At 42.0% G+C, this 122,155-nt stretch overlaps 1 long non-coding RNA gene across 1 annotated transcript; it reads left to right on the top strand.

Moving 5' to 3' along the window:
- The first annotated feature begins 2,845 nt into the window (after positions 1-2,845).
- LOC111167609 (uncharacterized) lies at positions 2,846-97,167 on the top strand. Its single transcript, XR_002642868.2, has 4 exons — positions 2,846-2,902; positions 6,907-6,985; positions 64,174-64,298; positions 92,148-97,167. It is a non-coding gene; the product is annotated as an uncharacterized LOC111167609 (long non-coding RNA).
- Positions 97,168-122,155: the final 24,988 nt, after the last annotated feature.

Here is a 122,155-nt window from a genome sequence, read left to right as displayed (position 1 = left end):
CTGACTCTAACAACTCCTCACTTCTGCTTTCTGCTTTCTCTCCTCTCTCTCCTCTCTCTCACTCTCTCTCTCTCTCTCTCTCTCTCTCTGATGGGCCTCCTAGAAGCCGGTTGGTGATCTAATTTTCTCTAGGGTGACCGTGTCTTCAGGGGAGAAGGTTCAGCCACCAACTTTTAAAGTCCCCATGAGAAACAGTCCCAAGAATCAGGAGTTCCTGCTCTGGGAGGTCATGACCGAGCAGGATGGCAGTTGTCTTGTACTGGCCAGAAAGGCCCATGACCTCAGACAGCCTCAACTTCTAGTAATCACTGTAGGATTATCTCAACTCAGGACGTTACAGGAAATGAAGAGCTCTGGGGGTTTTTTTGTTTATTTTTTATTTTTTTAATTTTTTAATTTTTTGTGGTATGCGGACCTCCCACCGCTGTGGCCTCTCCTGCTGTGGAGCACAGGCTCCAGACGCGCAGGCTCAGCGGCCATGGCTCACGGGCCCAGCCACTCCGCAGCACATGGGATCCTCCCGGACCGGGGCACGAACCTGTGTCCCCTGCATCGGCAGGCGGACTCCCAACCACTGTGCCACGAGGGAAGCCGAAGAGCTCTGTTTTTAATAAAAGAATGTCTCCTTTTTTCTTTGACTTGGAAGGAGTGTTATATTAAACACATAAATACACAACTTATATGAGCGGTGCCATACCATTTCTCCTTCATTAATATTAACAATCTTGGGACCTTTTTGTTCTATAGTTGATTGTGTCTGAAGAATGCCAGTTAGTAAGATGCCTCTGAGTAAGGAGTTTCACTACAATCAGTTAAAATGATCCGAGATCTGTGAATAATACATGGATAATACTTGGAGAGACAATGTATGTACTTATTAGGGTTGATTTCTGGGTTCAAATCCCAGCCCAGTTCCTGTGGCTGGGTGATTGTCAGCAAATTATTTAGCCTCTCAAAGCCTGTCTTCTCATTTGTCATACATGTCATACGGCTATTGTGGGAATTGAATAAGATAACCCATATGTATACCTGGCACATGTTCAGTAAATATTAGCTATTATTATTTTTGTTGTGGTCATTATTCTTTAGTGAGTGTGTGGCTTCTCAGTACCCAGGGGAAGTATCCAGTGTTCCTGGGCCCAGGTGTGGGGTATTTGTTTGCCCTGAAGAGTCTCATTTAGAAGAAGGAGAATGAGCCTTCTGTCACAGCTCTTGCCCTCCCCCATGCATGTTCTTGTCAAAATCTTGCATCCTTAGGGATTCATGACTCAGCACATTTTTCTGAAATTGCCATTCAGAAGCCCTGACACAAAACAAAACAAAAACACGCTGTTCCTCCACAAATCACATAGAATCCACTTTGCAAACTGAATTACTATGGGAATTTGAACTTTTATTTTTTTCCTTAAGAACTGATCACACAAGCTGCTAGGAAGGCGGGACTGAAATTGGGCAGAAAGCAAAATGCTCCCGTTTGTTTACTGAGCACTAATTAGCTTCAGCTCAGGGCCCTTACCTCACTGCCTGCCAGTGTGCCTTTGAGATTTACCCTTGAGGGAGTGGAATTCCTTGCCAGGTCCTCTGGGATTCTATTCCTAACAGTCATGTTAGTTGCTTTTTACTTCATACATTCCTTGTCCCACCGAGTCATTTACTTTTATTTTCCCTTCAAAAATAAAAAGATATATATCTTTAAAAATTTCATCAGTTTTCTCTATGTGATAGTCTAAAATCTTTGCTAAGCAGCATGTTTTCGGAAAAGAATAATGAACTGCTGTCAAGGTGCTGAACTGCTGTAGGTCACCTTAAAACTACATAGCCACGGAGATAATACTGGTTTTTCTTCCTGGGAACGTCCCTAATGTGATAAGGCAAGTTGTCATTCATCCAGCTTACATCTGAAAACTCCGGAACATTACAGCGTTAAGAGGGCATTTCTAGGACTAGCCCAGATGACTCTAGCACCATAACAACAAAGGAGACCAGGTGGGACTGGTTAGATCAACCTCTAAGGAGTGATGGACCAGGGTCAGCAGCTCATTTGCATACAGTCGCCAAGGCTGCCGGGAGGGTGCCATTTTGAAAAGTCCTGGGAAATGTATCTCCCTAAAGGTGAACAAGAACCAGGTGCAGGAATCATTTGAGGCCGGTGAGAGGGCCATGGTGCACACAGAGTCGGAATGAGCTCAGGCCCCTGGACAGAACTGTATGTAGAGTGCAGGTTTGTTCCATTAAATGGGACCATCCATTGTCCAAGGCTAAAAACGACTGTAACTTTCAAGGGGCATTTAGCAGTCACCAGGTGAGAGGCATAAGCGGATACAAGAGTTCTGTCTGTGCCTAATTCCCAAAGCTCTGGGAAGTGGTGTGAACCAAAGAAAGGTGACAACAGAAGCACCAAGGAACCCAAGCAGTCAGTTCTGAAGGGACTGTGAACGGATGTGCCAAAGAAATCTGAAAGTGTGTGTGTCCGTGCATGCACATGTGCGTGCGCGCGTGTGTGAAAGAGAGGTTGAGAGAAAGATGTGGAGAGATGTGTCTTCATTATCTCAGCCCACAGCCCACTATGAAACATCTCAGGAAGCTCTTGTTTCAGAACCTGGGGCATCTCAGTCTTTCCAGAAAGACCTGAAAATTGAAAACCTCTGGGTTTTTAGGGAAGAGGAAGATTCTTTTCAGCTGGGCTTCCTCAGGAAGTTCGAGGTAGATTTCCTCTGTGGGTTATTGGCTTTGCCTTAAAGGGGTTTGCCTAACCCCGCCCTCCTCAAAGGAACTTCGGGAAGGGCGTGGGCTCTCCGTAATTAGACAGCAGGTCAGTGCCTAGTTTGCAGGGCCGCGTCTGTGAGTGCGAGCGTACCCCTAGGAAATCCGGTGGAACGCCAAGGGCTGCTGTAACTACCTGGTAAGCTGGACATCAAAGATAGGTGGTAATGGGCTTCCCTGGTGGCGCAGTGGTTGAGGGTCCGCCTGCCGATGCAGGGAACGCGGGTTTGTGCCCCGGTCCGGGAGGATCCCGCGTGCCGCGGAGCGGCTGGGCCCGTGGGCCGTGGCCGCTGGGCCTGCGCGTCCGGGGCCTGTGCTGCGCGGCGGGAGAGGCCACAGCGGTGAGAGGCCCGCGTAACGGAAAAAAAAAAAAAAAAGATAGGTGGTAATAAGAAAATAGCCTGGCAGGGGGGAGGAAGCATGGGCTCTGGAGTCCAGCAGAGCAGGTTTTGATTTCCTAGCCCCTCCAGTTACTACCTCACTTGATAGGTAATCTTTTGGTTTGTTAAACTCTCTGAGCTCCGTTTCTGTTATTGCTGAATGTGTTGTTGGAACGTTTAGAAATAATAAATGTAAAACGTCCAGTGTGTAGTTGTTTCTAAAAAAATGGAAATTGGGCCTCCCTGGTGACGCAGTGGTTGAGAGTCCGCTTGCCGATGCAGGGGACGTGGGTTCGTGCCCCCGTCCGGGAGGATCCCACATGCCGCGGAGCGGCTGGGCCCGTGAGCCATGGCCGCTGAGCCTGCGCATCCGGAGCCTGTGCTCCGCAACGGGAGAGGCCACAACAGTGAGAGGACCGTGTACCGCAAAAAAAAAAAAAAAAAAAAAAAAAAATTTTTAACCCCTGCTCCCGAAAGGGGCATCTTAGAAAGTGAACCCCAATATCATAAAAGGAGGAAGTATATGGTAAAATAGTAGATACACAATATATGGTAGATTGAATTCTTGTCTCACTGGGCATAGTATCAAGCTGTTGTTCTGCAAACAATTTTGTGTGTGTGCTGGTGGTGGTAGGGGACAGTGTATCACTACTAGGACTTGTCCTAGATGCTAGAAATACAGGAATAATGAAGAAAGCCTCTTGCCCTGAGTAGTTCATGATTTAACAGGAGCAACTAATATCCAGTTAAGTATAAATGCATCAACTGCTTTTAAAAACTTACTTGTTAACCAGTTTAGGTATCCATTCAACAAATTTTTATTTAGCATACACCATGTGCCAAGTACACAAGCGTTGAAGAAATGCTGATGAACAAGACGGACATAGTCCTTGTGTTCACAACGATTTCTTAAAACAAAAGGTAGATCCCATGGTACTCTAACTAGTATTTGGGGTTTAAGGGCAGTTGTGTCTATGAGGTTGTCCTGGGGGAGAAAAAGATATCCATGTTTGCTGCTGTAGTGGATGCTGTGGTTTGTCACCCTAATATCCCTGCAGCACTTTGGCACTCCTTCCCTCAGGGGCTGGGACTGGCTGCTGAGGGCTCACAGCTGAGCTGTGCTCCGGGCACTGCCTTCAGCTGAAGGGATTATACTCCTTCCTCAGGGGAAACCAGACTCCAATAACCCTGGCCTCAATACTAATGAATGGCCTCCTTGACTCTATTGGGACAGCTCTGAAATGCAGTTCTCTCTCTAGAGTTTACTGTAGGAACTGAGGCCTCTTGCAGTTGCATCACAGCTCAACTTTTCCTACTGCCCAGTGCTGCTTCCCCTGCTCTCTTAAAGATGCTTTTCTGGAAAGCACACTCCAATCAACTTCATGTGTGTCAACTCCCTTGCATAGTCAGCTTTTCATAAGGAAACCTGACTGAAGACACCTGTGATCCCAATACAGTGGGTTAATGGTCTGCTCATCAGAGCAGAGGGGGAAGGGAGACATCTTTCTTGAGGGCCTGTATTTGCCCAGTATTGTTCCAGATACTTCACAACCAAATCTTGTCCTGTTTAAGTTCCAAAGACTTTGGCGAAGATTGGGTGTCATCAGGCAATACTGGCTATTTATCAAGATGCCACAGAGATGCCTTTTAATCTGGTACATTTAGGGCCCATCTTTCTTGTGGCAGATCCAGATTCTTCATTTCTTATTCACCCAACGCGTATTAATTGAGCATCTACTAGGTGTCAGGCACTCTCCCAGGGACCAAGGATATAATTGTGAGCAAGATGGGCAAGGTGCTCGACCTCTGTGAGCTTGTCAGGGCCCCAGAGCTAGTTTCAGCAGAAGCCTCAGATCTTATGGGAAGCTCTGGATATGAGATGGCCCTTCAGCATTGTCCCAATTTAGTTAAGTCACCTCTGACTCACACGGAGATTCCCAAAAGAATGGATATAGGGGCCAAAATGCCAATTCATTTATTTGCATGAGAACTTTCCAGTTCACTTGCTAGTCACCGTTTCCTGGTAGGCAAGTCCAGTGGGAAGCCATATACTAACCAGAAGGTGTTTGAGGTTCTTGGGATCAGGGCCATGGTGGCTCGTTGAGTGACATGAGTGTTTAATAGCATCACGAGAAGATAGGTTCAACTTTGGCCTCTCTAAGGCACTGCCTCTGGACTATGCATAGTTGAGCACAGAGACTGTTTGCCTCCATGGCAGTCAGCTCCATGGCAGTCAGCACCATGGCTGACCAACCCCTGTTCTCTCCCCTGATGTGTTCATACCTTTAATCAGGCTACAGCCAAGTGCTGCTGGTCAGAACCACTGTGCAAATGTCTGTTCAGAGGCATGATGTTTGATTCATACTGCTCAGAGGGGAGTCTGCTTAGGCAATACATAACTTTTGCTGAGGGAGCCACCATCACCACGAGACAGGTGGGGAAACTGAGGAATCAAGGGAATCAAGCCACATGCTCCAGGTCAGCCTGTCACTGCTCAGGCCCAGCTCCTGTCCAATGATGGAGGTGGGGAGGTGAGAGCACATTCAGAAATGATCTGATCCACCCCTCTGAGCTCACAGAAGAAAACACCGTGGGCCAGAAAGAGACAGGTCCAGAACAGAACTCTTCTGCCTCACTCTTTACACCTGGAAATTCATGACATCACTTCCTCCCCTTGAAAACATTTACTGGGTAACCAGAGGCATTTACTGGGTAACCAGAACTTTATGATTAGTAAGAACCTTCTTCTATGTTGTCCAATGGCGTAGCCACTGGAAACATAGCTACTGAGTGCTTGAAACGAGATTTACCTATTGATAAATTGAGATGTGTTGTATGAAGTACCCACCAGATTTCAAAGACTTAGTACACACAAGAAAAGTAAAATACCTTTTAATAATTTAAAATATTGAGTATATGTTTAATGATTATTTTATAATTAGGTAAGATTTTGGCTATATTAGGTTAAATACATTATTAAAATTAAGTTCACCTGTTTCTTCTTCCTTTAATGTGGCTATGAGAAAATTTAAGATTACACATACGGTTCATATTATATATTTATTGGGCAGTACTATTCTAGATATTATCATCCAAAAGCATATTTAAGCAATCTTAACACACATATTTGGTTGATATGAATCTTAAGTCTTTTAATTTAAGATTTTTCTTTGATTTATTTGTTAAAGAAATCAGATCTTTTTGGCCTGTAGTGTCTCCCACATTCTGGATCTTGTTGATTGCACACTCCTGGTGTCATTTAAAAATATATATATATTTATTTATTTGGCTGCGCAGGGTCTTCATTGCAGCCTGAGGGGTCTTTAAGTTGTGGCATGTGGGATCTAGTTCCCTGACCAGGGTTCGAACCTGGGTCCCCAGTGTTGGGAGCTCAGAGTCTTAGCCACTGGACCACCAGGGAAGTCCCCTGGTGTCATTTAACATATTCCTTTGTAGCCTGTATTACCTGGAAGCTGGGAGTTATGTCTAGAGGCTTGGTCACATTGAGGTTTGATTATTTGGGGAAGAAAAATGCATTGGTGGGTATGTACTTCCATCGAGGTGCACTAAATATCTATCTGGTTGTATCACTTTTTTGGTGTTAAGATTGAGCAGTGAGTTCAGCATGATTATCCATTATACATTTTCCCATAATACTTTCTTCACGTAATGGTTTTTGTAGCTGTTTATGATCATTGCTTGTGCTCATTATGTCATTAGAGGTTGCAAAATGGTGATATTCTATCATTCCTTCATTTATTAGCTGACATCCCTCTATAAAGAGATGATCTCCTTGTCAACTACCAATTTCCCCAAGGAACAGCAGATACAAGAAAAGTAAGGTACATATTTGATTCTTTCTCTTTATCAGTTTCAGAAAAATAGGTTGGTTTTCTGATATCCTCCAAATGTCACCAGTGAGTCCCCCTGCCCCGCCTTGAGGGAAGACCTCATTATGAACTCATGTATGTCATATTTTGCGGGGTGGTAAGTTTACAGTAACTGCAGTTTTTTCTTTTTTGATGCTCAAAACTTCCCATCAAGTTGACTCCTGAGTCCTAAGGACACAAACTCGGTAGTCTTTGCTAGTTTCTTTACTTTTTGAGATGCCACGATATTTTAGGCTCATCTTGTACATTTTCTGTCCCAGATCTGGAATTAGTCATTCCTCCAAGGAGCCCTGCAGGATGGTTTTTAGACCACAATCTGGGCACTAGGGTTGTTCATCACTAGTGGGTTGGAGATCATTTCTACAAAATAGATATTTTGTTTTTCAACAGAAAATGCATCATGAGTTAATACCAGTAATTCTAATTTAAATTGAGAATCACATATTTTTACCTAACTTCATTTTCTTTGATGCTTTAAATCCTGATTTTCTTTTCTTTTTTTTTAAAATGAAGTATAGTTGATTTCCAATGTTGTGCTAATTTCTGCTGTACAGGAAAGTGATTCAGTTATACGTATACATGTATACATATATATATATATACACACACATTCTTTTTTAATGTTCTTTTCCATTATGGTTTATCATAGGATATTAAATATACTTCTCTGTGCTGTACAGTAGGACCTTGTTGTTTAACCATCTTATATATAATAGTTTGCCTCTGCTAATCCCCAAAACTCCCAACCCATCCCTCCCCACTCCCCTTCCCCCTTGGCAACCACAGGTCTCTTCTCTATGAGTCTGTTTCATGGATAAGTTCATTTATGTCACGTTTTAGATTCCACATATAAGTGATATATGCTATTTGTCTTTTTCTGACTTAACTTCACTTAATATGATAATCTCTAGTTGCATCCATGTTGCCACAAATGGCATCATTTTGCTCTTTTTTATGGTTGAGTAGTGAAAATCCTAATTTTCTAATGACAGTACTTGTTCTATCCTACCATGTATATAACATTTTCAAAATAATGATATAACTATTATGAATAACATGATTACTGAAAATACTTTAAAACTGCTTTGCAGCTCTTTTTGTCCTTAGGGTAACCTATTCAGGATGTGAAATCAGATTGTTATGTTTTAGTCCCTTGAAATAATTCCTCTCCATGTGATTAAGTCACAACTTGATACTAGGTTTACTTGTTCAGTACTAATTTGCGTTTCTCCTATTATGAACGAGGTTGAGCATCTTTTCATATGTGTAAGACACATTTTAATTTCTTTCTTTGTAAACTCTGTTTTTCTATAGGGTTATTGGCCTTTTCATTCTCTATTTTTAGAAACTCTTTATATGTTAAGGATATTTGCCCTTTGTGATCTTTCCGGTTTGTCATTGTCTCTTTACTTTGTTCATGATGTCTTTTGCCATGGCGAAGCTTTAAAATTTTTATGCGTGGCTCATTCTTTATTGTATGTTTTCAAATTGATTTTAATTAAGAATTTGTATATTTTAGATATAGCTATGTGCATGTTTTAAGTTTTTTATTTACTTATTTTTGTAATTATAATATAAAGTTTATGAGTTATGGAGTGAACATTATGAATACTTCCACTTATGCCTTATGAGTTTTGTGTCATGCTTAGGAAGGCCTTCTCATTTCAAGATGATAAAAAAAAAGAATGAGAATATTTTTGGCTACAAGCTATAGAATATCAAATTAAAGGTTGTGAGTATATTAAGAATATTATTTTGCATAGCAAAAAATCTGGAGCTAGGAAAATCACAGCATTGATTAATTTTGTAGCCCAACAATGTCATCAAGGACCCAGTCTCTTTTCATCTTTTTGTTTTGCAATCGTAAGCATAACAGTTTATCCTCTTAGGCGGAGTCTTCTCCTGGCCTCAGACAGCCACCACTTTTCCAGGTATCACATGCAAACAACTACAGACATAGGAAAAGGAGGTACCTCCTCAGATTTCAGGTTTTGAGAATACAGAAAATCGGTCTGAAGAAGCCCTGTGGCAAGTCTTAATTCTGAATTGTGTCCTGTGCTCATTTCCAATGTAGTCACTGGCATTGGTGGTAAAACTGGCAAGAACGACTAATGAAGATTTAACCCTGGGACTTGAGAAAAGCCTAAAGCAAATGATCATCACGTATTTGAGCCTGATCTAGATTTTGTGAGCAAGGAAAAAGGAAGGAATCACCCCTGTGTAGTTCTGCAGATTTATTTCTTACATATAAATCTTCGATGCACCTAAAATATATGTTGGTATAAGCAGTAAGCTAGGGATCAAGCTTATTATTTTTTCCTTGAACAACTAGTTAAGTGTCCTACTTATTAAATCGTTTATCTTTTTAATCGGCTATCTTGTGACAGTTTCTAAGAGGAAACATTGAGGAAAATCTGCTGACACCATGGGAATTTTGGGTCAAGCTTTTTCAGTTCACAGTCTTATATAAAACTCGGTGAGACAGCACTTTCAAATCACATTCTGACACATACCAAATCCATAATGTAGGAACTTGATCACTGATGTTCTCTCTCCTTCTAAAATCTGGACAGACAGTATGGAGCATAACTTAAAAATCTTGACTCCTCTGCTGAGAAGTCACATGATATGCTGGCTTTTAAAAATATCAAATCTTTAAATGTACCTGTATCTTATTTATTATAAAAATAACTAAATGCCCAGTATGTGCCAGCCACCTGGTGTCCTTAAAAAGCTTAGACTTTAGATAAGGAAGAGAGACGAGAGCAAATATATTCCGTGTGTGTGTGTATGTGTGTACATTGTACATATACAATGGAAGAAAAGCAGAGTTAAAAAAAAAAAAGAGGGATGAGAATGCTAGAGGATGGGGAGCGTTTTAAAATATGATTGTTAGGGAAGTTTCCACTAGGAGGTGACATTTGCATAGAGGTGTGATGCAGAACAAGTTATATGGCTATTTAGGGAGAAAGCAGTCTGGGTGGAGGAACCAGGTGCCAAGGCCCTTAGGCAGGAGTGTTCTTTGGACTGGTGGGTGGAGTAGCGTGAATTGAAGAGAAGTGAAGGAGCTTATAGGCTTTCATTCAGGGCCTTATAGGCTGTTGGAAGGATGTTGGCTTCTCCTCTAAATGAGGCTGAGACAACTCAAGTGATGAGGGGAAGGAAGGAAGGGAGGAGGGAAGGAAGGAGAGAAGGAGGGAAGGAAGGAGAGAAGGATGGAGGGAAGGAAAGAAGGGATAGATCTGAATAATGTTTTAAGAGGATCTATCTGGTTTTTGAGTTGAAAATGGACTATAGGGAAGGCAAGGGTGAGAAGCCGAAAGATGAGGTAGGAAGCCGTTGTAGTCATTCAGTTGAGAAGTGACTTGGAACAGATGAGAGGTTGGGAGAAGGAACAAGATTCTGGTTTTAGTTTGAAGGTAGAGCTAAGAATAAATGTTGACAGGCTTGGTGTGGGATACGAGAGAGCGAGAGAGTGAGAGAGCCAGAGAGCCAGAGAGAGAGAGAGAGAGAGAGAGAGAGGAGGGGGAGGGGGAGGGATGATTCCAAGGCTTTTGGCTTCAGCAGCGGGAAGGATGGAGTTGCCATTTGCAGAGATGTTTTGCAGGCTGTAAAATAAGAGTTCTGCTCTGCACACGTCAAGCTTGAGACAGCTACTGTACATTTGTGTGGAGCTGCTGTCTGTGCAGTTGGAGTAAAGCCAGGAGTCAGGGTGAGATCTCTAGGGAGTGGATGTAGTTAGAAAAGAGGGTAAAGGACTGGGTCTGGATATTCCATCCCTTAAAAATTTGGAAGATAAGATGAAACCCACAAAAGAGGCTGAAAAGGAGCAAGTCTGTAAGACAGGAGGAGAAAGAGAATAGTGTCCCTGAACCTAAGTGAAGGAAATGATTCAAGGAGGAGGGAGTGATCAGCTGGGTTACTGATGCTGATGGGTCAGGCAAGGTGAGCACTGCAGGCACGTTGTTGGCTTGATCAGTGTGGAGATCCTTTGGTGGTCTTCTTAAAAAAAATTTTTTTTATTGAAGTGTAGTTGATTTACAATGTTGTGTTAGTTTCTTGTGTACAGCAAAGTGATTCAGTTATAGATATTCTTTTTCATATTCTTTTTTTTTTTTTTTTTTTTTTTGCGTTACGCGGGCCTCTCACCGTTGTGGCATCTCCCGTTGCGGAGCACAGGCTCCGGATGCGCAGGCTCAGTGGCCATGGCTCACGGGCCCAGCCGCTCCGCAGCATGTGGGATCTTCCTGGACCGGGGCACAAACCCGTGTCCCCTGCATCGGCAGGCAGACTCTCAACCACTGCGCCACCAGGGAAGCCCCATATTCTTTTCCATTATGGTTTATCACAGGTTATTGAATATAGTTCCCTGTGCTATACAATAGGACCTTGTTGTTTATCCACTCTATATACAATAGTTTGCATCTGCTAATCCCAAACTCCCAACCCATCCCTCCCCCACGGCAACCACAAGTCTGTTCTCTATGTCTGTGAGTCTGTTTCTTTTTCATGGATAAGTTCATTTTTGTCACGTTTTAGATTCCACATATAAGTGATATCAAATGCTATGCTATTTGTCTTTCTCTTTCTGACTTACTTCACTTAGTATGATAATCTCTAGGTCCATCCAGTGTTGCTGCAAATGGCATTATTTCATTCTCTTTTATGGCTGAGTAGTATTCCATTGTATGTATATACCACATCTTCTTTATCCATTCATGGACATTTAGGTTGTTTCCATGTTTTGGCTATTGTGAATAATGCTGCTGTGAACATTGGGGTGCATGTTTTGAATTATGGTTTTCTCCAGATATATGCCCAGGAGTGGGATTACTGGATAATATGGTAGCTCTATTTTTAGTTTTCTGAGGAACCTCCATACTGTTTTCCATAGTGGCTGCACCAGTTTACATTCCCAGATCCTTTGGTGGTCTTGATAAGTTATTTGGAGAAGCAATCAGCATAAAAGGGAATTATTAGAGTAGGTTCAAAAGAGAATGGAGAAAAGTGATGGGAGACCATGAATATAAATGACTCTTAAGGAGGTTTATTCTTATGTATGATGAAAATATGTTAACTCTGTTGAGTGACTTGGGCCTGGTGCTAATTAGCCCCAAATTACTGTTTCTGTCCCTCTGTGAGCCTTAAAGACAGGGCCAATGTGTTTTGCTTTGTTTCATGGCCAAAAATAAATTCTTGACTTTGATCATGCATGTTAATCACCTCTGGGGATGATCTGAGAGAGTGTGGACAAATCACTACAAACTCACCCACAGTCCTAGAGAAACAACTGAAATGTCTGTCTGACACGTGACTCCTGGCCTTCTTTGCTGTGAAGGTTATCTCTGCTAGGTGAAATAAACTGGGACAAGGCATTCACGCTGGGCCTGCTGGACAGCAGGTGCTCTGGATGAGTGTGGAAAATAATGACCCCCTTTGATTGTACAGCACTGCCTCGTTTACAAAGTGCTTTCTTATCTAGTATCTCCTTTGATCCTCATCAAAACCACGTGATGTTGGCCAGGCAGGTGATGTTCTCGCCATTTTACAGAGGAGGAAACTGAAGACTTCGGTGGCTGAGGCATTGCTCTAGAGCTGGGATGAGCACCTAGGACTTCTGACCATCTTATTCAGTCAGATTCCCCTGGCTAGGTCAGCTCTGTTCCACTTAGCTCGAGTGATCAGCAACCTAGATCTGCTTCCCTGTGTCATGTGTTCCTGCTAACAGGCAGGGAAAGAAGGGCAGCATTTAGCTCTCACCGTCATCCTTGAACAGCCTGAGGCCGCCCTGTCCTGCCTCAGTGTCTGAAAGTCATCAACTCTAAACTCTGCTCTCTTCTCTTGGGCCCTTCCAGATTGTTTTTCATGGGTTATGTCTCAAAGTTTGATGGGCTGTAACAAGCCTATCAGGTTGTGCTGGATGACATCCACTTGTATTAAAATCAAGTGTAGCTCCTTCTAAAACCAAGAGATTAAAGCATTAGGTGAAATGACCTATTAGATGAAATGACAGGGGGCCCTTCATTTTGTGTTCCTGAAATTATGTAACTTCTCTTCCATTTCCAAGAATGTTCCAGAACTAATTTTAGAGAGTGTAATTCACTTATTAATGTTCCTAGTCAAAACAAATGGAATGCATCTATATGTGATGCTTGGATAGGGGGACATTAAGGGGCAATTTGGAACTGAGGTGGTGGAATTGATGAAGCTGAACTTTTTTCTGAAATGGATCATGCCTCCTTTGAGATGTTAGTTAAAAAGGCCTCAAGGTGAGATCGCTAGTATCCTGAAGTGGAAAACCCACGTAGAGTGTCTGAGAGTCTGTAGAATGTGGGGCACTGGTCTGATTACTAATTACACAGTAAGGTGCATTTACACATGCCAGCTTTCATTATTCCAGGTTAACTTCTAGTTTTCTAGCTCTAGACACCTGGTGGAATTACTAAGGCCATCCTGAACTCTGAGAGGAGAGAGAACAGATGGAAATTCCTTCACTAAACACACTTGACACTGTAGCCCTGAGGGCCAAGCATCACAGGTCAGTCTACCAGAATGAAAGGCAAAACGACGGTGGGAAAATGGGTGGTGAAGCCATGCTTGTCTAACAGTGGTCGCTCTCCAGCCCAGCAATGAGCATGTATCCAAAGAGGCATGTTGGCTGGGGGTGGAAGAGAAGGGTAAGAGGATGCATGCACTTGGGAGACCTCCGATCCAACAGGCTGCCTTGAAAATAGTGAACACACGTTTGATGAATAAGTGCTGATATAGCCACTCTCATATGCTTATGATAACAGATAATGAAGTAAACTCTTCATGGACAATTTGGCAATATCTATTAAAATTAAAATGGACATACTCTCTGATCCAGCAAGTTCACTATGGAGAATTTATCCTTGTTGACGTGTGCAGAGATGTACACAAGTGCTCACTGCACCATTTTTTGCAAGAGCGAAGCTGGAAATAACCTCAGTGTCTAAGAGAAGTTGATAATTGCATTATATTCTACTGATGCAGTGAATCATAGTGTAGCCATTGGATAATTATAGACTTAGATATGGAATGTGTTTCAAGACATACTAAGTGAAAGTGTAGGTGTATGTGTGTGTGAGTGGGTCGGGGCTTGCATGTATTTTGTGTGTATCAGTCAGGATCCCACTGGGAAACAAAATTTGCCTCTGATGTTTCAAATATTGAGACTGTAATGAACGGACTGTTTACAGAAGTGTGGGCAGAGACACTTAGACACCAGCACCAGTGGAAGAAGCCACTACCTCCCTATAATGGAAACTGAGGTTCTCCATCCAGATCTCCTTTCCAGGGCTGATGTACCCATTCCCAGGGACTGGGAATATCAACTGTTGTTGACTCACAGCTGACCCTTCACTGGGTTGCCCTCAGCCACCACAAGGGACAGCTTCATTCAGGTTACACTCCCTCCTGGGGGTGGCCGCGGCCAATGACTATCTGATGCAGGAACACAAAAACCCAACCCCCTTTTCTCAATTTGGGACATTTCTGAAGGGCCACCCCAGCTCCAGAGTTCCCTGTAGCATCATCTGAGGCCTCACTGAACTGTATTTCATGTTAGCCTCTCCTTCTGGCCAGTCCTGCTTTCCTCCTTTCCTTACAGGTATGTCTCCCAAGACATTCCTCAATAAGCTATGTGCATGCACCTCTCCATCTCAGTCTGTTTCCAGGAAGCCTAGATTAAGGTACATCCTTGGAGCTGAAGGGGCTGAAGCACTGGAGCCTGGAGTAGGGGCTGTGCGCAGCAGCTTTAGGTGTGGAGGCGTGCAGCTACCATCAGGGACATGGGGCCAAAGCAGAGGAAGAAGAGATACCCAAACCTCTCTCTCTTCCCATCCTCCAACCCCCTTCCTTCCATGTCATTCACTGGACAGACCCAATTGGAAGCCAGCCAGCAAGGGAGTCTGGGTAATGAAGTATGCAGGGGCCACCTCTTGGGGACAAATAGGACATAAAATGGATTGAGAATAGGAGTGGCAAGTGGAGAATAAGTAGCACAGTATCCTCCATTAATATTAACAGGAGGAGGGCTTCCCTGGTGGCGCAGTGGTTAAGAATCCGCCTGCCAATGCAGGGGACATGGGTTCGAGCCCTGGTCTGGGAAGATCCCACATGCCGTGGAGCAGCTAAGCCCGTGCGCCACAACTACTGATCCTGCACTCCAGAGCCCGTGAGGCACGGGCATGGGCGCTCCTAGAGCCCGTGCTTCGCAACAAGAGAAGCCACCCAGAGAGAAGCCTGAGCATTGCAACAAAGAGTAGCTCCCACTCCCCTCAACTAGAGAAAGCCCGTGTGCAGCAACGAAGACCAGATGCAGCCATAAATAAATTAATTAAAAAAATATTAACAGGAGGATATGTAGATATATGCACATATGCAGAAATATATATTCATAATATATATGCATATAATTCATATATATACATAAAATATGCTTATGCATACGTTTGTAGAATGATCTAGAATAAAATGTAGTGACTTTCTGAAAGTTAGGGCAACTGTGCAACTAGGGTATGAAGGAGCCTTGCCCTTCATTAATTCTTTTCTGACCATTTGAAAATCTTTTATGTATGTGCATATGTGTTTAATATTGTATTTGAAAAAAGTTTAAAATGAAAGTAGGGATTTCCTCTTGGTAGGAAATTAAGAAGAGAGGTTGGAGTAAATGTTTGGTTCCTTCTGGGTGCTTTATATTTATTGTATTGCATGAATTCAAAGAGGGAAGGTCTCTGCCCTCCAGGAATTTACAGCTTAGTGTGGTGTATACGATGACAATAAAGCAGTGGTGTTGCCAGAAGGGAGACCTCTTCCAGGGCCCGAGAGTGGGCTCTTGTCTAACACTGGAAAATGAATTGTCCGAGGAGGCATATGTGCTGACAAAGCAAAAGACGTTATTGGGAAGGGGCGCCCGGGTGGAGAGCAGGAGGGTAAGGGAACCCAGGAGGACTGCTCTGCCTCGTGGCTTGCAGTCTCATGGTTTATGGTGGTGGGGTTAGCCTTCTGGGTTGTCTCTGGCCAATCATCTTACTTGTGCCCATATTTGGTCCGACTCAGGGCCCTTTCTGGTGGCATGTGCACCTCTCAGTCAAGATGGAGTCCAGCGCAGGGGTTTCTGGGAGGTTGGCAGGACATATTATGGGCTGGTGTCTCCTCCTTCCTTTTGTCCCCTCCCAAATTCTTCCAGCTGGCAGTAGCTTGTCAGTTCTGTGTTCCTTACCGGGACCTCCTGTTGTGAGATAACTCTTGAATTCGGTTATTATGGTGCCTGGCCAGGGTGGGTGGTTTCAGTCAATGATTCCCTAACAATGGGACAGGACTGTAAATGGAGGTGGACTGCAAGGTACAATGGACCAGAAAAGAAAGTGGGTCTAAATCTCTCTTAGCAAGTCTTCATCTTAAAGGAGGTAGAGCCAAAGCTGAAACGATGGATACCAGTGTCATCACACTTGGCCAGTAGAACTCATTAAGGATAAGGGGAGGGTAGTGGATAAGTAATGGCAAGAGGAAGAAGAAACCTGTGTGGTATAATCAAGAGTTTAGGTATTGAGAATCCTTGGAAAATAGTTTTTGTTCTTTTATTTTTTTATTATTAATGTGTCGGCTGCACTGCGCAGCACGCAGGATCCTAGTTCCCCAACCAGGGATTGAACGCGCGCCCCCTGCAGTGGAAGTGCAGTCTTAACCACTGGACTGCCAGGGAATTCCCCAGTTTTTGTTTTTTTTAATTGAGGTAAAATTAAGTGTACAAGTTAATGGGTTTTGCTAAATGTATACACCTGCCTAATTTCCATCCCAATCTACATTTCTATTACCCTGGAAATTTCCTGAGCCTCCCCTCCACTCAAGCCTCACTACCCAGAAGCAACCACTGTTCTAATTTCTATCACCAAATAGTAATTTCACCTCTTCATGAACTTCATATAAAAAGAATCAATTAGGATCTATGCTTTTGTGTCAGACTTTATTTGTTTAACATAATGTTTTTGAGATTAAGCCATGTTAAGTTTGTGAGATTAAAGTATGGGATGCTCAGTTAAATTTGAATTTCAGGTAATAAATAATTTGTAGTAAAAGTATGTCCAATGCAATATTTGTAATTTGGTACAACTTGTGTATTTGTAATCCATATCGTTTTGTTTTTAGTAGTTCATTTTTTGAAAAATGACGAGTAATACTCTATAGTACGAATGTACCACAATTATAGCTAATTTTTCTCCTGTCAGTGATGATTTAAGTTGCTTTTGGTTCACGTGAATTAAGATGCCGTGAACATTCTTGTACAAGTCTTTTTGTGGTTATATGTTTTTATTTCTCTTGGGAGAAACATCTAGAAGTAGAATTGCTGGGTTGTGAGGTAGAAATGCATTCTTTTTGGTTATAACAAACTCCCAGTTTTTCATTTTATTCTCCATGGAAGAATTTTGAGCATTGGAGTGATGTCAAATTTGCATTTTAGAAATATCCCTCTGGTAGCAATCTCAAGCAGGTGGTAGAAGGCAGGGGCAGTATTGGAAGCAGGGAGGCTGTCTGAGACCATTTCAAGAGTCCAGATGAAGATGATGGATGCTTGCATTGTGGTGGAGGAGAGGATGAAAGGAGAGATATTTAGGAAGCTGACGCAATAGGTTTCTTTCTTTTTTTTTCAATCGCAAAGTCCCCACCCCTCGCTATCCCCTTTGGTAACCATAAGTTTGTTTTCAAAGTCTGTGAGTCTATTTCTGTTTTGTAAATAAGTTCATTTGTATCACTTTTTAAAAATATTCCACATATAAGCGATATCATATGATACTTGTCTTTCTCTGTCTGACTTCACTTAATATGGCAATCTCTGGGTCCATCCATGTTGCTGCAAATGGCATTGTTTTATTCTTTTTTTATGGCTGAGTAATATTTCAATAGGTTTCTTTTATTAAAAAATATTTATTTACTTTTGGCTGCGTTGGGTCTTCGTTGCTGTGTGCGGGCTTTCTCTAGTTGCGGCGAGCGGGGGCTACTCTTCGTTGTGGTGCATGGGCTTCTCACTGCGGTGGCTTCTCTTGTCACGGAGCATGGGTTCTAAGCGCGCAGGCTTCAGTAGTCACGGCTCGCGGGCTCTAGAGCGCAGGCTCAGTAGCTGTGGCCCACGGGCTTAGTTGCTCCGCAGCATGTGGGATCTTCCCGGACCAGGGCTTGAACCCGTGTCCCCTTCATTGGCAGGTGGATTCTTAACCACTGTGCCACCAGGGAGGCCCCATGGACTTTGAATTTAGAAAGACCACAGCACCGATTTGCTGTGTGATATTAAGCAAGTTGTTTAACCCCTCTGAGTGTCAGTTTCCTCCTTTGTAAAGTAGGAATAAATAGTCGTACTCATCTCTTTGTTTGGAATGATGATTAAGATAAGGTCTGGAAACACCTTAGCATAGAGCTTGGGACATCATGAGCATGTAGTAAAGGGTAACTGTGAGGCTGGCCACAGCCAGGGGCTGTACTCTTGGAAGGCACCATGTTCCTCTTTAGTCAAGTCCATACTACTTTTGTCACTATGGGCTTGTATCTGCTGCTTCTGCCTCCTCATCTAGCGGAAGCCCTGGGAGTCTGGGGGATCATTCTAAGTGCTGTGCATTTAGATGGGCAAGACGTTTCCTCTGCAGCCTCCTTCAGCTCCAGAGCAGCTGTGACTCAAGGGCTGAGAGAAAGCCCTGGAGCAGAGTTCTTGTTCTCCACAGTAATGAAAGCCTTGCTGCGCTTGCCAGGCGTAGGGCCATGGGTCTGATTCCTTAAGATGTGCAGACAAGTTTCCATGTTCCCCAGGGGGCGCAGTAATCCAATGCCTTGTCCTCTCAGGCTGACAAGGGATTCATCACGGGTGAGCCAGGGCATAAATATCTGCTCTTCCTCCAAAGATGTAGGTAAAAATGGCTTCATTTCCAAGGTCTGCCGTTGCAGGGATTATGCAAGAGCTACAATCCAAGAGGCGAAAACTTAACTGTCCTCTACGCAGGAATTTTTGAGTCCAGTAACAGCTTGGAGATGTTACCAAACCGGACTTGGGTCTGCTCGCCTAACATGCAGCAAAGCCAATCTGCTGACACCAGGTTGTGGTGAAGAAAAGTACAGTGTTGATTGCAGGGCAGCAAGCAAGGGAGTGAAAGACAAGCTTCAGATCCAGGCCACTTGTTCTTTGAGTGAAGGGTTTTTAAACAGGGAAGAGCAAAGAGGCTGGGATTAATCACTGTCTTGTGACATTTCTTAATTGTCATTTCGGGAGTCAGGATGTCTCTGATTTAGGATTCTCTGGCCAGGTAGTCTATGGCTCGGGGGCCTGTTAGCTCATCTTGCCCTGGAGAAACAACCTGAGTTTGTGCATGAATGATATCTATAATAATAATTTTAATACGTTAACAGTGTTATCAGCAACAGCAATTTCGTTCATACAATTCTGATTGATTAGTGCTCAGCACAGGATTGAGGACCAGAAAGGGAATAAAGTTTTGGATAGGGAGGTTAATCATAAACACAGTGAGGGAACTCGGTTTTAGGGGGACTTGGGTTCGGAGAGACAAAGACATCTATAGATGAGAAACAATGAATGGGGATTTGAAGAATCAGATTGAGACCTTGAAGTACAGACTGAAAGTGACTTGGTCATTTTACACCATGAGGATTTCTGACAAAATAAACTCTAGATTCTGGCTTTCTTCACCTTGCAGACCCTTCAGAGATTTCCTGCTCCTCGTTTTTCCCAAGTAGCTTAACCCCCAGGGGGAAACTGTCCTCAGAATCTCTTTGGGAGAAGTCAGCCTCCTTTCTGGATGCGGAGGCTGGTCTGAGGGCCACTATGTGGCCTCCTGACACTGCTCAAGAGTCTTTCCATTTCTTACCTTCAACCAACATATATACAAAGGAAATACGTGCAACATACATCTGTGCATTTTCTCACAGTGCTGCAAGCAGGGAATAAAGGTCTGGTTAAGACTTACCCTGCCACCCATGACCTCACAGTGTCCTTGGGGAAACCATCATACAGATACGTAGAACACAAATTGAAGAATATCACTGATACAGAAAATGCAAGCTTTATAGGCGTGGGTGAGATGCAAAATATTTGACAAGTAGAGTCACTGCAAAGGCGGCATTTCTTACCAACAACCAAGGCAGGGCGACTAAGTGGAGGCCAGGTGCGCGTGGGGCATTTGTCTGCAGGGGGCCAGCACTCCCGCCAAGAGTGTCAACTCTCCTGTGGGTCCAGGCCCATTCTGGGGGTGGTGGGATGGACACAGGAGATGAGTTTACCGTGAGCTGGCTGGGGTGTGGACACTGCAAGGCTGAGGGACTTGAGCACCCAAGTCTGTGAGGACACAAGGGAGGGGTTGGGGGACCAGGGCGGTGTTATCGTCCTGCTGGTATGAAAGTATTTCAGTATTTTACAAACGACATGCGTATCATTGCTTTGCTCCTAGAGTGGTAATATCCAACAGAAATACAATGAGAGCCGCATATGTAATTTACAGTTTTTTAGGAACCCAATTAAAAGGGGAAATTAATTTTAATATTTGATTTCACTCAGTAGATCCAAAATGTTACCATTTCAACATGTAATCAATATACAACATGATTAATGAGATAGTTTACATTTTTTTGAAATCTAGTGTGTATATGTATATATTTTTTGTTAATTTATTTATTTTTGGCTGCTTTGGGTCTTTGTTGCTGCACGTGGACTTTCTCTAGTTGCGGCGAGCAGGGGCTACTCTTTGTTGTGGTGCGTGGGCTTCTCATTAAGGTAGTTTCTCTTGTTGCAGAGCACAGGTTCTAGGCACGCTGGCTCAGTAGTTGTGGCTCGCGGGCTCAAGAGTGCAGGCTCAGTAGTTGTGGCGCACGGGCTTAGTTGCTCTGTGGCATGTGGGATCTTCCTGGACCAGGGCTCAAACCTGCGTCCCCTCCACCGGCAGGAGGATTCCTAACCACTGAGCCACCAGGGAGATCCCTCTAGTGTATATTTTAAAATTATAGCCCATCTCAATTCAGAAAGTACCCAGTGGGCACATAAGGATACTGTATCGCACAGCACAGGTCTAGAAATATTGTGGGGAAGGCTCTCCTCTCTCTCTCTCTCTGCTCCCTGGATTTTAGGAGAGATGACCTCCCAGTTGTCTAGAATTTCCTGCGGGATGTTTCTGGGGTTTCCTTCACTGTTTAGCCCACCTACAAATGCACACAGACCTTAACAGCTGTAGAATTTACAACAGAGACACGGTGGCTTTTTCAGCTCTGAGCTCAATTACATTTTACCTGCCCGGTTGGTTAGTGCTGGCTTCATTAACAAGCCAAAGCATGACTTAATTGCTCTTTAAGCTCCTTTGAATTTTCAGACCTAATTTACCTGTAGCCTGAAACTCGGACACCTGTGGATTTACAAGGCTAACTGGGAATTCGCTGCGTGCTGCCTTCCTTGCTAGGCCCTTCCTAGGCCTGCATCTTCCTCGTTAATTCAGCCACCTGAGATGAGGGATCTTTGCTTTCCTTTTTTCCTTCCTGCTAGCAGGTGACGCCCTCAGCTTCAGAAGCATTTCCTGTGCTTCAGTGCCACCTTGTGGTTTAGGCAGAAAAGTCCAGAAGTAGGCCGCATCCATCTTGGGATCATTGAGCGTAATTAACAGCCTTGAAGGACCATCTGGCTTTTGTTGTCTCCTTGAGGCTGAGAGGAAATGAGATTTGTTACTGGATATGGAAGGTCTCCTACAGGCTAACTGCCTGCTGAGAAATCAGGCGGTGTAGTGGGTCCAACTTGAGCTAAGCAGAGAGTCATGCAGAAACATAAATCCGCGCTGCTACTGTTCTATTATTTAAATTGAATTGTGTCCACATTTCACAGATGACTTAGCTCAGCCAGAGAAATTGACATTTCTAGCTGCTGTTACTGTAAAATGTTGAGCTCATGTTTTGAGTTGCTTCAAGTTAGGAATGAGCTCCTGGCTGTCGGTGATACACCCTGAAAACTGCATTCGCTCGACCTGCAGATGAATTTCACTAAGATATGTGGGTTTGGCCAGCGCTGGTTGAAAATAAATAGCATTAGAAAATGGATAGATGGGGCAGAAGCTTAACCCATATCTGTAACCTCACCTACTTCCCTGTTATCTCGCTCCCATACTCCTTTATCCCTTTATCATTTGCTTCCGGCAGAAAGGTTACAACTTCCGTACTGGTCCAGAGAGGGCAATTGATGGCCTGTGGTCACACCCTGAGTCACTGGCAGACTCTCGCTGAGTAACTTACCACTCATAATAATTGACTTCTGCTTCGTCCCACAGATTTCCTATTAAAAATAAGTCGTCAGATTTTTTTTTTTTTTTTTTTTTGCAGAGATATGCTTATACTCAGAGTGATAAATAGAGTCAATACCCAGAGGCCCCCGTCTCCAAACACCAGAACCTTAGGGGATGTGTTTCTCTGTTGTCACCCATTCAAATCCAAACTCTCTCCTTCATTAGCTGTGTAACTTTGGCAGAATGTTTACTGGTGAGATTTCTGCGCCTCAGCTTCCTCTTCTCATTAATAACATTTAAAGGCCTTACAACAGGGCCTGGGACTTGCTAGGGATTCGTTGACATTGAGAATCACGGCTAAGATGAGGCAAGTGAGGGTGCACAATGACTCTGGAGTGCCTGACTCCTGTCCTGGCCCTGATGGTAATGATGAAGCTGATCCTGACATGGCGTTCGCCTTTGTCAGTCTGGGCTGATATATCAAAGGACCACAGACTGCGTGGTTTATAAACAACAAGAATTTATTTCTCATAGTTCTGGAGACTGGAAGTCTGAGATCGGGGTGCCAGCACAGTTGAGTTCTGGCGAGGACCATCTGGTTTGTGGATGGCCATCTTCTCATTGTATCTTTTCATGACAGAGAGCAGAGAGGGAGAGATGGCTCTCTTCCTTTCTTATAAGGACACTAATCCCAACAAGGGGGCTCCACCCTCATGACCTCATCACCTCCCAAAGGCCCCTACCTCCTAATACCATCACATTAGGGGTTAGGATTTCAACACAACATTCGATCCATAACAACATTATTCGGAGTGTTAATGTTATTGTTGGGTCCACAGTGAACCAAGGAGACATTCTGAGGGGCAGCTGGACAGCCCTGTTCTCATCCTCTTTCTCTCGTTCTGAGATTTTACGGTAAGGGCTTCAGTCCTAGCGTGAGGCATGAGAAGACCTCAGGAGAACAACACATTAAGCTCTTATCCTGTCCTTAACATTTTCCAAAGATTTATCTTGAGAGGAAGTTTTAGCAGGGACTACTGGGGGAAGAATAGGAGAGGACAAGAGACTTGGAACTGATTAGAGAGGAAAGAATGCAAAAAAAAAAAAATGTGGAAGGGGCAGTTTCCTCTTCTGCACTCCTTTTTATGAGGATGGACACCTTTCTCAGAAGCTCCTCGAAGATGCCTCCTTTTTAAAAAAATTTTTTTTAATTTAATTAATTTATTTTTTATACAGCAGGTTCTTATTAGTTATCTATTTTATACATATTAGTGTATATATGTCCATCCTAATCTCCCAATTCATCCCCCCCCACACACACACTTTCCCCCCTTGGTTGAGGACCACTGATCTGGATGGGTCCCATGCTCTTGCCCCGGCTGTGACATTTTTGGCCTCTAGTGTGGGAAGTGGACTCTGCCAGCAGGGAAGGAATAGGGGTCATGTGGTCAGAGAGACGACTAAGTGACTGAAACACAGGGCAAGAGCCTTAATATCTCTATCCTCAGTTTCTTCGTCCATAAGTCGGTGTTTCAGAATTATGTTCTGCTATAGAGTGAATATTTGCATCTTCCCAAAATTTGTAGGTTGAAATCTTAAGGTCCAATGTGATGATATTCGGAAGTGGGGCCTTTTGATGGTGATTAGGTCATGAGGGCAGAGCTCTCATGAATGGGATTAGTGCCGTTATAAAAGATGCTCTGGAGGTCTCCCTTGACCCTTCCGCCAGCGTGAGGTCACAGTGAGAAGACAGCCATCTATATAAACTAGGAAGAGGATCCTCACCAGGCACCAAGTCTGCTGGTGTTTTACTCTCAGAATTCCCAGCCTCCAGAACCATGAGAAATTTCTGTTGTTTATAAGCTGCTCTGTCTATGGTTTTTTGTTACAGCAGCCTGAGCTAAGACACGTTCCTAGCAGAATTCCTGATACACGAGTTGAGCTCATAAAAGTGTACTCTTTTGCTTCCAGCATCCACAGCTCAAGAGTTTCAGAACTGTGTCATCCCAATGGTCAGGTGTTCTTTGGTCATGAGGGCCAGACAGGACAAATGATGGGGACAAGTGAACTTGACAGATAGGGTTTGCTTCTTCCTACTAGACCTCACAGAAAAGCATGGTGGGGTGGTGATGAGGAAGAGGGAGTGGGAGAGAGGGTAAACTCTACAAGGGAAAAAGAACAGCTTTGAATACTTTCTATTACTATATACAAAGTACTTCAGAATGTGCCCATTTCCAAGACTTATTTCATGATCCCACTTAGGAAGTTGACAACCCCTTCCTGGCTGCCCTACGTGGGTGTCATTTCAAATAGTGTGGTTGTAAAGCAGAAAGGCATTGGGCATTATTTCATAAAGATGTGACAAGGTTGACACCCCACCTCACACCGTGCTTAACACAGAAGGCAGATGTGGGTACTTACACATTCACATGTGGCCATCGTGGCAGGAAAGTTAAAGGGGCCGTTGACATGGTTTAAACCACAAGTGACTAGGACATCTGTGATGCTCAAAGGAGCGTAGACACTAAATACACAGAGAAGGAAACAAATAGGAAAATGTCATTTGGGAAACTATAATGAGAGTATTGACCCAGGTAGGCACGATCAGTCTGTGTAAAAAGGTCACTAGATGGATGGGCAAGGAACAACTGAACACTCCTATGGTGTCCACGTAATACCACACAGGTACACGCTCAGAGGCAAGGTGCAACCTTTACAGTAATGCGATACCAGACCGTCAGTACCTTAATCCAGGGGTCAGGCTTAGCGCCACCAGTGGTGTATGGAGATATTACAAGTCTTCTGATGTGACGCACCTTGCATCCATTCAAGCCTTCAGATTGAACTTCTGTTGTACAGGGACAGCTAAACAACACTGTAAAATAACAACAAAGACAAATCCAAGTCCAGAAGGTGGGGCATTTTCCAGGATATTTGGGGCTATCTATTTCATGCCAGAACTAAGTTAAAAGAGACTGAGGGAAAAAAGAAAAAGGTGCAATGCCATCATCGTCCTGGATTAGATATTGGTTTGAACAAACCGGATAAACGGCTTTTGGAGTCAATTGGGGAAACTTGAATATTGTCTGGATGTTAGCTGATGTAATAATGTAGAGATCATTCATTGAAAAAATAGATAATAGTGTATGATCTTATGTCAAACATAAGTAGATATATATATATATGTAGAAAATGACCCAGAATGACATGCAGTAAGGTATTAACAGGGGTGGTCTCTGCATGGTTAAAAGATGATATTTTTATTTTTTAAGTTTTACTTGTTTGCATTTTCTACAATGCATAGGTCCTGTTTCTATAAATAACAGCTTATTTTAAAAGGTTGTTTTAAAAATTATTAAACCAAACATACACAGAGGGGAGAGAATGGAAAAGCCTTGCCTGGTTAATTCTCAATTTTGCTGAAACCTGCCTCGATCTAGAAAAACAGCTCTGAAAACTAGCTGTATTGTTTATTCTCACTCCCCCTTTTCCCTTCAGGAGCAATTGTTGAAGCTGCTGGAAGTGGCCGCCTTAAATATTTTCTGTGACTGTCACGCAATTGTAATCAATCTGGCTACTTCCACCCAGCAAAGGCATTTTCTCAGTAGGGTTCTTGGAACATATTTTAAAGCTTAAGAACTTCCAGGACAAGGTATGTTGAATGCTTTTGCTTCTTAATAGTTGGGAAGAATTGCCTCTCCATATCCCTGCCCAAGAAAACCTGAGACCCAGAGTCAGGAAGTGATTACTCTAGGACGGACAGCTGGTTAGAGGACAGAAACACAGGCCTCCTGATGCCTGATCCTTGGTTTCTTTCTTCCAATAATTTGTTCATCGTATATCATCATCTCTTCTGTGTGGGTGTGAGGGGTACAGTGAAGCAGGTACCGCTCCGGCCCACAGTCCTGGGCCCCTCTTAGTGCTTTGTTTCTCGGGGAATGCCCTCCCCTAGTTCAAAAGATCCTTGTCTTTTGGGTAATGAACTACAAATCCAAATGTGCTTATATAAATTATCATGTGAGAAATAAGAGATTCTGAGTTCAGCATCAAAATTCAATGATAGGGGCAATCGTGTGTCTTCGCCCGTTTGTTGGGAAAGTCAACAATCCAACGGTTATATGTGGGAAAATAAATGAGAAAGATTTTTTTTGCAAAATCAAGGCTTCTCTCTGAACCACATTGTATCCGGGGGAAAATGTTCTTTACCGCATTCTCTTACTCAGACAGAGCTCTGAAGAGATTTAGGGACTCATTCTTCCGCTGACTGATCATTTTGCAAGTATTTCTTAAATGACCTTTGCAGGCAGAAGCCACAAGTCAGGTGTGGCTGGAAGGAGAAAGGCTGGGCTCAGCATTTAAGTTTGAATCCTTTCTATTTTCCATAGCGGAAGAATTATCCCCAGAGGGATGGAGCTGGACATGGAAACAGATTTATCCAATAACCAGTATTGATTGTTTCAGCAGTACAGGCAGGGCCTGAATTCTTCTTTGGGAAGACTGCATTTTATAGCTCTGTAAGAGTGCATTCCCTTATATAGCACAGAACATACGATAAATATCCATGAGCTCATACTGATGAGTAAAGGATAGAATAAATTAAAACACGGTGGCAAAGAGGCAAATGTCCTATGCGGAAGGATTCCAAATAATTTATGGATCTGTTCCCCCCCCCAATGAGGTGGAGCCTAGCACCCCACTCCTTAACTGCGGGCTGTGCGTGGCGACTTCCTTCCAAAGAGAACAGTATGGAAAGGGAGAGGGGAAGAAAAGAGTAACCGTATGATGGAGAAACCTGACAAATACTACTACTTTATCCAGTTGATCAAGGTCAACATCAATAGTTATATATCATGTTAATACAATATACCCTTGATACAATGTAATGAAAATGTTACTTTACTTCTGCGATGCTCCTCCCCCAAAAGCCTGTAACTGTAGTCAAATCATGAGAAAAACATTATACAAATTCTGATAGTGGGACATCCTACAGTACACCCAACCATTACTCCTCAAAACTGTCGAGGTCATCAAAAATAAGGAAATTCTAAAAAACTGTCACATCCTAGAGGAGCCTAAGGAGATATAATATAACATATTCTGGTTGGGATCCTGGAGCAGAGAAAGGGCATTAGATAAAAAACTAAGGAAGTCTGAATACACTGTTGACTTTAGTTAATAATGTATCGGTACTGGTTTATTAATTATAACAAACGTAACTGTCCTAATGTAAAACCTTAGTAGAAGAAACTAGGCCTGGGTTGGGTATGTGGGAGCTCTTTGTATTATCTTCTCAATTTGGGGGAGGAGTAAAATTTAGAACTATTCTAAAAGAAAACTCTATTTTTAAAAAATACGTTCTCTACCAAGGAGGTTTGGGGAGATCTTGTATTAGATCTTATAGGTGAACAATTGTTCTGGGATAGGCACTAAATACTCAAGTGGCCATAGAACAGTGTATATGGCGACACAGTCACTTATTGGTATTTATTTTTTATGGGGGTAGAGTTGTTTCACAATGTTGTGTTTCTACTGTACAACGAAGTGGAGTTCCCTGTGCTGTACAGCAGGTTCTCATTAGTTACCTGTTTATACATAGTAGTGTATATATATCAATCCCAATCTCCCAATTCATCCCACCCCCCTTTTCCCCACTTGGTGTCCATACGTTTGTTCTCTACGTCAACACACTCACTTTTTTTTTTTTTTTTTTTTTTTTGTGGTACGCGGGCCTCTCACTGTTGTGGCCTCTCCCGTTGCGGAGCACAGGCTCCGGACGCGCAGGCTCAGCGGCCATGGCTCACGGGCCCAGCCGCTCCGCAGCATGTGGGATCTTCCCGGACCGGGTCACGAACCCGTGTCCCCTGCATCGGCAGGCAGACTCTCAACCACTGCCCCACCAGGGAAGCCCAACACACTTCTTAATGGCTCTTTTTTTTAATAAGATTAGCTTTACAGATGACGTATATATAATCTAAATAGTGCATATGAAAACAGTATGCTTTTGTGTAATTGATTCTTAAATAGCTTTTTTCTGATTACAAAGTTATATTTATCTTAGAAAATTTGAAAATATCAAAAAGCTCAAAGAAGAAAAATTTAAAGCCATCTCAAAGCAAGAAGTCTCAGTGTACAAGGCATTAAAGATATTTGATATCTTGAAGGGCTGCAGCTCTTTCCATAGGTGATTTCCAACTGAAGTAGCTTCTACATGTGTCTTTTCTCAAAGGTCAGAGCTGACAGGACATCCTGCAGAGAAGGTCCCAGTTCCCTCTGTCGTCCTGTTCTCATTGCTGCATCCCTAGGTCAGAGGAGGGAATTGCTCATTAAATTGTCTGCAGTTAATTTTACTCCAGACCTGAGAAGGTCAGGAATTAACAACATGATTGCATTTGCCCTTTCTAGAAAGCGGAGTGTGTGAAAATTATAGTAACTAGATTATTACCACACATTGTATGAGAGCTCTGTGCTTATTTGGATATTTTTTGAAAAGGTAGTTTTTCTCATTCAGGGTTATTGTGGGAAAACCAGAGAGTGTACTGAGAGATTAAAATAGGGTTATGTATATGAAAGGAGCTTTAAAAAGTTCAATATGAAGAATGCATTTCTTTTTATTTTCCTTTTTTTTTTTTTTTTTACTACCTATACCGGGGTCAGCAACATTTTTCTATAAAGATCAGATGGTAGATATTTTAGGCTTTGGGAGGCATGTGGTCTTTGTTACAACTACTGAACTCTGTAGCACAAGGTCAGTCATAGACAGTACAAGTGGACGTGACAGGTTTCCAATAAAACTTTATTGATAAAAACAGGTGGTGGGCCAGATTTGACCAAGGGGTCATAGTTTGCCTGGCCCTGATGGGCACACTTAGGGCCTGATCTATATCCAGCTTTGCATGTTCTTCTGGACGAATTGGCTTTGGTGACTATGCATGGGGTGAAGCCTGAGGCAGTGAATGGGCTCAGTAGTGTTACAAGAGGGGAGAGAGGGGAGATGGGGAATGCCATTATCACCAAAGTGACTGAGGAAACAAACCCAGAGACTCAAGACTGACTTGTAAGAGGATGTCTTTGTGGGTTGGTTGCCAGGAGCACAAGACCCCACATCTTCCCATCTTCTTCTTAGAATTCCAGCCCACCATGGACAACTGACTCTTCCCTTTTTTTCCCACAATACCTGTGAGATGCAGCTGGGACAGTCAGAAGAAGACTTTGCCGAAGCCTAGGGGGTAACAAAAGGGAAACATGCTGCAGAGAGCACTGTGAAATGTGGGCCCTGCAGCACGCGACTGGTGCTTAGCGGCCGGCGTTTCTGCACCGTTGCAACTGTGGGGCTCCAGAAAAAGAGGGAAATCCAGAGAATGATTTTCTTTGACTTATTCACTGATTTCCTCCTCTGGTTTTATTTGTTTCAGAATTATTATTTTGACATAGCGGTAGGGGGAGTGGTGGCTGCAGTGATGAGAGGAAGATTAGGCAAGAATCACCGGAAACGTCTGTAGACCCCCAAATCTCCCCCATTACCACCGTCATGTCTGCCTTCTAGCGCTGAGACCCTCAGGAAGCCGGTGCCAACGAAGGAATGATCCCAAACAGGCCTTGACTTACTTGGGCGGGGGGCAGCAGGGGTCAGTGGCATAGAAACGCATCTGTATTTGTTTATTTGCTTATTTATATTTAGGGGCGAATAACCTTTTAATATGGTGATAACTATTTGCTACTTATTGTTTGACAAAGATCCATTAGTCTCTGAAGTTAAGTTCTTTTTCTTTGTACCAGCTGCTTCAAAGTTTTAGACCCATTACAGGCCAGTGCATTATCCAGAAAAAAAAAAAAAATTCTAGATCTTCAGACCCTATATGGTGACTTAAAGGTTTGATTCCCTTTATGATAGTAGCTTTAAATGTTGCCTATTTATATGGTCCCACGAATCTTTGTCCTGTTTTGCCCGTCAGAATTTATTTTGAAGATCACTTTGTATCTACCATCTCTTAGCTTATACGTTTCAAATATATTCACCCAAGTTCAAAACTTTTCTTACCTTACAGAATATTTGCTACAAACTCTTTTAATCAAAACCTTCGCTTGCAACAATAATCTAAAGGGATTTCTACGAGATTCTCTTTCCATTGTCTATTTACTGAGATGGCCATCTCTTTCTCCAAAGTTCCTTTAAAACCTACCTGACTTAAAGTCATAAGCAAGATGTATTGGGGATAGGGGTCCCCACACTATAATGTGTCCCCCCAGGATTCCAAACATTGTGACTGATTGTTCAAGAGAGAAAAAAATAGTATCAGTCAGCTATGGATTAGAAGGTGAACACAGCAACGTTAATTGTAATACAAAGTCGTGGCTTGGCGTTTTTAAGGCTCATAACCTTTTTGTCCAGGTATAAACCAAAGGTGAAGAAAAACCCTGAGACCACGTCAGCATGTGCCTCCTCGCCTTTATAAATCATGCTATGTTCTTATTGAAAGTAGAGTTAGATCAGTGCCCCCAGCTAGCGAACATTCCTCTAATAACACAGTTATTCGGAATGAATTCAAGTTTTATTTTGGCTGAAGAGGGAGTTATTGGGAAAAGTCTGCTCTCCTAGGATATCAGCATTGTGTGTAAGGGATGAAGGCTGCTAGGAGATCTGAGAGGTTATGGCTTGGGGACATTTTGCTATTTAAACAGATGTCTGAAGTTTCATAAATACGATTGAGGTCCTCCAACCATTTGCTTAAAAAAAAAAAAAAAAAAAAAGGTGGGCTTCCCTGGTGGCGCAGTGGTTGAGAGTCCGCCTGCCGATGCAGGGGACACGGGTTCGTGACCCGGCCCGGGAAGATCCCACATGCCGCGGAGCGGCTGGGCCCGTGAGCCATGGCCGCTGAGCCTGCGCGTCCGGAGCCTGTGCTCCGCAACGGGAGAGGCCACAGCAGTGAGAGGCCCGCGTACCGCCAAAAAAAAGGGTTTTATCATGGCATATGAGTTCAGTAGGAGAAATATGAGAAAAATTTTTCTTGCCTGCTGTAAGTTAAATAACATACTTCAAGAATATTCAGTAAGGAGGGACATTCTAAATACTGATGTTTTAAAGGAAATTATATTTGTGTTGTGTTACTACTTGAGATGAAATCTGGTCTAAGCTAGAAAGAGGCAAAACCAGACTTAGAACATAGGGTTTCTAACTACCATGTAAGGTCATTTGCACTATCCTCTGTGGACTCATGAACTCAGAGTTACATGTGGACACGAAAAACTAAAAGTTCTTGTTGAGATCCAAAAATACTTTAATTTACTGCTGGGTCTCATTGCTCTATTTATGTTGAAGAAATAAGTGATCAACTTTGGCATTGAAATATAAATAAACTGCCCATCCATCATTTTGTGAAGGTAAAACTACATTTTATGCGATGTAAGCAAACATAAAATTTGCTATATTACATAATGCAATTCCACTGTATTAAAAATTATTTTTAACTTTTTATTTTGAGATAATTGTAGACTCATATATGCTCATAAGAAATAGAGAGTCCATATACCCATCACTCAGCTTCTCCCAATGGTAACATCTGGCATAATTTATAGTACAATATCACAACCAGGAAATTAACATTGATATAAACCATTGACCTTATTCAGATTTCAGCAGTTTTACATGCACTCACGTGTGTATGTATTTAGTTCCATGCAGTTTTATCACACGTGTAGAATAGTGAGACTGCCGCCACATTGAAGATGCAGGATAGTTTCATCACAAGGAACCCTCGCGCTCCTCTTTTATAGCCATGACCACTTTCTTCCCTGCCCTGCTCTCTAACTCCTGGCAACCACTAATCTGTTCTTCATCTCTATACTTTTATCATTTCAAGAATGCTATGTATGGCTTCCCTGGTGGCGCAGTGGTTGAGAGTCCACCTGCCAATGCAGGGGACACGGGTTCGTGTCCCGGTCTGGGAAGATCCCACATGCTGCGGAGCGGTTGGGCCCGTGAGCCATGGCCGCTGAGCCTGCGTGTCCAGAGCCTGTGCTCCGCAACGGGAGAGGCCACAGCAGTGAGAGGCCCGTGTACCGAAAAAAAAAAAAAAGAATGCTATGTAGATGGACTCCTACAGTATATAAATTTTTGAGATTTTTTTTTTGCTTGGCATAGTTCCCTTGAGATCCATTCAGGTTGTTAGGTGTAGTAATAGCTCATTCCTTTTTAACTGCTGAGTATTACTCCATCATCTGGATGTACTGCTGCTTGTTTAACCATTTACTGGTTGAAAGGCATTTGGATTGCTTGCAGTTTGGGGATATTATGAGTAAAGTTGCCGTGGACATTTGTGTACAGGTTCCTATGTGAATTTAACTTTTCATTACTCTGGGGTAAATGCCCAAGAATAACAGCTGGATCACATGGTAAGCACATGCTTATTTTTATAAGAAAATGCCTGCGGAATGGCTGTACTATTTTACATTCGGACCAGCAATGTATGAGTGATGTACTTTCTCCACATTCTTGTAAGCATTTTAGGTTATCATTATTATTATTATTTTTTTTTGCGGTACGCGTGCCTCTCACTGTTGTGGCCTCTCCCATTGCGGAGCACAGGCTCCGGACGCGCAGGCTCAGCGGCCATGGCTCACGGGCCCAGCTGCTCCGCGGCACGTGGGATCCTCCCGGACCGGGGCACGAACCCATGTCCCCTGAATCGGCAGGCGGACTCTCAACCACTGCGCCACCAGGGAATCCCACTATTTTTTATTTTAGCCCTTTTGATAGGTATATAATGATAGCTCACTGGGGTTTTAATGTGCATTTCCCTAGTGGCTAATGGAGCTGAACCCTGTTTTATGTGCTTATTGGCCATCTGTTTATCCTCCTCAGTGAAATATCTGTTCTTGTCTTTTGCCCACTTTCTAAATGTTTATTACTAATTGTTTTTTTAAACTGTTGAGTTTTGAGTGTTCTTTATATATTCTAGATACAACTCCTTTGTCAAATATGTGGTTTGCAAATATTTTCTTCTAGTTTGTAGCTTATCTTCTCATCCTCTTCAGAGGATATTTCACAGAGCAAAAAAAAATTTTTTTCTTTTGATGAAGTCTATTTTTCAATTTTTTATCAATGTTTCCCCTTATGGATCATGTTTTTGGTATTACACTTTATTTTTATCCTTGTCTGTTTTCTTGAGTTATGCATATTCGCAGCCAAGAGGAAAACTTTGAGTAGGGCACTGTTGTGAGTTCCCTATGTTTTCACACTCAGCGATTTACTCATGTTGGATGAACGTGGATTACTTGCTTTCTAGCTAGCTGAGCAGTGTAGGCGGTGACTGGAGTCCTGGGAAGTGCCGACTGCATTTACTAAGACATTTTCCTCCTTGTTCTCACAATTGAGATTCTTTCTCAGGCTTTTTAGTGGTTCTGGTTTTGGGGATTGCACTAGTTGGTCTGTGTTCCAAGCTACAAACCTAAGAGATGTACAAAGGCTGTTTTACTTTATTGCAAGGAGTCTCTGTAGCACAGGGGAAAGTGCATACATGGAATTCCAAGGCAGCCATTCCCAAACTTGAATTTTCCAAGCTGTATGAACTCTCCATGCTTCCATTTTCTCACCAGGAAAGTGGGGATAAGAATCCTCACTACTTCATAAAGCTGCTGTGAGAATAAAAGGAAATAGTAATGCATGCAAGGTATGTTACAGAGGATCTGGTATACAGATGTGCTGAATAAATTACCTGTTTTGATCATAACCTTTCCTTTCTGCATGCATTCACATTCAGATTATTTCTACCTAAAGTGAAGAATTTCAGAGTTCCATAGCTGCTCCCACCCCCTCATCAAGGAGAACAGGAAAAAGCACTATTTGTACCTGGTCCCTTATTAAGGAGGGGATGAACACAATGGGTTTACACAAGGGAGAGGAGTGAATCTACTTTGCTTATTTACAAAAGAGATGTTATCCAGTAAATACCTCTTCCTTTGCAATTGTTTAACAGAATATATACATCCCTAATAAGTTGTGTGCCCTCAGAAACAAACCTGAGATAAGAATTGAGGTTTATTTAGAATATGATCAGAGAAAACACCCTGGAGGAGTAGGCAAATGAAACAAGGAAGGAAAGGCAGCCACAAAAGGATGTGTTATCAACAAGATACCACTCTAGGCAGCAGGAGTTGAATTCCTCTGAGAAGTCTGAGAGATGGTAGAGAAGCTGGGACTCAGAGTTATCTCACTGGAGGAGTGAGGGATCTGGATATCTGCCTGCCAATTGCCCTTGGCATTGGAGGATGTGTGCTCCAGGGTGGGAATGGATTAATTCCCTTGCAAGTCCCATAACTCCAGGACAGAGAGAGCCCCCAGGCAAGCAGTTAAGCGTGATGGCCATTGGAAATTGATGAAAATTTTAAGTGTCAAGGGGATGCAGCAAGGCTTTGATGGTGTCGGCTACAGTCTGTTTCTTGCCTCTCACACATCCCCTTGTGTCCCATTTTAACTTTATCTCATACTATTTCTTCAAGTTTGAGGCCAGTCACTAGGAGTTAGTGGACAAGCTACAGTCCCTGCTGTTGCCATTGGTTTCGAGGACATCACTGCTACTTATCATCTCTTTCCTCCACGGTGCACTCGAAATCCCCCTCACCCTCAACCCGCACTTGAGCACCTGGAGGTCGCTTGTCAGCTGTCCCCAACCTTTTTGGCACCAGGGACCGCTCTTGTGGAAGACAGTTTTTCCCCAGACTGGGGGGTGGGGGGGTGGTTCAGGCGGTAATGGGAGCCATGGGGAGCAGCAGATGGAGCTTCGCTCGCTTGTCGCCACTCACCTCCTGCTGTGCGGCCCGGTTCCTAACAGGCTGCAGACTGGCACCAGTCCGCAGCCTGGGGGTTGGGGACCCCTGGCTTACACAGTGGGGGAAACCACACCTTCTTCTCCTGCGGCCTGGACCCCTGTTTAGAGTTTTAGTGATTCTGTAGTTACAGTTGCTTGGTCAGAGTTCCTGGAGGGCATGGAAGCATCAAGGGGGCTCTGATGACTTCTCTGGGTTCCAGGCCTATTCCTTCTTGCCCCATGATATAGCAGCAACCCTATCTGCTTATAATTATCAGAGCTACAGTGCCAGAGCTCTGGCAATGTAGACACTACTTGCTTGACCTGCCCATGATGAGAGCTTTTGGTGGAACCCTTACTGTTTCTTCTGGCAGAAGCATTACCCTCACCATTGGCCCATCCACACCCTTATTCCCCAGACCTAAACTAATGTGGGAGTTTTTTCTGGGGTAAGGATATCATCTAAATTATGCATCTGGGAATGGAGAAAATGATCCACTGAGAGACAGACTTCGGCCAGTTCTCTATTTACTGCCTAGTCTTCCCTTCACTCCCTCCACCCCAGTAAGAGGCCGGATGGTGACTTGCTAGGACCCTGTACCAAACAATCTTCGAGTGATTTGGTCATTCTCTTCTCCTCGGTGTACAATTACATGGGTAAATGGCTATGGGTCCTTTGGGCATAGGATTAGGGGAATTCTTCTGTGTACTTGCTCTGGTTTTGCAGGTCAAATGCCTTCAGTGGCTTCAACTGGTTGGCTCTGGATCTGAGGGCCGATTGGTCTAGAAACGAGGCAAGGACTTCCCTGGCAGTCCAGTGGTTAAGACTCCACACTTCCAATGCAGGGGTTGCAGATGTGATTCCTGGTTGGGGAACTAAGATCCCACATGCCCTGTGGCATGGCTAAAAAAATAAAAAAAAGAGGAGATGTTAGAAGCAGGCAAGAGCTGGAGTGTCTATTCATTAGCTCCTATCAGTCACTGGTTGAAGGCTGTCCTGGGGGAGCATTAATTCCCTGGCGTTCCTGGTCTGCCCAGCAGGAGCAGAGTGGGTTCCTGTGATTGGACAAAGCCCTTAGGCAAAGAGCTGAGGTACTGGCAGTGGGAATTTGAGCAGATAGGCACGGAAATGATAAGCACCGAGGGACCACTGGGTGTGGGGCTCCAACCACATCATTGACAGACTAGTTCCCGCTAGTTTGGAATAATTTGGTCATAGTATTACCCACTGGTATCAGAGGGTTCAGTGGATTTCTGCATCAGATTTCTAACTGCTGGATTTCTAACTCCAGCATTTGTCTTTCCCTATAATACCAGTTTATAAATTGCCTGTGGCTAGGATTTATTTTTTCCCCTCTAAATAATAAAAAAAGCTCATCAATAAAAATCATCAATAAGTCACAAAAAGTAAAAATCAAAATGAAAAAGAGACATTAAAAAAGTAAGTCAACTATACTTCAATAAAATTAAAAAAAGAGAGACATAAAAAAACCCACACATATGATCATTGAGAAAATACTGTAATAGGGGCATGGAGTAAGAGCCGTAGGTGCACTGGAGAGAAATTTATTATTCTGATGAGCAAGTTAAGGGATGGAAATAGGCAGAGACCTTGAGTATCTCTGCTGATTCCCTGGTCTCCAGCCTCATCTCCTCCGGCATCAGGACATCCCCAGGAGATAGATAAGATGTGGAATATCGTTCTCACGTTATCAAAAAGGAAGATGAATAATAAAAAATTTAACATGTTCAAGGTTACATCGTGAATTTTAGGAATACAACTGTGCCTCTTGATTCCCAGTTTAGTATTGCAATGCCTGCTAAACTATTCTTTATCTCACTTCAGTTGTGATCTCAAATTATATTGGTAAGCTCATACGCCACAATCTGTTTTCTCTGGGGGAATGCAGAATTACAGCCTATTCATCATCCATCTTTGCTTTAGAATGAAATGTGACTTTTATGTAACTACAGTAATATATGTATGCTGTAAGAATGCCTTGCAGTCTGAAAATGCTACAAATAAATTGGGAAATGAAGACTAATATGCTACTGAAAGGTTATAATTTTCAACTCTCTTAGCATGAGTCAGACTCCATGTGCCAGCGCTCTCTTGAAATAGGGTAGACAGCTCTTCAGGGCTGAGCAGAAACACGGTGGAACTCATCTCACACATTATAAATGTGTTGTACCCACTACTACAAATGACACATGGAACTTGGGACCTCTTGTTGGAAGAGTGAACCCAAAAGCCATGTAGCCTATAGCAATATCTTCCTGTTAATTTTGTTCACACACAATTTGTTCATACTGAAATTTCCCTTTCAGGAGTATTTTACATCAGATGGCCCTGTGATGTACTTTCAATTATATTCCCACATAGAATGCTGGAAGATTTGTGTACAGGTAGTGTCAGACCTTTATTCTCAATATTTAAAGTAGTTTTAGCAAAAGCTGTCATAGGTACCTATATACGTACGTGTGTGTGTGTGTGTATATATATATATATATACTGTATGTATATTATATATATATACTGTATATATATTATATATATATACTGTATATATATTATATATATATACTGTATATATATAATATATATGGCAGGAAGGAATATATATGTGAATAAAAATTAATTTTGCAAGTGCTTCATCTACTTTGTATTTTACTTATAGATGAAGACTTGGGGCTGAATGCTTATAACTGTTCAACTCCTAGAGAGTTTCAGCTTCTCAGCTGTGGCCATTTTATGAATCTTTGCTCCAAATCCTTGCTTTTTGTTCAGACATGGAGTGAACATCCAGTTCCCTTCCTCTCTACCCTCATGAAGCACAAAGGTGAAGCTCATTGGAGGAAAGGAACGGGTTTGATGTCTTCTGTCACCTCCCGGCCAGCCACACAGCCATCACACCACTGGTAGATTGCATTAAGCCTTCTCTTTCTCTTCGGATATTTAAACCACTTAAAGCTTGTAGAATCCACTTTCTTCTTTTATTTTGTGAGGATGGGGATTATAATTATGCGTTTTCTTCTCTCCGATTCCTCAGAGATTACCAACAGCAATTCTCTGTGACCCCTGCACTGTTCTTTGTCTGCTTGAAACGCATTTAGAACACCGAGGTCCTCATTTACACCTTCCCGATCCATCTGTGGCTTCAGTTCCCTCTTAACAGTATTAATTTCACCTTTCCCAGTGTGACGACAATGCTTCTAGACAGAGCAGAAGGAAGTAAAACAGAAGCTGAATGAACACATTTGTTCTTGTGCTTTGTTAGTATTAAATCTTTTCCCCTAAAGCAGATTTAATACAGCTTATAACCTAAAACAAAGCAAGCAACAAAAAAATTAAAAAATAAAAACACCATTACCAACATTGTCTCCCCTCTACCCCCATACCCCAATTTTTAAAAAGTCATTATTAGCTAATTAAAATATTCATTTGGGCTCTTAACTCTTTCGGTTTATTAGTTACAGCTCTTAGTAAGCCATCCCCAAATTATACATTTTTTTAGTTTTCCCATTCTACTGAAGGATATTATATCATTTTTATTTTTAAATACTTTCAAGGCTTGGGGCTTCCCTGGTGGCGCAGTGATTAAGAATCCGCCTGCCAATGCAGGGGTCACAGGTTTGAGCCCTGGTCTGGGAAGATCCCACTTGCCGCGGAGCAACTAAGCCCGCGAGCCACAGCTACTGAAGCCCACGCGCCTAGAGCCCATGCTCCGCAGCAAGAGAAGCCACCACAACGAGAAGCCCACACACGACAATGAAGAGTGGCCCCTGCTAGCTGCAACTAGAGAAAAACCTGCGCAGCAACAAAGATCCAACGCAACCAAAAATAAATAAAATAAATTATTAAAGTATTTTCAAGTCCTGCCACTGACCCATTTAAAAAAATTTTTTAAAATAAATTTATTCGTTTATAAAAAAGAGGGGGGGGCCACTCTTAGTTGTGGCACACGGGCTTAGTTGCTCTGCAGCATGTGGGATCTTCTCGGACCAGGGATCGAACCCATGTCCCCTGCATTGGCAGGCGGATTCTTAACCACTGTGCCACCAGGGAAGTCCCTGACCCATTTATTTTGAATGATGATTGGCGAATTGAAATTGCTGAATGATTAGGACATTATTATTTCAGGTGTGGGCTTTGGAATCTAAGACTTTATCTCCCCTTTTAAACACTTGCATGACCCTTAGCAAGCAGGGCAACATCTTTGAACTTTTGTATCCTCTATAAATGAGCTGTTAGGAGTCAATGAAATAACGTGGAAAAGCCCTGCCCAGTGTGCCTGATACATGACAGGAAATCTGTGAAGTGTCACCTTCCCCCTCCTTTGGAGGTGTGAAGGGATTGAAAAAATTTAAAATTTTTATTTTATATTGGAATATAGTTGATTTACAATGTTGTGTTAGTTTCAGGTGTACAGCAAAGTGATTAAGTTATACATATACATATATCGATTCTTTTCCCATATAGGTTATTACAGAGTATTGAGTAGAGTTCTCTGTGCTATACAGTAGGTCCTTGTTGTTTATCCATTCAATATATAATAGTTTGCATCTGCTAATCCCAAACTCCCAGTCCATCCCTCCCTAACCCACCCTCCCCTTTGGCAGCCATAAGTCTGTTCTCTATGTTTTTGAGTCTGTTTCATAGATAAGTTACTTTGTGTCATATTTTAGATTCCACATAAATGATAGCATATGGTATTTATCTATTTCTTTCTGACTTACTTCACTTAGTATGATAATCTCTACGTCTATCCATGTTGCTGCAAATGGCGTTTTTTCATTTTTTTTTTAATGGCTGAGTAATATGCCATTGTATATATGTACCACATCTTCTTTATCCATTCATCTCTTGATGGACATTTAGGTTGCTTCCATGTCTTGGCTATTGTCAGTAGTGCTGCAATGAACATTGGGGTGCATGTTTCAAATTATGGTTTTCTCTGGATATATGCCCAGAAGTGGGGTTGCTGGATCATACGGTAGGTCTATTTTTAGTTTTTTGAGGAACCTCCATACTGTTCTCCATAGTGGCTGCACCAATTTATATTCCCACCAACAGGGTTCCCTTTTCTCCACACCCTCTCCAGCATTTATTGTTTGTAGACTTTTTGGTGATGGCCATTTTGACTGGTGTGAGGTGATACCTCATTGTAGTTTTGATTTGCATTTCTCTAATAGTGATGTTGAGCATCTTTTCATGTGATGCAATCAATTTTGATGCATTATGGAAAGTTAATTTTTGTACAGATCTTTATCTGTAAGTTAAGGCAAGAAAAGTAAGGCAAATTCATGAATCAGCATTCTGAATATTTTTTAAAAAGTATCAGGACTTCAAGCTCTCAAGATGTATTTTCCAGTCTTTTCCTAACAGGATTCATTTTTCCAAGTTTATAATTTATGATGACTGATATCAATACTGTATAATTTGTCAGCCTTGTAGTCAACATGCACTCTTTCTCATAAACAATTCATACATCATACATAATTGCTAGCTCTACACAAACTAACATACTTCACCCTAAGAAGTTTTCTCAGAGGATGCGGAGTGGAGATTGTTGTTATAAATCAGGCTTGTGGGAAAATTTCTTCTATTATGTATCATATTACTTCCATTATTGAATAAGAAGCAGCTATGAATTTAACACAAAATGAGACTTCTTTTGAAATAGAAAACTGATTGAAAAAACTAAATTTAAAAATATTTGTATCAATATTTTTAGTTCTTTTAAAACATTGTTTGCTGATTAAAAACCCAATTCAAACCAGGCTAAGTAAAAAGAGAAATTTATTGGAAGGGTACTGGGGTACTCATGGGAAAAGCAAGCCATGTGGATGGTAGAGGTGCCGTTAAACCTTAGGAAGTAACAGCTGGAAACAGGGACTGAAACACAATGAAGACTCGACTTCTGTCCTCCATCTCTGATTCTCTTTGAGTCTCATCCTTTTCTCTTGCCATAGGCTCGCTTTCTCCACACGGCATAAACCATGAGCTGGTGGCTCCTGAATTTATAGCTTACTGCTCCATCCAGCAGAGAAAGAATAACACTACTCTCATCACCCTGAAGACCAACAATCCTAGGGAAGGTAGTCATTGGTGCAGCTTTAGGTCAGTGACTACTCCTGGATCAATCTAGAGAGGGATGAACACATGACAGGTCCCATAAAAATCATTTAGGTAGAATGGGAGGCAGGTTGGTGGTTACTGGGTAGAAAAAAGCAATAGGTGTCTTTATGACTGGGCTCTGCTCTTTTCCCAAAGCCATCTCCCATGGCCTTCTTATACTTTCAGCACTGTGAATACTGCACCAATGTTTTTTTTTTTTTTAAATAAATTTATTTATTTACTTATTTATGGCTGTGTTGGGTCTTCATTGCCACGCACAGGATTTCTCTAGTTGTGGCGCACGGGCTTCTCGTTGTGGTGGCTTCTCTTGTTGTGGAGCACGGGCTCTAGGCGGGCAGGCTTCAGTAGTTGTGGCTCGCAGGCTCTAGAGCGCAGGCTCAGTAGTTGTGGTGCACGGGCTTGGTTGCTCCGCGACATGTGGGATCTTCGTGGACCAGGGCTCGAACCCGTGTGCCCTGCATTGGCAGGCGGATTCTTAACCACTGCGCCGCCAGGGAACTCCCACCAGTGCTTTTCATTCATGGGATTTTGCTCATATTGATCGTTCGGCCGGAAATACTATTCTTCTTCCCTGCTCTTTGTGACTCCTACTTCCCCTTTTATTTACCACTTAAATACACTGACCACAAGAAAACCTTCCCTGACCCTCAAGTTGAGGTTCCAACCTAACCTGTGCTAGGGGATCCAATTATGGCCTGAATTTCTCACAGCAAGGCAAATACCATATTATATTTTCTCCAACCCTAAGTAGGCTATAAAATCATAAGGATGGAGAACTCATTTATCATGTTTATAGCTATATCTTTAGCACTTGGCCCAATATCTGGCACGAATAAGTGTTCAATAAACAGCTGTTGAGTAAATGAAGGCATGAACACAGGAACAGGGAAGGGGCACAATTTAAGAGCTGTGGTAGCCTAGAGAAGGCAGCAGTCATGGTAAACTACCTAGAGAGCTTGAGGGTTTCTTGGATAATCCTGTTAGCCAACTTAGAACACTGTATATCTGGCACTGTGCCCAAAACTTAACACGCATTATTTTAATCTGTACGGGTTGGTTTTAGAATTCCCATTTTACATTTGAGGGAGCTTAAATAACATGCCAGTGGTCCCACGCAAAGCACACACGGTAGCTGTGGGTTTAAAACTCAATATTGGACTCCAGTTCCTATGTTCTTTTTTTTTTTTTATTTTTTTTTATTTTTTTAAACATCTTTATTGGGGTATAATTGCTTTACAATTGTGTGTTAGTTTCTGCTTTATAACAAAGTGAATCAGTTATACATATACATATGTTCCCATATGTCTTCCCTCTTGCGTCTCCCCCCCTCCCACTCTCCCTATCCCACCCCTCCAGGCTGTCACAAAGCACCGAGCTAATATCCCTGTGCCTTGCGGCTGCTTCCCCCTAGCTATCTACCTTACTACGTTTGTTAGTGTGTATATGTCCATGACTCTCTCTCGCCCTGTCAAAGCTCACCCTTCCCCCTCCCCATATCCTCAAGTCCGTTCTCCAGTAGGTCTGCGTCTTTATTCCTGTCTTACCCCTAGGTTCTTCATGACATTTTTTTTCCCCTTAAATTCCATATATATGCGTTAGCATACGGTATTTGTCTTTTTCTTTCTGACTTACTTCACTCTGTATGACAGACTCTAGGTCTATCCATCTCATTACAAATAGCTCAATTTCATTTCTTTTTAAGGCTGAGTAATATTCCATTGTATATATGTGCCACATCTTCTTTATCCATTCATCCGATGATGGGCGCTTAGGTTGTTTCCATCTCCGGGCAATTGTAAATAGAGCTGCAATGAACATTTTGGTACATGACTCTTTTTGAATTTTGGTTTTCTCAGGGTATATGCCCAGTAGTGGGATTGCTGGGTCATATGGTAATTCTATTTGTAGTTTTTTAAGGAACCTCCATACTGTTCTCCATAGTGGCTGAACCAATTCACATTCCCACCAGCAGTGCAAGAGTGTTCCCTTTTCTCCACACCCTCTCCAGCATTTATTGTTTCTAGATTTTTTGATGACGGCCATTCTGACTGGTGTGAGATGATATCTCATTGTAGTTTTGATTTGCATTTCTCTAATGATTAATGATGTTGAGCATTCTTTCATGTGTTTGTTGGCATTCTGTATATCTTCTTTGGAGAAATGTCTATTTAGGTCTTCTGCCCATTTTTGGATTGGGTTGTTTGTTTTTTTGTTATTGAGCTGCATGAGCTGCTTGTAAATTTTGGAGATTAATCCTTTGTCAGTTGCTTCATTTGCAAATATTTTCTCCCATTCTGAGGGTTGTCTTTTGGTCTTGATTATGGTTTCCTTTGCTGTGCAAAAGCTTTGAAGTTTCATTAGGTCCCATTTGTTTATTTTTGTTTTTATTTCCATTACTCTAGGAGGTGGGTCAGAAAGGATCTTGCTGTGATTTATGTCATAGAGTGTTCTGCCTATGTTTTCCTCTAAGAGTTTGATAGTTTCTGGCCTTACATTTAGCTCTTTAATCCATTTTGAGCTTATTTTTGTGTATGGTGTTAGGGAGTGATCTAATCTCATACTTTTACATGTACCTGTCCAGTTTTCCCAGCACCATTTATTGAAGAGGCTGTCCTTTCTCCACTGTACATTCCTGCCACCTTTATCAAAGATAAGGTGTCCATATGTGCGTGGGTTTATCGCTGGGCTTTCTATCCTGTTCCATTGATCTATATTTCTGTTTTTGTGCCAGTACCATACTGTCTTGATTACTGTAGCTTTGTAGTATAGTCTGAAGTCAGGGAGCCTGATTCCTCCAGCTCCTTTTTTCGTTCTCAAGATTGCTTTGGCTATTCGGGGTCTTTTGTGTTTCCATACAAATTGTGAAATTTTTTGTTCTAGTTCTGTGAAAAATGCCAGTGGTAGTTTGATAGGGATTGCATTGAATCTGTAGATTGCTTTGGGTAGTAGAGTCATTTTCACAATGTTGATTCTTCCCATCCAAGAACATGGTATATCTCTCCATCTATTTGTATCATCTTTAATTTCTTTCATCAGTGTCTTATAATTTTCTGCATACAGGTCTTTCGTCTCCTTAGGTAGGTTTATTCCTAGATATTTTATTCTTTTTGTTGCAATGGTAAATGGGAGTGTTTTCTTGATTTCACTTTCAGATTTTTCATCATTAGTATATAGGAATGCCAGAGATTTCTGTGCATTAACTTTGTATCCTGCTACTTTACCAAATTCATTGATTAGCTCTAGTAGTTTTCTGGTAGCATCTTTAGGATTCTCTATGTATAGTATCATGTCATCTGCAAACAGTGACAGCTTTACTTCTTCTTTTCCGATTTGGATTCCTTTTATTTCCTTTTCTTCTCTGATTGCTGTGGCTAAAACTTCCAAAACTATGTTGAATAAGAGTGGTGAGAGTGGGCAACCTTGTCTTGTTCCTGATCTTAGTGGAAATGCTTTCAGTTTTTCACCATTGAGGATGATGTTTGCTGTGGGCTTGTCATATATGGCCTTTATTATGTTGAGGAAAGTTCCCTCTAGGCCTATTTTCTGCAGGGTTTTTAGCATAAATGGGTGTTGAATTTTGTCGAAAGCTTTCTCTGCATCTATTGAGATAATCATATGGTTTTTCTCCTTCAATTTGTTAATATGGTTTATCACATTGATAGATTTGCGTATATTGAAGAATCCTTGCATTCCTGGAATAAACCCCACTTGATCATGGTGTATGATCCTTTTAATGTGCTGTTGGATTCTGTTTGCTAGTATTTTGTTGAGGATTTTTGCATCTATGTTCATCAGTGATATTGGCCTGTAGTTTTCTTTCTTTGTGACATCCTTGTCTGGTTTTGGTATCAAGGTGATGGTGGCCTCGTAGAAGGAATTTGGGAGTGTTCCTCCCTCTGCTATATTTTGGAAGAGTTTGAGAAGGATAGGTGTTAGCTCTTCTCTAAACGTTTGATAGAATTCACCTGTGAAGCCATCTGGTCCTGGGCTTTTGTTTGTTGGAAGATTTTTAATGACAGTTTCAATTTCAGTGCTTGTGATTGGTCTGTTCATATTTTCTATTTCTTCCTGATTCAGTCTTGGCAGGTTGTGCATTTCTAAGAATTTGTCCATTTCTTCCAGATTGTCCATTTTATTGGCATAGAGTTGCTTGTAGTAATCTCTTATGATTTTTTTTATTTCTGCAGTGTCAGTTGTTACTTCTCCTTTTTCATTTCTAATTCTATTGATTTGAGTCTTCTCCCTTTTTTTCTTGATGAGTCTGGCTAGTGGTTTATCTATTTTGTTTATCTTCTCAAAGAACCAGCTTTTAGTTTTATTGATCTTTGCTATCGTTTCCTTCATTTCTTTTTCATTTATTTCTGATCTGATTTTTATGATTTCTTTCCTTCTGCTAGCTTTGGGGTTTTTTTGTTCTTCTTTCTCTAATTGCTTGAGGTGCAAGGTTAGGTTGTTTATTCGAGATGTTTCCTGCTTCTTAAGGTGGGCTTGTATTGCTATAAACTTCCCCCTTAGAACTGCTTTTGCTGCATCCCATAGGTTTTGGGTCGTTGTGTCTCCATTGTCATTTGTTTCTAGGTATTTTTTTATTTCCTCTTTGATTTCTTCAGTGATCACTTCATTATTAAGTAGTGTATTGTTTAGCTTCCATGTGTTTGTATTTTTTACAGATCTTTTCCTGTAATTGATATCTAGTCTCATGGCGTTGTGGTCAGAAAAGATACTTGATACAATTTCAATTTTCTTAAATTTACCAAGGCTTGATTTGTGACCCAAGATATGATCTATCCTGGAGAATGTTCCATGAGCACTTGAGAAAAATGTGTATTCTGTTGTTTTTGGATGGAGTGTCCTATAAATATCAATTAAGTCCATCTTGTTTAATGTATCATTTAAAGCTTGTGTTTCCTTATTTATTTTCATTTTGGATGATCTGTCCATGGGTGAAAGTGGGGTGTTAAAGTCCCCTACTATGAATGTGTTACTGTCAATCTCCTGTTTTATGGCTGTTAGTATTTGCCTTATGTATTGAGGTGCTCCTATGTTGGGTGCATAAATATTTACAATTGTTATATCTTCTTCTTGGATTGATCCCTTGATCATTATGTAGTGTCCTTCTTTGTCTCTTGTAATAGTCCTTATTTTAAAGTCTATTTTGTCTGATATGAGAATTGCTACTCCAGCTTTCTTTTGGTTTCCATTTGCATGGAATATCTTTTTCCATCCCCTTATTTTCAGTCTGTATGTGTCTCTAGGTCTGAAGTGGGTCTCTTGTAGACAGCATATATAAGGGTCTTGTTTTTGTATCCATTCAGCCAATCTGTGTCTTTTGGTGGGAGCATTTAGTCCATTTACATTTAAGGTAATTATCGATATGTATGTTCCTATTCCCATTTTCTATATTGTTTTGGGTTCGTTATTATAGGTCTTTTCCTTCTCTTGTGTTCCTTGTCTAGAGAAGTTCCTTTAGCATTTGCTGTAAAGCTGGTTTGGTGGTGCTAAACTCTCTCAGCTTTTGCTTGTCTGTAAAGGTTTTAATTTCTCCATCAAATCTGAATGAGATCCTTGCTGGGTAGAGTAGCCTTGGTTGCAGGTTTTTCTCCTTCATCACTTTCAGTATGTCCTGCCACTCCCTTCTGGCTTGTAGGGTTTCTGCTGAGAGGTCAGCTGTTAACCTTATGGGGATTCCCTTGTGTGTTATTTGCTGTTTTTCCCTTGCTGCTTTTAATATGCTTTCTTTGTATTTAATTTTTGACAGTTTGATTAATATGTGTCTTGGCGTATTTCTCCTTGTATTTATCCTGTATGGGACTCTCTGTGCTTCCTGGACTTGATTAACTATTTCCTTTCCCATATTAGGGAAGTTTTCAACTATAATCTCTTCAAATATTTTCTCAGTCCCTTTCTTTTTCTCTTCTTCTTCTGGAACCCCTATAATTCGAATGTTGGTGCGTTTAATGTTGTCCCAGAGGTCTCTGAGACTGTCCTCAGTTCTTTTCATTCTTTTTTCTTTATTCTGCTCTGCAGTAGTTATTTCCACTATTTTATCTTCCAGGTCACTTATCCGTTCTTCTGCCTCAGTTATTCTGTTATTGATCCCATCTAGAGTACTTTTAATTTCATTTATTGCGTTGTTCATCATTGCTTGTTTCATCTTTATTTCTTCTAGGTCCTTGTTAACTGCTTCTTGCATTTTGTCCATTCTACTTCCAAGATTTCGGATCATCCTTACTATCATTATTCTGAATTCTTTTTCAGGTAGACTGCCTATTTCCTCTTCATTTGTTAGGTCTGGTGCATTTTTATCTTGCTCCTTCATCTGCTGTGTGTTTTTCTGCCTTCTCATTTTGCTTATCTTACTGTGTTTGGGGGTCTCCTTTTTGCAGGCTGCACGTTCGTAGTTCCCGTTGTTTTTGATGTCTGTCTCCAGTGGCTAAGGTTGTTTCAGTGGGTTGTGTAGGCTTCCTGGTGGAGGGGACTAGTGCCTGTGTTGTGGTGGATGAGGCTGGATCTTGTCTCTCTAGTGGGCAGGTTCACGTCTGGTGGTGTGTTTTGGGGTGTCTGTGGCCTTATTATGATTTTAGGCAGCCTCTCTGCTAATGGGTGGGGTTGTGTTCCTGTTTTGCTAGTTGTTTGGCATAGGTTGTCTAGCACTGTGGCTTGCTGGTCGTTGAGTGAAGCTGGGTGCTGGTGTTAAGATGGAGGTCACTGGGAGATTTCCACCGTTTAATATTATGTGGAGCTGGGAGGTCTCTTGTTGACCAGTGTCCTGAAGTTGGCTCTCCTACCTCAGAGGCAGAGCCCTGACTCCTGGCTGGAGCACCAAGAGCCTTTCATCCACACGGCTCAGAATAAAAGGGAGAAAAAGTAGAGAGAATTAGTAGAAGTATGAGGAAAGAAAGAAGGAAAGGAGGAAAGGAAGGAAGAAAGAAGCAAAGAAGGAAAGAAAGGAGGGAGGGAGGAAGGAAGGAAGGAAGGAAGGAGGGAAAGAAGGAAAAAAGACAGAAAGAAAGAAGATACAGTAAAAATAAAATAAAGTATAATATAGTTATTGAATTAAAAAATATTTAGAAAAAAAAAAAAAAAAGAGGGACGGATAGAACCTTAGGACAAATGTTGGAAGCAAAGCTATACAGAGAAAATCTTATACAGAAGCATACACATACACCTTCACAAAAAGAGGTAAAGGGGGAAAAATCATAAATCTTGCTCTCAGAGACCACCTCCTCAATTTGGGGTGATTCGTTGTCTAAAGGAGGGAAGGACGGAAAGAAAGAAAGAAAGAAAGAAGGAACGACGGTAAAGTATAATAAAGTTATTACAATTAAAATTAATTATTGAGAAAAAAAATTTTTTTTTAAAAACCATGGACGGATAGAGCCCTAGGACAAATGGTGGAAGCAAGAGTATACAGACAAGATCTCACACATAAGCATACACGTACACATTCACAAAAAGAGGAAAAGGGAAAAAAAATCATAGATCTCGCTCCTAAATTCCACCTCTTCAATTTGGGATCATTCCTTGTCTATTCAGGTATTCCACAGATGCAGGGTATATCAAGTTGATTGTGGAGCTTTAATCCGCTGCTTCTGAGGCTGCTGGGAAAGATTTCCCTTTCTCTTCTTTGTTCTCACAGCTCACAGGAGCTCAGCTTTGGATTTGGCCCTGCCTCTGCGTGTAGGTCGCCGGAGGGCGTCTGTTTTTTGCTCAGACAGGAAAGGGTTAAAGGGGCCGCTGATTCGGGGGCTCAGGCTCACTCAGGCCGGGGGTGAGGGGGGGGAAGGAGGGGCACTGCGTGCAGGGCGGGCCTGCGGCGTCAGAGGCGGCGTGACGTTGCGGCAGAGGCCGGCGTGACGTTGCACCAGCCTGAGGCCCGCCGTGCGTTCTCCCGGGGAAGTTGTCCCTGGTTCCCGGGAACCTGGCAGTGGCGGGCTGCACAGGCTCCGCGGAAGAGGGGTGTGGAGAGTGACCTGTGCTCGCACACAGGCCCCTTGGTGGCGGCAGCAGCAGCCTTAGCGTCTCCCGCCCGTCTCTGGGGTCCGCGCTTTTAGCCGCGGCTCGCGCCCGTCTCTGGGTCCGCGCTTTTTGCCGCGGCTCGCGCCCGTCTCTGGGGTTCGCGCTTTTAGCCGCGGCTCGCGCCCGTCTCTGGAGTTCCTTTAAGCAGCGCTCTTAAACCCCTCTCCTCGCGCACCAGGAAACAAAGAGGGAAGAAAAAGTCTCTTGCCTCTTCGGCAGGTGCAGGCTTTTCCCCGAACTCCCTCCCGGCTAGTCGTGGTGCACTAACCCCTTCAGGCTATGTTCAAGCCGCCAACCCCAGTCCTCTCCCTGCGCTCCGTCCAAAACCGAAACCCGAGCTTCAGCTCGCAGCCCCGCCCGCCCGGGCGGGTGAGCAGACAAGCCTCTCGGGCTGGTGAGTGCCGGTCGGCACCGATCCTCTGTGCGGGAATCTCCCCGCTTTGCCCTCCGCACCCGTCGCTGTGCACTACTCCTCGGTCCCGAAGCCCCCCCCTCCGCCTCCCGCAGTCTCCGCCCGCGGAGGGGCTTCCTAGTGTGTGGAAACTTTTCCTCCTTCACAGCTCCCTCCCACTGGCGCAGGTGCCGTCCTTATTCTTTTGTCTCTGTTTTTTCTTTTGCCCTACCCAGGTACGTGGGGAGTTTCTTGCCTTTTGGGAGGTCTGAGGTCTTCTGCCAGCCTTCAGTAGGTGTTCTGTAGGAGTTGTTCCACGTGTAGATGTATTTCTGGTGTATCCGTGGGGAGGAAGGCGATCTCCGCGTCTTACTCTTCCGCCATCTTCAAGGTCCCCCCCTATGTTCTTAACCATTAGTTTGCCTTGATTCCTTTGTTGGCAGTTCCCAGGTGAGAGAATGCACTCCTAGATCTTCTAGCCCTTGAAGTCTATATGACACTCATTTTTCAAGAAGGAAGGAAATCTTCCCAATACCTTTCATACATTGGCCTGTAGGTTCTTTGGTAATTGAACAAGTTGTTAAAATCTTATTCTTCCTGGTAGTGAATGAAAATGTGAAAAATAAAAATTAGCAATCATAGTTTAACCACAGGGGAGAGGAAGAAGAGTTGTTAACTGATAAGTAATTTGCTGAAGTTTGCTGAGTTTCAGTAGGTATAAATTATGTAGAATAAAAACATCTGCTAAATTTGATAATTATTTTCGTTCTCTGGTTTTATTATGGGTGTAAGTAAAACTTTCCAGAATCTCATGAATTATCAGTACTGAATGAGTCTTAATTTAAAAACAATGCCGTAATTACCTAACTTTTAAAATTTGCTCTATTTTCCGAGTTCATGTTTACATATAACAAGCTTGCAGGTGACTCCTAAGTATCAGAATTTCTTCCAGTTCTATCCTTGGTTCATCCTGATGGCATATTTGTCTTGGGTAGCTTCCTCTGAAGGCAAGTTTCTTCTATTTCCCTCTGTTCTGTCTTTATGACAGAATTCAAAACACGTGTGTGACAAGTGAAAATGTAGCCCACCGTTCAGATGGCCTTTTCATTTTGGTGCTGGGTAAATTCAGCTCTAGAATAAAATAGACTGATGGGCCTGTCATTTAGAGTGACATGCCGTTATATAACTATGAAGGATAAAGGTGGGCATGTGAATCGACTTCCCTCTATGCATTAATGTTTTTAACTGTGATCATTTCCTGATCTTGTAATTACACACCACCAAGTTGGATTTTTGAGTGTAATTTACTAGAGCTATGATTCTTGATGAAATTGCGACAAGTACATGAGCCTCTTGGATGCATGAGTGTGCATTCATGTCAACGATCAAGCATATGAAGAAGTTACATTTATGTATATCTTTGTTTTTATCCTGTCTCACCTATAAGTTCATAAACTTCAAGAGGAAAAGATTCATCCGTTCCTTTTCTTTTACACTCTATCTCACAGTGTCCCCCACCCTGGGCAGTGCTTTAGAACCCAGAGGGCACTTGATAACAGTGAGTAAATCGACACTTCTCTCTTCTGGGTGTAGCTGTTTTTGGAGAAGTAATGTGGGAGTTTCAGTGTTGTGTTCTAAGTGTGATGCTAATCCAGAAGCTTCCAAATGACTTGGCAGTAATTCATTTCTCTTTTTTTCTTCACCTGCCAGAACCAGTTAATTAGCAAGTCTGGTTAGTTCTGCCTTTAACGTAGATCCAAAATCTTTGCACTTTTCTCCTTCTCTACTGTTATCAGAGCAAGTCGTCTTTTTAGGTTTATGCAGTAGCCTTTTCTTTTCTGGGCCGCGCCCAGATGCTTGCAGGGTCTTAGTTCCCCGACCAGGGATTGAACCTGGGCCTTCGGCAGTGAAAGCACGGAGTCCTAACCACTGGGCCGCCAGGGAAGTCCCTGTATTAGCCTTTCTGACTGCATTCCACACTTTCTACTGTTGCCCCCCTCCTCCACTCCCCAGTGTCCCCTCAACCCCTTTCAGTTTTCACACAGCAGGAAGAGAATGTAAATCAGATCCTATAAGCTCACTGAGCATCAAATACTTGATGTTTATTCCACCCTGGAGCCTTTGCCCTTAATCCTTCTACCTGAAAATTTGGAAAATTCTCCCCTTCTATGACTGGTTCATACTGTCATTCGCATCAAACTCAAAAGTCTTTTCTTAGAGAGGTTCTGAAATCCTTTTTTTCTCTTGAAACTCTTCCCCTGTCTTTGCCTATTCATAAATATATATGGCATTCACTAAACAGTCTTATTTCAGACAGAATAGTGAATTTACAGAGGAACTTACCTTTCAGTACTTTAGAACTCAAAAGCAACTTGAAAGATTTTTTTTTTCGAGTTGTAAAATTAGTCCATACTTATTAATGAAATTTGAAAAAAATAGAAAAGTAAAGGAAGATAACTAACTCCACCTTCCAGAGGTAACTATTATTAATATTCTGCTAGTTTCTCTCTCCTTTTGTGTACAGTCATGTTTATCATGCACTAGTCTTTCTCTTTAGGATGCTTCTCTTGTGATACTCTTCCCTGATAATCTAGACAGTATTTATCTCAGTATATCTCATTAGAGCTTTGTTTTAAACCCAACCATTTCCAACTGTATATTAATGTCAACTTAACACCACATTCTAGACATGTTGTTTCCCATCTGCTCTCCATATCATGCACAGTCCTATCCTGTGACTTTTGCTTAGGCTGGGACCCTCCCTGCAAATCTTTATCCTCTTTTCCATCAACCTAAATCATGGATTCATTCTATTTTTTTTTGAAAAGTTATTTTATTCAAGTATAGTTGACTTACAGTGTTGTGTTAATTCTGCTGTACAGCAAAATGATTCAGTTATAAATATGTATAAATTCTTTTTCATATGCTTTCCCATTATGGTTTATCACAGGATATTGAATATAGTTCCCGGTGCTATACAGTAGGACCTTGTTATTTATCCATTCAATATGTAATAACTTTGCACCTGCTAATCCCAGGTTTCCAATCCATCCCTCCCCAACCCACCTCTCACCCTTGGCAGCCACGAGTCTGTTCTCTATGTCTGTGAGTCTGTTTCATAGATAAGTTCATTTGTGTCATATTTTAGATTCCACATAAGTGATATCATATGGTATTTTTCTCTTTCTGACTTACTTCACTTAGTATGATCATCTCTAGGTCCATCCATGTTGCTGCGAGTGGTGTGATTTCATTCTTTTTTATGGCTGAGTAGTATCCCATTGTATACATGTACACCACCTGTTCTTCATTCATTTGTCAGTGGACATTTAGGTTGTTTCCATGTCTTGGCTATTGTGAATAGTGCTGCTATGAACACAGGGGTCCATGGATTTATTTATACAAATATCTGTTGAGGACCTACAGTGTGCCAGTCACTGTTCTTTGGGCTGGGAATATAGCAGTGAATATAACAAAGTCCCTACTCTCATGAATTTATATTCTATGAAAAAACTAATAGAATCTTAGATAGTGAGGAAGCTGGGTGAATGGCTAAGAGTCATGGCAGCGAGTGAGGTGTTATTTTAAATAGCGTTGTTGGGGAGTTTTAAGAAAAGACCTGAAAGAGGTCAATGAGTGAGCTATGGAGATGTCTGGAGGAATCTCTCTGGCAGAAGGAACAGCAAGTTCAAAGATCATGAGCCTGGCGTGTGCTTGAAGGGTCAAAGGAATTACAGCCCGGTGTGGTTTGGTCTCGTCCAGTGTAAGGAATAGGAGACAGGTCAGTGAGATCAGGTGGCATCGTGGTAAGGACTTGGGGTAGCCCGCTATTCTGAGTGAGATGAGACACCAGTGGGGGGTTCTGATCAGAAGAATTCCAAGGTCCCATGGATATTTAATGAGTTCTCCTGGTTGCTGTGTGGAGAAGGGGCTGGAAGGAACCAGGAGTGGGAACAGGTGCTGGTCAGGAAATTATAGAAGAAATTCTGGCAGGGGATTACAGTGTTAGTGAGGAGTTGTCAGATTATGGATATGTTATGAATAGAAAACCAACAAGACCTGCTTTTGGAAGTGGGGACGGAGAGAAGGAGAGGAGTCAAGGTTGATTGCAGGGTTTTTGGCCTGAGCAAATTGGAGAATGTATTTACCAAAATGGGGGAGATTGATTAGGGTCAGGGTGGCAGTGGTGGGGAGCATTGAAAGTTCAATTTTGAATGAACCCCACATGGAAATGACATGTATGGAGCTGGATATATGAGTCTGGATTTCTGGAGAGAATTAAGGCCTGGAAATATGAATGTGGAATTGCTGTGCTATATAGATGGTATTTGAAGTCATGGAGCTGAATCCAGCCTCTGTACCCCAACACCAAATTAAATCTTGAAGACAGAGTTTTGGGTGAAGTAGAAAAGAATAGCTTTATTGCTTTGCCAGGCAAAGGGGGCCACCGCAGGCTAATGCCCTGAAAAGCTGTGTGTCCTGACCTGGAGGGGCTAGTGAGGAGTTTTATAGTAATGGTTCACAGAGGAGGGCGTGATCAGCTCCTGGACGTTCTTTTCCTTGGTTGGTGGTGAGGTAATTGGGAGTCAGCATCATCAAACTTCTGGTTCCAACCAGTCTGGGGTCTACGTGCTTGTGGGCAGCAGACCATTAACTTCTCCTACCGGGGAGAAGTATCTGCAAAGCAGCTCAAAGATATTATTATGTGTATCCCTTGAGAGGGAAGCAGGACCCTGCCCCAAGGCTGCGCTATTGTTTCTTGACTGTTCCTCCCTTGTCTCAGCATTCCCTCCTTTTCCTGATTAGCAGCTGTTTGAACCCACCCTTTGGAACTCAGGGAAGGTCATAGAGGCTAAATGAAGCCTATTTCCAAGAAGTGGGGGACACAGAAAGGCTTTTGTGCCTAGGAACCCCACAGGGTGCTGGTCAGTATCAGTCATAGAACTGGATGAGGTTACCAACGAGTGGTTGTAGAGAGAGGAGAGAAGAGAAAAGAAGGAACTAGAAGGGGATGGGAGGGGATAGAAAAGGTTCATGGGCTTAATATCCTTAAAAACTCAGGGTAAGTCTCACTTCCTTTTCAGAACTGCCCTCATTATCTCAGCTATATTTATCTTTATGTTTCTTGGTCTTTCTACACCACTGGGAACTATATGATGGAATTTCATATTCAGTTACACCCTGTAGTGTTTTGTATATTACAGGAATATTCATTGAAATACAGGAATATTCACTGCATGCCAGGTGCAGCGCTAGGCAAGACAATGGTGAACCAGATGGACAGGAAGCTTCCTAAGGGGAGTTTTCATCCTGGTGGAGTAACTATGTAGTGATATAGTATATAGTCTCTACATAGAGTATACCCTCTTTGCACAGAGCATGTAGTGATATAATATTATTGACTACTAAATATTGGGTCCATATTCTCTCCTTCCTCTTTCTTGATATTTCCTCAGTGGTGTTAACTCTGAAGAATGGCAAAGAGTTAAACATTGATACATACATCATTCCTTTGATTGATCAAAGAAGTATTTTCAAAGTATATAAGTAAACATGTTTTGAAATTTGATCTGAACATTGCGTATTTCATCAGTGCATAGCCTGTGTTTTGTTGTAATGACAAGAAGCATCTGTTCAAAATGATTCTCCAGAATGCCGTTCCAGCTTGGCTGCTTCTTAATGGTTTTCCAGCATATTTCTCTGTTGAAAGAGCACTGCCCTTCGCTATGGGGAGAGCCGACCTGCTTATGCCACCCCCTCCCCAGAAGCAGCCTGTCCTTGGTTTCTTGTCTCGGCTCTCCCTCTCTGTTCTACTGCCAAGTAGCTGTGCTCTCCGGCCCACCTTCCCTCTCTCCATTCCCAGTCCAAGTGTTGGCTCTCCACCTCAGGTGAGTAGCCAGGCAGAGGGGTGAAAGCCAGCTACAGAGGAGAGGGTAATAAAAGACTATCCCAAGCCTAGTGAATCCTAATTTCTGAGAGTGAGCCCTAGGGGTCTGAATTTAACAAGGCACTCCAGGGGATTCTGATGCAAATTAATGTTTGAGAACCATAGATGAGTTTGGCAAGATGGTTATAATACTGCATGGCCCAGGCTGGCCAAGGACTATAGTATGAAGAGTGTGTTAGGTGAGCTTCACACAGATTAGATTGGCTTCTTGGGCTGAGTCTTTTGCAGCCCCTTTCAGTTTTGCAGGGGAGTTTCCCAGGGGAGTCCCTCACTTGCTTCACCGTAGTCCTGGCCCTGCTTGGAATCTGTGTACTTCCACAGAAGGCAGGATCAAACACTGGTTAAGAGCAGGGAACCATTGGCACTGCCACTTAGCTGTATAATCTTAGGCAAGTTATTTATATACTTTGTACCCCAGTTTCTCCCTTAGGAAAACAGGAGTAATAATCGCACCAACTTTACAAAATGTGCTGTGAGGAATAAATGGAATAATCCACCTGAGGAGCTTAGTACGGTGCCCATCAGAGAACAGGGCACAGGCACCACTGGCTGTCACACTGCTTGTCCTGTGGACCACTTTTGTTTTCCTCTATGGGAAAGCTTGGCCTGACTTTCACAGGACAAATTCACAAGTTTCCAGAACACAACCCGTTCATGACTTGGGGATGTCCAACCTAAAAGGTTTTGGCTTTGCCATTGTTTGGAGGAGTTAATCAGAGGCCACAGTTATTCTAATGCTAATTAAAAGAATAAAGCCCCAGGCAGCAAACCAACCCCAGCTGCTTCTGGATGCTCTTACATCAGCCAGCATCTTTCTTTAGAGGTGCCCTAAAAAACTCATTGATACTGTCAACTTAATAAACAACCTTCACAAAGTCTCTCTGAGGAAGACGCATGATTAAAATGGGATTGTTTAAAACAAAGCCTCTTTTCAAATAGGGTAAAATGTAAAAACTTCAAAAAATATACTAAAGAAGGAAAGCCAAATCAAAGAAAATTGGAGAGTATAGGCTCAGTGAGAGAAAAACAGAACCTAGTTTCTCTGTTACTTTATTGTCACAGGTAGAAAGATCAGTGGGAAATTGCAGATAATTTTAGAGGCACATGGTGGGGGGGAATTGTGGGTTTCCTATTTTTTTTTTTTTTTTTTTTTGCGGTACACAGGCCTCTCACTGTTGTGGCCTCTCCTGTTGCGGGGCACAGGCTCCGGACGCGCAGGCCCAGCGGCCATGGCTCACGGGCGCAGCCGCTCCGTGGCATGCGGGATCCTCCCGGACCGGGGCACGAACCCGTGTCCCCTGCATCGGCAGGCGGACCCTCAACCACTGCGCCACCAGGGAAGCCCCGTATTTCTTTTTGTTGGCATCTATAGTGGTCCTTTATTTTATATTCCCACAGGCCATCCCTGTATGTCAGATATCTGGATCTGCCTCACTTAACCAGGGAGCATTTACCCAAACTGTCCTTGTCTCACAGCTCGCTAGAGAGCGTCCTGAATATACTCAGTATAAATCCCACTCCAGGATCTTACCTTAGGGGCATCCTCTCTGAATTCTGCCTTTTTATGCCTTTGCCTTCGCTGCCTCCTGTCCCAGCCTATCTCCTGTAACACCTTTTATCTGGAGTGAATGCTATATACATCGTTATTTTTCTCTCTGTTGAAGCCCCTTCAGAGCAGGGCCTCAGACTTCTTTGTATTCCCAGCAGGCTGGGTCCTGGATGCTCAATAAACATTTGTTGATGGTGATGATAATGATGTTGACTAAAAATTGGATTTGATTCTCAAGGCTCTTCTTGTGATTAAATTCTGAATTAATTTCAGGTCTATTACAGCAATGTATAAAACCCAAATTGCTCCCTACTTGGGAGAGTAGGGCTGTGATGAGGAAGAGTAACTCCCAAAGAAGTCCTAGGTTAGTTCCTCCCTTCTCCCTGATGCTAGTTTGCATCAGGATTTTGAGAAAAAGTATGGGCAGGACCTGGAACCTGCCACAAGAAGGTTTTTACTGTTTACTACCGTGTGCTTCCAAAAGATGATTAAACACTAGATTTTTTTTTTTTTTTTTTTTTTTCGATACGTGGGCCTCTCACTGTTGTGGCCTCTCCTGTTGTGGATCACAGGCTCCGGACGCGCAGGCTCAGCGGCCATGGCTCACAGAGACCAGCTGCTCCGTGGCATGTGGGATCTTCCCGGACCGGGGCACGAACCCGTGTCCCCTGCAGACTCTCAACCACTGCGCCACCAGGGAAGCCCACTAGATGTATTTTTAAAGTTCTCCCAAGGATTCCAGATTCCTTTCTTTCCCTCAGCTGCAGCAGGACACCAGGTTTAATTTGCGGCTTTCCCCCATTGCTCCCTGATTCACGAGGATAAATTTAAGAAGGGAGCTGGCAGGGAGTGATTTGTACAAGTCATCAAAGGCATGTTATTAAAAGTTAATGTATTTCCCTAGCCAGGTTGGGGACTAATGTAGCAATAAATTGAATGAAGATGGCACAGACAGTTTCCATAATGAGAAACAGCTAATATGGAACTAGAGAACCTTTTGTTTTACTAGGGGGGAAGGTCAGGAGCTGAGCAGTGTTCAACGTTTGCTTAAAAAGCATCCACATTAGCACGAGAATCCAAGAGATGAGGGCACATTGCCTTTGTAGTCAGGCTATCCCAAATTCAGTCTCTCCTGCTGGTTTCGGGGCCAGTGTGGTCATGTTATAGCTGACATTCCCAGGCACCTACGGAAGTTTGTGATGCAGGGAGAGAAAGTCCTTGGTTCCTGTTGCGTCAGGGTGAAGAGTGCAGGCTTCCAGCCAGGGTTTGAATCTCGGTCCTTTCACTGACTCTGGTAAGCTGTTCAACCACTAGGTCTCACTTTCCTCCTTTTGGGGCAGTGAAGAGTACCCCATTAGAGCTGTCAGGATGAAATAAACTCAGAGTGTAACAAGCAAGGGCTCCCATGCCCGTGGTGCAGAAAGCCCAATTCTGACAGCAGGTGTTTGCAGCAAAGTAAGGATTTATTTGCAGGCACCAAGCAAGGGTGCGAGAGACAAGTCTCAGGTCCACTCCAGCTTGGTCTTTGAGTTTGGGGTTTTTTTTTTTTTTTTTTTTTCGGTACGCGGGCCTCTCACTGTTGTGGCCTCTCCGTTGTGGAGCACAGGTTCCGGACGCGCAGGTTCAGCGGCCATGGCTCACGAGCCCAGCCGCTCCGTGGCATGTGGGATCTTTCCGGACCGGGGCACGAACCCGTGTCCCCTGCATCGGCAGGCGGACTCCCAACCACTGCGCCACCAGGGAAGCCCTGAGTTTGGGGTTTTTAAAAGAGGAAGAACAAAGAAGCTGTGGTTAATCATCATTGTGTGACATATCTGTGACATTTCTTAATTATAGTTTTGGGAGTCGGGAGGTCTCTGGTTTAGGATTCTCTGGCCAGGTGGTCCACGGCTCGGGGGTCTTTGTACTCATCTTGCCATGAACGAACTCATCTGAGTTTGTTCCTTAATGATGATATCTGTAATAGCAGTTTTAGTACATTAACGATGTTATCGACAACAGCAATTTCGGTCATCTGACTCTGATTAGTTCATTTAGCACACAGGTTTGGGGACAAGAAGGAATAAAAAGTTTTGGATAGAGAGGTTAATCATAAACTCAGTAAGGGAACTCAGTTTTAAAGGGCTTGGTTTCAATAGCTGAAGAATGCTTAAGAGTGCCAAATTCATAGTATATTCACAGTAAATGGTAGCTCTTTTTGCTATTACTTTTGAGGAATTTTAATCAGCTCCACTCCTTTTGAATTGGCGAAAACTGATTCAAGATTCTTTCTGTATTTTCTCCTTCCTTCTTCCCATCTTTCTTTCTCCCTCTTCCACTTCATTTCCTCTTTAAGCCTTTATCGTTCTACTAGGCTTCCTAGAGAAATAGGACATGTTTCTGTTTTGTTGTTGTTATTGTTGAGTGTAATAATAAGTGATGATAATGTTGCAGGGTATAACAGATGTTAAGATGTTAAAAAAAAAAAAGAGACGTAGGGCAGCTGTTACATGACAAGAAAGGAAATGGATTTCCCCTTTCTGGACCTTGCAATACCCCCTGTGAAATGAAAGACTGAGCTAGGTACCATGCATGAACAGAGAAGAGCATCACCCAGAAATACAGCGTTAAGTCACACCCCACTGTAGTTGCCCACCACCACTGCACCCTGAGAGGAATTCAGAATGAAAAGCAGGATGAGGTGCTTTGTGTTTTGGATATAGGGACGTCCCCTAGATAGTTAGATGCCTATTTCAGGAAGAATTACCATGAACTCAGATTCTTGCATCTTCCCATATGTAAGAGCACTAAAATCATTAACTTGAGATATCTTTGTGATGAGCAGTAATCTTTCACCAAGATGTAGTCTTGACTGCATGTATTTCCTAGCCCCCCAAATCATATATATATTGGCCCCTCCCCTACCTCTTCAGAGCAGTTCCTCAGCAGTAACTGAGCGGCTGTTTCTTGGCCTATAGTGCTCAGGAAGACCCTGAACAAAACTTAAATGCACAACTCTTATGCTGTGTGTTTTTCTTTAAGTTAACACATGTAACAAGGCTTCAAATGTGTCAGTATTTCCCCCTCATTAAGAATGGGTCAGATGTAGTGATAAATGGACTGTCTGTTTCAATAAGAAACTAGGAGCGTCCTGGGATCTAAAAAGGGTTGGGAAAGGGCAGGCCCCCTTCCCAGGGAGTGTTCCGGGGAGGCAGGGTCTTGACCTGTGGAGGAGCAGGTGTGATCGGTTGAGAGCTGGGTGTGGTGAAGCGCTCGGGGGAGCAGGACGCCAGTCGGCTACTCAGAGGCTGCGGGTCAGGGGTCGGCAGAGCCTGGGGCCTCACAGGGGTCGGAAACCGGCTGCGCGCAGGCAGGTGAGGAGCTGAGAGCAAGGGGTTCTTTGGAGTTGACTGGAGGAAGGTCACGGAATGCTGCGGGTTAACATGTGCTTAGAGGAAGCCACGGAGGAAGGCGGCTGCGGAGCAGGAGTTGAAGGAGCCCTGAGATCGTCTGAGACAGCGACACGGTGGGAGGAGTAGAGATGACCTTCTAGGTGCAGGGAAGGTCTGCATTCTGGCTTGACCTCTTTTTTTTAAACATCTTTATTGGAGTATAATTGCTTTACAATGGAGTGTTAGTTTCTGCTTTATAACAAAGTGAATCAGTTATACATATACATATGTCCCCATATCTCCTCCATCTTGTGTCTCCCTCCCACCCTCCCTATCCCACCCCTCTAGGTGGTCACAAAGCACCGAGCTGATCTCCCTGTGCTATGCGGCTGCTTCCCACTAGCTCTCTATTTTACATTTGGTAGTGTGTATATGTCCATGCCACTCTCTCACTTCATCCCAGCTTACCCTTCCCCCTCCCCATATCCTCAAGTCCATTCTCTAGTAGGTCTGTGTTTTTATTCCCGTCTTACTCCTAGGTTCTTCATGACCTTCTTTTTTTTCTCCTTAGAGTCCATATATATGTGTTAACATATGATATTTGTTTTTCTCTTTCTGACCAACTTCAGAAAGACTCTGGGTCCATCCACCTCACTACAAATAACTCAGTTTCGTTTCTTTTTATGGCTGAGTAATATTCCATTGTATATATGTGCCACGTCTTCTTGATCCATTCATCTGATGATGGACACTTAGGTTGCGTCCATGTCCTGGCTATTGTAAATAGAGCTGCAGTGAACATTGTGGTACGTGACTCTTTTTGAATTATGGTTTTCTCAGGGTATATGCCCTGTAGTGGGATTGCTGGGTCGTATGGTGGTTCTATTTTTAGTTTTTTTAAGGAATCTCCATACTGTTCTCCACAGTGGCTGTATCAATTTACATTCCCACCAGCAGTGCAAGAGGGTCCCCTTTTCTCCACACCCTCTCCAGCATCTATTGTTTGTAGATTGTTTGATGCTGGCCATTCTGACCGTGTGAGATGATACATCATTGCAGTTTTGATCTGCATGACTTCTTAGTAACTGAGCCAATGGGGAAGCTGTTTTACTGCTTTGGCCTTGGTTTCTTCATTTGTAAATTGGGGATCTGAAAACCAGCCTTTCAGAGCTGTCATGAGGGTGAGCGGCAACCCGTGCACGGTGATGTGCTCATGAAGCACAGGTGATTATTTGTAAGTCCCTCGTTTTTTCAGGTAAGAAAATCAATGCTGAGGATGGGACATGATTGAGCTATCAGTGTGAGCTACATGGGTGTTCTCCAACTGGAAAGTGCACAGAAATCGCCCGTGGCTTAGTAGGTCTGGGTGGGGCTGAAGCTTGCACCTCTAACCAGCTCCCAGGAGAGGCCCATGCTGCCTCGGGCCACATTTTGCGTAGTAACAACCTACACACCACCACCTGCAATGGCTGTGCTGAGATTTAAGCGCTTAGCTGATAGCCTTTTTAGGTAGGCCTCCACGAATTTGTCTGGGGAGCTGTGTGCCTTTAATTCTGAGCAGGGCAGGGAGGAAGGTGCTGCAAAGTATCAACAGAAGGAAATTGGTGGAGGCCCTCCCAGGCAGGACCCCCAGGCTCTTTCTAGCTGTTAGTTACCTGGGGGAAGGGTTATTTAATAGGTCTGTCTTTAGCAGCTCCAGCTGCTAGGGGACAAGCCTGGTGTGGGCAGCCAGTGCTGATGCAGTGTTTCCTGAAGGTGGCCTCCAAGAGGCCAAGGATGAGGAAGGCCACGCAACCGAAGGACCGGCCCTTCTTACTGGCCCTCCACCTAGGCAAGTTTATGGCCCAGAAAAGTGCAGACTGTTCTCTGTGGGCCCAGCAAGCACAAATTTTCAAGTTTTATGAGGACATTCCAGCAGTTACAGTGATATCAAAAATTTAATGCCTGTGCTTTGCTCAGCGAATAGTGTTCTTTTAGAAATGGAACTAGGTACCAGGCCAAGCTGCTCAGACATCTGCTTGTCTGGGGCCCTGTTGAACCCCTTCTTGCACGGAGCTGTCACAGACCTCTTAGAGCAGACACTCATTTGATATGGCCTTGACTCTCTGCAGGTGTGTCAGAGCACTAGGCAGTTCCTTTCAAGGGCCAGCTTATGGAATAATTTCCTGTCATCAGTCTTCTATCTCAGTGTCTTAATGGAATTCTTACTGTGCTGTTCTGGCTTTCTGTTAGAGTTACAGCAGGATTAAGGAAAGTTCTGTATGTACTTCACATTGATAAGATCAGGTCCCAAGGACATCTATGACATAAATAGGAGAGACTCATTGTTTTTCAAGGCAGTTGACAAGCTTTTAGACAAAGGCACTGATTATACAAAAATAGATTAATCCCTGACCCAAAGGCAAGACAATATTATCAAGTCAGTGAAACTCAGGTTCTGTGTTTTGTACTCCTATTTTCAATAAAACCAACCTTAAGAATTAAATTCTTTTACATTTATTGGAATATCCTAGATCCATGTTTCTCAAAGAGTGGTCTGAGGACCCCCTAAGTCAGAATCATCTGGGTAGTTTATAAACAACGTATATCACCTGGGCCCACCCCAAGCCATCTGAAGTTGTGGAATTAGGGCCCTCCAGACCTGTTTTTTAATTTTTTTTTTTGCGGTACACGGGCCTCTCACTGTTGTGGCCTCTCCCGTTGCGGAGCACAGGCTCTGGATGCGCAGGCTCAGCGGCCATGGCTCACGGGCCCAGCCGCTCTGCGGCATGTGGGATCTTCCCGGACCGGGGCACGAACCCGTGTCCCCTGCATCAGCAGGCGAACTCTCAACCACTGTGCCACCAGGGAAGCCCCCAGACCTGTATTTTTAACCCCCATGGTTTGAGAACCACTGAGTTATTTATTTTTTTTAGTTTTTATTGGAGTATAGTTGATTTACAAGAACCGCTGACTTCTTTAAGGGCAGTAGTGGGGGTGGCTAAGAGGAGATGGTGTGAGTGGGCTTCTAGCTGTAATTTACCTCTTTATCTACATAAAATTTTATTAGCAGGAAATGTTTCCATGGCCGAAAGAATTAGAAAATCTGTGGTGTAGTGTATAGAGAATGGGTTTTCTGGGGTTCAGATCCTGACTGCCAGTGTTTTGCCACGTAATCTTAAGCCAGTTGGCAAATGACTGCTGATTGCCAAGGGCCAGCCAGCCTGTTTTGGTAAATAAAGTTTTATTGAAACACAGCCCTACCCATTTATTTACCATCATCTATGGCTCTTTTCAGCTATAATGGCTGAGTTGAGTAGTTGTGACAGAGACTGTAAGGCATGCCAAGCCTAAAATGTTTACTAACTGGCCCTTTAAGAAAAAGTTCAGCAACCCTTGACTTAGGTGAATTAAAGTCTCTCTCTTAGCCTCAGATTTTTTCATCGATAATATGGGATTAATAGCACTTATCTTGTATGGTGTTGAAATAATTAAATGATATAATCAATGGAAAATTTCTAGTCTGGCTTCTAATAATAATATTGGCTAAAATTGATTGATTGCTTGTTGTGTGCTAGGCACCGATTTAAACACTTTACATGGATTTTCTCATTTATTCTTTATTGTAATTCTGTGAAGTCTCATTATTATTTCCCTTTTTCAGATGAGAAAATGGAGGCCAAGGGAGTGAGTTGTCTGTCCAAGATGACACAAACTACAGTTGGCTGAGCCAGGATTTGATCCCAGAGCCTGTGTTCTTTATCGCTGTGCTGAATTTCTTCCAATGAGGTTAGTTTCCTACCTTTCCTCCCTCTCCTGAGGTTGGTCCTGCTTGTACCTTTCCTCACAAATCTTAATCCTGAGAGTATTCTGAAGTGGGAAAGCGACTGCAGAGTTTACCCAATAAAACTCATCATTTTAAAGTTGCGGAACCTAAGACCTTGCGTCCAAAGCCCCATAGTCAGATATGTGCAAAGCCAGGACTGGTACCCAGGGGAGCCCTCACTCACCAGTCAGCTGACAGCACTGAGCGATGGACTAGTTCCCCTCTGTGTAGGAAAGCATGAATTGTTCTTTGGGGAGCTGAATAAAAACTAAACACTTAGGTACTTGCTGCCCTCAAGGTCCCTAACCCTTTGAAATACATACATAAGAATTGGACAGGCTTGGCTTTAAATGCCTGTTAAACCCAGACCACCTGCATATTGTGTATCTCATGTCTCTGCCCTTCCCCACCCACAGGGATTCAGAGTTTTCAGCAGTATCTATCAGTATAGCCATACTGGTTACTAAAATATTGAAATATTTCTGCATCCATTGGAAATCATGGCTTTCCTGAGCCTGCCTAGCGCCCTTCAACTGACCTGTCTTTATTACCCTCTCTCCTCTCAACTTCCCACAAACCAGCAATTTAAGAGTTAAGTCCTAGCAGGCCAACGGGCTTAGAGGACCCTGCTTCTCTTCAATTGTGCAGTGCAAGTTCGGAGCTAATTACTAAATTCAGTCCTTTGAATGTCACCCCAGCCTGGCGGTGGCTTCTTTGGTTCAATAGGATGAGCTGAGCCAATCATATTCTCTCTCTCAAGAATTTGTGCCTAGAAGACAGGGCAGTGGGACCTTTAAGTGGGAGTTGGAACAGCAAGAGGATTGTGAAGGGGACTCCCCTGGCGGTCCAGTGGTTATCCAAGACTCTGAGCTTCCACTTCAGGGGGTGTGGGTTCGATCCCTGGTCGGGGTACTCAGATCCCGCATGCCGCACGGCTAAAAAAAAAAAAAGAGGATTGTTACCAGGGTGGGCTCCGGGCAAGACTGGGATCTGAGGAAGCCGACCTCAGTGAGCTGGAGAGGGTGGAGGCAAAGCCAGTAGAGAGAGAGAGACGTTGATAGCGTGAAAGAGAGCAGGTGGCCCAGGAGAGGAATGGCAAGCGGTCGGTCCCAAGATCCACTTTGATCGTTGAATACTTTCTAGGTCCATTAAGACTCTCTACAGGTGCCCAAACCAAACCCCTTTTTCCTGAATGAATCTGTTCTTGAAATAAAAGAGCCAGACAAATCAGTAGGGTTTCAAGCCAATCATCATTCATTCCATGAAAATTAAACCACAACAGGAGACCCATTTAAATTATAAGATCTGGGGATTTCCCTGGTGGCACAGTGGTTAAGAATCTGCCCGCCAATGCAGGGGACACAGGTTCAAGGCCTGGTCCGGGAAGATCCCACATGCTGCGGAGCAGCTAAGCCCGTGCACCACAATTATTGAGCCTGTGCTCTAGAGCCCGCGAGCCACAACTACTGAGCCCACGTGCCTCAACTACTGAGCCCGCACGCCTAGAGCTCGTGCTCCACAAGAGAAGCCACCGCAATGAGAAGCCTGTGCACTGTAATGAAGAGCAGCCCCCGCTGGCTGCAAGTAGAGAAAGCCCGCGTGCAGCAACGAAGACCCAATGCAGCCAAAAATAAATAAATAAAATAAGTAAATAAATAAAGTATAAGATCTATTGCAAGCAGCACCACAGATATCTTTGATAGCATCTGCGTGACTGGCCTGGGCTCTGAGCAGATAGACCCTCACTGTGATGAGGTTAGGGGAGGTTAGCAGCTGGAGCCTAGCAGCCTGAAGAATGCTCTCCTCTCTCAAATTGGCCTTGATTCAGCACTGCTGCCCATGAGCATGAATGATCACTTTTAATAACCAAATGGACATTGAAATGGTAATGAGAATATTATGGTTTTCCAAATGAAAAGCCTCAATCTAATACATTTTCCTTTGAGAACACTAATTTGAAAATAAAATCATAGTTAATTTAAGCTGAATTAATTACAGGGAACCATGGAAAATAACCAGCCAATGCCACTTATACCACTGCTTTCATACAGGTGCCCATGTACCTATAGAGTCTATCTATAATTTCTTACTTCCTGGGAAACTGTGAGAGTTCTGTCTTAACTAAATTTTTTCAAATGATTATAAAATGTACTGGAACTACTGAAGAAAGGGTTGAGAAGATTTTAAGTAGGAATGTGGATCATAGGCAAAATGATTCCAAGGGCTAGACCAGAAATGGAGTTGCAAGGTGATGCAACACTCAGGAGAGGAAAAGAATCCCTTAACCTGATACTCAAAGCCCAATATTCTTCTTCACCCTCTCTGCCCTCTTCCTTCACACCCTCTGGGCCCCCATCTCATGGAGCGTCCTGGGGTTTGTCTGTCTCTATCTCTGCTTGTCCTTTTCCTTCTGTTCAGAAAGCTGAAATCTCTGATGGAAATTCTTTGAGTCCTTCAAACCCTCACAATTTCCTAATCCCTATTCTGACTCTAAATTTTTATTGCATTTTGCACAGCCTCCTGCCCCATGACCTTTAAAACATATTTTCTTTTCCAATGTTTAAGGTACATGTTGTGTGTTTATTGTAAGCTACCTTGAGCTTTGGCACATTTTTTGTGCCCTGTATACCTGAAATACCTATGTCCTCCCTGCCGCACCTCAACCATTTCTAATTAGCTCTTGTTCACCTGCAGGGGACTGTTCAAAAGACACTTCTCTGGGGAGCCTTCCTGGATTTCTCAGACTAAGTCAGGTGCCCACATGTCTTCTTGTTCTCTTTTGGTTGATATTTATATAATTATCTAGTAAATGTCTGTCTCCCTCTCTAGACCATCTGGGGCAATGTGAAACATACAGACCCCCAGGCCCCGGAGATTCTGGTTCCGTGGGTCTGGGATAGGTCCTGTGGGTGGAAGGGGAGCGCTGGGAATTTCTACATCTAACATGTGAGATGCTGGTGATTCTTATTCTCAAGAAACTGTGGCAGATGGTGCTGTAGGTCCCCAGAGACTCGTACTCAGTTGGTCTGGAGCAAGGCCTTGGCAGACTGTGAGAAGAGACGGTATTTTCCATGTCCAGTTTCTGTTTTAGTTTCATGCTGTTTTGTAGGAAGTCTTGCCCTTCCCCGCCCCTGCCCCCCATAATATATTGCTTTTATAATCCAGACTGATGAGAGTATGTAGCTCCTGGGTGAGAAGGAGACTCAGAGCAGTGACCTTTTTTCATTAAGGGCCTGGATCACACCTGTTCTATGCAGTATTCCTTTCCTGTCTCTGCACATACGCTGGTAAACATCCTCTTCATTTGTAGAGTTGGTTATGGCTGAGATCACCCCCAATCCTTTCCATGTTGTGCACTCAGGGAGCCCTGGGGTAAGAAATCAGACAGGGCTTTTGGTCAAAAGAATTTGGGGAGAGTTTATTGGCCGTAGAGTATTTCATAAGAAATGGGCACCAAAGCAGTAGGCTGGGCTAAATCTGACGCAAAGAGATAGCTTTCAGAGTGATTTTAAAAGGTTATGCGATTACTTTCCAAATCTACCGTTTCCATCCCCTTCTTAACACACAGGAGTCAGTGCATACATCTGAGTGACCCACAGAGAATGGAGAAGCTGAGTCAGGCTTGCAGTCCTCATCGGCCTTGGCAGTACCTCAGCCCACCTTTCCCTTTAGGGTACTTATATTTTCTGCCCTTGGGCATGTACTGTAAACACGGAACCCAGAAATGAGTTTCAAAATTTTAAGAAACCAGTTACAAAACTTTCTTTGAGATATTTTGATGAAAAAAAATTGACTTTATTTCCATTTTGAGCACCTTATTGAGAGTCCTCAGAATTTTTGTTTTTCAGAAAACATTCAAATTATAACCTAAACTTCGGATTAGTAACCTTAACTATATACACTGATAGTTGGAAACTTATGTGCGTGATGACCTTATAAGACATTTATCGGAAAGCAAATATTCTCCCATGAATCATCACTGTCTTTTATATCAAAATGTATTACAGATAAAGAGCTCAACGTATTTGTTTCTTCCAAGCATCTTTAAAGCAGAGCAGGTTTGTCTTGAATGGCGTTTCTTTTCCATCAGAACCTGGGGCTCTCATCTGTGCAGGGAAGTTAAGTGCCATTTCGGTTTCATTCCACTTGGGGTCAGTATTGTGCTCCTGATCGTCGCTGTGTTCTCGTTTTTGTAACTTAAAAATGTGAAATTGGGGATTTCAGAGGAGATATCCATATAGTAACAAAATTGGAAGATGCCAGGGCACTCCAGCCCTGGCTGCTGCCACTTCCTTGATTGCCAGGTGCAAGCTTACTTTGTGACAAATGTGGTGGCCAACTCATTATGACTCCTTTGTCTCAACATCTTATTTTAATAATTCTGAACATTTCAATCCCTATGAATGCTTTAGAGACCCCACCTGCAGTGACAGCTTATCACACAATAGTGACAAAGGCTTAGCAACACGGGGGCTGAGAAGGCAATATTTTACCTACAGCTGTTTCTCCTTGTTGCTCTTAGCAAAATCCACTGGATTTTTCCTTAAAAGAGAGAGATTACAGTTACTTGTTTGAGGTAGAAATTAGACATGAAAACAGGGGTTCTCATTCTTGGCTGCACATTACAATCACCTGGGGAGATTAAGTAAAATCCTGATGCCATAACCTAGAGCAGAGATGGAAATTTCCGGGGAGGAGAAAGGAACTTGGGAATTAGCATTTTTTAAAGCTCTCCAGATAACTTCAATGTGTAGCCAGATTGTGAACCACTAACCCAAAGCAAAATTTGGAGTGCTGGAGCTAACTGTAAATACAGAAGAATTCCAGAGTTAAAATAGGCCACAATTGAGCCCCAAATCAGAAAATCTGGTTTCTACTCCTCTGAAAGGTGGAGAGAAGCGGGTGGACTGTTTAGGGACCCCAGGATTCAAGGAATGACATGACAGTGAGTTCTCTGGGTTTTCTTTTTCCCTCTTATATATCCCAGACTTCTTGCTAGAAAAGCCCACAAGCTAGGAACTTCAGTGGGTACAAACAAAGTCCCAAGAAAAATTTTCTGTCTCTTGTCAAAAGACTGGGAAAGGCAGCCCAGCAAGACAGAAACTTTTTGACAATGGAGGCCCTACTCCAGGGAAACACCAGGCAAGAAACTGTGTCACACCCTTACCTTGTCAAAAGCATCGCAAACGCTGGGTGGAGGACCTAGACTTCCGTCCTGGACTGGAGTAGTGGGTACTCCCCCCGCCCCCCCATGCTGAAGCGGTGCTCAAGGAAGCCAGATAGGGAGCCTGGATTCCTATCCATCCTGCAGTGATGAGGCAACCTTCCCTATACCCCTACCCCACTGTTCAGTGGAGGCCACCCAGGGAACCTGCATTTCCAGCTACGTCTGGTGAAGTCTGGATTTTCATATCCTCCCAGTGGTAAAGGGGAAGAGAGTTAGTGCTTTCCTACCACCATCGGCCCGTTTTTAAACATAAGAGAGCTAAAGCAAAACTTTAAATAAGATCTAGGGACTTCCCTGGTGGTCCAGTGGTTAAGACTTCGTCTTCCACTGCAGGGGGCATGGGTTCGATCCCTGGTCAGGGAACTAAGATCCTGCATGCCATGCGCCGTGGCCAAAAAATTAAAAAAAAAAACCAAACACAGGTCGAGTCTTAAGACATAACACCCAAAATGTTCACACTACAATTTTAAAGAATCACTCATGATGCCAAGAACCAGGAAAATATCAACTTGAATGAGAGAAGAAAATCAGTAGATGTTAATATGGAGATGATGTTGGGATTATTTGATAAGTATTTTTTTTTTTTTTTTTTGCGGTATGCCGGCCTCTCACTGTTGTGGCCTCTCCCGTTGCGGAGCACAGGCTCCGGACGCGCAGGCTCAGCGGCCATGGCTCACGGGCCTAGCCGCTCCGCGGCATGTGGGATCTTCCCCGACCGGGGCACGAACCCGTGTCCCCTGCATCGGCAGGCGGACTCTCAACCACTGTGCCACCAGGGAAGCCCTGATAAGTATTTTCAAGCAGACCTCTTAAAAATGCTTTAATGAGCATTTATGAACATGCCTGAAACAAAGGAGAGCAAAGTGTTCAGATGATTTTTGTGCGCCCCAGTGTTTGAAGATCACCAGTTCCGAAAGTTTAGGCTTCTCTGAAGACAGGAAGCAGGCAGCTGGCCAACCAGGTCTTTGTTTCTTAAACTCTAAACATTTCTGTGGAGGGCCTAAGCCTGCTTAAGTCTTAAATATCTCTTGAATGCTTCCAACTTATTTCTCGGCAGTATCACGTAAAGCTAAGTCGGCGGAGTAGTGGCAAATGCAGTATTCAACCTCGTTGGTCTTTATGGCTAGAGATTTGAGGAACCAAGAATTGCCATCCATTTGCAGCCCCAGAATCCAGTGATGTAGTCTCTGACTAGCTCCTACCTGACTTAAGCTCCATCTCTTATTAGGGGATGGACCATCACTTTGTTTCTCTTTCATACTGGCTACGCAGTTGAAATGCGCAGTTGGCATATCCCTTCCACCGTCTGCTTACTGCTTCACCCCAGTGTCAGTTTAGCAGAATTTGGTGGGTGGATTCAGTGGCAGCTGTTCCTGTGGCATTTGGTAAAAAATGGGGAAAGAAGGAGGGGGGATTGGGCGCCCCTCTTTCCCCTTCCGCTGCTGCCATTTTTAGTGGGAGCTCGAACACAGCACCCCTCAGCAGCTTCCCCGCCTCACTTCTGTCAAAATCTTCCACCCACCCTCGGGCCCCATCCAGGAACTTTTTTCAGAGATCCCAAACTACTACGATAAAAATGCCCAAGAAAGCTTGAGGCTCGGTTTTCTTTTGAAACATAGATCAATATTATTAACCCACTTAAGCATAGGTCCCATTCATAAAACACCTGTCATCTGGCTTCCTTCTTCTTTAGGATTCCGTAAGACAAGGAAGAGGAGAGTAAGTTCTACTTTGGTTTCCCACCATTGACAGCATTGAAATTGAGGTTTAGAAAAACCTGAAAGGGCTCTGTGCTTGGGGAGAAAGGAAAAAGCCTGTCACAATGCCTCATAGCTTGCCCCTTTCCAAAGCCCCTGTTCTATTGCCTTCTCAGAAGCCCATAGTCTCTGTGACTGAAAAGGTTCCTTCCTGCTATTCTAAGGGGAAAGTGGTAGGTCACTGAGAAGCACTAATGTTTGCTGATGTACCTGGACAAATTGTTATCTAGACACCTCATATTCTCAATCTTCTAAATTGACACAGATTAACTTGTCCCCTGGGAATGGGGCGGGAGCATTGCTTCTTATCAAGTGTTCCTTTTTCAGACTCTAAGATGTTTCTCAAACAAAAGCAGAATTGTTCTTAGTCTAGTCCAGCCCCATGGTGATTCCTAAGGTAACTGTGCTATTGTCCAAAATTTTCTGGGCAATCAGCCACTCTCTAAATGCTGGGTGACCTTCCAGAGAGGAAGCTTGGGGTCAGGTCAGTCCCATCCTGATAATGTGCCTCTCCCACACTCTACTTGGTACATTAAGTATGGCTAGTTGATGGCTGACCTTGTTTATTCGTATAGATGTCGTTTTTGGCAAAAGCCTATTTAATCTGCTACCGGGAGCAGGTAGAGTTTAGGAAGGAAAAGAGTAAACAGAACTGAGGCTCTTGGGTCTGTTTTTTCCTGGTCTGTCTGTATTTGCTTATGCGGGATGGATGAGTAAGGTGATTCTTCTCCTCCTTTCATAACGAAGGGCTTTGCTGAGCCAGTGGCAGCAGTAGCTTTGGATTCCCAATTCAATGTCTTTCCCTTACACCATCAGGTGGATCTTCAGAATAATCAATAGACTGGAGGAGCTTTGTGGTGGGATTTAAAAATACCAGCTGTAGCTTCAAAGATGAGATAGTAACGAATGAGGGACTGTCATGATCCAGACTTAATGGGAGATGAGATCATCACTGAGAGAAGTGAGGACGTTGTTGGCTAATGTGATGACACAGCAGATGAGGGCACGGATGATGAGCCACGGGAATAAAGCATAACTGTCACGCAGTGATGAATTGTTTCGGGAGAAAATCTAAGACCTCTGTAGTAGAGTTTTGAGGTACGTTCTAGACAGGTGAACCTGGATGCTGAGGACATGTCTTATTTTGTACGGTGTAACAGGAATCCCTAGAAAGGGCGGCTGAACTCTCTAGAGTCCCCCATCTTCCATTCCACCCCCAATAACCAGTGAGAAAGTGCTGTCACAGCACTACAGCTGTCCACTCCACCCCCAACCCAGGAAATTGGTTTTGGTCAGGAAATGTGATATCAACCAACAAATGGGTTACGGTTTAGCCTGAGTGATTTTCCAAGTGAGCATTATCTAGAGGTTGAGTTGTCTGCCTTGGCAAATACAAATTCTAAATAAAAAGACAACGTACTCAGGTTGAGTTTCTTGGCTAATGTGAAAAGATGTGTTAAGCCACACACTTGCAATCCATGACCGTAAAAGATGGAAGAAGTAAGATCCAGAGGCTGGAAACATGAGTCCTGTTGTCCATTCTTCTGCCTCCCATCAGGATCATGTGTTTCATGCTTGTAAATTAATTGCTGTCATGGGCATCCACCCCTGCACAAAAAAAACCCCATCATTTTATTGCAGTTTTTTTTTTTTTGCACTTCACCTCTGTGAAAACAGGTCTCTTTTCCTTTGAGAGGCTAGAGAACAGATGACAGATGATCATTCCCCTCTGACTAGATAATGCTCCATATACAACATGCTCAGCAAAATAATGCTGAGATTCTGCTTCAGTCTAAATAATCCCTTTCTTTTCTTTGTCATTATTTTAATTATCTCCATTGCTGTTATTTGATTTCCTTTAAGACCAAGAAAGCAGACTGAACATAGAAATGGAATAAGAAGAAAAATGTACAGAAAAGAAAAATAACCTTGTGGGTTTTTTCTATATTTCCACATATTAGGAGCATCCTGACTTAATTCTTAGTACTATATGGGACTTTCCTAATTTCTACACACAGTCAGTCTGAGTTAGTGGTATGTTCTGAACTGATCTTTTTTTCTAGCTTTATTGCAGGATAATTGATATATAACGAACAACATATTTAAAGTGTAGAATTTGATCAGTGTTAACAAATGTTACACCTGTGAAACTATCACAACTTCAAGATAATGAACATTATTTCCAAAAATTTCCCTTTGCCCCTTGGTAATTCCTCTCTTCTACTCCTACCCACCTCCCCCACCCCCCACTGACCTATTTTTTGTCCCTTCAGATTGGTATATTTCTCTATTTAGGGTGTTTTAATTTATTTCAGCAGTGTTTTGTGGTTTTCAGGATAAGATCTTGAACATCCTTTGTCAGATTTATTCCTAAGTATTGCACATTTTTTCATGTTATTGTGAATGTATATTTAAATTTTTAATTTTAGGTTGTTGCTGGTATATAGAAATACAGTCGATATTTCTACATTGCCTTGAATCTTGGAATCTTACTAAATTCACTCATTAGTGCCACTACATTTTTTTGTAGTTTCCACCAAATTTTTCTATGTAGACAACATATGTCCGTGAATAAAGAGAATTACATTTTTTCATTTACAATTTGGCTGCCTTCTATTGCTTTTTCTTGCCTTATTGTGCTGGCTGGGATCTCCATTACAATGCTGAACAGAAGCATTGAGAATGAACACTCTTGCCTTGTTTTGAATTTTAGGGGGAAAACATTCAGTCTTTCACTGTTAAGTGTGATGTTAGCTGCAGGGTTTTCAAAAATGCCCTCTTTTTCAGCCTGAGGAAATTCTTTTCTGTTCCTAGTTTGTTGAAAGTTTTAATGAAGAATAGATGTTGGGTTTTGTCAAATGCTTTTGTGCTTCAATTGAAGTGATTGTATGATTTTTCTCTTTTTAGACTTCATGTTGTGATTTTCGTTGATTTTCAAAACTTATACTGACTAACCCCACTTAATTATGAGGTATTCTCAATATATCGTTGGATTCAATTTGCTAGCTTTTAAAAAGAATTTTTGCAATCTATGTTCGTGAAAGATATTGGTCCATAGTTTTCCTTCTTGTAATGTCTTTGTTCAGTTTTGGTATCAACGTAATAGTGTCTTCAAAGAGTGAGTTGCGAAGTGTTCCCTCCTCTGCGATTTTCTGAAAGAGTTTGTGTAAAATTGGTATTATCTCTTCCTTTGGGGAATTTACCGGTGAAGCTCTCTGGGCCTATAGTTTTCTTATTAGAATGTTTTCTAACTGAAAATTCAATGTATTTACTGGATATAGGACAATTTAGGTAACCTAATTATTTTTTTCACATTTTTTTCCTCCAGTTTTATTAAGATATAATTGACATCCAACACTATAATTCTTCTTGAGTCACCTTCGGTAACTTGTCTTTCAAGGAACTTGTCAGTTTCATCTAAGTTGTTAGATTTACTGGCATAAAGCTATTCATATTATTTCCTTATTATTCCTTTAATATCTGTAGAATCTGAAGTGATATCACCTTTCCCATTTCTGATATTGGTAATTTGTGTCTTCTCTACTTTTTTCCTGATCACTTTGGCTAGACATTTATCAGTTTTATTGATCTTCTCAGATAACAACCTTTTGGTTTCATTGTTTCCCTATTGTGATTGTTTTCTATCTCATTGATTTATGTTCTCATTTTCATTATTTTATTTCTTTTATTTGACTTTTATTTGCTCTTTTATTACTGTTTTTTAAGGTGGAAGCTGAGGTTTTTTTATTTGAAAGCTTCTTTTCTAATATAGGCATTTAGTGCTATAAATTTCCTAAGTACTATTTTATCTGCTTCTCACATATTTTGATATGTTGATTTCATTTTTTAAAAAAATATTTATTTATTTATTTTTGGCTGTGCTGGATCTTCTTTTGTATGCGAGGGCTATCTCTAGTTGTGGCAAGCAGGGGCCACTCTTCATCGCGGTGCGTGGGCCTCTCACTATTGTGGCCTCTCTTGTTGCAGAGCATAGGCTCCAGACGCGCAGGCTCAGTGGTTGCGGCTCACGGGCCTAGTTGCTCTGTGACACATGGGATCTTCCCAGACCAGGGCTTGAACCTGTGTCCCCTGCATTGGCAGGCAGATTCTCAACCACTGCGCCACCAGGGAAGCCTGTTGATTTCATTTTAATTCTGTTCATAATAGCTCATAATTTTTCTTTTATTTCTTCTTTGTCCCATGGGTTATTTAGAAGCATGTTTTTTTAGTACCCAAATACTTACAGTTTTAAGTAATTTGTTCATGACATGCCTTGTAGTTTCCTTCATGTTTCATTTTCTTGGACTTCAATGAGCTTCTTCAGTCTGTGGGTTTATAGCTTTCGTCAGATTTGGGAAAATTTCAGCCCATTATTCCTTCAAATATTTTTCTGTTCTCTCTCCTCCTTCAGGACTTCTATTATACATATTCTACGTGGCTTTAAACTCTCTGACAATTCACTGATCCTCTGTTTATTTTTTAGTCTTTTTTTGGTTATGGGCTTCATTCTAGATAGTTTATATTGCTGTCTTCAATTTTTCTAGCTTTTTCCCCTGCAATGTCTAGTTTGTCCTTAATTCTATCCACTGCATTTTTCATCTCAGACATTGTGGTTTTTATCAGTAGAAGTTCAGTTTGGATCTTTTGTTATGTCTTTCATGTCTTTACCTATTCACTGTTTGCTCTAGCTTCTTAAATCTATGGATGGAGTTCTGATCACAGTTTTAATGTCCGTGTCTGCTAATTCTATCATCTGCATCACTTCTGGGTCCATTTTGATTGATTGATTTTTCTCCTCATTGTGGATCATATTTTTCTTCTTCTTTGCGTGCCTGGTAATTTTTGATTGGATGCACATATTGTGAATTTTACATTTGCTACAATTTAGTTAGTTGAAAATAGTTTGATCCTTTTAGGTATTGCTTTTTAAGATGTTTGGCGGGAACCAGAGCAGCATTTATTCTAGGGTTAATTGTTTTTCATAACCGAAGTAACCTATAATTTTTGAGTGCAAAGCTCAGTGCTCCATGGATTGTGAAGCTTTCTACTCTGGCTGCTAGGAACAGCCACTATTCCTGGCCCTATGTGAATGCAAGAGATGATTCCCTCTCAGCCATTTGGGTAGTTTTTCCCTCTGGCTTCAGATAATTTTCCACATTCATGCACTGATCAGTACTCAATAAATACTTAAGGGCAACCCTCTTCAAGTATTCAGAATTCTCTCTTTGTGTATCTGTCTTCTGTCTTGCACTGTGACTTACAAACTGCAGCTGCTGTGGTCTTCTCAGACCACTTCAGTTTTCCCAGCTCATAAATACTGCTGGGCTCTGCCTGAGTCTCTCCTCTCTGCTCCGTGACCTGAAAAAATATCGACTTTATCCAGTAGTAAACTGGGACAGTTGGGATCAGTCTTTTGTTGCCTAGTGTTGAATGTCTTGGGAACCATTGTTTCTTATCATTTGTACATTTTTTTTTTTTTTTGGTTTTTTTTTTTTGGGTTTTTTTGCAGTACGCGGTCCTCTTACTGCCGTGGCTTCTCCCGTTGCGGAGCATAGGCTCCGGACGCGCAGGCTCAGCGGCCATGGCTCACGGGCCCAGCCGCTCCGCGGCATGTGGGATCTTCCCGGACTGGGGCATGAACCCGCATCCCCTGCATCGGCAGGCGGACTCTCAACCACTGCGCCACCGGGGAAGCTCCATTTGTACATTTTTTAGTTGTTTTATGTGGGAGGTTGAATGCTATCTTTCTTGCACCATAAATCCACAAAATGCTGATCCTTTTCAGATGTTACAAGCATATGTGTCTTAGTCCATTTGAGCTGTTATAACGAAATACCATAGACTAGGTGGTTTATGGACAACAGAAATTTATTTCTCACAGTACTGGTGACTGGGAGGTCCAAGATCAAGGCACTGGCAGATTCAGTGTCTGTTGAGAACCCTCTTCCTGGTTCATAGATGGCACATTTTAGCTGTAACTTCACATGGCAGAAGGGGAGAGGGATCTCTCTGGGGCTTCTTTTACAAGGACAGGAATCCCATTCATGAGGGCTCCACCCTCATGACCTAATCACTTCCCAAAGACCTCGCCTCCAAATGCCATCACATTGGGGGTTAGGATTTCAACATAAGCATTTTGGAGGGACACAAGCATCCATAGCAATACGCAGTTAAAGTAAATATTTAATATACGTCAAAACCATTCTTTGTTGAAAGAGACTGATTCATCGTTAATACGTAAATTGTTCAGATGCATAGAGTGGGGGTCACTTTATCATGACCTAAAGCACAGCAAAACAGAATAAACAAACGGAATCACAACATCATGCTGCTTAATAAGGTGAAGCCAAATTCCACATTAGCCAGATCTGATCCTTAGTTCTGGCCTTCACACAGACTGGGATAAGATCATGTACTGATCTGGTGGGTTTGCTTTTTGAGTATTTGAGGCAGTCCAAATACATATCAGTGACCTGAAGGTGGGTGGGAAGTTGAGAAATGATAAAGGGGTTCCTCTTTAATATAGTATTTCCTAGTGTGTGTTACATGAAACCCAGTGTTTCACATGATGTTAATAAGTATTGAGGAAAATACCAACCACAGATTATAATTTCATGTTCAAATAAGATAGGGGAATTTATAAATAATATTGTCCTCATTGAAGATCCACAATGCACTTGAACTCTGAGGCTTTTAGATAATTTCTCATTTTTGCCTGAAATAGTTCCAGATTTACTTTTCATTTGTAAACAAGATACCTGACTAATCTAGTTAGAACCAAACCCATATCTGTACTAAAGTTATGGAAATCAAATTTGTATATCCCCACAAAATCGTTAACTGATACTGCTCTTGCTTCAAGTCCTCAATCAGAAAATTGTAACCGAAACAAAACAAATATTGTTTACAAACTGACTTAATTCTCAAAAATACTCTATGTAAAAAATGCAAGAACTCAAATTTTCCAGGGATCGTGGGTACATTACCCATCAGTATGCCTAGTGCAGCCTGGGTACATACTAAGCATTCAATAAATGCATATTTATTAGTTCATTCCCTCAATATTTATTGAACACCTATCATGTGTTCAATAAATATGATACTAAGTATGTATCATATTACATGCTTAGGGCACGTACAAAAAACTAGATACACAAAATCTAATTAAAAAGTCAGAATTTGAATCACAAGGAGTTTTGCAATCCATGGAAAATGACATTAAGTAAATAATCATTGCTTAGCAATCTGGAAAGACTTTTTAGTTCACTCATGCACAGAGATAATTTGAGAATCTAACATGTACCAAGCACTGTTCTAGGATATGGGAGAACCAGGGACAGACACATAAGATGAAATCTCTTTTCTGAGGGGCTCATGATTTGATGGTGAAGACACTTTAGAAAGTGATTGCATACTACAGTAAACAGAAGAGGAAACCCAAACCTGGACAATAAGCAGAGCTTAGCTACGAGAAAGAAGGCAGGCACCGTGGGTGGATGTGTGCGTGAAGCAGAAAGACTTGCACAGGCACAACCTGAAGGTGAGAAGGAACAAGGCTGTTCCTGCACCAAACAACGGCCAGTGTGGCTGGAGTAAATCAAAAGCAAATGACAAGGGGCAAAAGCTGGAGAAAGAGATGGGCTAGGTCATGCTTAACTTGCAGGCCAGGTTAAGGATTTGGGTCTTTACCTTAAGAGCAGAAGGTTGGAAGGGAGTGTCAGGAGCAGATTTGCTTTTTTGTGTGTGTGTGTGTGTGTGTAATCTTTATTTTTTAACATCTTTATTGGAGTATAATTGCTTGACAATGGTGTGTTAGTTTCTGCTGTATAACAAAGTGAATCAGCTGTACATATACATATATCCCCATATCTCATCCCTCCTTCTGTAATTGTGCTGTGATTACGTGAGAGAACATCTGTGTGTTAGGAAAAACACACTGAAGAAGGTTATATCACATTCCCAAAGCTTCTGAAGAGTGAAGTTCTTCCTTTCAGGAACATAGTAAATGTGTCACACAATTCTATCTCAGATTCACAAGTAGGGTGGGGGTCAGGAACCAGGGAGAGATCCAGGATGCAGGCCAGTGATGCTAGGATTTTCTCTGAGAGGTCATGAAATTCAATTGTAGCTGAATGCTTTAGCTGCTGTGGCTGGCAGGCTGTTCCTAGTATGGTAAAGAGCACACAAATCCAAGCTACAGCGTTTCATAAGATATTCATGTGATGCTTTCTGCAATGATGTAATGGCTTCAGAGACTAGAGGATGGTGGGAATGTTAACATCAGTCTTTTGGCTTGGAAAGGAGATTACCTTGGCAAGATGAAACTTCTGACCTGTGTGGTCCCTGAGCTGCTCTCTACAAGGAGATAGCGCCAGGATTTCCCAATAGCTCATATAAGGCGACTCCAGCAGTGATTTGGCTGGGGTTTATCTTTTAGCAATTTTGTGACAAGCTGCCCAGCTCTGTGCTTTGACTTTATTCAGTATGTGTTTCTTCCTCCTCCTACTAGGACCTGTCACTGCAATCAGCTGTCCAGTGCCATAGGGAGGACACAGCTGTTGGCAGTGAGCATAAGCAGCCTTTATCACAGAGACTAAACCTGTCCTGTGCTTGTTGAGGGTACCCTCAGACTCCTTGTAGGCATCAGGATCAAAGACACCAGCTCCCTGCAGACCCAAATCATTGGTTACCACTCCATAGTACTCTATGTCTCCAGGATTGATGCCTTCCCCCTCCCCTCCCCTCCCCTCCCCTCCCCTCCCCTCCCCTCCCCTCCCCTCCCCTCCCCCTCCCCTCCCCTCCCCCTCCCCTCCCCTCCCCCTCCCCTCCCCTCCCCTCCCCCTCCCCTCCCCTCCCCCTCCCCTCCCCTCCCCCTCCCCTCCCCCTCCCCTCCCCCTCCCCTCCCCTCCCCCTCCCCTCCCCTCCCCCTCCCCTCCCCCTCCCCTCCCCTCCCCCTCCCCTCCCCTCCCCCTCCCCTCCCCTCCCCTCCCCTCCCCCTCCCCCTCCCCTCCCCTCCCCCTCCCCCTCCCCTCCCCTCCCCCTCCCCTCCCCCTCCCCCTCCCCCTCCCCTCCCCTCCCCTCCCCTCCCCCTCCCCTCCCCTCCCCTCCTCCCTCCCCCTCCCCTCCCCTCCCCTCCCCTCCCCTCCTCCCTCCCCCTCCCCTCCCCCTCCCCTCCCCCTCCCCTCCTCCCCCTCCCCTCCTCCCCCTCCCCTCCTCCCCCTCCCCTCCTCCCCCTCCCCTCCTCCCCCTCCCCTCCTCCCCCTCCCCTCCTCCCCCCTCCCCTCCTCCCCCCTCCCCTCCTCCCCCCTCCCCTCCCTCCTCTCCCTCCCCCTCCTCCCCTCCCTCCTCCCCCTCCCCCTCCTCCTCTCAATTTGGGTCAGAGTCCTCTTCATTGCTGTCACATCCCTGGCTATTCATGTTCCTGGACAAGTTAGGGACCAGCTAAATTTCAGATCAGGAATGCAGTTTCTTCTCCCCACCCTTCCCAATTTTGCCAATTTTTCAAGTGCATTAATCATTCTATCTTCTGCAGTCCTTGAGTATCTGTCAGGGAGATGACACTCTGTCACTCTATGCTATATGATTTCCAACTGGAGCCTCAACCCCTTGGCTTCTGAGCCCACACGGGCCAGATCAGGGGGTTAGGCTGGCACACAGCAGTGGAGGCATCAGGCTGACCCCAATATGGGCAAGTGCTGCCTGCCCACGATGCTCTGTTGGGTGGGGACACAAAGCATAGCGGCCGGTGATTCCTGTGCCATCCTCCTCTCCACTAGACTGAGGAACATTGGGGAGCAGGGAACATGTCCTACCCTGGCATTTGCTCTCTCATAGTTTCTTTTCTAATAATCTTCTTCACAGAGTCCTCAAGAAGCATTAATTGCATGGAATAATTGATTCATATGCCCTATACGATCCTAAAATCTTTTTTGAGTCTCATCATGTAGAATTATACAGCTGGAAGGAACTTCAGAGACTTTAAAAATTCCCCATGATTTGGAAAATGACAAAATCGAGACCCAGAGCAGTTAAATATCTTCCCCCAGATCACACAGCTAGTGGGTCGCCAAAGCTGACATTGGGAGCTTGGTCTCCAGGCTCTTGGTTTGGTGCTCTTCGTGAAGACTGAGCATTGTAGTTAACTGAGACTTTGCGTTCTGTGAAGTGCCAGCTACCACAGAAACAGACTGAAGTGAGGCATACCTAGTACAGATTTACCAAAAGAAGGCAGTTAGCCAATATTTGCAGGTTTTTGGACAGTTATTGAACAACTTTGCAAATTCAACTAAAGTTTTTCAGGAGACTTGAAAATATTCTTGAATGATATTTAGGACTCCTCAAAGGGATTTGCCTCGGACGTTTTGCAGTTTATCCACCATGAGCGTTATCATGATGCTGTTAAAACTCAGAGTTTGGAGGATTATTCTTAAAATTCTTTTGGTAGAGAAGCTTGGCACAATGAGAAATGTGAAATAGTTAACAGTATGAATCACACAGAGTCATCTGGAAAGTGTCCTTGAAACACTCACAAAACTTTTTAGGGACCTCTTTGCTGGAAAACCTGTGATTGCAGAGAAGAGTGAGGGTGTCTCTTTGTATGTTGTACAAGTGAGATAGAGAAGCAGGAAAATGGAAGCAGCCATGGGAGAAAGTCACCATCCTGTGAGTAATGAAGGAGAAAAAAATGAAAGTGGAGAAAAAAGCCAAGAACTCCCATTGTATCAGCAGAGACTGAGTGGGAGATTCAAGTCAGAAAGTTCACAGTCATTATCTCCTTTTCTCTCTAGTTAAAATTAAGACATGACAGAAGCACCTCTGCTCAGAGCTAGAGAAGTGAAAACTCTATAAAAGAAAGGACTGATTTTGTTCACTATCCTTTATCTAAATGTAAACGTAAGTCAATCCCTGCAGATGACCCTGGATGGTGTCCCCAGTTGTGATAGGTCAGTCTGGGAAATGTGGCATTACAAAAGCTCTGTCAGTCTTGATAAGTCTCTGAAGCCACACGCTTTTGCTTTTGAAATACCAGTGTGCTCATATAGATGAGGTACTCACAGTTATTTCAGCAAGCCCTGTTTCTAAAATGTTGGTCTTTGGGATCTTGATAAAATTTTGTCAGTGGCTAAATGAGATGGTGAAATGGAGCTGGGTTTTGACAAGGATTGTGAGGAACGATGGGGAGGGTCTCAGATGGGGAAGCAGATGGACCTGAATTCTGCTCATGAGGCCTCTTCTTATGACGGCATGTTTTAGACAATTCATGTGATCTGCCTTTCGTGTCCATTTTCTGATCATGGCATGAGGTGGAATAGATGACCTCGGAGGTCTCCTCTGGTTCTCATGTTCAGTGATGCTTTCTTCTGTGCCTTTTCTGAGGATTGGGGGAATATCTGATCCACAAATAAAAACCAGGCTCCCTCTGTCTTGAACCTTTCTTTGGTTGTTTGGCAATTCATCCGGTCTTGAAACTCCCTTTAACCTCACTAAACCACTCTGCCATCCATAAGTTGCTATTCTGTGTTCTCCTATTGTATTAACAGATAGGAAAAGGTTTAATTATCTAAGCAAATCCCTTTTAATGAATTATCCAGTTAGTGTGTTACCTTCCTAAATGGGAAAAAAAATTCCTTGTCTAGCATAAGCTATATTAGTGCTGGAAACTTCAGGCAATAGTATAGGGGCATGTGTGTGTGTCTGTATGTGTGTCTGTGTGAGTGTGTTGCTTGTAAGGGAGAAGAAAATTACACAAGTCTGGGAAGTCAAATCAAGTGTTACTCTAACATGTGAGTAAAGTCCTTTTGCTAAGCCAAGTGTGAAGGTTAACCAGAAAGTATTTATAAGATTCTTTGGTTGCAGAGACCCACTTGAATTAGGTCCTGTAAAGTAGGTTTAAGACTTTATGTTAAGGAGTGCTTCTACCCACTTCTAGTTTGGTCCTGACTGATTTGAATCAAATTTTGCTTAAATAAACTCTTAAAACTCTTAATATGCCTCAGTTTATCTTTGAGTGGTTCTGGTGTCAGGAAAAAGAATCAGAGGAGACCCCAGTTGGCCCCCAGGAGTGACAAGCAACAGGTGTGGATACCTGCTCAGTCCCTTGAGCTTGACGCATGCTTGCTGCCTCTGGAGGTCGTGGGTAAGTCCCTCTCGGATCCTGGATCCTAGCCCTACAGTTTTTGCATTATGAGCTTTCAGAGTGTTTGAGCATTTTCTTTCTGCACTGAGTCTGGAAACTAGCTGGAGTCAGACTGGCTCTGGATTGGACTGGTTGCAACTTAGAAACTGGACTGGGTGCAGGGTCAGACTGCATCTGACTTGAACTGGGTCCAGTGTGAGGCCTTAGGTGAATAAAATTTTGTTTTAAAGCTGAACAAGTAGGATTGTTCCCTTACAAGAACCTTACCAAAGATAATCTTGAATTACAGTGGTCACAATGGAGAACTTGTTTGCTGGGAGTTTTATTTATTACAAATTCAATTTCACTACCAGTGATCAGTCTGTTCAGATTGTCTTTTTCTTCCTGATTCGGTCTTGGCAAGTTGTATGTTTCTAGAAATTTGCCCATTTTTTTCTAGGTTGTCCAATTTGTTGGCATATAACAGTTCATAGTATTCTCTTATGATTTTTTTGTATCTCTGTGGTATCATTTGTTGTTTCTCCTCTTTCATTTGTTATTTCTCTTCTTAGTTCTCTTTCTTCTTGATGAGCCTGGCTAAGAGTTTATCAATTTTGTTTATCTTTTTAAAAATAACAGCCTTGGTTTCATTGTTTTTTTTTCTGATCTGTATTTTATTTATTTCCTCTCTAACCTTTATTATTTCCTTCCTTCTGCTGACTTTGGCCTTCGTTCTTTTTTCCTAATTCATTCAGATAAGCAGTTACGTTGTTGGAGACTTTCCTTTTTTCTTTTTTTTATATATGATCCAATTTTTTTTAAAATTTAATTAATTAATTTATTTTTGGCTGTGCTGGGTCTTCATTTCTGTGCGTGGGCTTTCTGTAGTTGCGGCAAGCGGGGGCCACTCTTCATCACAGTGCACGGGCCTCTCACTGTTGCGACCTCTCTTGTTGCGGAGCACAAGCTCCAGATGCGCAGGCTCAGTAGTTGTGGCTCACGGGTCTAGTTGCTCCGCGGCACGTGGGATCTTCCCAGACCAGGACTCGAACCCGTGTCCCCTGCATTGGCAGGCAGATTCTCAACCACTGCACCACCAGGGAAGCCCTCTTGTTTCTTGAGGAAGGCATATATTGCTATGAACTTCTCTCTTAGAACTGCTTTTGCTGTATTCCATAGATTTTAGAAAGTTGCATTTACATATTCATTTGTCTCAAGGTATTTTTCTAATTTCTCCTTTGACTTCTTCATTGACTATGGCTTTTTAGTAGCCTGTTGCTTAGTCTCCATGTGTTTGTGCTTTTCCCATTCTTCTTCCTGTAATTGATTTCTAGTTTCATACTGAAAAAAATGCTTGCTATAATTTTTATCCTTTTACATTTGTTGAGAATTGTTTTGTGGCCTAGCATGTGATCTGTCCTGGAGGACATTCCATATGCACTTGAAAAGAACATGCATTCTGCTGTTTTGGGATGGAATGTTCTCTCTCTCTCTCTCTCTCTCTCTCTCTCTATATATATATATATATATATATATATGTATATAAATCAGCTCCAGTTGGTCTAATGTGTCATTTAAGACCACTGTTGCCTTATTGATTGTCTGGATGATCTGTCCACTGATGAAAGTGAGGTGTTAAAGTCCCCTACTGTTATTGTATTACTGTCAGTTTCTCCCTTTATATGTTAATATTTGCTTTATATATTTAGGTGCTCCTGTATTGGGTGCATATATGTTGACAAGTGTGGTATACTTTTCTTGTATTGATCCCTTTATCATTATATAAGGCCCTTTTTGTCTTTTTTTATAGACTTTATTTTAAAGTGTATTTTGTCTGATATGAGTATTGTTACCCCTGCCTTGTCGTTTCCATTTGCATGAAATATCTTTTTCCATCCTCTCATTTTTAGCCTGTGTATGTCTTTTTTTTTCTCTTTTTTATAAATTTATTTATTTAATTTTATTTTCAGCTGCTTTGGGTCTTTGTTGCTGCACACGGGCTCTCTCAATTTGCGGTGAGCAGGGGCTCCTCTTCGTTGCGGTGTGTGGGCTTCTCATTGCAGTGGCTTCTCTTGTTGCGGAGCACGGGCTCTGGGCACATGGGCTTCAGTAGTTGCAGCATGTGGGCTCAGTAGTTGTGGCACATGGGCTCTAGAGCACAGGCTCAGTAGTTGTGGCTCATGGGCTTAGCTGCTCCACCGCATGTGGGATCTTTCCGGACCAGGCCTCAAACCCATGTCCCCGGCGTTGGCAGATGGATTCTTAACCACTGCTCCACCAGGGAAGTACCTAGCTTGGGTATGTCTTTAGGTATGAAGTGAGTGTCTTGTAGGAAGTATATAGTTCAGTCTGGTGTTTTTCTTTTGTTTTCTTTTTAAATGTTTTTTATTTGTTTTTATCCAATCACCCATGCAGTGTCTTGACTGGAGCATTTAGTTCATTGACGTGTAAAGTGATTACTGATAGGTATGTACTTAGTGCCATTTTGTTGTTTTCTGGTTGTTTTTGTAGTTCTTCTCTGTTCTTCTTTTACCTTCTTCCCTGTGGTTTTGTTTGTTTGTTTTTGTTTTTCTTTAGTGGTATGTTTTCTCTCTGTTTTTTGTGTATCTATTATAGGTTTTTGATTTGTGGTTACCATGAGGTTCATATATGTTGACCTGTAAATATATCTACTTGTTTTAAACTAACATTTAAGTTCAAACACATTTTAAAAGATTTATATATCTTTTACTCTTTTTTCCCACATTTCGTGGTTTTGATCTCATTTTACATCTTCATGTTTATCTTTTAAGTGTTTATTGTAGTTATAGTTGATTTTACAATTTTTGACATTTAATCTTAGTGCTAGCTTAAGTGGTTGATCCACAGCCTTTACTGTATATTTCCCTTAATTAGCGGGATTTTTCCTTTCTTAGGAATTGTTCTTGTAGTAGCTTTTTCCTTTCCACTTAGAGATGACCCTCTAACATTTCTTTTAGGGTCTGTTTAGTAATGGTGAACTGTTTTTGATTGACTGAGAAGCTCTTTATCTCTCCTTCAATTCTAAATGATAGTCTTGCTGGGTAGAGTATCCTAGGTTACAGGTTTTCCCCTCTTAGCATTTTTTTCTTTTGGCCATGCCCTGCAGCTTGCGGGATCCTAGTTCCCCAAACAGGGATCGAATCGTGCCCCTTGCAGTGGAAGTGCAGAGTCCTAAACACTGAACTGCCAGGGAATTCCTTTAGCATTTGAATTATATAATGCCACTCCTTTTTGGCCTGCAAAGCTTCTGCAGAAAAATCAGCTAATAGCCTTGTGGGGGTTCCTTTGTACTGATTCTTTGTTTCTCTCTTGATGCTTTTACAATAGAATTCTCTCTTTAAGTTTTGCTATTTTAATTATGGTTTTTCTTCGTGTGGGTCGGTTTGGGTCATCTTGCCTGGGACCCTCTGTGCTTCCTGAGCCTGGATATCTGTTTCCTTCATCAGGTTCAGGAAGTTTTCAGCCAGAATTTCATCAAATACATTTTTGACCCCTTTCTCGATTCTCCTTTGGGGGTCCTTATAATGTGAATGTTAGTATGCTTGACGTTGTCCTAGGCGTCCCTTCACCTGTTCTCATTTTCAAGAGCTTGTTTTTCCTCTTGCTGTCCTCATTGGGTGATTTCCATTATTCTGTCTCCCAAATTATTTATGTGTTCTTCTGTATCACCTAGTCTGCTGTTAATGAAGTGAAAAACATACTAGGAGGATTTATTGTATTCTTCAGTTTTGACTTGTTTTTAAAAAAATATTTTCTAGTTCCTTGTTAAAATTCTCAGTGTTCATCTATTCTTTTCCCTAGTTCAGTTATCATTCTTATTACTGATGCTTTGAACTCTTTATCTTCTAATTATTTATCTCCATTTCATTTGTTGTTTTTTCAGTGTTTTTTTCTTGTGCTTTTATTTGAAACAAATGCATCTGTCTTCTCATTTTGTTTAACTTTCTCAGTTTCTATGAAATTAGGTGAAACAGTTACCTGTCCCAGTCTTGAAGGGGTGTCCTTGTGTGGGAGCATTCCTTTGCAGTCTGTGTGTGCCCAGTGGCTTTGTTATGAGAGATGGATCTGAGGTGAGCATGGGTCATGTCTTCCCCCAGGGTGTGCTGGCAGCTATCACCTTGGTGAGAGGTTCGCTGGAGATGGAGGGGCTAGAGCCAGAGCCAGGTGTGATGAGGCGTCTCCTATGCTCAGTGGCTGACAGCAATATATTGGGGGCTGGTGGGGGGGTGTCCCAGGGTGCTGGAGCAGAGCACTTAGTTTGGGTCCAAGATGTTTCCATCCCTTCTTAGTGTGTGCTCTCCCCCTCCCAATGTTGGCGTTTTTCCCTCACTGGGGAGCAGTGCTGGAGCTAGAGGGTCCAGAGTATGTGTTCGGTGTGGTCCTGCTTGTGTGCTGCGTTGGTCCTGGCACACCATTCAGAGTTCCAGACCACCTTCAACCTGCTGCCTCTACAAATGCCAGTAATGGCCACCCTCACCCTGTTCAGTTGTAGTGCCAGGTCTAAGCCAGCTCCATGCCCCCAACTATGCACTCTTCTTAACAGTGGCACCCTTTGCCCTAGTGGGGAGCTGTGCTCGAGGGGCCAGAGTGGGCCCTTGGCGTGGGCTGGTATTCATGCTGGGGTGATCGTGGGAAACTGATCTGAGTCCCAGGCAATTTGAATCTGCTTCCTCCACTTTGTTCCTGGGATTAGGCAAGCACTTGGGCACTCTTCAGGAGTGGAGTCTAGGTTTCTAACAGCCGTCCTTTTAGTCCCATTGGTTTTCAAAAGCAGCTAAGGGGACTTGTCTTCCCGAGGGCTGGGGTGCCTAATATGTGGTTTGAACTGCTCATTGCCCAGGGAGGATCTCTAAGCTCATGTAATCCACCTTCTCTTATGTGTCCCCTGCCAGGGGCACGGGTCTTGGCCTGATTGCTTCTCTTCCCCTCCTATGTGACACCATGTGGATCTTTCTTTACAGCCTTGGCTGTACAGGAGTCTTTCTGCCTGTCTCCAGTTTGTTTCAGTGAAAATTGCTCCCCATGTAGATGTATTTTTTAATAGTATAGTGTATTTTATAAATGAACGTTACAAAAATCATCCCATGAAGTACACGCACAGTGTGTTGAAAGGAACAGGATCCTGGGAAGAGGATGACAAGAAACACTGCTGCTTGCTGACATCATTTTCTCTTTGGCCTCTGGCATTCAACCTGCTCAGTCATGCACATTGCTTAATTTGCCCACTTCTGCCTTCCAAATATGGGAGATTAATCTCAACGCTAAGGTCTCATGTGGCCGTAGGGCTCTATCTCTAAAGAGACAGAACAGGGGCCTTTTGACAAGTCACCGGCAGCCATGGAGATTGTAGAGCCATCCTCAGATTGACTCATTTTTTCAAGACAAAATTGGAAATTCAAATATTGTATTACAGGCACTGTGTCTCCATGCCACCACACACCCCAACTGCTTCCTTGCTATCTGTCTCCGTGTGTATATCTATTTTAATGCATTCTTAGGGCGAGGTGAGCTCAGCACCCTCTACCCTCTACCATTTTGATCTCTTCTCCCTATTTTTCCAGATTTAAGGAAATCATTTTCTCTTAAGCTATCTGTGGCTTCCAGTAATTTTGTAAAGTCCATTTCTGTAAACAGATTTGAAACATTTAGCTTTTCTCCCTACCTGATACGTCCAGAATGCAGAAGCTCATTGAATATTCTTATTTTCACAGCAATATAGTTATTTGCATAAGTTCAATAAGAATCTGTTCTCCTTATAAAAGGAGACGATTGGAAAGATTGGTTATATTACTAAGGCTTTGACTGGAATGTCACGTTTGAGAATACACATAAAATCAAATATGACCAGATAGTTCTGAGGAACTAAGGTTGACTTTATGGAGCCAATAAAAGCCCCTTGGAAAAAATGGCCTGGTAGCTTGTTTAGAGGGTGCCTGGCAGCCTTACCAGGTGAATAAGGAAGGTCACTTCCTGGTAAGCCCAGGAACTTCAGAATATCTTGGGGACTATAAGAAAAGAGGAATTCACCCAAACCTGTAGGTATTTCAGATGGAGTCTGATGGTGAGTTCTTGGCTTGGCTTCTTAGCCTGGGGAAGCCTTTTTAAAAGTCCAATCTATGATTCCTTATGAAAAGTTCTAGCAAAGCAGATTTTTAAAAGTTTATATGGCCAATCACTATTCTTGCTACATTTAAGTGACTAATCAGGCCAAGTTTAATGAGATTAGACTTATTTTGCAAACAAGTTAGTCTTACTTGATTATCCTTGATAGATATGAGGGTGATTGTAGAGGAAAAAATATGTTTCAGTAAAATATTATAGTACAATCTTGTGTATATCAGATTCTAGCCTTGTTCATTGTCTTTGAGGTTTTATTGTATATCTGTAAACTGAACTAGATCCTGAATTCTAGTTTCCTCAAATATCTGGCTACAGCTCTCCAAACTTACATTTTCAGTATTCTTCCGCCCTTCTGATTTGGAATCACTAAGGACAAAGACTGCCCCAGAATCTTTTTGGAAGTGACCATACCAGATCCTCCTCACTACCCAGCTGGCAGCCAAAAGCAGAGATTTGAACCTTGGGTCCACATCCCCCCGTTAAAAAGGTGTCCTCAGGGCTTCCCTGGTGGCGCAGTGGTTGAGAGTCTGCCTGCTAATGCAGGGGACACGGGTTCGAGCCCTGGTCTGGGAAGATCCCACGTACCGCCGAGCAACTAGGCCCATGAGCCACAACTACTGAGCCTGCGCGTCTGGAGTATTGTAGCAAATACAAGAAGTTAATGAAAAAACCACTTGACTAAAAGAGGATGATGCCTCTTTGGGTGCATTCTTTGATTTATTTGACACCAACTGATTTGGTTCACGGGGGCCCTGGCTAAGGGGTGTACTTCAGTTTTTAGTGTTATCCTCCTAATAGTTTTCATCGTAGTCTCCCTGGTGACCTGTGTTCTCTTAAAGGTCTTAAATGCTGTTCATAGCCATCAGCAGTAAATCAGACGGTCTCACTGTGCTTGGAGAAACCAAAACCAGATGATCAGTGAGATAAACAGCAAAAACAATTTTTCCATGGATATGATATCATAACCTATCTGTTTCACAATTAGACAAGGGCAACTTAACTCTGATAGTGACTGAAAGTGGTGCTAATAGCACATTTTGGGCCAATCTCTCACATATGAGTGGATGATCCAAAGGGGGGAATTGTTAAATTAATTAAACAAGGAAGCCATTAGATTGAGGTGACTCTGATGCCTTGGCAGCCTTTGAAAGCAAACCAAAGTCTCAGCCTGTAACTGCCTCAAGGTTACGAATTGAAAACACCAAGGACAACCAGTCACAAATAGGCAGCCAGGCTTTAAGCTGTAGCCAATTGATAATTGCCTTGCTTTGCTTCTGCCTTTTCTCTATGGAAGTTTCTCTCCAAGCTCTTGTTGGTGGAGCTCTCCTAACAATTTCTGGTTTGGGGCTGCTCGATTTGAATCATTTTTTCCTCCAATAAACTCTTAAGGTTAAAAAAATAATTCTTGATGTTGAATGATGGGGGGTTATTAACCAATTAATTGACTAATTTTATAACAATGGACCAAAGTGGCAGTGGAGGAGATACAGAGAACTATTTAGGAAGCGAGATAAAAAAGATTGGTGAATCTTGTTTCCAGCAAGCTTTGGGGAGACCTGGTGATGACAGCTCCTGGGTCCCTACTCCAGTGTTTTGCTCTCAGTGAAACTCAGTTACCCTCCTCAGGTCTCTTTTCTGTCCTGCCAGCAACTGACCCCTCCTTTCCCGTACTTTCTGCTTCTTGACCCACTCCGTCCATTTGGACCTTTTCACTACACTTCCCACTGCTCACACACTATTTTTTTTTTTTTTTTTAGCATGTGTCCTGGTTCAAATTTCTGATCGATCTAGTTTATTGTTGTGAGCAAGGCCACACAGGTGTTTGGCCAGGCGTTGGAGCGGTGGTCCTTTGCATCAGCTGAATGGGCATGTGAAAGTCAGTAGGGTTACATGAAAAAACATGGCTACCTGTTTCGTAGAGGCTGTGGGTGGGGAAGCGTCCCATAGGAGGACAGAGAGGCAGGGCAAGCACAGTGGCTGTTACACCCAGGGTAAGTTTCACAATAAATGAAAATTTCCAATGACACCCTCATTTCATCCACATAATAACATTGCGAGGTATGCTTAGCTGGGATTATCTCCAGTTTGTGAATCAGAAGACAGAATTTCAGAGAGAATGTAGTTTGTAGAAGTAAGTATAGCATCTTATCTGTACTTTTGATATCTTTTCTCAGTCTCGAAATATTAGAGATGGAGAATTAGGTTCTAGTCCAGCCACCTGTCTCCTCACTTGCACCAAGCACCATTTTTACATGTATGCAGAGACCCAGAGAGATCACCATGTCCACTATGGAATCTATTATATTTATTTGAAACAAAATGAGAAACTTCAGATTTCATTTAGTGCAAACCTTGGGAGAGAAGCAGGAGTTCACTGTTTTAACAATGCTGGCTGAATTATAATGCTATTCTATTTTTCTTTATCCCATTTTATCTCCCCTTTACAAAGGAATCACTTGAGATTGCAGAATGAAAATTTGAGACTATGCAATAGGATTTTCCTGATTTTTTTTAAAAATCAATATCTTGTGTGGATCCTATATGAATTTCTCTGGTGGCCTCTCTCTTTCAGGCTCTTCTTAACACAGACTATGTGGGATACATAAAGGAGCACATTGCTGGCAGTGAACACGGAGCTGCTGGACTGTCAGATAAAACAGGTAAGTACTCACAGAACTTCCATAAAGTGGTTTTTTAATGGAAAATGTGAAGTTGCTTCTAAATGTGAATGAAATTAAGAACTTAGGTGAAGTGTACCAAAATAAGATTCATTTGGTTTTACAAAACAAATCAGACCACCTGCAGTAATCTAGAGAACAGACAATTCAGCAGTTGGGAATGACTTGGTTAAGAGCGTTCCTAAGTTTTGCATGTAAAAAAGAAGTGAAGGAGAGGAAAGTGGAATGTAGACTACAGTACGAGCTATAGTCAGGGAGCTCAGATTCTAACCATGGTTCTGCTGGTATCTAGTTCCCTCACCTAATTAGGGAGCTAAGTTAATTTCTCAAGGGAAGTGTTTTTGGTGATTAAATCAAGGGTTTGACTAGGTGATTACTAAACTCTTCTTCAATTCAGTGATGTTGTGAAATTTGTCACAGGAAAACCAATTCTTTACATTTTCTCCCTTTGGCCTAATTGCAATTTCTGAGACCATAAGTAAAACCTAATTAGCTGGTGTTGAGAAGGTTATTCACAGTATAGTCTAATCATCCTGGACATCTTGGATATCTCGTTGTGTTCTTTCAATCCCCTCTCCTATTCTCTCCCCTGGGGAATTTGAGACATACCTGACACACTTCATAAACTGAGAAGTGATACATTTTTAAAAACTGGAATCACTTTAAACATGTTGCAAAAATGTATTTAATTCTAGGAGGTGAAAGACTAATCTGATTTATACTTTCCTTTGTATAATAATTTAAATGCAGCAAAGATTGCTTATTGGAACTCAGAAGAAAAGGTAGACAAGAGCTATATTTATGTGCTTATCTTGCTTTTAAATCACCTCCCTTCCCCCATTTTTTGCCTGAGCCCTTTGGTTACCATAGAAACTGGCATGGCCTCCAACTGAGATTCCCGGGAGACTTAATTGCATTCCCAATTTCATAAACTCTCTATTAACCTTTGCTTGACAGATAGATATGTATATGATGTAAATAAGTTAGATTAATAGTTTAAAGTGATGCATATACTTTTAGGTTGTGCCCAATGCTCTCTTTCAGTCAATTAAACATACTTATAATAACTGTGATAGTGTTACTGTCTCTTTTTAGAAAATGCTGGATTTAATATATACATACCTAAGAGATAAGACTGTTTCTCAGGGAAGGTTCAGAATGGAAGCTGAATGTGTCTGTATGTGTTTGAATATATTTAGATATGCTATGTCTATATCTCTATAACGTGTATGTCTGTGTTGGGTACTGTACTTAGTATTTAATATGTGTTATTTTATTTAGTTGTCTTAACTCTATGCAGCAGGTTCCAGGACGTCCACCACTTTACAGTTGAGGGACCTGAGCCTTAGGGAGTTACAGGTCCCACAGCTAGTAAGTGGCAGAGCTGGGATTAGAACCCAAACCTGTTTGACCCCAGAGCTCTGAAGCCTTCCATATGTATCCGTTTGTATGCTTCTGGAACCTGCCTGGGGATTGTGTGCAGGGTTCCAGAGAAAGCCTCCTTTTCTAAGTGAATCATTCATTCATAGAAGCAGGGCAAGTGGATAAAAGGTGCAGTCCTTGTTCTCATGGAGAGGCTGGAGGCAGGGTTGGGGGCGGGTGAGAGGAGAAAACAGACATGAAAGTATAATTACAAGTTGCTGAGTCTTACAAGACAGATGTCACTAGCTTAAAGCTCCATCTTCACTGTGCGGTCATGTTTAAAGACATGATAGCTTGAATGTAGAATGACTGAAAAACTGTTATTTATTTATTATATAGGGGCTATTTTTTTTTTTTTTTTTTTTGCGGTGTGCGGGCCTCTCACTGCCGCGGCCTCTCCCGCCGCGGAGCACAGCCTCCGGAAGTGCAGGCCCAGCGGCCATGGCTCACGGGCCCAGCTGCTCCGCGGCACGCGAGATCCTCCTGGACCGGGGCGCGAACCCGCGTCCCCTGCATCGGCGGGCGGACTCCCAACCACTGCGCCACCAGGGAAGCCCCGGGGCTATTTTATTTGAAACATAAATTCTACTTATTATCTCTATTGTAATTCTTGGTATTTTTTACAAATTAATTTTTTTATTGGAGTATAGTTGCTTTACAGTGTTGTGTTTCTGCTGTACAGCAAAGTGAATCAGTCATACATATACATATATCCATTCTCTTTTAGATTTCCTCCCCGTTTAGGTCACCGTAGAGCACTGAGTAGAGTTCCCTGTGCTCTACAGTAGGTTCTCATTAGTTATCTATTTTATATACAATAGTGTGTGTATGTCAATCCCAATCTCCCAGTTCATCCCACCCCCACCCCTTCCCTGAATGTAGAATGACTGACAAACAATTTAAACTCTATGGAAATTTCTCTAAGAATGCCAAAGGCAATGCCTTTTGTACAGCCTAGCAACACATCTGCTTCCTGCCCTCCCCCACATATCTCATACCTACAATAGCAGCCGTGGCACCAAGGTACCATTTTGGCATGATTCAAGCACCGTTTGTTGAAAGCTCTCCCCTCTTTCACTGCAAGCTTCCCCAAACTGTCTCACAAACTTGGCCCATGCTGTCTGTCTAGTTGCTCTCCAGTCCCCTTTCAGACTCATCTCTTTATTATACTGATTGTCTTAACCTCTCTGCTTTCATTTTTCTTGTTCTTCCATCACTTAAGTTTTGTATGATAAAGACTTGCTTGGGAAACGGCTAGAAGCTGGGTTTTGTCCTTAAAGGAGAGATGGGTTAGGAAGAAGACAGCAGACACAACTCACTACCTTTAAAAACAAAAACAAAACCAAAAGCCTGTGCCATGGAGGAATAAACTTTGTACAGTGGGAGTCAGAGAAGGGCAGGCAGAGTCATTCTTACCTGGGGAGTGAGAGAGAGGGATTCGCGGAAGCTGATCTTTCCAAGGATGATGGGGTATTTTCCAGATGGCGAGTAGGAGAGAGGCATTTTAGCTTGCAGGGGCAACATAGGCCAAAGTTCATCGGCATGCACAGGCATGGTTTATTTGAGGAATACATAAATGACTCTTTTTGAGATAAATCCCAAATATTTAGAAACAAGAGGAAAATATAAATTGGTTATTTTGAAAAAGACATTTGAGCTAAGAGGATCACAGAGAATTTAGTTCAGCCTTTTTTATTTTACTGTCTAGGAGATAGAGGGCCAACACATGCATTATTTTTAAAAAATTAATTTTTCAAATTCTTTTTTTATTGAGGTATAGTTAATGTACTACAATATATGTTTCAGATATACAGTAGTGACTCACAATTTTTAAGGCTTATATTCCATTTATAGTTATTATAAAATATTGGCTATATTCCCTGTGTTGTACTATATATCCTTGTAACTTATTCTGTACAGAGTATTTTGTACCTCTTAATCCCCTACCCCTATCTTGTCCTCCCTTCCTTCTCCCCACCAGTTACCACTAGTTCGTTCTCTTTATCTGTGAGTCTGTTTCTTTTTTGTTAAATTCACTAGTTTGTTATATTTTTTTATTTCACATATAAGTGCTATCATACAGCACGTATTATCTTTCTCTGTCTTATTTCACTTAGCTTAATACTCTCCAAGTCCATCCATGTTTTTGCAAATGGCAAAATTTCATTCTTTTTTATGGCTGAGTAGTATTCCATCATATGTATATACCACATCTTTATCCATTCATCTATTGATGGACGTATCTTGGCAATTGTAAATAATGCTGTTATGAATACTGGGGTGCATGTATCTTTTCAAATTATTGTTTTTGGGTATTTTGGATAAATACCCAGGAGTGGAATTGCTGGGTCGTATGGTAGTTCTACCTTCAGTTTTTTGAGGAACCTCTGTACTGTTTTCCACAATGGCTGCATCAATTTACATTCCCACAAACAAAGTACAAGGGTTCCCTTTTCTCCACATCTTTGCCAACATTTGCTATTTGTGTTCTTTTTTTTTTTAACATCTTGATTGGAGTATAATTGCTTTACAATGGTGTGTTAGTTTCTGCTTTATAACCAAGTGAATCAGCTATACATATATATATATATATATATATATATATATATATATATATATCCCCATATCTCCTTCCTCTTACATCGCCCTCCCACCTACCCTATCCCACCCCTGTAGGTGGACACAAAGCACCGAGCTGATCTCCCTGTGCTATGCGGCTGCTTCCCACTAGCTATCTGTTTTACATTTGGTAGTGTATATATGTCTGTGCCCATCTCTCACTTTGTCCCAGCTTACCCTTCCCCCTCCCCGTGTCCTCAAGTCCATTCTCTACGTCTGCGTCTTTATTCCTGTCCTGCCCCTAGGTTCTTCAGAACCAATTTTTTTGTTTTTTTAGATTCCATATGTATGTGTTAGCATACGGTATTTGTTTCTCTCTTTCTGACTTACTTCACTCTGTATGACAGACTCTAGGTCCATCCACCTCACTACAAATAATTCAATTTTGTTTCTTTTTATGGCTGAGTAATATTCTGTTGTATACATGTGCCACATCTTCTTTATCCATTCATCTGTCGATGGACACTTAGGGTGCTTCCGTGTCCTGGCTATTGTGAATACAGCTGCAGTGAACATTGTGGTACATGACTCTTTTTGAATTATGGTTTTCTCAGGGTATATGCCCAATAGTGGGATTGCTGGGTCATATGGTAGTTCTATTTTTAGTTTCTTAAGGAACCTCCATACTGTTCTCCATAGTGGCTGCACCAACTTAAATTCCCACCAACAGTGCAAGAGGGTTCCCTTTTCTCCACACCCTCTCCAGCATTTATTGTTTGCAGATTTTTTGGATGGCCATTCTGACTGGTGTGAGGTGATACCTCATTGTAGTTCTGATTTGCATTTCTCTAATGATTAGTGATGTTGAGCATCCTTTCATGTGTTTGTTGGCCATCTGTATATCTTCTTTGGAGAAATGTCTATTTAGGTCTTCTGCCCATTTTTGGATTGGGTTGTTTGTTTTTCTGATATTGAGCTGCATGAGCTGCTTGTAAATTTTGGGGATTAATCCTTTGTCAGTTGCTTCATTTGCAAATATTTTCTCCCATTCTGAGGGTTGTCTTTTCATCTTGTTTATGGTCTCCTTTGCTGTGCAAAAGCTTTGAAGTTTCATTAGGTCCCATTTGTTTATTTTTGTTTTTATTTCCATTTCTCTAGGAGGTGGGTCAAAAAGGATCTTTGTGTGATTTATGTCATAGAGTGTTCTGCCTATGTTTTCCTCTAAAAGTCTGATAGTTTCTGGCCTTAACATTTAGGTCTTTAATCCATTTTGAGTTTATTTTTGTGTATGGTGTTAGGGAGTGTTCTAATCTCATACTTTTACATGTAGCTGTCCAGTTTTCCCAGCACCACGTATTGAAGAGGCTGTCCTTTCTCCACTGTACATTCCTGCCTCCTTTATCAAAGATAAGGTGACCATATGTGCGTGGGTTTATCTCTGGGCTTTCTATCCTGTTCCATTGATCTGTCTTTCTGTGTTTGTGCCAGTACCATACTTTCTTGATTACTGTAGCTTTGTAGTATAGTCTGAAGTCAGGGAGCCTGATTCCTCCAGCTGCGTTTTTCGTTCCCAAGATTGCTTTGGCTATTTGGGGTCTTTTGTGTTTCCATACAAATTGTGAAATTTTTTGTTCTAGTTCTGTGAAAAATGCCATTGGTAGTTTGATAGGGATTGCACTGAATCTGTAGAGTGCTTTGGGTAGTATAGTCATTTTCACAATGTTGATTTTTCTAATCCAAGAGCATGGTATATCTCTCCATCAGTTTGTATCATAGTTAATTTCTTTCATCAGTGTCTTATAGTTTTCTGCATACAGGTCTTTTGTCTCCTTAGGTAGGTTTATTCCTAGGTATTTTATTCTTTTTGTTGTAATGGTAAATGGGATTGTTTCCTTAATTTCTATTTCAGATTTTTCATCATTAGTGTATAGGAATGCATTAATTTTGTATCCCGCAACTTCACCAAATTCATTGATTAACACTTGTAGTTTTCTGGTGGCATGTTTAGGATTCTCTATGTATAGTATCATGTCATCTGCAAACAGTGACAGTTTTATGTCTTCTTTTCTGATTTGTATTCCTTTTATTTCTTTTTCTTCTCTGATTGCTGTGGGTAAAACTTCCAAAACTATGTTGAATAATAGTGGTGAGAGTGGCCAACCTTGACTTGTTCCTGATCTTAGAAGAAATGGTTTCACTTTTTAACCATTGACAATGATATGTTGGCTGTGGGTTTGTCATACATGGCCTTTATTATGTTGAGGTAAGTTCCCTCTATGCCTACTTTCTGGAGAGATTTTATTATAAATGGGTGTTGAATTTTGTTGAAAACTTTTTGTGCATCTGTTGAAATGATCATATGGTTTTTATCTTTCAGTTTGTTAATATGGTGTATCACATTGATTGATTTACGTATATTGAAGAATCCTTGCATTCCTGGGATAAACCCCACTTGATCATGGTGTAGGATCCGTTTAATGTGTTGTTGGATTCTGTTTGCTAGTATTCTATTGAGGATTTTGCATCTGTGTTCATCAGTGATATTGGCCTGTAGTTTTATTTTTGTGTGACATCCTTGTCTGGTTTTGTTATCAGGGTGACGGTGGCCTCTTAGAGTTAGTTTGGGAGTGTGCCTCCCTCTGCTATATTTTGGGAGAGTTTGAGAAGGATAGGTGTTAGCTCTTCTCTAAATGCTTGATAGAAATCGCCTGTGAAGCTATCTGGTCCTGGGCTTTTGTTTGTTGGAAGATTTTTAATCACAATCTCAATTTCAGTGCTTGTGATTGGTCTGGTTTTTTTTCTATTTTTTCCTGGTTCAGTCTCAGAGGATTGTGCTTTTCTAAGAATTTGTCCATTTCTTCCAGGTTGTTCATTTTTTTGGCATATAGTTGCTTGTAGTACTCTCTCATGATCCTGTGTATTTCTGCAGTGTCATTTGTTACTTCTGCTTTTTCATTTCTAATTCTGTTGATTTGAGTCTTCTCCCTTTTTTTCTTGATGAGTCTGGCTAAGGGTTTATCAATTTTGTTTATCTTCTCAAAGAACTAGCTTTCAGTTTTATTGATCTTTGCTATTGTTTCCTTCATTTCTTTTTCATTTATTTCTGATCTGATCTTTATGATTTCTTTCCTTCTGCTAACTTTGGGTGTTTTTTGTTCTTCTTTCTCTAATTTCTTTACATGTAAGGTTAGGTTGTTTATTTCAAATATTTCTTGAGGTAGGCTTGTATAGCTATAGACTTCCCTCTTAGAACTCCTTTTGCTGCATCCCATAGGTTTTGGGTCGTCGTGTTTTCATTGTCATTTGTTTTTAGGTATTTTTTTCGAATTCTTCTTTTATTTCTTCAGTGATCTCTTCGTTATTTAGTAGTGTGTTGTTAAGCCTCCATGTGTTTCTGTTTTTTACAGATGTTTTCCAGTAATTGATATCTAGTCTCATAGCATTGTGGTTGGAAAAGATACTTGATACAATTTCAATTTTCTTAAATTTACCAAGGCTTGATTTGTGACCCGAGATATGATCTGTCCTGGAGAATGTTTCATGAACACTTGAGAAGAAAGTGTATTCTGTTGTTTTTGGATGGAATGTTGTATAAATATCAATTAGGTCCATCTTGTTTAATGTATCATTTAAAGCTTGTGTTTCGTTATGTATTTTCATTTTGGATGATCTGTCCATTGGTGAAAGTGGGGTGTTAAAGTCCCCTACTATGATTCTGTTACTGTCAATTTCCCCTTTTATGGCTCTTAGCATTTGCCTTATGCATTGAGGTGCTCCTATGTTGGGAGCATAAATACTTACAATTGTTGTATCTTCTTCTTGGATTGATCCCTTGATCATTATGTAGTGTCCTTCTTTGTCTCTTCTAATAGTGTTTATTTTAAAGTCTATTTTGTCTGATATGAGAATTGCTACTCCAGCTTTGTTTTGATTTCCATTTGCATGGAATATCTTTTTCCATCCCCTCACTTTCAGTCTGTATGTGTCCCTAGGTCTGAAGTGGGTCTCTTGTAGACAGCATATATACGGGTCTTGTTTTTGTATCCATTCAGCCAGTCTATGTCTTTTGGTTGGAGCATTTAATCCATTTACATTTAAGGTAGTTATTGATATGTATGTTCCTATTACCATTTTCTTAATTGTTTTGGGTTTGTTTTTGTAGGTCTTTTCCCACTCTTGTGTCTCCTGCCTAGAGAAGTTCCTTCAGTATTTGTTGTAAAGCTGATTTGGTGGTGCTGAATTCTCTTAGCTTTTGCTTGTCTGTAAAGGTTTTAATATCTCCGTTGAATCTGAATGAGATCCTTGCTGGGTAGAGTAATCTTGGTTGTAGGTTTTTCCCTTTCATCGCTTTAAATGTGTCCTGCCACTCCCTTCTGGCCAGTGGAGTTTCTGCTGAAAGATCAGCTGTTAACCTTATGGGGATTCCCTTGTATATTATTTGTTGTTTTTCCCTTGCTGCTTTTAATATTTTTTCTTTGTATTTAATTTGTGATCGTTTGATTAATATGTGTCTTGGAGGGTTTCTCTTTGGATTTATCCTGTATGGGACTCTGAGCTTCCTGGAGTTGATTAACTATTTCCTTTCCCATATTAGGTAAGTTTTCAACTATAATCTCTTCAAATATTTTCTCAGTCCCTTTCTTTTTCTCCTCTTCTTCTGGGAACTCTATTATTTGAATGTTGGTGTGCTTAATGTTGTCCGAGAGGTCTCTGAGACTGTCCTCAATTCTTTTCATTCTTTTTTCTTTATTCTTCTCTGTGGTAGTTATTTCCACTATTTTATCTTCCCTGTCACTTATCTGTTCTTCTGCCTCAGTTATTCTGCTGTTGATTCCTTTTAGAGAATGTTTAATTTCATTTATTGTGTTGTTGACCATTGTTTGTTTGCTCTTTAGTTCTTCTAGGTCCTTGTTAAACATTTCTTATATTTTCTCCATTCTATTTCCAAGATTTTGGATCATCTTTGTTCTCATTACTCTGAATTCTTTTTCAGGTAGAAATAGAATTTCTGCCTATTTCCTCTTCATGTGTTTAGTCTGGTAGGTTTTTACCTTGGTCCTCCATCTGCTGTGTGTTTTTCTGTCTTCTCATTTTGCTTAGCTTACTGTGTTTGGGGTCTCCTTTTCACAGGCTACAGGTTCATACTTCCTGTTTTTTTTTTTGCAGTACGCGGGCCTCTCACTGCCATGGCCTCTCCCGCCACGGAGCACAGGCTCTGGACGCGCAGGCCCAGCGGCCATGGCTCACGGGCCCACAGACCAGGGCACGAACCCGTGTCCCCCGCATCGGCAGGCGGACCCCCAACCACTGCGCCACCAGGGAAGCCCCTTCCCATTGTTTTTGGTGTCTGCCCCCAGTGGCTAAGTTCGGTTCAGTGGGTTGGGTAGGCTTCCTGGTGGAGGGGACTGGTCCCTGTGTTCTAGTGGATGAGTCTGGATCTTGTCTTTCTGATGGGCAGGACTGCTTCCGGTGGTGTGTTTTGGGGTGTCTGTGACCTTATTATGATTTTAGGCAGCCTCTCTGCTAATGGGTGGTGTTGTGTTCCTGTCTTGCTAGTTTTTTGGCATAGGGTGTCCAGTGCTGTAGCTTGCTGGTCGTTGAGTGGAACTGGGTCTTAGCATTGAGATGGAGATCTCTGGGAGAGCTTTTTTCACCGTTTGATATTACATGGAGCTGGGAGGTCTCTGGTGGACCAGTGTCCTGAACTTGGCTCTCCTACCTCAGAGACACAGGCCTGACACCCGGCCGGAGCACCAAGACCCTGAGGGTGATGTGAGGGTCCTTAGCTTTGAAACTCTGTCTGGGTCTCCCAGGTCTCACAGCAAGGGCGCAGCAGGCCTCTGCGGTTCCTCTTTTCTGGAGTTACATTATTCTCAGTTCGTATAGGAGGTATTTGGAGAAATCATGGCACTCAGTGAAAAGCAAGTTTGAGGGTGTGCCAGGGACCTGTGCTCATTTGTTGCTGGGTGCTGCTTAATTACCGGAGAGTTTCTGTTTAGGATTTTTATACTTCTTTGAGTCCAGACCTGTCTGAAGCAAGGTCCTGGAATAACACCCCACCGTGTGCGGCAGATGGCAGGCAGGACGTGGTGGCAGTCTTCACTCTATTTGTGTTCTTTTTGACGATAGACATTCTGACAGGTTTGAGTTGATATCTCATTGTGGTTTTGATTTTTATTTCTCTGATGGTTAATGATGTTGAGTGTCTTTTCATGTGCCTCTTGGCCATCTGTATGTCTTTGTTGGAAAAATGTGTATTCAGGTCTTCTGCCCCTTTTAAAATCAGGTTATTTGGTCTTTTGATGTCAAGTTGTATGAGGTGTTTATATATTTTACATATTAACCCCTTATCAGTCATATCATTTGCAAATATTTTCTCCCATTCAGTAGGTTATCTTTTTGCTTTGTTGATGTTTTCCTTTGCTGTGCAAAAGCTTTTGGGTTTAATTAGGTCCCATTTGTTTATTTTTGCTTTTATTTCCTTTGCTTTAGCAGACAGATTCAAAAAATATGACTACATTTTATATCAAAGAGTGTTCTGCCCAACAAGTGCATTTTAAATGAATCTTCTCATTTGGTGAGACCACTTGCTTCAAGAGCTTGCAGGTGCTTCAGCCCAGTTCAACAGGTCCCAGGTCATGGGATCTGCTAGAACACTCGTGATGTTCTGGCATCACACAGGAAGGTCTTTCCAACAGGTTTTATCCAGATAAATTCATTATTTATATTCAGTCAACTAATTTATTATATATCTTTAAACAATATATTTCTGATTTATTGACCTATCTCAGTTAGTGTGGTGCAACACTGAATTGTTATTTTTCTGTTATCACACCCCTCAAGACCTATGTTAAATCTCCCTTCCCTCCTGTACAGCAGATCCCTTAATAGCATCTTAGGAAAAAATAATAATTTCCTGGTCGTTAGTTATTAGAAGACTGATTTGTTTGAAACTTCAATTTCATATCTGATTTCAAAATTTTCCTTTTATAGGGACTGTAGTCTGTGTGTGTGGGTGAGGGAGAGGGTTATGACGTGCTCTTTTCATTCTGTATCCCCCTTCCTCATACTGGGGGACTGAATGAGCTCATTTAGCCTTTTCCTCTCCCTTTGGGCTCTAACCCTTCATTGTGTTGGAACAGGGAGGAAGGAGAAAGAGGACAAGAGTCTGTTATCTAAGTGACTGTTTGTGTTGTTCTCTCTGTTGGTTGGTGATGCTTTTCTGGCCAACACTGCCTGTGGGGCCACTGAAGCCCACTGTGTGGCAAGTGTCTAAATGCTGGGTCTTATGGGGTAACATGCCTAAAGGGGAAATCCACCCCAGTGTTGGTTCCTTGTTGTGGGAGATCTCACTATGATTGGACTTCTCCCAGTCTCCCTGCTCCCACCTCCTGCTCCAGGTCATTCACTGTCACCTCCCATCCTGTTGTCAGTGTGATTCCCTTCTGTAGCTGAGACTCCTGGGTGGCTCCTTGCAAGACGATTGAATCCTACCTACATTGAGTGAAGTCTGCTTGACCCACAAAACCTCACACATTTTAATCAATTCAAACATTGAGAGCAAAGCTGCTTGGAAAGTAATTAAAAGCAAATAAATTGGAAAGGAAGAAGTAAAGCTGTTATATATTTACAGATGAAATTTTTGTGTATGTAGAAAATTCTATGAATTGACAAAAAAGCTGCTATGATAAATGAGTTTATCAAGGTTGCAGGATATAAGGTCAATATACAAAAGCTAACCGTATTTTTATAATCACCAATTGAAAATTGAAATATCATTTATAATAATATCAAAAAATAAGAAATACTTAGGAAGAAATTTGACAAAAGATGTGCATGACCTGCACACTAAAAACTCCAAAACATTGCTGAGAGAAATTAAAGAGGACCTAATTAAATGGGGAAAATATATCATGTTCATGTATTGAAAGACTCAATGTTAAGTTGTCATTTCTCTCTAAAATGGCCTGTAGATCCAACATACTCAATTGAAATCCCAGAAGGATTTTTTGTAGAAACTGTTAAATTGATTTTAAAATGTATATGAAGAAGCAAAAGACATCAAATAGAACAATTTTGAAAAATAAGAGCAAAGTTGAATGACTAACACTGCCTGATTTCAAGACTTACTATATAGCTACCATGATTAAGACAGTGTGGTATTTGGTATTATGATAAACAAATAGATCAATGGAACAAAATAGAGTACAGAAATAATCAATACATAGAAACTGGTTTTTGGTAATGGTGCCATGACAATCAAATTGGGAAAGAATGATTTAAGAAATGGTGCTCAAATAATTAGATACTCATATGCAAAAAACCCACTTTCAACCCATATATAAAAAAGAAATCAGAATGGATTATAGACCCCAAATGTCAAACCTAAAACTGCAAAACTTCTAGAAGAAAACATAGGAGAAACTCTTAGCTTGAATTTGCTAATATTTTGGAATATTTACTCTGAATTCTTTATGAATGCATACATGTGTGTGGTGTAATTTTTTATGAAAATGGGATCATGGTATACATAATATTTTTCCTTCTTTTAAAAACCTTTCCCCAGTTTTACTGAGATATAATTAACATATGATAAACTGTACATATTTATAGTATGCAATCTGATGAATTTTGACATATTTATATACCAGTGAAACCATAGCCACAATCAATGCAATGAATATATGCATCACCCCAAAGCATTTCCCAAAGGTAGTCCTTCTCTAGTGGCCCTTAATATCTCTCCTTTTACAACCTCTCTGCCCTGTTCTGAGGCAATCACTGATCTCTTTCCTGTTACTATTGATTCATTTTCATTTTCCAAATTTTACATAAATGGAAACACAAACAACTTCCAGAGAGGGAAATACACTGAAAAACAAGGACTAGCCTAGTGGTCTTCACCTCTGTGTGTTCACAGCACAGTTTTGGGGTTCTTTTGTTTGTTTTTTTTTTTGTGAAGTATAGTTGATTTACAATGCCATGTTAGTTTCAGGTGTACAGCAAAGTGATTCAGTTATACATACATACATATATTCTTTTTCAGAATCTTTTCCATTATAGGTTATTACAAGATGTTGAATATAGTTCCCTGTGGTATACAGTAGGTCCTCGTTTATTTTATATATAGTAGTATGTAACTGTTAATCCCAAACTCCTAATTTATCCCCCACCCCTTTCCTTTCCCCTTTGGTAACCAAGTTTGTTTTCTATGTCTGTGAGTCTGTTTCTGTTTTGTAAATAAGTTCATTTGTATCATTTTTTAAGATTCCACATGTAAGTGATATCATATGATATTTATCTTTCTCTTACTTCACTTAGTATGATAATCTCTAGGTCCATCCATGTTGCTGCAAATGGCATTATTTTGTTCTTTTTAATGGCTGAGTAATATTCCATTGTATATTTTTATCACATCTTTATCCATTCATCTGTTGATGGATACTTAGTTTGCTTTCATGTCTTGTCTATTGTAAATAGTGCTGCTACGAACCATAGCACAGTTTTAATACTGTGATCCATGACATAAGATTTATTGAGATTAAATGTTGAAGAAATCAGCATTAACAATAATTTTATTTATATAATTATATGTTATATAATTAAACATATAAGATTATTATATCAAATGTATAATTAAATATCTAAAAAATATATACTGTTTTACAAAAGAGCTCTACTAGGTGAATTCTAACCCTTGAAAAATACACTTAAAGATACTTAGGCAACTAGAAAAGATTCTTGATGATATTTGACAATCAAGAGCACATATTTATTAACTGGCTGTCCTTGCGTAATGCTACCAGAATATGCATAGGACATCATATAGGTTTTTATAGAGGCTTTGCACCTTTGGAGAACAGGCTGAGAAGAAGAAAAAGACTTCTCTGCTCAACATCATTAGTCATTGGGGAAATGTAAATAAAAACCACATTAAGATATCATTTCACACCCATGAGGTTGGCTACAATTTAAAAAGAAGAAAAAATCAGAAAACAAGCTTTGGGGAAGATGTGGAGAAATTGAAACCCTTATACATTGTGGAGGGAGTATAAAATTGTTCAGCTGCTATGAAAAACAGTTTGGTGACTCCTCAAAGTTAAACATAGAATTACCATGTGATTTAGCAATTCCACTTCTGGAGAAATGAAAGCATCCACTACCAATTCTACACAAAAAAATTGAAAACAAGTTCTCAGACAAATACTTGTACATGTATATTTTTAGCCCCACCAGTCACATTAGCCAGAAGGTGGAAATAGCCCAGATGTTCATCAACAGATGGATGGATGAACAAAATGTGGTATATCCACATAATGGAGTATTATTCAGTCATAAAAATGAATGAAGTACTGCTACATGTTACAACATGGATGAACCTCAAGAACGTTATACTAAGTAAGAAATGCCAGATGCAAAAGGGCCACATATGCACGATTCCATTTATATGGAATATCCAGAATTGGTAAATCTACAGAGATAGAATGCAAATTGGTGTTTGCCAGGCCTGGAGAGAAGGAGGAATGGGGAGCATATGCTTAATGGGTATAGGGTTTTGTTTTGGGGAGACGATGTTTTGGAACTAGATAGGGGTGGTAGTTGCACAACACTGTGAATGTACTAAATGCCACTGAACTGTATACTTTAAAATGGTTGATTTTATCTTACATGAATTTAACCTCAATTAAAAAAGTCTTTTGTTGGATTATTGCAAAGATATAGAAAAGAAGAAAGATGTGATCTGTGACCCATAAGGAGTGTTGCAAATATTGTTCTCATACTTGTAAAAACATACCTGTCTAGGGCCCCATTCCTTCATGTCCCTACCTAGGCATAATATATTATACATTTAACTGGGCAGGTGTTGTGTTTTTGTTTTAAGTTATCTCTTTCAGCAAGTGTTTGCATTTAACTCAAGAATTTGCAAACTTAAATCCAGTAGGATTATAATGGAGGAAATTCAGGAAAGGTGGAGGAACATACCTTGGTCATACTTGGGCTCCAGTGAGCCCCCCTTTGAGCTGTATAACTCACTATGTAGGGAGTTGGCTTTGTTCTTTATCTTATATATGGTTGGTCCTATCGTCTTTTACAGAGTATGAGAATTTGTTTGGATGCTTGGGCAAAATTTCAAGCAGTCATATATTTTTAAAATTTAATGTTTATTTATTATTATTATTATTTTTTGCGGTACGCGGGCCTCTCACTGTTGCAGCCTCTCCCGTTGCAGAGCTCAGGCTCCGGACGCTCAGGCTCTGCAGCCACGGCTCACGGGCCTAGCCGCTCCATGTCATGTGGGATCTTCCCAGACTGGGGCACGAACCCGTGTCCCCGTGTCCCCTGCATCAGCAGGCGGACTCTCAGCTACTGCGCCACCAGGGAAGCCCTAATATTTATTTTATACTGGGTTATAGTTGTGTTAGTTGTGTTAGTTTCAGCTAAGTGAATCAGTTATACATATATCCATTATTTTCAGATTCTTCTCCCATATAGGTTATTACAGAATATTGAGTAGAGTTCCTGTGCTATACAGTAGGTCCTTGTTGATTATCTATTTTATATATAGCAGTGTGTATGTGTTAATCCCAAACTCCTATTTTATCCCTCCTCTCTGCGTTTCCCCTTTGGTAACGGTAAGTTTGTTAGAAAAATCTGTTTATGTTTTGTAAATAAGTTCATTTGTACCATTTTTTTAGATTCTGTGTATCAGTAATATCATGTGATATTTGTTTCTCTGTCTGACTTACTTCACTTAGTATGAGAATCTCCATGTCCACCCATGTTGCTGCAAATGGCACTATTTCATTCTTTTTGATGTCTGAGTAATATTCCGTCGTATATGTGTATCACATCTTCTTTATCCATTCCTCTGTCAGTGGACATTTAGGTTGCTTCCATGACTTGGCTATTGTGAATAGCGCTGCGATGAACATTGGGGTGCACGTGTCTTTTCGAATTATGTTTTTTTCCGGGTATATGCACAGGAGTAGGATTGCTGGATCACATGGTAGTTCCATTTTTAGTTTTGTGAGGAACCTCCATACTGTTCTCCATAGTGGTTGCACCAATTTACATTCCCACCAACAGTGTATGAGGATTCCCTTTTCTCCACACCCTCTCCAGCACTTACTGTTTGTAGACTTTTTTTTTTTTTTGCGGTACGCGAGCCTCTCACTGTTGTGGCCTCTCCTGTTGTGGAGCACAGGCTCCGGACACCCAGGCTCAGCGGCCATAGCTCACGGGTGCAGCCGCTCCACGGCATGTGGGATCTTCCCGGACTGGGGCACGAACTCGTGTCGCCTGCAGTGGCAGGCGGACTCTCAACCACTGCGCCACCAAGGAAGCCCTGTAGACTTTTTGATGATGGCCATTCTGACCAGTGTAAGGTGATACCTCATTGTAGTTTTGATTTGCATTTCTCTACTAATTAGTCATGTTGAACATCTTCTCATGTGCTTTTTTGGCCATTTGTATGTCTTCTTTGGAGAAATGTCCATTTAGATCTCCTGCCCATTTTTTTATTTTTATTTTTTTTGATATAGAGCTGCATGAGCTGTTTGAATATTTTGGAGATTAATCCCTTATCAGTCGCTTCATTTGCAAATATTTTCTCCCATTCTGTGGGTTGTCTTTTCATTTTGTTTATTGGTTTCCTTTGCTGTGCAAAAGCCTTTAATTTGGTCCCATTTTTTAATTTTTGTTTTTATTTTCATTACTCTGGGAGGTGGATGCAAAAAGATACTGCTGCAATTTATGTCAGAGAATGTTCCACCTACGTTTTCCTCTAGGAGTTTTACAGTATCTGGACTTAAATTTAGGTATTTAATCCATTTTGAGTTTATTTTTCTGTATGGTGTTAGGGAATGTTCTAATTTCATTATTTTACATGTAGCTGTCCAGTTTTCCCAGCACCACTTACTGAAGAGACTTTTTTTTTTTCCATCTTATGTTCTTGCTTCCTTTGTTGTAGATTAATTGACCATAGGTGCGTGGGCTTAACTTCTGGGCTTTCTATCCTGTTCCATTTATCTATATTTCTGTTTTTGTGACAGTACCATACTCTTTTGATGACTGTAGCTTTGTAGTGTAGTCTGAAGTCAGGCAGCCTGATTCCTCCAACTCTGTTGTTCTTTCTCAGGAGTGCGCTTTGGCTGTTTGGGGTCTTTTGTGTTTCCGTACAAATTAAAAAATTTTTTGTTCTAGGTCTGTGAAAACTGCCATTGGTAATTTGATAGGAATTGCATTAAATCTGTAGATTGCCTTGGGTATTATACTCATTTTGACAATATTAATTCTTCCAATCCAAGAACATGGTATATCTTTCCATCTGTTTGTGTCATCTTAGATTTCTTTCATCAGTGTCTTACAGTTTTCAGGGTACAGGTCTTTTGCCTCCTTAGGTAGGTTTATTTCTAGGTATTTTATTCTTTTTTTTTTTTTTTTGGCTGCACCACATGGCATGTGGGATCTTAGTTCCCTGACCAGGTATTGAACCCACAGCCCCTGCAATGGAAGCGTGGAGCCTTAACCACTAGACTGCCAGGGAAGTCCTGCTAGGTATTTTATTCTTTTTGATGTGATGGTAAATGGGATTGTTTCCTTAATTTCTCTTTCTGATCTTTTGTTGTTAGTATATAGGAATGCAAGAGATTTCTATGTATTAATTTTGTATACTACAACTTTACCGGATTCACTGATGAGCTATAGTAGTTTTCTGGTGACATCTTTAGGATTTTCTTTGTATAGTATCATATCATCTGTAAACAGTGACAATTTTACTTCTTTTTTTCCAATTTGTATTCCTTTTATTTCTTTTTTCTTCTCTGATTGCCGTGGCTAGGACTTCCGAAACTATGTTGAGTAAAAGTGGCAAGAGTGGACATCCTTGTCTCATTCCTGATCGTAAAGGAAATGCTTTCAGTTTTTCCCCATTGAGAATGAGGTTAGTAGTGCGTTTGTCATATATGGCCTTTATTATGTTGAGGTAGGTTCCCTCTATGCCCATTTTTCTGGAGAGTTTTTAATCATAAATCGGTGTTGAATTTTGTGAAAAGCTTTTTATGCATCTTTTGAGATCATATGTTTTTTATTTTTCAGTTTGTTACTCTAGAGTATCACACTGATTGATTTGCATATATTGAAGAATCCTTGTATTCCTGGGATAAATCCCACTTGATCGTGGTGTTTGATACTTTAAATGTATTGTTGGATTCGGTTTGCTAGTATTTTGTTGAGGATTTTTGCATCCATGTCCATCAGTGATATTGGCCTGTAACTTCCCTTTTTTTTTTTGTGGTATCTTTGTCTGGTTTTTGGTATCAGGGTGATGGTGGCCTCATAGAATGTCTGAGTATATTCCTTCCTCCACAATTTTTAGAAGAGTTTTAGAAGGATAGGTGTTAACTCTTCTCTAAATGTTTGGTAGAATTTGTGAAGCCATCTGGTTCTGGACCTTTGTTGGAAGATTTTTAATCACAGTTTCAATTTCAGTACTTGTGATTGGTCTGTTCATATTTTCTATTTCTTCCTGGTTCAGTTTTGGAAGGTTGTACCTTTCTCAGAATTTGTCCATTTCTTCTAGGTTGTCCATTTTATTGGCATATAGTTGCTTGTAGTAGTCTCTTGTGATCCTTTGTATTTCTGTGGTATCCATTGTTACTTCTCCTTTTTCATTTCTAATTTTACTGATTTGAGCCCTCTCCCTTTTTTTCTTGAGGAGTCTGGCTAAAGGTTTCTCAATTTTGTTTATCTTTTCAAAGAACCAGCTTTTAGTTTCATTGACCTTTGTTCTTTTATTGTTTTCTTCATCTCTATTCATTTATTTCTGTTCTGATCTTTACGATTTCTTCCCTTCTACTCACTTTGGGTTTTGTTTGTTCTTCTTTCTCTATTTGCTTTAGGTATCAAGCAGTAATTTTAGTGGGGTGAAGAAAAACTGATTTAGAACTGTAGTGAGTTCAGAAAAAATAAAAATGACTTTTAGTTTTATCTGGTTTACATTAAAAATGAAAGCACCTTTTTTGAATCCTTTGGGTAAAATGTATATTCCTACAGCCAGGTTGCTTGTGGAACTAAATAGAAGACTGCCATGAGAAAAGAGTCATTATTTTTTGAGCCACTAAAATCTTAGCATTTCAGCATCTTTGAGATATACCAACATTGGAGAGTTTTGGTAGTTTTTTGTTTAAAAAGTGATTGATGACTGTAAGAGGAAACCAGGCAGGCTTCATATATCCTGCCCTTTGGATGTCATAGATAATAAAGGTAAACCTTATTATCTAACTTATATCTAATTGTGATTCTGATGCTTGACGAGCTCTACCCATATGGAATTTGAGGCCATGAGAACAAAGTTACATAAACAACAGAGACTGTACAAAGGAAATTAGAATAAACGTGGTCCCTGTTAATATCTACACTTGTGTAAATGAGAAATTTGAACTTGGTTTTTTTTCCTTCCTAGCTAAAGAACTGAGAAATGGATGGTTCTGTGGGGAAGTGATTGTGTATTTCGGCAATCTGCCTCCCAGGAGGAATTTGCCAGGTCTAGCAGAATGTCATAGCACTGTTGTAGCTGAAAACAAATATTAAAGAAATGCGTTACTGTAGGTGGAATAAAATCTGAAAATCACCTTCAATCTCTTTCTAACTTTATTTTTAATCAAGTCTCCTGGATGAAACAACAGTCTATGATTAGTTATATGAAATTGCTAATTTCTTGTGGAAGAAGCACATTAGTCTCTTGACTTTAAAGCTTCCAAAATGATACAGCAAAACCTACAGAATTTGAGGCTAAGTGTCTATGTTTTATCCTGTGATGAAATCTTTTCTTCTTACCTCTCCTCAGAGTACAGATTAAATTCATCATCATTTTCAGTTTCTGCTTTATCAAATATTTATTGACCATTGAGTCTGTGCAAGGGATGCAGAGCAATATTTTATAAGACACAATCTTTTTTTTTTTTTTTTTTTTTTGCGGTACGCGGACCTCTCACCGTTGTGGTCTCTCTGGTTGCGGAACAAGGCTCCGGACGCGCAGGCTCAGTGGCCATGGCCCATAGACCCAGCCGCCCCGCGGCATGTGGGATCCTCCCGGACCGGGGCACGAACCCGCGTCCCCTCCATTGGCAGGCGGACTCTCAACCGCTGTGCCACCAGGGAAGCCCAAGACACAATCTTTTAAATAAATGATTTTACAATTTGTCTGGGGAGATGGTTGTACTTTGTTGGATAACGTTCCTCCCATCCGCACCCCCAAATTCAGGTCTTTCCTGAAACCTCTGAATGTGACTTTATTTGGAAATAGGTTGTTGCAGGTGTAATTTGTTCAGAAGAGGTCAGATTGGAATAGGGTGGGCCCTTAATCCAATATGACTGGTGTCCTTATAAGAAAAGGAAAAGAGACAAAGATGCTATGTGAAGATGGAGGTAGAAATTGAAGTGATGAGTCTATAAGCAAAGAACTCCATGGTTCGCTGGCCACAGCTGAAGCTCTGAGAAAGTCATGGCATAGATCCTGCTCTAGAGCCTTCAGAGAGAGTGTGGCCCTCCATTCACCTTGATCTCAGACTTCTAGCCCCCAGACCTGTGAGACAACATATATTCTCTGTTTTGAGCCACCAGGTTTGTGGCACATTGTGATAGCAGCCTTAAGAAACGAATACAATAGACATAAAAAATAAAGCTCCTATTATTAAGCACCGGTTACATTCCAGGTCCCCTGTCTTTGAGCTGTCTTCTGCCCTAAGGTATCTTCACCATCACCCCCGGAGGAGCAGCCAGAGAGCAAGAGAGGCCTAGCAACTTGCTCAATATCATTCAGCAAGTGGCTCTAACCCTTGTCAGTTTTACTTCAGAGACCATTCGCCTAACCATGGGAGGAAGCCCATATGGCAGACAGGAGGCAAAATGACAGTCAAGAGGGGACAGACCCCGAAGCTCGCACTAGCCCAGGCGTCCATGAAGAGTTATACAGAGAAGTTGCCTGAGGTCCGTCCATAGGATGGGCTGCTACAGGAGCACAGAAGAGCAGAGTGCGACAGCAGGCAGTTGTATGGACAAATCTCTAATGCGTTCTGCTGAGTGAAAGAGGCAACACGCAAGGGAGTACATACTATATATTGATAGTTCCCTCTCTCCAAAGTTCTAGAGTAGGAAAAACTAGTCTGTAGTGGAAAAAAATAAAAACAGTGGTTTCCAACTCTGTTGTAGATTCTCTGTGGAGAACTTGACGCCGGGGTCCCTGACCTTTGGTGGTTCAGGGGGGCAGAGACAGATCCAAGCCCGGCTTCTCACACACTGGGTAGCCGTCTCTGTACGCAGCTGGGAGTGGAAGAGTATAAATACCACGAGGCCAGGGACCATGCCAGTTTTAGGACCATCATTTTCCAGGGACTGCCACCGTTCCTGGCTCATAAATGTGTGTCCCTCAATAAATATTTGTGGCATAAGAGAATCCACTTGTAAACAGGGTATTGTCTACGATGTTGATATTCATTATCCTTGAATTCCCAAATTTGTGCCACATAAGTGAGCACTTGATTATATACTATAGGGCAGTGTTCTCTAACGTCTGTCATTTTATCACCCCAGTCATCTAAACTAACGCAGAGAGCGAGTGGGAGAGAGTAAGAGATGGAAAGGCTATGAGATTAAGAGGTTCCACTGTAATTCCGGAGATTGTGTAGCAAAATTATATGACGGCCCTACAGACTCCGTAGCGTTTCTAGAATTGCTGGAAGTTTGTGATAGTTTAAGTGAACTAAATAAATGTACCTAGCTCTGGGCTGGGCACTGGGAGAGAATTGAGGAGAAGCAGAATCCACGCTGTTAGGCTGAAGGACTTCACTCTCCACTGGGAAGGGAAGGTCCACCTGACTGTAGGCAGCTTACTGCCTGCGGGGAAGCGTGGTAGGCACTCCTTGCTCTCACCTCCCGGCTGCGGGGCAGGCGTCAGCACGCAGCCAGGGCACTCTTTCCTGCTAAGCCCTGGACTGGCTCAGGATGTCTTCCCACTTGCACCCTCAGAGAGCCACAGTAAACCTCTGGGAACAGTAGGCGAAGGCCGTCAGTCACGAGGAGATGGATGTGGGTTTCAGAGGTCACGGACGGCTTCGTGGAGGAGGCGCATTGATCTCAACATAAAGCACGGCTCACATGGTGGGGTCTGCACCTGCAATCGACCTGCCCTGCCTCATGCCGGCAGCTTGGAGCTTCCACAGGGACTTCAGCCTTGGCTCGTGTCAGGAGGGGCTGTGCTGTCGATTGGCTCCATTCCTGCCCATCCTCTCCGGTGCCGAAGTCTCCAAACCAAGGCTGCCCCTTGCTGAGGTGTCACAGATCCTGCAGGGGAATAGGAGGTGGGTGGCCAGGAACCCTGTAGGATGGGTCTGGGTTACCACACAGCTAAGGTGTGTTTTTTGTCTTTTTGTTTGTTTGTTTTTTGTGAACAGCCTGCTTGCTGTTCTTGAGTGATGACTTTCTCAAGTGAAGCATCTCGGAAAGGGTAACCCTGTAGGAGGCTGCTGCCCTCCCGCCACAGAATCCCAGGGCAACTGTGCCATGAATCGGCACCTTAAGATGTGTGGCTCACGCCATATCTACACTTGAAGGCCTGAGCCTCCTAGTACACTGCTTGCAGGTTTCCAGACGTCGAGCCTGGACAGACGGTGCCTCTGCTTAAACACAGCTGTTGTGTTGGCTTGTTTAGAGGCGCATCTGCTAGGAAAGGTGGAGAAGAAATTCTCTTCCAAGGTTGGGCCTTAACAGGCGCTTGTAGCTACAGAGCCTTGTCTAATAAAGAAGGATGGGGCTTCCCAGGTGGCGCAGTGGTTGGGAGTCTGCCTGCCGATGCAGGGGACGCGGGTTCGTGCCCCGGTCTGGGAGGATCCCACGTGCTGCAGAGCGGCTGGGCCCGTGAGCCGTGACCGCTGAGCCTGCGCGTCCGGAGCCTGCGCTCCGCAACGGGAGAGGCCACAACAGTGAGAGGCCCGCGTACTGCAAAAAAAAAACAAGGATGAAGGCTTTTCCTTTCAACTTTTTAAAAAGAGCAGCAATCTTTCTGCTTCAGCCGGCACCAAACCCTAGTCAGTTGTTCTTTTTTGTGCTTTGCCTGCTTCCCAGAAGTATAGAATATGGCTTGAAATAAAAAAAAAACCAAATGTCAAGATTGTTGAGTATTGTGGGGAGGTTTGTCTCAGGAGTTATTTTCTTTCCTGCTCTTTGGTGTCCTTGGGGGGATTTCCAGACGCCCAGCTCCACAGCATCAGCCCTCCTGGCAATGACCTGAGCTCCCCACCTCCTCTCATTCTGCTCTCTGACATCCAAACAGGAAATTTGCGTTTTAAAATCGGTTGCTTGCTGATCCAAAGGAGATGTTTCTTATCTGAGGTCTGAGGTTAGGTGAGGATCAGAGAGAGGGAGATTTTATTGGGAGAGTCTCCATTAGACCAGTACTCACATCCCAGGGCCACAACTTATTCTGCTAATGGTTAAGACGACCTTGACTTTGATTTCTGAAACTGCTACATTCACACTTTTCCAGTAGGGTCAGTATTTGTATTGAAAAAGACTCATTCTGTGCAGTAAAACTTCCCCCAACTTTTTTTTTTTTTTTTTACTGACTTGATGGCTTTTTCTAGAACGCGTGATAGATGCAGCCAGGACGCAGTCTAGCCATAAAAGACATATGGATTCAATCAGATTTGCCAGAACACAGCTGCAGGGTAAAATCTAAAAAGTGACTCGAGAAATCAAGATGCTGCCGAGGCAATTTCTTGGCCAGGAATCTTTTGGCTGTTTCTTGTTTTAAATTCTTTCATTTTGCATTTTGGGAAATGACTCTCAAATGAAAGCCAAAATCCTAAGTGCAGAAAGATAAATCACATGTCTTTTGCTATGGATTCTGATTATTTCCCTTGAAGGAGTAGCCAAGAGCTTGTTTCTCACATAAAAATACTTTTGCCTGTTAATGAGAAACAGAATTAATTGGGTTCTACAGAGGCCAATTTTAGCTGAGTTAAAAGACAAATACTTTAGAGTCAAAAAAGCCTTAGAGACACCTAAATTAATCCCTTCTTATGGGATCAGAGAGGGTAAAGCGTGGCCCGAGAGCACACAGCAGGGTGGGTGCACAGGGAGGACTGCATTTCATCCCGTGCTCACTCAGGTGAGTCAATTCTGACCTTTCTGACTTACTAACGAGGCTCCCTGCCATTATTTACATAAGAGTATCTCAAGGATGAGATTTCATTCCTTGGAACTAAGAGATGAAAATAGAGAAATCATGTCACACGTGTAGCATCAGCACCCAAAAGACCTCTTTGTTTAAATAAAATGCTAAAGCCAGTGTGCTATGTGAATGAGTTCACCTGGTGGCCTAGGCAGCCTTGTTTTTGAAGAGAGTTTTCTGTGATCTTTGCTTGCGTGGTGTGGAATTCTAACCCAGCAGACACAGAATACAGAACCCATAGAAAGGCCCTTTCAGAATGAAACATGGAAACGATGTTGAGATCATATCAAGGAAACTGAAAAGTAAATATTAGCAGGGCTTGCTGCAACAGGATAGCGGGTGGGGATGGAACAGAGCGTTCCTCAGCTTGGCATGGCCCAGGGTACGGGAGGGACCAACCCCCAGAGCCTGCTGGGAAGCTCAGCCATGCCAGGCACTGAACTGAGCCACGGAGCCTTCCTGCCCCTGTCATTTGGGAATTGTATGTGGTCAGGATACAGATGATGGCCAGCCTTCTGGCCATGGATGATTAGCATAATAATTCAGCCAATGCATTAATTTTAGATTGCTGCAAGCGATCAGATTCAAGTTTTCATTTGCAGTTTTGTAAAAGAGACCAGCTTGCTCCAAACACTTTTCTGTAATAATTCATATTGCAATATTGAATAAGGATGTTTTGATTATTTTATTTTGAGGCTTATACTGAAAGAAGTCTAACATTGCTCTTCTCATCATTATTCAATGAGTGTTTTCCAGCTGGATGGAAAGACAGATCTATCTGTTCAGACAAATCTGTTTTCTGTCTGAGTCATTGTTGCTAACAGTTGTTAGGGAAGCAGAAACCTTCTCAGTCAATTGATGTGTTCCAGCTGTGCAACTTTGGAAATCATATTTCTACTGCAAAAAGGATTGGTGCCTTTTCTAATGTTCCTTCCATTAAAAAAGATAGTTTGTCATGGGATGCCACTTTTCAGATTTTCAGAAAGATTTAAAATTGACGATGAATTACTTTCTTGCAACCAGGACAGAGTTGTATTGAAAGGAGCTTCAGATCCTTAGGTATTTGCCTGGCTTCATGCAGAAGCTTTCATGGCTCCAAATACCCAACCTTCAAACCCAACACATATTTTATGCACCGAAAGCAGGAGCTGCTGCTTCCTATTCCTCCTCCTCTTCTTCCTCTTCCTCCTTCTCCTTTTCCTCCTCCTCCTCTTCTTCCTCTTCCTCCTCCTCCTCTTCTTCCTCTTCCTCCTCCTCCTCCTCCTCTTCTTCCTCCTCCTCTTCCTCCTCTTCCTCTTCTTCCTCCTCTTCCTCCTCCTCCTCTTCCTCTTCCTCCTCCTCCTCCTCTTCCTCTTCCTCCTCCTCTTCCTTCTCCTCCTCTTCCTCCTCCTCCTCTTCCTCCTCCTCCTCTTCCTCCTCCTCCTCTTCTTCCTTCTCCTCCTCTTCCTCCTCTTCCTTTTCTTCCTCCTCTTCCTCCTCGTCCTCTTCCTCCTCCTCCTCTTCCTCCTCCTCTTCTTCCTGTTTCTCCTTTTTAAAACAGCTTTATTGAGATATAATTCACATAGCATACAGTTTGCTCATTTGAAGTGTACAATTCAATGATTTCTTTAGTATATTTACTAGAGTAGTGCAACCATAACCACCATTAATTTTAGAACATTTTCATTACTCTGAAAGGAAGCCGTGCTCCCCTTAGCTACCCACCCCATGTAGTATCCATCTCTCCCCAGCCTTAGGTAACAAGGAGTCTACCCTCTGTCTCTGTAGACTTGCCTATTCTGGCATTTCTTATAAATGGAATCATACAATATGTGGTCCCTTAACATAATGTTTTCAACATTCACTCATGTCTTAGTTCTTCTCAGCACTCCCATTTGTTTTAATGGCTAATCATATTAATAATAATAATAATATTTAATGGAAATATATTCCATTGTATGGTTATACCACAATTTGTTTATCCATTCATCTGTGGATGGACATTTGAGTTCTTTCCATTTTTGGCTCTTAGGACAAGTGCTGCTGTGAACATTCATGGACAAGTCTGTGTGGATATGTTTTCATTTTTCTTGGGTATCTACCTAGGACTGGAATTGCTTCATCATATGTTAGCTGTGTTTAACCTTTTGAGAAACTGCAAGACTGTTTTCCAAAGTGACTGCACCATTTTATGCTCCCACCAGCAGTCTGTGTGTTCCGATTTTTCCACATTCTCTCTAAAACTTGTTATGTCTTTTTTTTTTTTCCTATAGCCATCCTACTGGGTGTGTGGTGGTGAAACCTCCTTAAAACTATTTTGAAAGTATTTTAGTGATGCCGTTCAGCCCAGATGGATTCTGTGTGAGTGAGAGAGGAAAACAGCACCAGCCCCACACGTTTCCAAACATGAGCTGTAGGAGGACAGTGACTTTTTTCACCACTGTGCCCCCAGAGTCTAAAAAAGGCGTAGCACATAGTAGGCGTGGAAACATTTGTAGAATGAATGCCTAAATGAGTTCATGAAGAGTCTCCTATGTGCTAGCATTGGTGTGGATGCAGAGGTACACAAGACATCGCCCTGCTCCCAAAGAGCTTAACTTTTTGAAGGAAATAGAATGGAATTATTCCTGAAAGGAAGTTACTGATGGAGAAGGGTACATGTTAAAGGGAAGTGTACTCATTTCTAAGCCACTGAAATGTAGATGATGAAAACCTGAGCTCTCTGGCCTTAGCCTGATTTGTAAAGTCTGCCTTCCAGGAAGTGGTAGGGAAAAAAAGTATCAGTCACTCAAACTACAGTGAGGGAGGTGGCCTTCCACATAATACCTGAAACCTCTCCAGGCAGTACAACATTGTCCACGCCACCCTCTGTCTCTCAGTGTGACTGTGGGATCAGAATATAATATGATTCTTCTCCTTTTTTAAAAAAATTTTATTTATTTTTTTATATAGCAGGTTCTTATTAGTCATCCATTTTATACACATCAGTGTATACATGTCAATCCCAATTGCCCAATTCATCACACCACCATCCCCAACCCCGCTGCTTTCCCCCCTTGGTGTCTATACGTTTGTTCCCTGCATCTGTGGCTCATTTTCTGCCCTGCAAACTGATTCATCTGTACCATTTTCTAGGTTCCACATATATGCGTTAATATACAATATTTATTTTTCTCTTTCTGACTTACTTCACTCTGTATGACAGTCTCTAGATCCATCCACTTCTCAATAAATAACCCAATTTCGTTCCTCTTTATGGCTGAGTAATGTTCCATTGTATATATGTACCATATCATCTTTATCCATTCGTCTGTCAGTGGGCATTTAGGTTGCTTCCATGACCTGGCTATTGTAAATAGTGCTGCAGTAAACATTGGGGTGCATATGCCTTTTGAATTATGGTTTTCTCGGTATATGCCCGGTAGTGGGATTGCTGGATCATATGGTAATTCTATTTTTAGTATTTTTAAGGAACCTCCATACTGTTCTCCATAGTGGCTATATCAATTTACATCCCCACCAACAGTGCAAGAGGGTTCCCTTTTCTCCACACCCTCTCCAGCATTTGTTGTTTGTAGATTTTCTGATGATGCCCATTCTAACCGGTGTGAGGTGATACCACATTGTAGTTCTGATTTTCATTTCTCTAATAATTAGTGATGTTGAGCAGCTTTTCATGTGCTTCTTGGCCATCTGTATGTCTTCTTTGGAGAAATGTCTAGTTAGGTCTTCTGCCCATTTTTGGATTGGGTTGTTTGTTTCTTTAATATTGAGCTGCATGAGCTGCTTATATATTTTGGAGATTAATCCTTTGTCCGTTGATTCATTTGCAAATATTTTCTCCCATTCTGAGGGTTGTCTTTTCATCTTGTTTATGGTTTCCTTTGCTGTGCAAAAGCTTTGAAGTTTCATTAGGTCCCATTTCTTTATTTTTATTTCCATTACTCTAGGAGATGGATCAAAAATGATCTTGCTGTGATTTATGTCAAAGAGTGTTCTTCCTATGTTTTTCTCTAAGAGTTTTATAGTGTCTGGTCTTACATTTAGGTCTCTAATCCATTTTGAGTTTATTTTTGTGTATGGTGTTAGGGAGTGTTCTAATTTCATTCTTTTCCATGTTACTGTCCAGTTTTCCCAGTACCACTTATTGAAGAGACTGTCTTTTCTCCATTGTATATCCTTGCCTCCTTTGTCATAGATTAGTTGACCATAGGTGCATGGGTTTATCACTGGGCTTTCTATCTTGTTCCATTGATCTATATTTCTCTTTTTGTGCCAGTACCATATTGTCTTGATTACTGTACCTTTGCAGTATAGTCTGAAGTCAGGGAGTCTTGTTCCTCCCGCTCCATTTTTTTCCCTCAAGACTGCTTTGGCTATTCGGGGTCATTTGTGTCTCCATACAAATCTTATGATTTTCTGTTCTAGTTCCGTAAAAAATGCCATTGGTAATTTGATAGGGATTGCATTGAATCTGTAGATTGCTTTGGGTAGTATAGTCATTTTCACAATATTGATTCTTCCAATCCAAGAACATGGTATATCTCTCCATCTGTTGGTATCATCTTTAATTTCTTTCATCAGTGTCTTATACTTTTCTGCATACAGGTCTTTGGTCTCCCTAGGTAGGTTTATTCCTAGGTATTTCATTCTTTTTGTTACAGTGGTAAATGGGAGTGTTTCCTTAATTTCTCTTTCAGATTTTTCATCATTAGTGTATAGGAATGCAAGAGATTTCTGTGCATTAATTTTGTATTCTGCAACTTTACCAAATTCATTGATTAGCTCTTGTAGTTTTCTGGTGGCATCTTTAGGATTCTCTATGTATAGTATCATGTCATCTGCAAACAGTGACAGTTTTATGTCTTCTTTTCCAATTTGTATTCCTTTTTTTTCTTCTGTGATTGCTGTGGCTAAAACTTCCAAAAGTATGTTGAATAATAGTGGTGAGAGTGGACATCCTTGCCTTGTTCCTGATCTTAGAGGAAATGCTTTCAGTTTTTCACCATTGAGAATGATGTTGGCTGTGGGTTTGTCATATATGGCCTTTATGATGTTGAGGTAGGTTCCCTCTATGCCCACTTTCTGGAGAGTTTTTATCATAAATGGGTGTTGAATTTTGTCAGAAGCTTTTTCTGTATCTATTGAGATGATCATATGGTTTTTCTTCTTCAGTTTGTTAATATTGTGTATCCCATTGATTGATTTGCGTATACTGAAGAATCGTTGCATCCCTGGGATAAATCCCACTTGATCATGGTGTATGATCCTTTTAATGTGTTGTTAGATTCTGTTTGCTAGTATTTTGTTGAGGATTTTTGCATCTATATTCATCAGTGATATTGGTCTGTAATTTTCTTTTTTTGTAGTATCTTTGTCTGGTTTTGGTATCATGGTGATGGTGGCCTCATAGAATGAGTTTGGGAGTGTTCCTTCCTCTGCAATTTTTTGGAAGAGTTTGAGAAGTATGGGTGTTAGCTCTTCTCTAAATGTTTGATAGAATTCACCTGTGAAGCCATCTGGTCCTGGACTTTTCATTGTTGGAAGATTTTTAATCACAATTTCAATTTCATTCCTTGTGATTGGTCTGTTCATATTTTCTATGTCTTCCTGGTTCAGTCGTGGAAGGTTATACCTTTCTAAGAATTTGTCCATTTCTTCCAGGTTGTCCATTTTATTGGCAGAGAGTTGCTTGTAGTAGTCTGTTAGGAT

This window comes from Delphinapterus leucas, chromosome 16 (genome assembly GCF_059928025.1).
Source record: "Delphinapterus leucas isolate spDelLeu-1000000601 "Yukka" chromosome 16, BTC_Dleu_Yukka2, whole genome shotgun sequence".
NCBI lineage: Eukaryota > Metazoa > Chordata > Mammalia > Artiodactyla > Monodontidae > Delphinapterus > Delphinapterus leucas.
Note: the sequence above shows the minus strand (reverse complement) of the source record. Positions and strands in the feature narration are given on the sequence as shown.